General features: G+C 38.6%; 2 protein-coding genes across 10 annotated transcripts; both read left to right on the top strand.

The window, feature by feature from the left end:
* The first annotated feature begins 10,030 nt into the window (after positions 1–10,030).
* Positions 10,031–15,963, top strand: LOC127434807 (amiloride-sensitive amine oxidase [copper-containing]-like). The gene is made up of 5 exons (XM_051687804.1): positions 10,031–10,130; positions 11,368–12,912; positions 13,079–13,367; positions 13,502–13,634; positions 14,256–15,963. The coding sequence occupies exons 2-5, from the start codon at positions 11,376–11,378 to the stop codon at positions 14,523–14,525; spliced, it is 2,229 nt and encodes a 742-aa protein (XP_051543764.1). The 5' UTR covers positions 10,031–10,130; positions 11,368–11,375; the 3' UTR covers positions 14,526–15,963.
* Positions 15,964–54,334: 38,371 nt separating this feature from the next.
* On the top strand, positions 54,335–143,194 carry LOC127434804 (solute carrier family 12 member 7-like). 9 transcript variants are annotated; one of them, XM_051687798.1, is made up of 26 exons: positions 54,335–54,521; positions 95,941–96,032; positions 96,449–96,580; positions 101,403–101,549; positions 107,742–107,796; positions 107,927–108,057; positions 108,553–108,794; positions 109,561–109,772; positions 111,397–111,561; positions 112,623–112,721; positions 112,939–112,996; positions 118,414–118,588; positions 118,955–119,073; positions 119,273–119,371; positions 122,754–122,873; positions 123,034–123,138; positions 125,781–125,949; positions 129,434–129,629; positions 129,928–130,094; positions 130,237–130,368; positions 130,473–130,580; positions 132,946–133,062; positions 133,689–133,864; positions 135,412–135,426; positions 136,018–136,151; positions 138,038–143,194. In XM_051687798.1, exons 1-26 carry the CDS (start codon positions 54,350–54,352, stop codon positions 138,127–138,129), a joined length of 3,429 nt encoding a protein of 1,142 aa, XP_051543758.1. In that variant the 5' UTR covers positions 54,335–54,349; the 3' UTR covers positions 138,130–143,194. The 9 variants fall into 9 exon arrangements, 8 of the variants coding, with proteins under 8 accessions (XP_051543758.1, XP_051543750.1, XP_051543751.1 ...); XM_051687790.1 differs by lacking the exon at positions 54,335–54,521 and adding an exon at positions 70,715–70,946; XM_051687795.1 differs by lacking the exon at positions 54,335–54,521 and adding an exon at positions 70,839–70,942.
* The last annotated feature ends 985 nt before the right edge of the window (positions 143,195–144,179 follow it).

Genomic DNA, 144,179 nt, shown 5'->3' with positions numbered 1-144,179 from the left:
CAAGGACACAATGGTGGTAGCTGTGGGGATCGAACTGGCAACCGTCTGCTTACCAGTTGTATGATTTAGCCCACCACCACTTATTGCAGGGATCAAACCAGCAACCTTCCGGTTACCAGTCGTGAGCCGCAACACCACCACCAGGAATTATTCTCAAGGAAGAGTTTAAAAAGTACTAAAGTTCTGGGAAACCCTGCATTAATATAACGTACCTTACGGGAGAATGTGCGATTTCTCCAGATGACCTGCTCCCCCTCTTGGGCACAGTGGCGGGCATAGGCAGGGCCGTAGCTAGTGGGGTGAAAGATGGTAACAATTTTAGGGGCCCAAAAGTCCAGGGGGGCCCACAAAAAAATTATAAAATGTATTTTGGTTGAAAGGCGATAAAAAATCCGTTTCGGATTCAGTCATGTTTTTCATTGTTAAAATAGCCAAATCTATCAGACGTTTTCCCCGTTGTTCTCATAGAAATGATGGTAACGGGGAAACACTAAACAACAATCGAATGCGCCCGATATCCATCAGAGTTCAGCAAGGTGTGTTATGATTGGTGGATTAAAAAATCAATATGATTGGCTAAAGATGACTTCCTAAAAAAACACAATTTGTCAATAGAAACCTGGCAGGAAAGTCTCAAAAATGCCACACACAAATCCAAAGCGATCCACACACATGTGACGATTTGCAAATGCAGATTCAACGATCCATAAATAAATGTAACAACATTCACAAAAGATTTTATGCAAATTAATTCAAGAACTTGATAGATATGTATTTGTAAAAACATTTTGAATTTATTTAAGTGAGAAGTATTTGTATGGGCAATTGGGGAAATATTTGTGCCCACACTTGTATATTTATGAATTGTATTTTGATTTTATGAATCGGATTTTGTGAATGTGAATTGTGTTCTGCATTTATGAATTGTTTTTTGTAAATATATTATTTTTGAGATCATTCTGGCTCCATACAAGACTGTGTACTTAACATCTTTAATAAGGGAATGAGCTACAATCCCATGAGGTATTGTGAATGACGTAAATGAAGTACTTCAACTTTTACAAACAAGATATCCATTACCTGGCTCTGCTGATCCTGAACACGCCATGAGTTTCCAAAGCTAGCGGTGTACCAAGAAACACTTCCACTGCTGGTAGTTAAGTCATCTTTATATGAGAAAATACTGCATGAGTTGTGTGAAAATATCGCACAGGACATGTTCTTACCAAATATTCCTGTGGACTTTCACATTGCAGTGAAAATAAGGGATGCCAAACCAACAGATGCAATAGAACAGTCAATTGATTGAACTGAGGACAGTGGACAATTGTTTATCCGTTGATTATGGTGAGTGAGGTACTGAAAGCACCTTTATTCAGCTTTATGTCTGTAAGGCCTGTTTTTACATATTGTGTGCTTAGACTGCGAAGTGTCAGGTTTTGTTAGGTTTGTTCACATGATCTTTCCAAACGAATGTTCTTACCGTCTGGGTTGATATATACTCCAAAGAGCCCCCTAATGGCAGCTGGGTGTTCGGCGGTAATGGTCATGTAGATGGTGTTGTCCATGTCGAATTTTACTCCAAAACCGTTCTCCACAAACATGAAATCACCCAGCCAGTGAATGCTCACTCCTGATGGCAAATCAAGATTTTCATTACGAATTACAGGTGCATCTCAATAAATTAGAATGTCGTGGAAAAGTTCATTTATTTCAGTAATTCAACTCAAATTGTGAAACTCGTGTATTAAATAAATTCAATGCACACAGACTGAAGTAGTTTAAGTCTTTGGTTCTTTTAATTGTGATGATTTTGGCTCACATTTAACAAAAACCCACCAATTCACTATCTCAAAAAATTAGAATACATCATAAGACCAATAAAAAAAAACATTTTTAGTGAATTGTTGGCCTTCTGGAAAGTATGTTCATTTACTGTATATGTACTCAATACTTGGTAGGGGCTCCTTTTGCTTTAATTACTGCCTCAATTCGGCGTGGCATGGAGGTGATCAGTTTGTGGCACTGCTGAGGTGGTATGGAAGCCCAGGTTTCTTTGACAGTGGCCTTCAGCTCATCTGCATTTTTTGGTCTCTTGTTTCTCATTTTCCTCTTGACAATACCCCATAGATTCTCTATGGGGTTCAGGTCTGGTGAGTTTGCTGGTCAGTCAAGCACACCAACACCATGGTCATTTAACCAACTTTTGGTGCTTTTGGCAGTGTGGGCAGGTGCCAAATCCTGCTGGAAAATGAAATCAGCATCTTTAAAAAGCTGGTCAGCAGAAGGAAGCATGAAGTGCTCCAAAATATCTTGGTAAACGGGTGCAGTGACTTTGGTTTTCAAAAAACACAATGGACCAACACCAGCAGATGACATTGCACCCCAAATCATCACAGACTGTGGAAACTTAACACTGGACTTCAAGCAACTTGGGCTATGAGCTTCTCCACCCTTCCTCCAGACTCTAGGACCTTGGTTTCCAAATGAAATACAAAACTTGCTCTCATCTGAAAAGAGGACTTTGGACCACTGGGCAACAGTCCAGTTCTTCTTCTCCTTAGCCCAGGTAAGACGCCTCTGACGTTGTCTGTGGTTCAGGAGTGGTTTAACAAGAGGAATACGACAACTGTAGCCAAATTCCTTGACATGTCTGTGTGTGGTGGCTCTTGATGCCTTGACCCCAGCCTCAGTCCATTCCTTGAGAAGTTCACCCAAATTTTTGAATCGATTTTGCTTGACAATCCTCATAAGGGTGCGGTTCTCTCGTTGGTTGTGCATCTTTTTCTTCCACACTTTTTCCTTCCACTCAACTTTCTGTTAACATGCTTGGATACAGCACTCTGTGAACAGCCAGCTTCTTTGGCAATGAATGTTTGTGGCTTACCCTCCTTGTGATTTTTTGAAATAGTGAATTGGTGGGTTTTTGTTAAATGTGAGCCAAAATCATCACAATTAAAAGAACCAAAGACTTAAACTACTTCAGTCTGTGTGCATTGAATTTATTTAATACACGAGTTTCACAATTTGAGTTGAATTACTGAAATAAATGAACTTTTCCATGACATTCTAATTTATTGAGATGCACCTGTATATTATCACACGGCAATTTGAGTGAAATTTGAACTGAAAAATTGACATAAATTTGAGAATGTCTTAGTATTTTTTGGTATGTTCCCCTTAATGACAGCATGCACTCGAGCTGGCAAGAAGGAGGTTTAAATTGGATTTTGATTGCCGGATTTCCAGAGATTTCTCAGATATTTGAACCAAAACAGCACTGTTTCATACCTTTCTGGAAGAGCGGTTCACCTTGCTGCAGCACTAAACCGTTAACTGCCATCTTGGCTTTGAGAATGGAGACCAAACCAAGTCCCAACATCATCCACAGAGCCTAAAACACACAAAACAACATTTCCTCTCAAGTTACTGCCAGGAGATTCATGACACAGAATAAAAACAATTGTATCGATATAAAGAACAACACAATTATAATGATCATCAAAGTAGGTTTCTAAAATTGTACATTAAAGATTTCTTAGGAACAATAGAACTTTGTGTGTTGATGATGCTCAATGTGAGCTGCCAAGTTTTGGGTTTGTCAATCGCTGACCAGCAGAAACTGGTCTGGCTGTAGATGCAGCTGTTCGCATATTCTTACGATTTATTTTGTTCACTTAGAAACAATCTAAAAAGCAGATCTGCTTTCGATTAATCAGAAAAACTTGAAGCCAGATGAAGAAAGCTGAGTGTGATATTCTTGTTGGACAGCTGAACGTACCCAGTTTCCAGGAGAATATAGGACTGGGAGTTGATTCTAAAAAGAATGAATTCTTCGATTCTGAGGAATCTAGAGTCGACTCCGAAGCTTGGAGTCACGTTAGTAAATGTACATCAAGAGTGTTTATGTACCTTGCTGCAGTATCCAGTAGAACCACACACTGAACTCATATACACAGTCCACGTGTTCTGGGTAGTTGTTAGGAAATTGTTGGGGCTATTTCTAGAGTTTTCTGGATGGTTGTTAGGGCATTTCTAGGGTAGTTTTAGAGTGTTTTGGATGGCTACTATGGTGTTTATATTTGGTTGAGCAAGTGTTTCTGGGTGGTTGCTAGGGCATTTCTATGGTAGTTTCTAGAGCGATTTGGGTGGTTGCTAGTGTGTTTCTAGATTGTTGCTAGATAGTTTCTGGATGGTGGCTAGGGCATTCCAAGGGTGTTCTCTAGAGTGGTTGGGATGGTTGCTAGGATGTTTCTGGGTGGTTGCTATGGTGTTTCTAGGTGGTAGCTAGTTGCTATGGTGTTTCTGGGTGGTTGCTATGTGATTTCTTACTGACCCAAGTCAAAAGAGCTCCACCCGGGGGGCCTAGGTAGCTCAGCAAATATTGACGCTGACTACCACGCCTGGAGTCACAAGTTCGAATCCAGGGCATGCTGAGTGACTCCAGCCAGGTCTCCTAAGCAACCAAATTGGGCTGGTTGTTAGGGAGGGTAGAGTCACACGGGGTAACCTCTTCATGGTCGCGATTAGGGGTTCTCGCTCTCAGTGGGGCGTGTGGTAAGTTGTGCATGGATCGCGGAGAGTAGCATGAGCCTCCCATGCTGTGAGTCTCCGCGGTGTCATGCACAGCGAGCCACGTGATAAGATGCGCGGATTGACTGTCTCAGAAGCGGAGGCAACTGAGACTTGTCTTCTGCCACCCGGATTGAGGTGAGTAACCGTGCCACCACAAGGACCTACTAAGTACTGGGAATTGGGCATTCAAAATAAAAAATTAAAATTAAAAAAAAGAGCTCCACCCTCATGTCCCAATGATATTCTGGTCTCTAGATATGGCTCAATTCCCTCCTTCAATGTAAGTGTATTTGATTTTTCAGCAGTTGCATCACCTACAGACAAAAATCTTAAGTCTGATCTCTTAGTAAAGTAACAGCACACCTCTCTTCAGCAAGAGGTATCATTCATGTCTGGTGCACAACGCTGCAAGACGAGTTACACACTAGTTTAATACTGTTAGAAGTTAGAAGTTTATTTAAATCACACACGCACATATGTAATCACCTGGAAGGAGTGTGTATGTGCAGGAGATGCAGGTCTGATCAGATGCATTTCTCCAGCTCAAACCCCACAGATTACTACAGCACTGATCCAGCACCATGAGAGACATGTTATGAACCCCAGGTAACTCCTCACATGTCCAGGTTGAGAAACACAAACCCCTGGCAACCACGCCTGCACACACACGCACAGAGAGACAGACAACTTGGACTAGAAGAAAGTGTTTGAGAGACTGTGCTGTGATGGCATTAAAATTAATGCATCCGTAAATACGTAAGTCCTCATTACAGGGGCGGCAAAAGGTATTTGGACACTTAAGTCAGACTTAAAAATGACTGAATTTCATTGCATTAGATAAAAGTTCAAACACTTTTGAGACACACAGGTAACAGAACAACATTTCAAACACATTTTAATATACAGTATGCTTCTAATGTATAGTGAGTAAAGGGACTGCTGTTCTAACCATGTGAACAGTGAGGTCCGCCCCAACCTTCATAACACTCCCTCACTGTCCTGTTCACTGCCTCAATGTCCGGAGGTCTAAAGGCCAAAACACATATGCATATAACATGATACTACATCATGCATTAGTAAAAAGTGCAAGGTTAATTTCTATCAATTATTCATTACACATTGAAATATAAATGATCAAGGTTTAAGAGTAATTGTGCATTGTAAAATGTTTTATCAGCCTAAAAAAATTGCCTTAATTGGTAACATCTAAAGAAACTGGGTGAATCTTACGAAAATGTTTTTTTTTTTTTTTTTTTTTGGAAAATTGAGGATTAATAATAAGAAAATAATGTCTCAATGCAAAAATAAATAAATCTTTAAAACACTTTTAAGACATGTTCTTGAAATGTATGAGATTCACCCAGCTGATTTTATTCAAATTAAAAATATTATCTATTATCTACCATGACTGCATTAGCCTGAATAGATTAGGTTACACAAACGAAAGCAATTTTCTTTGCTCAGAATCAGATCAAGTAGAAATAACTCTTTAAGGTAACAACAACTGCACATCAACTTTTTTTGTGTTTTGGAAAACCTGATGTTAATAGATACGTTCGACATATTATTGTGTAAATATATTCGAATAAATGGGTTACTGATGTCTTTGCTCACTTGAATAAATAACAGGATGCTTTGGATCCCTGTCTTTTCTAATACAGTGCAACACTGTCATCTCCCCCGTGCTCATGGCACATTCTGCACAAAAGTTATCACTTACAAATGAGACAATTGATTTTACAATTCATGAAGAAATTAAAACTCTGCATCGCAACAATAGGGCGTTGTGGGTGGTTGCCAGGGCATTGCTAGGGTGTTCTGGGGGTTGCTTCTGTGGGTGCTGTATTACTGATCATAATATATGAGTTCACCCTCAAGTCTCTATGATATGCTAGTCCCTAGATATGACTCAGTCCCTCCTTCAATGTTAGTCTATGGGATTTAAAAAAAAATGAGCAATAGTAATAGTGATGCTATATATAAAAAATATATATATATATTAAATAAAAAGATTATTGTAAAATGTTGAAACATTGTAATAATACAGAATAAATAGATGTGTACAAACTTTTGACTGGTACTATTATTGCTAAAGGACCCTCAACATGCACAATGAACATTGAAGACACTTCTTAAATTACAAAGTTAAAATAATTTCAAATAACATACAGTTGGCTTTTAAACAATAATGGCATTGAAGTACAGTTATAAAATATAAAATACAGTTATAAAATATAGCAATTATATGACCATAATTGAAGTGAGTTACATTACCCAAGTCTTTAAAGTCTCTCAGGAAGTTCTTGAAGACAGTTATTCATCTAAGACTGGGTGGTTTTGTCTTAATATCTTCATAAATTAATTCCTCTGAGTTTGTTTTATTCCTGTATTGCCAGTTCTCTTGGTCTTTACTGTTTTTGCATTAATCCAAGTCCATAAAGGGGTGGATGTTTCTCCTTGTTAACTCTTTTCCACAGGTATTAAGCAGTTCTTTGGTTGGGTTCTGGGTTGGTTGGTTTTAAATGGTGAGGGGCGATCAGACCCATGGCAGCAGTTGGAAAGCGTGTCATTGGTGGAAAATCCGGTGGGTCACAGCTGTAGAAGCGTCCATTAGCTTGCCATTTGGTGACGTCAATGTTCAGTGATGCTCTGTCCCAACCTAAGAGGGGTGTATAGGTGTAGAACCCCTCTGATAGAGGGCTGTTTGTGCAAGTCTATTCCTATAAAGAGTCACTTTGGTTGAGGGATTACAGGGACGTTTATTTAATAAAGTAAGTGAATAGGTGAGGGGCAGGGGGCATGTACTCCCAATCAACATCACTGGCCCACAGCATCAAATAAGAGATCTGGGAGGGCTGTGTTGAGACACAAACACAGCTGTCAGCATCTAACACTTCCTAAAGTCAGATTTCCTCTTTATTCTTCAGCATGTGTCTCTTGAAGATGATCTTTGGTTTGGCTATAGACAGATGTGCTTTCAATGACAATATTTAGGAAGCATTTTAATCCATTGACAATCAAGATCCATTCAATGATGTCCTCAAACGAACAACCCCTACCCTTAAATTACACAACACAGTTCTGATTGTAAGGGGTAGATCCTCTTATGTTAGGCCATCATCAGCACTACTGTGAATGAATAGGGATTTGTAATTCTCTCACTGTAACCTTGATTTTTGCTTTTTTTAAAGAAAAGGGTCCAAGTCATTTTTTTATTTTATTTTTTATTTTTTGGTAATCAGCATTATGCTATAAATGCTGTTGATTGAGATTAACTTGTGTTTTACACAGAACATACCTTTAATGTGTTGTTGGGTTTGAAAAATACAAAAATGTTGTGCTTCTTGACAACATTCCCAAAAACACATTAAGGCGCAGTCACACGGTGAAATACCATGGGCGAAATACGGTCATCTAAATGGGAATCCGTTAGATCCTGAATTTCACGTGATAAACGTCCAGTGGCGAAGAATTTCCTTACATTGGTTCCCCTCAAGTTCAAGTTTGGTGAACTTTGACAGGTGAAATCGCCGTGTTGACCAATAGGAAGTTGCTTGGTTTAGTGGTACCTCTGTGTGGACAGTGCTTCGTAAACAGCTACACTGAATATTCACAATGGACAAAGATATATATTTTTGCGGTAAGTTTTTAACTGAACTCTTTTTAACTAAAGTATCACTGAATATAAAGTGCAGCATTAAAAAAGGCTGTTTGACAATTATATTTTTGCTGGTTTCATGCGCGCTCAACGTCCAACCATGCCATCTCCGCCCATGGAATTTCGCCATGAGAAGGCATGTGTGACCGCACCTTAAGACTATTTGTGAAATGTATGACACTGCAGTGTATGATGGGTTAAATGCCTGACATTCCCATTATCCTACAAGTGATTAATATGTTCAAAACTCATAACATGGTAATTATAGTTTCGTTCAATATGCCATAACTACTAGATATTGTTGTTATGGTGAAATCATAATTAATTAATCTGGGATCTACATAGAAAAAATAATAAGAAGCTTTCAGAATCTTTGTCATTTTATTTATTTTTTTTTTTTCATATCAGAGGTGGTGGCAAGTTACTGTATTACAAAAGTTTTACTGAAGAAACAATAACAGGAATAACTATAGTATTCCAGCATGGTAAAATTAACGATAGGTCTTTAAATAAGGTGAAGGAACATCTTGATGTAAATTAATGAATCTATTTGATTCTACAATGATGTGGATGAAAACAGATAGTTAGACTGTGCAATTCATTGTTGATTTCCCTTACAAAAAATTGAGAGTTCTGGCAAACTGGTAGCAAAACAAACTTGCCACAAGTTTGCCACAAATTTGCCACTCATTATTTTCACATGCAAATGAGCTTGTCATTTGCAGCAGATCTTTGCCAGAAGTTTGCAGCTCTTCACCAGTAGTGGTGAACCTGCAGCAAACCTTCGGCAACAATGGACAAACTTTATGGCAGCTTTCCCATGAACTCTCGATTTTTGTAAGGGTTGTTCTCCCTGGTTCCCTGCCCCAAATTGGGCTCTTTGTAAATTGAGTGTTTATTTACAATGTTTGCCTGTCCATATACATAGCTTTACACATAAACATCTGTAATGCATCATAAAAGTACACAGCCAAATCCACAATGTGTGTTATGATTTCCACAGCCAGAAATCCTGATTAACTTTATCTCAAATAGGTTTCATCATAGTTCTGTTGCAGCATAAAACAATAATCAATCCAAAACACAGACTCAAAAATGTTACCAAGCTGAAGTGAGGAGATAGTAATGAGAAACAGGTGTTGTTGTGGGGCTATTCCATGACAGAAGGTAATGATAAACTGTATTTCAGGGGTCTATTGGGCGTATGTTTCCCCTTGTTGATGAAGTGCATGAGATCTGTATGATATAACATATGCAAGCTGAATTACTTACTTATGTATCTAAAATTGGGGGTTGTATTTTGAAGGGATAAATCACCCAAAAAAAAATAAAAAATATCTAAATGACGACTGAGGCTAATATTCTGTTAACATCTAGTTTGTGTTCCACGGAAGAACAAAAGTCATATCTGACATGAGGGGTAAGTGAGTAAAGGATGGCAGATTTTTGTTTTCTCTTGAACACTTTCCAATGTAACAATTGCATTTCAATGTGGCATAGATTCTGTTCAAAAAGCAATCCAGATACAACTGTTACACCTTTCAGCATGCAGCTATTAAATTTCAATTCTCAATTTTAAAATGATCCAGATCCCCATTGTGTTACTCGTCTTCTCTGAGATGCTGTGATTTTCCATAAATGTACACTGATGATGCAAGCAGAGCCATCAATAATCTCAAGCTCTCATTCCTCTTGAAGTTTTACGACTTTTTGCTAGCCAATCGCCTTCCGAACATGAGCTGTGGGTGGTTGATAAAAGCAGAAAAACAGAGCAGAGGAGTTTACTACAAGAGAACCACTTAATCCACTGGATGATCCATCAAAACACATTTCAGCTGCACAAGTCTTGCTTTCAGGGGAACTGTCAAGCCTTAAATCTTGGAAACAGTCGCTGAAGGTAAGCTCGTTCATTAATTTTTAAATCTGTATTATTAAACATAATTTCTCATGCCTTTTCATTCCAAGCACAAGGTGAGTCAAAGGACCTTTGTGTAAAGGAGCGTTACATAATAGTGTGATTAAATAAACGCTGCTGCAAAACATGTTTGAATAGATAATTTGCAAGAGAACAAACTAATAACAACATTTTGTGCTGTAAAGAGATCTTGAAAAAACATTGCAGACCTTTGGGGTGCAAGAACAAAACAACAGCTTAAGAATTGCCACCTTGGTTTGAAGGACGCAGGGTTAAAGGGTGAATATTGCAAACAGCCCTCAATGGGGTAGCCATCTTAGGCTTTGAAGTGCAGAGGAAAATGTAAAGGGAAGTTAAGAGGATAAGGGAGGTGTTGTTCAAACCACCTGCATATCTTTATTACCACAATTTGGCACCAGTTATCTGTAAAAAGCACGTACCTATTCACAAGGGGAGGGGCTCTAGAAACTGTAACCTCTGCCTGAAGTGATAACCCTGCTGAAAAGACTAGCTTAGACCAATGTCAACAACTAGTCCAGGCTAGGGTTTCCAATTGTCCTGTATTAGCTGAGATGTTCCATATTCTGGATGAAATTAAAATGTCTATCATCTGGTATTTTATTGGTGAAACACCAGAGGGGGACTCCGGTCCTGTATTGAAGCAATAAAAATGCTGGTGTGTCCTGTATTCGCTAAACAAAAACCCTAGTCCAGGCTGGTGTATGCTGGTTAGTGCTGGTTTGAGGAAAAAATGCTGGTCTTTATGGTCTTGCTGGCGGTGCACACTGTACATTTTTTTACAGTTATTTTATGATAGTTGCTTGTCAAATTGTATGATTTGATCCCAATGAGATCTTGTCAGACTGTTTGATACACATCGTAGCCAAGACTTTGGACCCAGTTATCCTGATTGAGAGCGACACAACATTTGACACTGCCATAACTTTGTCTGAGGCAAAGATTTATCTATAATAAATCAGACGTCAGTGAACATGTTACGCTAAGCAATCAAAGACTGTTGATTTCCAAAGTCATACAGTGTGAACCTGGCTTAAGGTATTTAAGAAGCCCTGTGGGTAAACCAGCATCCAAAACACAATATGTGATGGTGACAATGCTTGGAAACAGGGATGTTTTCCAAGTTTGTTTGTTTTTCAGGCTTACTTCATTTATGTAAAGTAATGTGAGATGTTCTAAGTGTGGTTTGTTCATTTTTCAGGGGCCAACATGCAGTTCTCCTTGATGCTGCTCTTGGCTTCTCTGGCTATGGCGACTGCTGCATTGAGATCACGAGAGTGGGCTCATCATGGAGCTTTGATGTTTGCCGATCTCACTCCTAGAGAGATGAATGCCGTAAGGGACTACCTCTACTCATGCAGCGAGCTGGGTCTCACTTCGGCACGAGCCAAGACCCTCAAGAAGAACAGCATACTCCTTATGGAGCTACATGTTCCTCGCAAAAACAAGGCTCTTCATGTGCTGGACAGAGGGCAGGCAAAACCTCCACGACAAGCACGTGTGGTGGTGCAGTTCGGTAACCAGGTGAAGCCCAACGTGACCGAGTACATCGTTGGCCCCTTGCCTTTCCCGAGTTCCTACCACATCAAGTCATTCAAGGGTGACCGGCTCATCCGATTTGAGTCAAGACCGATTTCTTCTGTGGAGTACGAGCATCTCAATGGGGTTTTGGAGAAGGTAGCTGCCAAAACAAATAAGATTCTGCATGAAAGCACCGGCTTCACCTACGGCAACTGCACCGACCGCTGTTTAACCTTCTCAGACATTGCTCCAAGAGGGTTGGCATCTGGTGAGAGGCGGACATGGGTTATGTTGCAGAAGTTTGTGGAAGGCTACTTTATCCACCCCATCGGCTTTGAGGTCCTCATTAACCACAAAGATTTGGATCATGAGAAGTGGACAGTGGACAAGGTATGGTACAATGAGCAGTATTTTGACAGTGTGGAAGAACTAGTGGAGAAGTATGAGAAGGGTACGATCTCTAAACTCAAGCTGCCTGAGCATGATGAGCAGGATCTTTTCTCCACCTACATTCCTCGAGGACACATGAACACACGGACCAACATCCATGGAGCAAAGCTTGTGGAACCCCAAGGCCCCAGGTACCAGGTGGATGGGAACTTTGTAGAATATGCAGGATGGTCCTTTGCCTACCGTGTTCGATCCTCAGCTGGGCTTCAGATCTTTGACCTGCGCTTCAATGGGGAAAGAATTGCCTATGAGATTGGTCTGCAGGAAGCCATTGCCTTCTACTCTGGAGATACGCCAGCCGCCATGCAGACTAAGTACATTGATGCAGGGTGGTCAATGGGCACCTTGGATTATGAGTTGGCTCCAGGGATTGACTGTCCAGAAATTGCCCATTTCGTGGACCTTTACCATTACTATGACACCGACAAACCTGTGCGCTACAAAAATGCCCTCTGCATCTTTGAGATGACCACAGGGCTTCCTCTGAGGAGACACTTTAATAGTAACTTCCAAGGAGGCTTCAATTTCTTTGGAGGCCTCGAAAACCATGTTTTGGTGATTAGAACCACATCTACAGTGTATAACTATGACTACATCTGGGACTTTATCTTCTACCAGAATGGTGTGATGGAGTCTAGAGTGAGTGCCACTGGGTATATCCATGCAACATTCTTCACAGAAAATGGCCTGAACTATGGAACCAGGGTTTACAACTATGTACTTGGTAACCTGCACACACACCTGATTCATTACAAAGTGGACCTTGACATAGCAGGTGAGCTTAGTTCCAGCTTTATCTCTGTGTAGAATCTAAACTGAAATAACATTCTATTCTCTGTGTGCAAATGGCAACATGAAAATGTTATAACAAACATGCAGCTACCAAAGGTGGCAAATATCAGACAATTGCATAACATTTTTATTCGGTCTCTTTTGAACAGGACGGGATAACAGCTTTGAATCAATTGAGCTCAAATATGTCAACTTTACCAACCCCTGGAGTCCAGAGCACACTATTCTGCAGTCAAAACTGCATAAGACACAGCATGAAACCGAACGCAGTGCTGCCTTCCGCTTTGGCAAGAATCTCCCCAAATATCTGCACTTCTACAATCCCAAACAAAATAACAAGTGGGGGCATAAGAAGGGCTATCGAATCCAGTATAACTCACATGCCAATAGTGTTTTGCCTCGTGGCTGGAGGGAGGAAAATGGTATTTCATGGTCAAGGTAATCCTTAGCATTTGAAGGGATAGTTCACCATTTGCACATTAATTTTTAAGATCCAGACTGACGCATTTGTCTCTTTTGCATTTTGTATTGCCTAGTTCTGAATGACTCTTCATTTTGTTTTCTGAATCCAGATACCCACTGGCTGTGACCAGACACAAGGACAGTGAGGTCACCAGCAGTAGCATCTACACACAGAATGACCCCTGGGAACCTCTTGTGACCTTTGAGAATTTCATTCGCAACAATGAAAACATTGTTAACCAGGTAAAAAGACCTGCAAGACAGTTGGCTAAGAACATCAGACTTTGTGGAATTACTTAAAGGGATAGTTCATCCAAAACTGAAGCTTTGTAATAATTTACTCACCTTCAATTTGTTGCAGAGCCATATAACTTTCTCTCTTCTTTTGTAAACAAGGAAGGTGAATGGGTATGGATAGGGTTGAGCTCTAAAAATGAGATAAAAGCACCATAAATGCACCATAAAAGTAGTCCATACATCTTGTACACTACATACATTTTTACATATGTTCTGAAGCCATACAATAGCTTTGAGTTTGAAATATATTGAAATTTCTGCCTAACATTTCTTTTTGTGTTCCACAGAAGAAATACAGTCATACAGGTTTAAAACAAGATGAACACAAGTAAAAGATATTAAAATTTTTGTTGAACTAATCCTTTAACTAGTTGTACTAAAGACATTCTAATTCCTTTTGTAGTCCACAACATCTGCTGGTGCAAATGTACTATTTGTCCATGATATACAGTAATAATCACCAACACTTTTAAACAGTTCTTTGGCAGCGGCTAAATCCCTCAACAAACAAATACATATTTGAAAACTCTAAAAACACACAATTGACATATATATACTCCTTTGCAGGATTTGGTTGCTTGGGTAACGGTCGGATTCTTACACATTCCTCATTCTGAAGACATCCCCAACACAGCAACTCCAGGAAATGCAGTGGGATTCTTCCTGCGTCCCTTCAACTTCTTTGATGAGGACCCATCGCTTGCGTCCCACAGCACTGTCATTGTGCGACCTGATGAAAAGGGCCAGCCAAAAGTTCAGAGGTGGACTCCGGAGGTCGTAGGTCACTGTGTCTCAGACAAACCATTCTTCTACAACGGCACATACGGCAGCGTCTAGACAGAGATTGAAGCTCATTTCACGTCGTATTAAAGTGTTTTTGTGCTGTATATAAAATGTTAGAAAAAGCTCAGAATGTAGGTCATTAAATGCTCTTTAGAACCATAAATAATGGAGTGCACTTTTTACATTACCCAGGGAGTTAAACAAACAAAACCTCAAATTATTGAAATGTAGAATATATTAAAAACTGAATCAACAAACCGCTGAATTCTTCACAACCTAAATATGATAATATCACGATGAGAATTTTGTTTTCTATCTTTCTCAGTGTTGATGTTTTAGGATGAACCTCATGAAAACATGTCCAAGTCATATTTTACATCAAAATGAAAAAAATAAGAAATTATATTTTGCATAGACAAAATAAAAGCCTTTGAGCATTAAGATGTTTTGCATTGTGACATTATTTAGGCACCTTTCCCCTAACTCCCTCAAATTCTCTTTCCCATAATGTGTCCATATGTTTGATTTTTTTTTTATTGTATTTATTATTATTGTTATAATTATTATTTATTTTTTTGTTAATTTTCATTATCACAGTAATAAAAATAATCCTGCCTGGACACAATGATTTTCTATTATTAAAATCAGCAAGAATTAAATGTAGTACAACAGATACAACTAAGATGTATGCTAACAAATGTACTTAACAAATTTACATTTACAGTTAAAATAATATATCATCAATTTTGTTGCATTACGACAACAACACACAAAAAAACAAAAAAAAACAACAACAACAACAACAACAAAAAATGCTTAATTTGCTTAATTGGCAAAAAAATTAAAAATAAATAAATAATAAAAAATAAAAAATTAAAATGTCCCAAAAAAATAGCCTTCATATTCTTTATGAAAAAAATATAATGTATTATTTTCTTTTGATTTGGGGGATGAAACATGACCTGGGCATTTTTCATGAGATTCACCTATTGCGTGTTTTTGAAAATAAAAATGTGTAATAGTTAAATGCATACACATCATGTACCCTTGAGTGCTGTTTGTTTATATTTGCTGTCATGTTAACCACATTGTGTGAGGTATGATGGAGTGATTGGGTAAGTAAGAGGATGTACTGTATCCATGGATGGCTTTCATCCTCCGAGAACATCCAGGATGCAGGATGCCGTATCTGCAAACAGTTCTATATGTGCTGAGCATGAGCGGGAAATAGGGGCGACTTACGCAAACAGCTCGATTCTGGAATCTCTCTGCAAATAGTCCATAATTCACCTGCAGTGTCTCCTTGGAAACCTGCAAGAGAAAGATAGAGAGAGAGACAGATTCATGTGATACTAATGAATGAACTCATGAGAAACATAATAACATTTACCCCCCACAAATCGTACAATAATCCGCCTGAATATAATTTATTTAACTACGAATATTTGTTCTGCTTCCCTCTTTCAAGAGGGATATAAATAAATAAAAAATATAAACCAAATGTATTTTCAAGCTTTTTCGGCACTATTCTATGGCGTGACATGCTATTTTTTATTATTATTATTATTATTATTTTTTATTATTATTATTCAATTAATGTCTAATTATTATACTTGCAGTTGTTAGGAACTCATATTAATGAAGAGACTACACAGAATTTTTTGTAGCCTATTTGTCACACATAGGACCATTTAAAATAGACTAGCGGAAGCAAAAAGGTGTTATAAAAGATGAACCAGTTACCGGATCTAAGATATATACTGTACTTTCCCTTATACATACAGTATGTGTTAAAAAAATACATATAAAATGGACATAAATGACATAAATATACAATATAGTTGCCAGAGTTGCAGGCGCACAGTGGAGGTGTGACTGTTGGTGACCAGTAAGTAATTATTTTCCATCTGACTGTTTGCTCATGTTTTTACAGTGTATGTTGAAGTGGTTTGTTGTAGTGATACAACAGGACTTTTTTTTTTTTTTACTCAAAAGAGACTAGAGTGGTAAAGCTGCCTTATACAGGGCTATCATTCCTAAAACTCACCACGGCAACAACGAATCATGCGAACATTACAACTGAATTCTGACCAAACAAAGAGTTTGAAAGGGCAAAGTGACTTAATTGAATTCTTTCAAAACACACACACACACACACGTTGGTGCAGCTATAATTATGAGGACTCTCCATAGGCATAATGATTTTTATACTGTATGAACTATAGATTCTATCCCCTAACCCTAACCCTACCCCTAACCCTAACTGGTAATTACCAGTTCATAACCTAAAAAAACCCCTTGTAAACCACTTAAACCTAATAGTTCTCTTAGGATATATAAGTATTGTAACGCTGTTGGCTGCTGACAATTATGGCAATGACGAAGACGATGATGAGATGAAGAACCCAAGTGCAGTTTATTTACAGAACCCTGACTACCAAAACAAAACATGAACATGGACTTGACTAGACTAGACTAGACTTGACTATGGCTTGACTTGACTTGACTATGACTTGACTTGACTTGACTACGAAACAACATTCACATCCAATACTCGACCACCAGACAATGCAAACATGAGGGCTTAAATACAAGACATGGGAGAACATAAACCAATGAACAAACAGAACTGATAACAAGATAATTAAACAATAAACCAATGAAAACATGACACATGAACATGCAGGGAAAACAGAAATCACATGACAAGGGAAACAGGAACACATGACATGAAACAGGAACTAGAATTTCAAAATAAAAGACATGAAACAACAGAATACACATGACATATCCCCCCCACTAAGGGGTGGCTCCTGACACCCCAACACATAAACAAAACACGTAACACATGACATAAATTCAAAGTTCTGTAGGGAGCGGGGGTGGGTGTCTTGAGGCGTGGGGCGTGGCGTGGCGAGAAAGGGCGAGGGGCATGTGACCAGGGCAAAGTCCGTAGGGGGTGAAGCCATGAGAGGCTCGAGGGGCGGAGCCATGGAAGGTGGAGCCATGAGAGGCTCAAGGGGCGGAGCCATGGAACGTGGTGCCCGGAGAGTAGCCGAAGACTCGAAGGGCCAGGGTGGAGCTGATGGCAGGGAGGACCATGGCGGTGCTGGAGGCTCGGAGGAGCAAGGCGGAGCTGAGGGATTGGAAGACTGAGGTGGAGCCGGTTGAAATTATGTACTGTTGCACTTCAATTATTTAGTAGGCTATGTCAGGTTGAAACAAGCCCACATTATGGTTATATATTTAGATAGAAATGACAATGTCTATAACTATTTTGCTGTATACAATATACACTGATAACATATATAGGCCTAGCAACACCTGTCGGTATACTTTCCAGTGTTTACTTGCAGATCTTGACCTTTCCAATATGGCAGACTTGCAGACGTATCACTCGTCCACATGGAAGTTCATCTGGTGTCTATGTATTAATATTTATGTTTGAAACAGCTTATTGGGGTATCTGTGCAGGAATATCTATGCTACTAACCAACTGTAAAAAAGGCGCCCTAGTGACTTTTCACCACTTCAACAACTTTAATTACCTTTAAATTAACGGTTCTTTTCTGATGGTGTAATTATAGTAAGTGTTATTATTATTATTTTTATTGAAATCATTTTGTTTTCACATTAGTTACATTATTTTATGTGAGATAATGGTCATGAATCCCTCAATTGGACATTTTAGTTGTCCTTAACTTCACATTATGTTCATTTTAAGCACCTGTTAGATGATTATTGTAAAATATGAGTAAAGTTTTTAATGCTGCATCATCAATGGAATTAAGTTCATTTTGCCAGTTTTTCCGTGTGACAGTTATAAATTGCTTGAAGGGATAGTTCATCCCACAATGAAAATTCAGTCATTGTTTACTCACATCTGTGTTGTTATAACCCCATTCTTTTTCTTAACACAGAGAAATTGTGAAAAAAAAATTGTGCTCAGTGATGTCATACAATGGCAGTTTATGGTGACCATCTCTTCAAAAGAACACAAAAGTATAATTCAGAAGTCTAATAAATTATTCCATGAGACTCTTGATTGTTATGAAAGCAAAACCAAAATCGAATGTATAATTTTTGAAACCATTGATCCACTGTTGCTCACCTCTGCACGTTCATGAGACTGCACAAGAGCAGTATACGTTGCGAGATGGGGCATTCAATCGAAAACTTGTTTTGTTTATCTAAAAACAGGTCCTGCACAGCGATATTAAACCAGAGAACAGAACTTACTATAAATGTTTGATGAGATTAGTTTGTAGTCAGAGAATATATGCATTTCTATGCCCAGCCTTATTTATTTGAAATGGTGTACTCAATCAAACTGTGAGAGATAGACTGTAATATTCCTTGTGTAGCCATGATATGATACAATAGTGTGTAATTAACTTTGCTTTTTATTTCTTGGGCTCAGTCAGAACACACCAACAACACAACCAGTGCACAGAACGGAGGTACCACTTCCTCGTCTATAAGTCTGACTCAGAGGTAAGGTTACAAAGCATGACTGACAGGTGCCCTCTACTCTGCTCCACCTACTGTACATAACACTTATTCACTACATCCCCTTCCCCCTGATAATACTAGTCCAAAATTACATTAGACTTATCCATTCAAGTATTTTTATATCACAAAATTATACCTCCCAAAACTAACATATAGTCATAACACAATTAACGTACCAATATATGTACCAATTCATATATCACTTCCAAGGATTACAAATTATTATTATTTTTTTTTATATATATATATCAGGAGATATACAGTTGTGGCAGATATCTGGCTTCCCTACGAAGGAGAAAGTGGGAGCCAGGTGAACAGTTCATGGAAGAATTTAATTACACAAATTTTCACTTGGACTGCTTTTCAGCACACACTCACCGGCACACACACACAGCTCCGTGTCGCTCACACTGATGGCCTTCCCGGCCTAACGCAGAATGCACACGTTCATCGGCTGCATGCATCTTTCTCTCTCTCTCTCGAACTAGCATCTCTGGCTCCTCTTTATCCCTCTCCCAGCTGATTGGGGTAATTCAGCACCAGGTGTCCATACTTACGACCCAGCCATGCCCTACTCGTCACATATCCCCATCGCCCGATTCAGGCCAGGGAGCCATCCGGCCTGACTTACCCCACCCACCCCCATTTCTGGAGGGGAGATGTTGCCCTTCTGGCCGTCCTGCTGCCGGATGGTCTTCCCCGCCTCCTGGGAACATGAACAGGATGAGGGGAGGGAGAGGGGAGAGACAGAGCGGGAGATATTGAGAGAGAGAGGAGAGGAGAGAGAGAGAGAGAGAAAAAAAACTCCCAAAAAACATGCCGGTCCCCAAACACGCCGCCAGTTGGTCCTCAGCCAGCTGCACAGCAGTCCTCAGCAATGGCGGGCGATGGCATTGGACCCCTCAGCCATCCCTTTTGGCCGCCGGCTGACGCACTCCAGTGCCACTGAATCTAGTAATCCCTCTGTGTCGTGATCCTCCGTCATCTTTGTCTTGCCTTTGTGGCAGACAATCCTGCCTCCTCAATCTCCCTGTTTGATTGAGAACTCTGTTTCAAACAAATGAGGCTGGGCATAGAAATGCATCTATTCTCCGACTACAAACTCATCAGACATATTTAGTCATTTCGGTTCACTGGTTTGTGTGCAGTTGTGTTGTGTCCTGTTGTTAGTATCGCTGTGGTGGACCTGTTTTTTGATAAATAAAATGAGTTGGCACTTGAACGCCCCATGTCGCGAGGGGGCTGCGTGAACTTTTGGTCTCCTGCAGTCTCATGAACGCACAGAGGAGAGCAACGGTCGGTCAACAGTTTCACTAAATAATACATTAGATTTCAGTTTGTCTCTCACCAAACCTTATTGTTTGCTTTCAGAACAAGGTCTGAAATGACATGATTCATATGGAATAATTTATTAGACTTCTGAATCATACTTCTGAGTGCTTTTGAAACTTAAAGAGATGGTCACCATAAACTGCCATCATATGACATCACTGAGCACAATATTTTTTCACAATTTCTCCCTTTGTGTAAAGAAAAAGAGAGAAATTCATATGGGGTTGTAACAACACAATGGTGAGTAAACAATAGCTGAATTTTCTTTGAGCCAAAGTTCCATGTCACGGCCGCCACCGAGCCAGAGTTCCATGTCACGGCCGCCGCCGAGCCAGAGTTCCACGTCACGGCCGCCGCCGAGCCAGAGTTTCACGTCACAGCCGCCGCCGAGCCAGAGTTCCACGTCACGGCCGCCGCCGAGCCAGAGTTTCACGTCACAGCCGCCGCTGAGCCAGAGTTTAATGTCATGGCCGCCAAGCCAAAGTTCCATGTCACGGCTGCCACCGAGCCAGAGTTTCACGTCACGGCCGCCGCCGAGCCAAAGTTCCACATCACGGCCGCCACCGAGCCAGAGTTTCATGTCACGGCCGCCGCCGAGCCAGAGTTCCACGTCATGGCTGCCAAGCCATAGTTCCACATCATGGCTGCCACCGAGCCAGAGTTCCACGTCATGGCCGCCGCCGAGCCAGAGTTTCACATCATGGCTGCCAAGCCAGAGTTCCTCGTCATGGTCGCTGAGCTAGCACCATCTTTTGCTCCATGCCATGTTCCGTTTGTGTGTTATTCCTGGTTGTGCCTCTCGGCTTCTGACAGCCACGATTGCTGTCTTACGTGTCTGGGCGCTGCCCATGTGGAGACATCGTTCATGGATGGGTCTTGTCCTCACTGCGAGAACATGACCATGGCAATGTTGTGGTCGCGGCTTGCCTTTGTGAGAAAGCAAGCCACCCCAGCGGCTCCCCACCTCGGTCCTTAGATTGGTTCCTTGGTGATTGGCTCACAGCCGCGCCCAGCCCCAGTTCCTTTCTTCCTGGAGGTGCATGAGGAGCTGACAAGATCATGGAGGGCACCTTTCACGACCCGATCCCGATCTCTCAGCTCCCCCGCACTCACTATCCTCGATGGTGGGGCGGCCAGGTCTATTTGGGGATCCACCAGGTGGATAAGGAGCTCACAGGGCTTGTAGGTTCAGGTCGTCTCTGATGGCTAAGGCCTATGGCACTGCTAGACAAGCCGCCTCCACCCTGCATGCCGTGGCTCTCCTGCAGGTACACCAAGCCAAGGCACTGAAAGAACTGTACAAGGGTAATTCTGACCCAGGATTGATGCAGGAACTGCACTCGGCAACCGACCTCGCTCTCCGGGTGACGAAGGTCACCGCGCGGTCTCTCGGATGGGCGATGTCCACTCTGGTGGTCCAGGAATGCCACCTTTGGCTCAAGCTAGTCGATATGAGAGAGGCTGACAAGGCACGGTTCCTTGACGCCCCCATCTCCCAGGTTGGCCTGTTCGGCAACACCGTCGAGGACTTTGCCCTGCAGTTCTCGGCGGTAAAGCAGCAGATGGAGGCTATTCAATATATCTGCCACGGCGTGGCTCAAGACTCGGCACCCCGTCTGCTCGTTGCCAAGGGTGTCCTCCTGCAGCAACAGCACCTTCTCTGCTGCAGCCCACCCCCACGGCCTGGCCCCAGCGTGGAGCCTACTTGCACAGACCCTGTACAAGGTCAGCAAGGACGAGAAGCAGGTCGTCCTGGTAGCACCCTACTGGCCCACCCAGACGTGGTTCTCAGACCTCACGCTCCTCGTGACAGCCCTCCCCCCCGACGAATTCCCCTGAGGAAGGACCTTCTTTCTCGGGGGCACCATCTGGCACCCACGACCAGACCTCTGGAATCTCCATGTCTGGCCCCTGGATGGGATGTGGAAGACCTAAGTGGCCTACCACCCGCGGTGGTAGACACGATCACTCAGGATAGGGCTCCCACTACGAGGCGCCTGTATGCCTTGAAGTGGTGCCTGTTCGCTAAGTGGTGTTCTTCCCAACACGAAGACCCCCAGAGATGCATAGTCAGATCGATGCTTTCCTTCCTGCAGGAGAGGTTGGAGGGGTGGCTGTCCCCCTCCACCTTGAAGGTGCATGTAGCTGCCATTTCGTCACGTCACGATGCAGTGGATGGTAAGTATTTGGGGAAGCACGACTTGAAAATCAGGTTCCTGAGAGGTGCTAGGAGGTTGAACCCCCCGAGACCATGCCTCATTCCCTCATGGAATCTCTCTGTAGTCCTTCGGGGACTACGGGGAGCTCCATTCGAGCCGTTGAAGTCAGCTGAGCTAAAGGCACTCTCTCTGAAGACTGCCCTCATGACTGCGCTCACTTCCATCAAGAGGGTAGGGTACCTGCAGGTGTTCTCTGTCAGCGAAATGTGCCTGGAGTTCGGCCCGGGCTACTCTCATGTGATCCTGAGACTCCGACCAGGCTATGTGCCCAAGGTTCCCATGACCCCATTTAGGGATCAGGTGGTGAACCTGCAAGTGCTGCTTTGGCACACAGCAGAAAGGAAGCACTGTCTTCAAACAGAGGATCGCCCATTGGGTCATTGATGCCATCATGATGGCATATCACGCTCAGCACGTGCTGCCCCCCGCGGGTCTACAAGCCCATTCTACCAGGTGTGTGGCGGCCTCCTGGGCCCTGACCAATGGCGCCTCTCTAGCAGACATCTGCAGAGCAGCGGGCTGGGAAACACCCAACACAATTGCAAGATTCTACAATCTCCAGGTTGAGCCGGTTTCGTCCCGTGTTTTGTCAGGTCCGAACAGGTAAGTTCCGGGAGAGCTGGCCGGGTGTACCGCTTGCGCATAGTGCCTTCCCCTCCCTTGAGGTGAAGACGTGTGCTGTTGAATCCCAGTAGTGTTCACAAAGTGGTGATCCCTGGATGAATTCCCACTTCCATGGTTTTGTCATTTCCCGATATTGTCATTCATCATCTGTCAATAAGTGTCGCAATCAGGATATTTGTAAGATATCGTTGATATCTGATTACATCATCCTTTTGCCCAGCCCTAGTTGAAATACATTATATTTGGGTTAAGTCAGGGCCCCATACTGGGCTGGAGCCCAGTCTAGCCCAATGGTAAGTCCGGCCTTGGTTTAAATCCAACAAGGAATTTACTTATATAAAACATGTCAGCTTCACCCCTGATAGCACATGTACATCAACCAGATGTCTATTTGATGTGTGTGTGTTTATATCTGGAAGAAGTATTTATTTACGTTGTTTGCTCATCTGTAATAAGTCTAGAAGACGTATGTCAACAAATATTTCTTGGATGTCAATAAGACATTCAGCAGATGTCTTTGAGACATTTATGATTTAGAATGTTTGTAAATCTGATATTTTTAAGATGTTTTGAAGATGTTACTTAGATTGTGATGCTTTCCAGACGAAAAGATCCAAAACAGACCTATCAAGATGTATGTGTGCTGGGGCATTAAAGGTGCACTCAGTATTTTTTTCACCATTAAAAAGTTTTACTCCTAAAGAAATGAATTGTAATTTTAAATCATAAGTATAAAATCATGAGCACTCATATGAGATGATCTAGTCATATCAGTAACCTTATAAAAGATGTTTTATTCTACATGGGGAAGGGGCGCCCTCATGAATATCACTCGCTTAATCTCAGTAACCGTCCTGTTATTGGACACTTTCACTCTTGGATTAAATTAATCATGGCTGATTGTGAATAGTGAATTTCTACAATGGCATCTGTAACTGAAAACTATTGATGCTGCATCCACACCACTAGATGTCACTGTAAAATCAAGATGACACAAATAAAAGGTACTGAGTGCACCTTTAGTATTTCCTCCCAACACTGAATTTGTCAGACATTAAGACTCTTTAACGTTCGAAAACCAGGTTTAACAGAAACCAATTCGTTTTGTGCATTAATTTGACTTGACAGTTTTAACAAATTCAGCATTTTGTATTTTAACCCGACTTTGACGAAATTATCATGTAATAAGTTGCTTTTTAACAGAGTCAGTGTTTTTACCCATCAAAGAAAAAAGTAAAGTTTTAGGAATTGGCAAAGAGCCTGTTGGTACATTTTAAAGTAACTGTTTTTTGCCATAATGACATGAGAGAAAATCAGAGATTTCCAATGGCAGTACAAATAATATATATATATATATATATATATATATATATAGTTTAAAAAATGCATAAATTAGTTCTAATTTCTGAAAGTGTGAAACAAATGTCTGAATGCACTTCTCTTTTAAGGAAAATTTGGTAAAAACAAAACTTGGCCCATCCATTTTTATTGAGGCCCATCCAAAAGTAATTTCCTGGCTACGCCCTTGATTTCATATAAAACAATTCTGTGATACTTTGTGCCACTAACTTCTCCACTTTCTCCATCATTTCTTTCCTCTTTATAGATTCTAAGTGATCCGTGTGTGTTGTAGATATGAGCTCCTTCAGAAGGACATTCTGCAGATGTCTTTCCCTGATCTTTTTAAGATGTTTAGCAGACGATCATTAGAATGTGATCATTTCCAGATAAAAATCTCTTAAATATATTTAATACTTGCAAGTAAAATGTCCTCTTCAAGAGATATATAAGAATATTACCTGTTTTTCTCACACACTGTAAGGAGTGATGGATTGTATTTGTAAGCGGTGCCATCTAGGGGCCCTAGTAGAAAAAAATGCAAATCTCAGAAACTTGTGGAATATTCATTTATTTAAAGTTAATCAGGTGTAGTTTCACTGTTTCAAAATGACAACAGTATTAACACATCACTCATATAAATAGAGAAATCTGTGTTGTATTTGCTTTTTTCTTTTAGGTGTACAGATGATCTCCTGCTTAAAACTTACATAGCAATGTTATTCTGTATTGTCCCTGTCAAATAAACCAAAAAATAAAGATGATGATGTCAGAAGATGAGCAGGCTTTCATGCTGTCATTCAATAATATTTTTCTGTAAAGCACTTTGAATTACCATTGTGTATGAACTGTGCTATATACAGTCATGGGAAAAAGAAAGTACACCCTCCTTGAATTCTTTGGTTTTACGTATCAGGACATAATAAAAATCATCTGGTCCTTAGCAGGTCTTAAAATTAGGAAAATACAACCTCAGACGAACAACAACACATGACATATTACATGATTTATTTAACAAAAATAAAGCCATAATGGAGAATCCATGTGTGAAAAACTAAGTACACGTTATGATTCAATAGCTTGTAGAATGACCTTTAGCAGCAATAACTTCAAGTAATCGTTTTCTGTATGACTTTATCGGTCTCTCACATCGTTTTGGAGGAATTTTGGCCCACTCTTCTTTACAACATTGCTTCAGTTCATTGAGGTTTGTGGGCATTTGTTTATGTACAGCTCTCTTAAGGTCCTGCCACAGCATTTCAATCGGGTTGAGGTCTGGACTTTGACTGGGCCATTGCAACACCTTGATTCTTTTCTTTTTCAGCCATTCTGTTGTAGATTTGCTGGTGTGCTTGGGATCATTGTCCTGTTGCATGACCGATTTCGGCCAAGCTTTAGCTGTTGGACAGATGGCCTCATATTTGACTCTAGAATACTTTGGTATACAGAGGAGTTCATGGTCGACTCAATGACTGCAAGGTGCCTTGGTCCTTTGGCTGCAAAACAAGCCCAAATCATCACCCCTCAACCACCATGCTTGACAGTTGGTATGAGGTGTTTGTGCTGATATGCTGTGTTTGGTTTTCACCAAACATGGTGCTGTGCATTATGGCGAAACATCTCCACTTTGGTCTCGTCTGTCCAAAGGATGTTGTTTCAGAAGTCTTGTGGTTTGTTCAGATGCAACTTTGCAAACCTAAGCCATGCTGCCATGTTATTTTTAGAGAGAAGAGGCTTTCTCTTGGCAAACCTTCCAAACAAACCATACTTGTTCAGTCTTTTTCTAATTGTACTGTCATGAACTTTAATATTTAACATGCTAACTGAGGCCTGTAGAGTCTGAGATTTAACCCTTGGGTTTTTTGCTATTTCTCTGAGCATTGCACGGTCTGATCTTGGGGTGAATTTGCTGGGATGTCCACTCCTGAGAAGATTGGCAACTGTCTTGAATGTTTTCCACTTGTGAATAATCTTTCTCACTGTAGAATGATGGACTTTAAATTGTTTGGAAATGATCCCATAACCCTTCCCAGATTGATGGACAGCAACAATTGCTTCTCTAAGATCATTGCTGTCTTTCCTCCTTGGCATTGTGTTAACACGCACCTGAATGCTCCAAACCAGAAAACTGGTTAGACTTCGGCTTTTATAGAGGTGGTCACACTTGCTGATGATCAATTAATCAAGGGCATTTGATCAGCAGCACCTGGCTACTACTTAGCCTCTTAATTCCGATGGAAGCAGTAAGGGTGTACTTAGTTTTTCACACATGGATTCTCCATTTTGGCTTTATTTTTGTTAAATAAATCATGACACTGTGTAATATGTCATGTGTTGTTGTTCATCTGAGGTTGCATTTACCTATTTTTAAGACCTGCTAAGGACCAGATGATTTTTATTATGTCCTGATACGTAAAACCATAGAATTCAAGGAGGGTGTATTTACAGAAATAATTCTGGTACAACTGTAAATATTTAAATATGCCAAGATTGTATAGATTTGCACAAGTATTTTGGAAGTTACCAACCTCATTTGAACATGAAAATACATTAATTATGTGACTTGATGTAATGTTAGACAGGCAGGAGCAGACGATATGAAGAACTCAAGTGCAGTTTATTATAAATCCAGACAAATGTGAAAGGATCAAATAAAACCATGAAAGAAAACAAGAACATAAAGTATGATCATGACAACATTACACATTCACAACACTTGACAAAGGACAATGGCCAAACGAGGGCTTAAATACACAGACATGGGCTGACACAATAATAGACAATCAACCAATGACAAGACAGAATTAATAAACAGGAAATCAAGATTAATGCATGAAAATAAATCAAAAGACAAGACTAGTAAACACATTATGGAACAATGTCACATGACCAACATGGAAATCACATGACAAGACAGGAACTCAAGAAAACTGAACTATTACAAGGCATGAACTAAACTTCAAAATATACATGACAAAATAAAGACAAGAAGAAACCTAACACAAATGCAACATTTGATTAAAACAATACAATCAAAAACAGCTCTAAGAATTAAACACAACTCTTTGCTTATTTTTTTCCAAACATCAGACCTATTTTTAATGTAACAGAATTTCAATGACAATGTTAAGATATATTAAAATAAATCCAAACAAGCATATAAACTAAAATAGATACAAGTAAAATAATCTTTTGTTAATATATAAACTTATTTTTCCCCTTACAGTAGAATAGTGTCAACTGTATCTCATTGTTTCTGCTTTAAAAGAACAGAAAAAAGTCAATGTGGTGCAGCTGGCGATTCTGATGTTACAGTATATGTGGGAATTTGTTAAATAAATGTGACTTTTATGAGTGTGTTACTGTAACACTGTCTTTCTACTGATTTATATATTGACATGATGTCTGATGTTAATGATCAACGACTGTAATCTGATGTTGTTTTTCTTTTTAAACTGAATGTGATAGAAACTGCAGCTCTGGGGAGACCCTTCCAGCTGGGGATGCTGTATGACTGTAGAAAGGATGCACTAATACCAGGTACAAAACATTAAACTTTTACAATGTGGCAAGAAGAAGAGACAGAGATATATATGGATATAATTGTAATACATTTGTCATTAGTCAAGTAAGTTACAATGACAATAACTTTACTGAACATTGACGGTGGTCTTTGTTCTGGGAGTTTAAGATGTTGAAAAGTTTTTAATCGTCGGTCTGTGGGGACATTAAAAGGCACTTGCATTTGCACGCGTCTGACACCTTGCAGGATCACAGTGGCGGCAGTCCGGTTGATAATGTCAGCAAGCCTCACGACGTAGGTTAAGATATTTCGAACATTTATGCAGCACTAATAAAAATCTCAACCGACATTGAGGGCTTCGCAGAAATACGTCAATTCGACCACATCTGTGGAGGGACTTATACTTCCATCATTATGTGAACAAATATTTGAATTTTTTCTCTTGGACTAATTTTTTTTTCTTTATGTTTGCCATATTCTGATAACTGCTGACCACATTCTAAAAAATCATCAATTAAACATTAAGTGTGTAATTTAAAATATTACAAACTGTTTTTAAACAGGTTTCCCGAACACTCCACTGTCTACCGTTGGACAGCTAAACAGACAGTCCTGCACTAAAGTCATGCTCTTGATTGGGTTGGTCAAAAGCCCATCTCAAGAAATAAATCCAACTACCATCGGGTCTCACAAAGCAAGTTTATGTGCGTTTTCACAGCTGGCTTGTTTGGAGCGTTTGTTTCGGAACTTGGCCAATTTTCTCCCTTGGTTCGGTTCGTTTAGGCATATACAGGTGCATCTCAATAAATTAGAATGTCGTGGAAAAGTTCATTTATTTCAGTAATTCAACTCAAATTGTGAAACTCGTGTATTAAATAAATTCAATGCACACAGACTGAAGTAGTTTAAGTCTTTGGTTCTTTTAATTGTGATGATTTTGGCTCACATTTAACAAAAACCCACCAATTCACTATCTCAAAAAATTAGAATACATCATAACACCAATAAAAAAACATTTTTAGTGAATTCTTGACCTTCTGGAAAGTATGTTCATTTACTGTATATGTACTCAATACTTGGTAGGGGCTCCTTTTGCTTTAATTACTGCCTCAATTCGGCGTGGCATGGAGGTGATCAGTTTGTGGCACTGCTGAGGTGGTATGGAAGCCCAGGTTTCTTTGACAGTGGCCTTCAGCTCATCTGCATTTTTTGGTCTCTTGTTTCTCATTTTCCTCTTGACAATACCCCATAGATTCTCTATGGGGTTCAGGTCTGGTGAGTTTGCTGGCCAGTCAAGCACACCACCACCATGGTCATTTAACCAACTTTTGGTGCTTTTGGCAGTGTGGGCAGGTGCCAAATCCTGCTGGAAAATGAAATCAGCATCTTTAAAAAGCTGGTCAGCAGAAGGAAGCATGAAGTGCTCCAAAATTTCTTGGTAAACGGGTGCAGTGAATTTGGTTTTCAAAAAACACAATGGACCAACACCAGCAGATGACATTGCATCCCAAATCATCACAGACTGTGGAAACTTAACACTGGACTTCAAGCAACTTGGGCTATGAGCTTCTCCACCCTTCCTCCAGACTCTAGGACCTTGGTTTCCAAATGAAATACAAAACTTGCTCTCATCTGAAAAGAGGACTTTGGACCACTGGGCAACAGTCCAGTTCTTCTTCTCCTTAGCCCAGGTAAGACGCCTCTGACGTTGTCTGTGGTACAGGAGTGGCTTAACAAGAGGAATACGACAGCTGTAGCCAAATTCCTTGACATGTCTGTGTGTGGTGGCTCTTGATGCCTTGACCCCAGCCTCAGTCCATTCCTTGTGAAGTTCACCCAAATTCTTGAATTGATTTTGCTTGACAATCCTCATAAGGCTGTGGTTCTCTCGGTTGGTTGTGCATCTTTTTCTTCCACACTTTTTCCTTCCACTCAACTTTCTGTTAACATGCTTGGATACAGCACTCTGTGAACAGCCAGCTTCTTTGGCAATGAATGTTTGTGGCTTACCCTCCTTGTGAAGGGTGTCAATGATTGTCTTCTGGACAACTGTCAGATCAGCAGTCTTCCCCATGATTGTGTAGCCTAGTGAACCAAACTGAGAGACCATTTTGAAGGCTCAGGAAACCTTTGCAGGTGTTTTGAGTTGATTAGCTGATTGGCATGTCACCATATTCTAATTTGTTGAGATAGTGAATTGGTGGGTTTTTGTTAAATGTGAGCCAAAATCATCACAATTAAAAGAACCAAAGACTTAAACTACTTCAGTCTGTGTGCATTGAATTTATTTAATACACGAGTTTCACAATTTGAGTTGAATTACTGAAATAAATGAACTTTTCCACGACATTCTAATTTATTGAGATGCACCTGTATATAGCACAGATGGGGAACAGAGTACAACTGGTCAAAGATGTTTTACAATAGATGTGCCTTAAACACAGTCTGTATGGCACAAAAACACAAATTAGTTTTTCACATGTTTTTTTGTTTTATTTATTTTTTTTTTTACAGTAATAGACAGTGATATTGTCTGTTCTAACACAAAACAGCAAGAACTTTTTCAGACAAACAACTCCTAATGAGCATTGTTTCTATAACACTGTAAGGCTGACACCAGAATGTCTACAACAAAAAGGTGCCATTTCCGGTAAAAGTCAAAGAACTCTGCGAGAATCAACGTCATAGAACTCTCTCACAAAAGCTGAAATCTACACCTGAATATCACCACGTGTGATAAAGTGCAAATCGCCTTTTGCTGAAATCTACACCTGAATATCACCACAGTGTGATAAATTGCAAATCACCTTGCTGCCCCTCCTTCTCTCCTTCAACAGCTCTAGACCAACACAAAGACATAAGATTTATATGTAAAAAAATATAACAAATAACAGGAAAACAAAGAATGCAACTGTATGTGTTTGATATCATTTAAGAGGTCTCTGTGCGACTGGTATAGTGGTCTCTTTCCCATGTTGATAAAACTAATGGTAACAAAGTTATAAGGTCTTTGCCAAATACTGCATAATTCTGGAGGTCTATCCCCCTCCTTGACCTACAATTGAAATTATCTCCTGTATGTTAACAAGGTTAAACCCCAGGAAGTCAAGAACCCATTCACCCCCAAATCCTCATTGTTCAAAGGATAATACCATATGGTACACAATGTTTATTCTGTCTAGATATTTAAGGAAAGTTGGCAGGAAGCTCGGTGAATCTGTAAGCAGATCTCCCATGCTGTACTGCTGCATGTAGTTTTGTCAGGTATGTTTCTTTGACTTGTCTTTTATTTTTAGTAATGCTTGTTTATTCTGATTATGTGAAATTGGCTTTGATTTGGATTTCTGCAACAATGTTTTATATCCTACCTGACAAATAAATTGTTATTATTTGATTTATTCTGAATTCCTCCTAAATCATTTATATCATTACTGGAGCTTTAATATAGGAGGAAGCCATTTAAAGTCTCTCAGTTTGAATTTCACTCAGGACAACCAGGTAGGACAACCACCTAGGACAATCGGATAGGATTTGAATTTCATTAGACCAGGGTAGACCATACTGGAGCTTTAATATAGGAGAAACCACTCAGGACAACCAGGTAGGACAACCACCTAGGACAACCGGGTAGGAGAAAGCCATTTAAAGACTCTCAGTCACTGCTCACCGCCCGTCTTAGCAAGTTGTATGTACGTGACTAAGCGGCAATGTCATCTGGTTAGGAGACAAGCCAAATCAGATGATATTAGTTAACCCTACAACCGCTGACTAAGAACGGAACTGGCTATCCATTTTCGGGAGGTATACGTAATTTAATAACAGCCGGCGTAAGTCTCCAAAGATCGAAAGGACAATGAATAGAAGAGGATTAAGAGTAATCAATAACCTAAAAATTTTAAATTAAAAGAATGATCAGAAATTAATTAGAGCTTAAATATAAATTAGAGGTCAACTTAAAATTGGAGTCAGATTAATATAAAATTGGAGTCAGATAAAATGAATAACAGAATCAATTTGTAAAGTGTAAATTAACAATAATTGCTTTACTTCAGCGCTCAGAAAAGACAGAACAACGTAGAGACCTTCAAAGGGCAATTTATTGAAGTTCCACTCCGGAATGGATAGAAAATGATCCCTTTTTACAGCCTCCAAAAGTATCCTTGAGGGCCTATGGATGGGGAGTCAGTTATCAGCTCACAGAGAACAAGTACGTAGGAGAAGGCAAGTGCTAGAGCGAATCATTGATGTTATTAAAATCATTGGCAAAAGAGGTCTGAGTTACAGAGGCACTAATTCTGCGGCAGCGTACACCCTTGTGAAATATGAAATTTGTATGAATGAGCATATTGTTGACTGTATAGAGAAAAGACAAGCCAAAAAAAGCCAAGAAAAGCCAAGCTGTGTTAGCAAGTGGATCACTTTTTCCCCCTTTTGAATAACACTGCTGTGTTCCTATGAGAATCATATCAGAGGATGATCATCTGTGAGAAGGAAAGCAATGACCTGAAACACAGATGCCTCACCCCCATTGGAGAAACATGGTGGTGGTCCAAAGACAGCATGTTGAGGAAGGTATTTGGACATTTTGGTAAGCCAGACACTGTATGTTGATCTCCTCTTCACCCTTTCAGCCATTAAAGACCAGACAAATTTCAACACAAATGCAGGGGTCAAGGAACAAGGCTTTATCGAAGGGCTCCTGAAATATGAGACTATACTCACAGCCCAGATCTTCCAGAGGATATTTGATGTAACATGTGATGTAATGTGTGCAGAGGAGGAGGGAGTTCAACAAATGCAGGGAGTTCAACAAAAATACTTTTATTAAATAAATATAAAACTCCCACGAAGGGGGAAACAACAAAACCTACCCTGTAGGTGAGAAAAAAAAAAGAGAAAAAAAACAGGAATCCAGGCTGGGCTGAGGGAAAACAGGGATCAGGACCGATGGGACCAGGCCCAAACAAAAATTCAGGAAACGAACTGGAACACTGAAGAACAAGATATGAGAGAACAGGATCACAGGAAACACGGCTGAGTGAAACACAAGACGAAAAATACAAGATCACAAAAAGGAACTGTCACTGGACAGCAAACACTAGACGACTAAAATAGGGAGAGAAAATCAACAGGTTAACTGAGGGCAGGTGATTCAACAGAAACAATAATGAGCAAACAAGGAAGTGGGGTGTGACATCAGACAGAGAAGCAAGCGGCACTACAGAAACAATAATAAAGCCACATGTTCTCACAAGCAGACATAACATCCGATTGGCATGAGCGCACATCGCCAAGACAATGAGGCAATAAACACCCATGCCAATCGACAAACAAGACGAGAACAGACACTTGTGTGAGAGTTCGGCCCTGGGAGTATATATATATATATATATATATATATATAAAAAATTAAAAACTCTAGGAGATTTGAAGAAGAAATATGCTGATAAGACTGGGGATAGTGAGTCTTTAGTCAAAAAGCTGGAGGAAAATCTGCAAGAATTAGAGAAATGAAAAAAGCTGGTGAATGGAGCTTATCATTGTGTTGAAGCTCTGGAGATGAACGCATTCTCTGATTCTCTATTCATTCTTCTGCACATTGATTTTCTAATTGAGAAGTTGAAGGAAACCAATGAACCTGAAAAGGCAAAAGCACTGGAGAACATCAAGAAGAGAGCAGGCCTGCGTTAAGATCCAGGAATTTTGGTTGAAAGTTCAGATTTTTTTTGTGTGATGTTTTAGGCACGTAAATTTCACTCTGCCCCAGACTCTGTATTTTGGGCGATGGGGCGGTCATACATTTTGGGGATAAACACATAAAAAACCAGCATTATGGTGGACAGGCAAATTATTTTAAGGGGATGGAAGTCGGATAGGGCACCATCATTTCTAGGGTGGTGTGCGGAGATGGGGAGGGTTGATGCTTTTGAAGGGATGTCAAGCAGAAGGCTGGGGGTTAAGAATTTATTCGACAGCAAGTGGGGTAATTACTTGGTGTTTTTACTTCGTACTATTTGTGACCACAGGGGTGTTCGTTGGGGGTTAGGGTGGGTTTGGTGATTGGGGATGGGGAGGGGTATAAGGGGGGGTTAAATGTTAAATGTTGATTCAGTGTATATATGTTGTGTTTTTTTTTTTTTTATGCAGACAATCTGTAGAACCTTGAACTGAAAATATGTGCAGACATACAGTATTTCACAATCGTAACTTAGAAAATAAAGTTGAATATACAGTAATCTTCTGCTTGTGGATTTCTGGTTTCCTTGTTACATTGTGTCTCAAAATAAATAAAAAAACTTGAATTATTGAAGAAGAAAGAAATGTCCACGAGCGCATCGGGTATTCAAACAATTCCACAGGTGCTCCAGATCAGGGATAGGAAGTTGAAAAACAAATAGTGGAAACAAAAATCCACATCTAGGCACTCTTGTGGGGTTTTTAGTTAAAAAGCCTTTATTGTGAGGGCTACGTATTATATAAGCACCAATGCGTATCGGCCCAAACACGTTGGTGCTTTTATAATATCTTTAAAAGTTTTGATGCCACTAACCTGGCAAACTTTTGCAAATCCAGTTAATATTTCTGTCACGGCCCTGTCACCTTGTCAGGTTGGGTTTCTGTCTGACGGGACCGTGTCATTATTGTCCCCGTCTGTCTCGTGTTTCATTTACGTTTTTTGTGTGAACGCACGGGTCCGGTTGTTGGTTTCCGCCGTGCACGAGTTACTGCCGTGCGCTCTCCGGTGATGTCACGGTCCTGTCATCTTGTCAGGTTGGGTTTTGTCTGACGAGGTCCGTGGCATCATCGTCTCCTGTCTGTCTCGTGTTTCGCGTACGTTCTTTGTTGCTCACCGCCATGCACGAGTTACTGCCGTGCGCTCTCCGGTGATGTCACAGCCCTGTCACCTTGTCAGGTTGGATTTTTGTCTGACGAGGACCATGGTATCATCGTTAACTGTTTGTTTTGTTCCAAGCGTGTTGAAGTTTTCTTCCTCATGTGTTTCAGGTGCCACTGGCACGTGGAATCAACGTTTCCATGGGAACCCTGATTGTTTCCATGGGAACGCTGATCATGCCAACTTTCAGCTGGCGAGCGGCACCTGTTCCTTGTTTGTTCATGCCTATTTTAATCACATTGTGTGTCATGTCCTTTGCTTGATTGTTAAATGTTGAAAGTTTAATATTGCTCAGGGTTGACTGAGTGTTTGAGTATTCTTGTTCGATGTTGAGTATTAACCGCACTCTCTCTGCCTAGTTGGTCCTGTCTCATGTATCTGTTGGTTGCCCGTGTGTCGGGAGTGTGGATGCTTTCCAGTGTGCTGCGTGTCAGCTGGTCTTACATGGAGGATTTCACAACCCAGTGACTGCTCATATTTGTTGTTAATAAATCCTTTGAATTGTCCCTCTACTTTTGGGACTGTTTGTTCTCACTATTGTTCATTAAAAATTCATCCTTAAAAGTGTTCATTGTAACTTGTAAACACATCTAAGTGTTCAGGTGCACTGATTTACAAAACTTATACAATATACAAAATCACAAATCAATGTCTTCACCACACCACAAAAGTGTTTTATCTATTTATACACCTTTCATTCAATTACCTTTCATAATGGTATTACAGTCAAACCTTTCATTTACATCTGTTTTTGTTTATTTTAATACATTTGACTCTCATTTCATGCAATGGACCTTAACAGTTAATCATTGAATCATTTGGTATATGTACTTCTAGGTTATAAACTAGTTTGATTATTTTATGTGTTTGCAAAATATTAACATTTAAATTACATGTCTGAAACATAACAAAACATGGTGAATTTGTGTAACAATATTGCCAATTTATATAATTTCTAACCACAGTTACAGTATGTACCATATGCATTCAGTGTTCGTCTAAGCATTTGCAATTTGTCAACATAGAGCAGGATACTGCAAGGGAGAGGAACCAATTAATGACTTTGTATAGTAATATCATCTAATGTTTATTTTTTTAAATACCCCATACAGTAAAGCATGTTTCAAGTGTCCTGTAACGGGTGAGCAGAACAAGAGCAAACAGTCCTAGAGAGTCCGATTGAGAACAAATACTGCATATTGTGGTGCGGAGCAGCCACACAATACAGTTACAGAGCAGGGGATTTGTCAAGACATGAGGAAACACAAACAGCCTCTGTAGTATGTCACAACTAAGCACCATAACATTGAAACGATGGCAGACAAAATAGAAGAGAGTTCACAGCAAGGACGTAGTTATTGCACAAGACACAAAAGGTCAATATTTCTTTTCTTCCAAATTCTTATGAATAGGCTGTCTTAATTTACAGTATATTGACATTGCTTCACATATACAGTATAATAGTTCACAATTTTGTTTGTACATATAGTCCTGGAGTATATTAAGGTAAACATATTTGGCAGGCTGTCCAAAGCGAGGGGCTCAAGTGCGGGACTGGGCTGGAACTCTGAGTCAACCTCCCCAACATACCCTGGATTATCGGGCTAGAAACACGATTCAAAATAATTGGTATAGGCGTTTATGTAATATAAAGATGGAGATGGGGAGATGCCAGAAGAATCATCACCTGAGCAAGGGAAGCAGCCACTTGTATGTCCTTGTGATATGATTGGCAGGTCTAGATGAACAAGGTCCTCCCCAACTTGCGTTTGGAACTTCACGATGCAGAAGGTACAATAACTGGAGAAAAAACTCAGAATTAAATTGCTGCTAACACAGCCCATTAGTGCCATGCGTGCGCAATTTCACCAACCCACTTGTGCCTAGACTTACCACATGATTGCACAAAAATATAAAAAATTATTGCCGGTGCCCATTGTCTTTGCACTATGACGTATCTCATATTATTTTTATTCTTTGAACATTTTGCCATGAAATATATCTCCAAGCAACATTAGCATTATAAATTACACCACATTGTACAACATTAACACATAACCATTGTGTTTTATACCGCTTTACATTGCAGGTTAACAATATGAACAGATTAAAACATGAACCATAAACAATTCATCGAGAAAAGCATCGTAAATCAAGAGGGAAATGATGCTTGATACCGTCTGCAAATAAGGACAGACAATTTGGATAATTTCATCAAATTTAAGGAAATGATCTTTGGGGAGAGAGACACAAACAAACCCCTTAAAACCATTCTGATGATGGGAGAAGCAGGTACAGGAAACACAACACTGATCAATACTATGATCAACTGTTTCTTAGGTGATCAGAGAAGAGACAAAGTGTGGTTTGAGATCACAGATGATCAGAGTGACTGAACAAAACCTCTCAGTCAGACCTCTGATGTCACCGTCTATGGTGTGTATTTACAAGGGAGTTCAGTTGATTTAATCATCATTGACACACCAGGATACGGAGACACTTGTGGTTTTAGGTTTGATGAAAAGATCGCCATGATTTTATGAGTTTATGTATATCTAAAGATGAAGTCTATGAAATAGATGCAGTGTGTTTAGTGATTAAACCAATTCTAAATCATCTCTCTGAAAGACAACAATACATATTTGACTCTATTCAGTCCTTATTTGGCAATGTTATTGCTGAAATATTGTCATTCTCTTCACACACTCACCCTAAAAATGCCCAGACGGCCGTCAAAGAGGCTAAAATTAAGTGTGCTGTAACTGAGAAGAATCAGTCAGTGTATTTCCTGTTTGACAACGGTTAATCAGAGCCCTTTGATAAAAAATATCAAACAATCCAGGAACAATCATGGAATCTCAGTTTTAGAGGAATGAGATAGAGAAGATGAAGCTGGTGAATGAAGCTTATAATTGTGTTCAATCTCTGGATATGATCTCACTCAAGACTGATTTTCTGTTCATTCTTCTGCATGTTAATTTTCTCATTGAGAAGCTGCAGGAAATCAATGAACATCAAGGGGTCGAGGCACAAATGGCTACCTCAAGTGGTTACATGTGGAATTACAGGGAACAGGCTTGTGTGAAGCCTGTTTTAGGAATACACAATAAATACTGTTGTGAATATTCCATATACACAAAGAACACACGGTTGTGCTCAAGAAGAATATCTTGTTTGCTCACAGTTGTGTATTGAAGATTAGTTTTAAGGTCACGTCTTATGTAGTTTGAACACTTTGGTAGTTTAACAGAGTATTTAGGCCTTGTGTGATCTGAATATGTGGGCAAATTAAAGAGATGGTTGCTAACCTGCTTTGAGTGGTTACTAGGGCATTGCTAGGAGGCTGTTAGACAGACAGATAGACAGAGAGATTACAGAATATCCCATTTAAATACTGGGGTCTCTTGACCACACAAGGGTTGTTTACAGTGCAATTGTTTGGGTGAAGAATGTTTCTCCTATATGTGTGACAGCCTCTGACATCTTTTGTGTGTGTGTGTGTGTGTGTGTGGTCTTTTTATGTGTTTTTTTTTAAACATATATTTTCCTGTTGATGTTATTGATGATGTTATTGCTCATTTCGTGCCAGAATCCAGCAAGTCACATTTCCACCCCCAGAGTAGTATGTGAACCATCCCGTCCCACTTTGTCCATCTCTTTAAATAACTCACAGCAGCTGAAACAAAGCCTGAGAGACAGTTAATGCTGGTGACTGAACCGCCACAAGACAATCTGAAAACATGCCAATAAACAGAAATATACAGTATATAAGGGTACAACAAGCTCCAGTCTTACAGTAATTCTGTATAAACACATACGTTAAACCCTTGACTAAAAAAAAGAAAAAAAAAGGCTATTGAATATTTCCATCACTGTTACCTAGGAAAAACATTCAGTGAAAGGAATTTTCCAGGTTCAACACAAGTTAAGCTCAATCGACAGCTATTGTGGCATAATGTTAATTACCGCAAAAATTCATTTCGACTCATCCTTCCTTTTCTTTAAAAACACAAAAATGGAGGTTACAGTGAAGTGAATGTGGCCAATTTTTAGAGGCAAAAATGTGAAACTTTCATTAATTCTTCTGTTAAAACTCATGTATTGTTTGAGCAGTAAAGTTGTTTAAATCATCATTTTTACAGTCATTTAAGACCCCATCTCGACCAGCACTCTTTGTGGAACTCCCCTAACCAAGGTCATTCACATCACTGCCCCCCTCATTCTCACCATCTCAGGGAACCACGTTGAAGAGATCTGTTTTTCCATCATTCATTCCCCCTCTAGTGGTTCTGGGAAACCCGTGGCTGAGTCCTTTTTGTTTGTCACAATGTCTTGGTTCCACTCTCTCCCCTGTTTTGTCATGCTCTGTGTTGCAGGAGGAGCGATAGATCTCACCGGGGCATCCGAGGTCTACCACGACCTGAGGGCAGTGTTCAGTAAGTCCTGAGCTACGTCTTTGCCTGCACCACCCATACGACTGTGCAGTTGATCTCCTACCCAGCACTTCTTCACCTCGGGGACGTATTTATTCACTCTCCATGGAGAAGTTTATTCTCAGCAGCCGGTATTATCCGTCCATCTTCCTCTCTGTCAGAGGTGGGGTTCTTCTTCATGGGGAAGAAAGACGTGTCTTTGCATCACTGCATAGACTATTGGGGGTTGAATGACATCATTGTTAAAAATCGTTACCCCTTGCTACTGGTGTCTTCAGCCTTTGAACTCTTGTAGGGGGTGTCAGTCTTCACAAAGTTGGACCTCTGCAATGCTTACCACCTTATCTGGATCAGGAAGGGGGATGAATGGAAGACCGCTTTTAACACCCCAACAGGGCATTTTTAATGTTTGGTCATGCCCTTTGGCCTTTCTAATGCCCCGGCGGTCTTCCAGGCACACGTCAATGACGTGCTTAGAGACATGGTCAATCGGTTTGTTTTTGTCTCTCTCTATGACATTCTGATCTTCTCCCAGAAGAGTCAGGACCATGTCCATCACGTCAGGAGAGTGCTTCAGGGACTGCTAGAGAATCGTCAGTTTGTCAAGGTGGAGAAGTGTGAGTTTCACACACGGTCCATTACTTTCCTAGAGTTTGTTCTCTCATCTTACGGCATCTGGATGGACCCTGCCAAGGTAAAAGCAGTTGTGGATTGGCCAACCCCAGATTCTCAAAGCGGTCCAATGGTTTCTGGGGTTTGCACATTTTTACCAACGGTTCATCCGGAACTTTAGCCAGATCGCCACACCTTTGACAAATCTAACCTCCTCCTGAACTATTCTAACTTCCCATTTTGACCTTTCAAGAAACATTCCAAAAACAACTTACTATCAACTAACATGTAAAGACATTTAATTAGACAAAAGGTTGTTTTTTGTTTTTTGAGGGTCTATTGCATTCAAGTGATATAAATGACAAACATGTGACATTGTGGTTCTCTTAATAATGAGTATGTAACTCAAAGCCATTTGAGTAGCATCATCCATTAAAAGCTACTATTTCTACTATTGTGTGCGAAGGGCTTTTGTGAGTTTGGAAAATCATCATATGTGTTACTGATCTGTATTTAGAATGGAATAAGATATAAATTAAAAACAGAAAGTGTTAATGAAGCCACAGGCACATGTGAATATGAGTTTATGTGACACAGGAGTCTATTTTCAAAACACTTATAACCAGTGGCGGCTGGCCAATAGGGGATGCTGAGGCATTGCCTCCTTCAAGTTATCTAGAGAAGAAGGCTACTTAAACATGTTAAACATAAATAAATTATATATTGCAAAATAACTATGAAATAAAATTTAGTCGTACTATGTGCCTGGTAGTCATGTGTTAGCATTTATTTTTTTTAAATGTTATCAAAAAATGTATTTGCTTCATTTCTGTGTGAATACATAGGCTATACTTCCGGTGTGCAGGGCGCCGGCCAAATGAGTGTGTATGTAAGTCCTTAAACTTTTGGCAAGCAGATGACATGAGGCTGCTCTCTGACTGGTTGCTTCAGATTTTCTCTGTGCTCCAGACACTCCAATATTTGTTGGTAGCATATCAGTATTGTTTTATATATTTTTTTGACCTCGTGATTGGACGATTCACTTTCCCACTCAGCAGCTCATTAGTTGACTGATTGTTAGATTGTTAGTTGAGATTGTTAGTTGACTAATTGTTAGATTGTTAGTTGAGATTGTTAGTTGACTAATTGTTAGATTGTTTGTTGAGATTGTAAATTGACTGATTGTTAGTTGAGATTATTAGATTATTAGTTGAGATTGTTAGTTGACATTATTAGATTATTAGTTGAGATTGTTAGTTGACTAATTGTTAGATTGTTAGTTGAGATTGTTAGTTGACTGATTGTTAGTTGAGATTGTTAGATTATTAGTTGAGATAGTTAAATTGTTAGTTGAGATGGTTAGATTTTTAGTTGAGATTGTTAGTTGACTAATTGTTAGATTGTTAGTTGAGACTGTTAGTTGACTAATTGTTAGATTGTTAGTTGAGATTGTTAGTTGACTGATAGTTAGTTGAGATTGTTAGATTGTTAGTTGACTGATTGTTAGTTGAGATTGTTAGATTGTTAGTTGAGATTGTTAGATTGTTAGTTGAGATGGTTAGATTGTTAGGTGAGATTGTTAGTTGACTAATTGTTAGATTGTTAGTTGAGATTGTTAGTTGACTGATAGTTAGCTGAGATTGTTAGATTGTTAGTTGACTGATTGTTAGTTGAGATTGTTAGTTGACTAATTGTTAGATTGTTAGTTGAGATTGTTAGTTGACTAATTGTTAGATTGTTAGTTGAGATTGTTAGATTGTTAGCTGACTAATTGTTAGATTGTTAGTTGAGATTGTTAGTTGACTAATTGTTAGATTATTATTTGAGATTGTTTGATTGTTAGTTGACTAATTGTTAGATTGTTAGTTGAGATTGTTAGTTGACTGATTGTTAGTTGAGATTGTTAGATTATTAGTTGAGATAGTTAAATTGTTAGTTGAGATGGTTAGATTTTTAGTTGAGATTGTTAGTTGACTAATTGTTAGATTGTTAGTTGAGACTGTTAGTTGACTGATAGTTAGTTGAGATTGTTAGATTGTTAGTTGACTGATTGTTAGTTGAGATTGTTAGATTGTTAGTTGACTGATTGTTAGTTGAGATTGTTAGATTGTTAGGTGAGATTGTTAGTTGACTAATTGTTAGATTGTTAGTTGAGATTGTTAGTTGACTGATAGTTAGTTGAGATTGTTAGATTGTTAGTTGACTGATTGTTAGTTGAGATTGTTAGATTGTTAGGTGAGGTTGTTAGTTGACTAATTGTTAGATTGTTAGTTGAGATTGTTAGTTGACTGATAGTTAGTTGAGATTGTTAGATTGTTAGTTGACTGATTGTTAGTTGAGATTGTTAGATTGTTAGTTGACTGATTATTAGTTGAGATTGTTAGATTGTTAGGTGAGATTGTTAGTTGACTAATTGTTAGATTGTTAGTTGAGATTGTTAGTTGACTAACTGTTAGATTGTTAGTTGTGATTGTTAGATTGTTAGTTGTGATTGTTAGTTGAGATTGTTATTTGAGGTTGTTAGATTGTTAGTTGAGATTGTTAGTTGACTAATTGTTAGTTGAGATTGTTAGATTGTTAGTTGACTGATTGATAGTTGAGATTTTTAGATTGTTAGTTGACTGATTGTTAGTTGAGATTGTTAGATTGTTAGTTGACTGATTGTTAGTTGACTAATTGTTAGATTGTTAGTTGAGATTGTTAGATTTTTAATTGAGATTGTTAGATTGTTAGGTGAGATTGTTAGTTGACTAATTGTTAGATTGTTAGTTGAGATTGTTAGTTGACTAACTGTTAGATTGTTAGTTGTGATTGTTAGATTGTTAGATTGTTAGTTGACTGATTGTTAGTTGACTAATTGTTAGATTGTTAGTTGAGATTGTTAGATTGTTAGTTGACTAATTGTTAGATTGTTAGTTGAGATTGTTAGATTGTTAGTTGACTAACTGTTAGATTGTTAGTTGTGATTGTTAGATTGTTAGATTGTTAGTTGACTGATTGTTAGTTGAGATTGTTAGTTGACTAATTGTTAGATTGTTAGTTGAGATTGTTAGTTGATTGATAGTTAGTTGAGATTGTTAGATTGTTAGTTGACTGATTGTTAGTTGAGATTGTTAGATTTTTAATTGAGATTGTTAGATTGTTAGTTGAGATTGTTAGATTGTTAGTTGACTGATTGTTAGTTGAGATTGTTAGATTGTTAGGTGAGATTGTTAGTTGACTAATTGTTAGATTGTTAGTTGACTAATTGTTAGATTGTTTGTTGAGATTGTAAATTGACTGATTGTTAGTTGAGATTATTAGATTGTTAGTTGAGATTGTTAGATTGTTAGTTGACTGATTGATAGTTGAGATTATTAGATTGTTAGTTGAGATAGTTAAATTGTTAGTTGAGATGGTTAGATTTTTAGTTGAGATTGTTAGTTGACTAATTGTTAGATTGTTAGTTGAGACTGTTAGTTGACTGATAGTTAGTTGAGATTGTTAGATTGTTAGTTGACTGATTGTTAGTTGAGATTGTTAGATTGTTAGTTGACTGATTGTTAGTTGAGATTGTTAGATTGTTAGGTGAGATTGTTAGTTGACTTATTGTTAGATTGTTAGTTGAGATTGTTAGTTGACTAACTGTTAGATTGTTAGTTGTGATTGTTAGATTGTTAGTTGAGATTGTTAGATTGTTAGTTGACTGATTGTTAGTTGAGATTGTTAGATTGTTAGGTGAGATTGTTAGTTGACTAATTGTTAGATTGTTAGTTGACTAATTGTTAGATTGTTTGTTGAGATTGTAAATTGACTGATTGTTAGTTGAGATTATTAGATTGTTAGTTGAGATTGTTAGATTGTTAGTTGACTGATTGATAGTTGAGATTATTAGATTGTTAGTTGAGATTGTTAGATTGTTAGTTGACTGATTGATAGTTGAGATTATTAGATTGTTAGTTGAGATGGTTAGATTTTTAGTTGAGATTGTTAGTTGACTAATTGTTAGATTGTTAGTTGAGACTGTTAGTTGACTGATAGTTAGTTGAGATTGTTAGATTGTTAGTTGACTGATTGTTAGTTGAGATTGTTAGATTGTTAGTTGACTGATTGTTAGTTGAGATTGTTAGATTGTTAGGTGAGATTGTTAGTTGACTAATTGTTAGATTGTTAGTTGAGATTGTTAGTTGACTGATAGTTAGTTGAGATTGTTAGATTGTTAGTTGACTGATTGTTAGTTGAGATTGTTAGATTGTTAGGTGAGGTTGTTAGTTGACTAATTGTTAGATTGTTAGTTGAGATTGTTAGTTGACTGATAGTTAGTTGAGATTGTTAGATTGTTAGTTGACTGATTGTTAGTTGAGATTGTTAGATTGTTAGTTGACTGATTGTTAGTTGAGATTGTTAGATTGTTAGGTGAGATTGTTAGTTGACTTATTGTTAGATTGTTAGTTGAGATTGTTAGTTGACTAACTGTTAGATTGTTAGTTGTGATTGTTAGATTGTTAGTTGAGATTGTTAGATTGTTAGTTGACTGATTGTTAGTTGAGATTGTTAGATTGTTAGGTGAGATTGTTAGTTGACTAATTGTTAGATTGTTAGTTGACTAATTGTTAGATTGTTTGTTGAGATTGTAAATTGACTGATTGTTAGTTGAGATTATTAGATTGTTAGTTGAGATTGTTAGATTGTTAGTTGACTGATTGATAGTTGAGATTATTAGATTGTTAGTTGAGATTGTTAGATTGTTAGTTGACTGATTGATAGTTGAGATTATTAGATTGTTAGTTGAGATGGTTAGATTTTTAGTTGAGATTGTTAGTTGACTAATTGTTAGATTGTTAGTTGAGACTGTTAGTTGACTGATAGTTAGTTGAGATTGTTAGATTGTTAGTTGACTGATTGTTAGTTGAGATTGTTAGATTGTTAGTTGACTGATTGTTAGTTGAGATTGTTAGATTGTTAGGTGAGATTGTTAGTTGACTAATTGTTAGATTGTTAGTTGAGATTGTTAGTTGACTGATAGTTAGTTGAGATTGTTAGATTGTTAGTTGACTGATTGTTAGTTGAGATTGTTAGATTGTTAGGTGAGGTTGTTAGTTGACTAATTGTTAGATTGTTAGTTGAGATTGTTAGTTGACTGATAGTTAGTTGAGATTGTTAGATTGTTAGTTGACTGATTGTTAGTTGAGATTGTTAGATTGTTAGTTGACTGATTGTTAGTTGAGATTGTTAGATTGTTAGGTGAGATTGTTAGTTGACTAATTGTTAGATTGTTAGTTGAGATTGTTAGTTGACTAACTGTTAGATTGTTAGTTGTGATTGTTAGATTGTTAGTTGTGATTGTTAGTTGAGATTGTTATTTGAGGTTGTTAGATTGTTAGTTGAGATTGTTAGTTGACTAATTGTTAGTTGAGATTGTTAGATTGTTAGTTGACTGATTGATAGTTGAGATTTTTAGATTGTTAGTTGACTGATTGTTAGTTGAGATTGTTAGATTGTTAGTTGACTGATTGTTAGTTGACTAATTGTTAGATTGTTAGTTGAGATTGTTAGATTTTTAATTGAGATTGTTAGATTGTTAGGTGAGATTGTTAGTTGACTAATTGTTAGATTGTTAGTTGAGATTGTTAGTTGACTAACTGTTAGATTGTTAGTTGTGATTGTTAGATTGTTAGATTGTTAGTTGACTAATTGTTAGATTGTTAGTTGAGATTGTTAGATTGTTAGTTGACTAATTGTTAGATTGTTAGTTGAGATTGTTAGATTGTTAGTTGACTAACTGTTAGATTGTTAGTTGTGATTGTTAGATTGTTAGATTGTTAGTTGACTGATTGTTAGTTGAGATTGTTAGTTGACTAATTGTTAGATTGTTAGTTGAGATTGTTAGTTGACTGATAGTTAGTTGAGATTGTTAGATTGTTAGTTGACTGATTGTTAGTTGAGATTGTTAGATTTTTAATTGAGATTGTTAGATTGTTAGTTGAGATTGTTAGATTGTTAGTTGACTGATTGTTAGTTGAGATTGTTAGATTGTTAGGTGAGATTGTTAGTTGACTAATTGTTAGATTGTTAGTTGACTAATTGTTAGATTGTTTGTTGAGATTGTAAATTGACTGATTGTTAGTTGAGATTATTAGATTGTTAGTTGAGATTGTTAGATTGTTAGTTGACTGATTGATAGTTGAGATTATTAGATTGTTAGTTGAGATAGTTAAATTGTTAGTTGAGATGGTTAGATTTTTAGTTGAGATTGTTAGTTGACTAATTGTTAGATTGTTAGTTGAGACTGTTAGTTGACTGATAGTTAGTTGAGATTGTTAGATTGTTAGTTGACTGATTGTTAGTTGAGATTGTTAGATTGTTAGTTGACTGATTGTTAGTTGAGATTGTTAGATTGTTAGGTGAGATTGTTAGTTGACTTATTGTTAGATTGTTAGTTGAGATTGTTAGTTGACTAACTGTTAGATTGTTAGTTGTGATTGTTAGATTGTTAGTTGAGATTGTTAGATTGTTAGTTGACTGATTGTTAGTTGAGATTGTTAGATTGTTAGGTGAGATTGTTAGTTGACTAATTGTTAGATTGTTAGTTGACTAATTGTTAGATTGTTTGTTGAGATTGTAAATTGACTGATTGTTAGTTGAGATTATTAGATTGTTAGTTGAGATTGTTAGATTGTTAGTTGACTGATTGATAGTTGAGATTATTAGATTGTTAGTTGAGATTGTTAGATTGTTAGTTGACTGATTGATAGTTGAGATTATTAGATTGTTAGTTGAGATGGTTAGATTTTTAGTTGAGATTGTTAGTTGACTAATTGTTAGATTGTTAGTTGAGACTGTTAGTTGACTGATAGTTAGTTGAGATTGTTAGATTGTTAGTTGACTGATTGTTAGTTGAGATTGTTAGATTGTTAGTTGACTGATTGTTAGTTGAGATTGTTAGATTGTTAGGTGAGATTGTTAGTTGACTAATTGTTAGATTGTTAGTTGAGATTGTTAGTTGACTGATAGTTAGTTGAGATTGTTAGATTGTTAGTTGACTGATTGTTAGTTGAGATTGTTAGATTGTTAGGTGAGGTTGTTAGTTGACTAATTGTTAGATTGTTAGTTGAGATTGTTAGTTGACTGATAGTTAGTTGAGATTGTTAGATTGTTAGTTGACTGATTGTTAGTTGAGATTGTTAGATTGTTAGTTGACTGATTGTTAGTTGAGATTGTTAGATTGTTAGGTGAGATTGTTAGTTGACTAATTGTTAGATTGTTAGTTGAGATTGTTAGTTGACTAACTGTTAGATTGTTAGTTGTGATTGTTAGATTGTTAGTTGTGATTGTTAGTTGAGATTGTTATTTGAGGTTGTTAGATTGTTAGTTGAGATTGTTAGTTGACTAATTGTTAGTTGAGATTGTTAGATTGTTAGTTGACTGATTGATAGTTGAGATTTTTAGATTGTTAGTTGACTGATTGTTAGTTGAGATTGTTAGATTGTTAGTTGACTGATTGTTAGTTGACTAATTGTTAGATTGTTAGTTGAGATTGTTAGATTTTTAATTGAGATTGTTAGATTGTTAGGTGAGATTGTTAGTTGACTAATTGTTAGATTGTTAGTTGAGATTGTTAGTTGACTAACTGTTAGATTGTTAGTTGTGATTGTTAGATTGTTAGATTGTTAGTTGACTGATTGTTAGTTGACTAATTGTTAGATTGTTAGTTGAGATTGTTAGATTGTTAGTTGACTAATTGTTAGATTGTTAGTTGAGATTGTTAGATTGTTAGTTGACTAACTGTTAGATTGTTAGTTGTGATTGTTAGATTGTTAGATTGTTAGTTGACTGATTGTTAGTTGAGATTGTTAGTTGACTAATTGTTAGATTGTTAGTTGAGATTGTTAGTTGACTGATAGTTAGTTGAGATTGTTAGATTGTTAGTTGACTGATTGTTAGTTGAGATTGTTAGATTTTTAATTGAGATTGTTAGATTGTTAGTTGAGATTGTTAGATTGTTAGTTGACTGATTGTTAGTTGAGATTGTTAGATTGTTAGGTGAGATTGTTAGTTGACTAATTGTTAGATTGTTAGTTGACTAATTGTTAGATTGTTTGTTGAGATTGTAAATTGACTGATTGTTAGTTGAGATTATTAGATTGTTAGTTGAGATTGTTAGATTGTTAGTTGACTGATTGATAGTTGAGATTATTAGATTGTTAGTTGAGATAGTTAAATTGTTAGTTGAGATGGTTAGATTTTTAGTTGAGATTGTTAGTTGACTAATTGTTAGATTGTTAGTTGAGACTGTTAGTTGACTGACAGTTAGTTGAGATTGTTAGATTGTTAGTTGACTGATTGTTAGTTGAGATTGTTAGATTGTTAGTTGACTGATTGTTAGTTGAGATTGTTAGATTGTTAGGTGAGATTGTTAGTTGACTTATTGTTAGATTGTTAGTTGAGATTGTTAGTTGACTAACTGTTAGATTGTTAGTTGTGATTGTTAGATTGTTAGTTGTGATTGTTAGTTGAGATTGTTATTTGAGGTTGTTAGATTGTTAGTTGAGATTGTTAGTTGACTAATTGTTAGTTGAGATTGTTAGATTGTTAGTTGACTGATTGATAGTTGAGATTTTTAGATTGTTAGTTGACTGATTGTTAGTTGAGATTGTTAGATTGTTAGGTGAGATTGTTAGTTGACTAATTGTTAGATTGTTAGTTGAGATTGTTAGTTGACTAACTGTTAGATTGTTAGTTGTGATTGTTAGATTGTTAGATTGTTAGTTGACTGATTGTTAGTTGACTAATTGTTAGATTGTTAGTTGAGATTGTTAGATTGTTAGTTGACTAATTGTTAGATTGTTAGTTGACTAATTGTTAGATTGTTAGTTGACTAATTGTTAGATTGTTAGTTGACTAATTGTTAGATTGTTAGTTGACTAACTGTTAGATTGTTAGTTGTGATTGTTAGATTGTTAGATTGTTAGTTGACTGATTGTTAGTTGAGATTGTTAGATTGTTAGTTGACTAATTGTTAGTTGAGATTGTTAGATTGTTAGTTGAGATTGTTAGTTGACTAATTGTTAGTTGAGATTGTTAGTTGACTGATTGTTAGTTGAGATCGTTAACGCCATTGAAGTTGAACTGTTTCAGGTTGGTACAGCATTTCTTACAAATGAAAGAAAATTCTGTTTTATCTTTACAAAAAACCCTTTCACAAGGTGTTCACTTGAAGAAGAAGAAAAAAAAAAGGATAAAGGAGCTTGGACTGGATCGGCCCGATTTACAAATTCAGCAGTAGTCAAATGATTGAGGACAAGCTTACACCCACTTTCTCCAGCTCGTGTTATGGCAAACGGAGTTGGCTAGCTGGATGCGGTGTAAGTAATGCCTTTTATTATTTCCCCTGTATGTTATTTCAAAGTCCTGGCACCAAAGCATTGTAGACAACGATGGGGGTACGAGACTTAAAACATCTTTCTGAAAAATGCAAATGTCATGAAAGTAGCCGCAGCCATATAGACAATGCTATGAGGCTAAAAATAATTGGGAAGCTTAGCATTGCTGAACAGCTAGATGAAGGCTACAGGATTGGCATCAGAAGGCACAGTGAAGAGGTGACAAAAAATGGACACATCCTGTCTAGAATAATAGACTGTGTGAAATTTTGTGGCGCCTTTGAGCTGGCGTTGCTTGGCCATCATGAGAGTGAGAGCACGGATAAGCCCGGGATATTCCGTGGGTTGGTGGATTTTGTTGCTTCCCTTGATGGTGTGTTGAAAGAACACCTTGAGAATGCCACTGTGTTTAAGGGAACTTCACTATTGGACTGTACGTTGTCTGTTGTGAGGGAACACATAATCAAAGAAGCATAGAGCAGCGATTTTCTCTCAATCCAGACAGATGAGATGACGGATAATGCCACACAGTGCCAACTTGTGCTTGTGCTGTGCTGTGCTATACTGATGCCAAAAATAATGCACAGGAAAGATTTTTTTGAGTTTGTCCCTCTGCAGTCAGCTACAGCTGATTCCATTGCTACAGCACTAAAAGAGTGTCTTGCTGCCATCCTTTCTGAGGATCAAAAGAGTAAGCTCATCTTCCAGGCATATGATGGAGCCAGCGTGATGAGGGGTGCCACTGCAGGTACTCAGAGGAAGATACAAGATGTGTACCCAAATGCCCACTACATCCACTGCTATGCACATCAGCTCAGTCTGATAATGCAACAGGCCACTTCTCACATAGCCAAAGTGAGAATTTTTTTTTTCTTACCTTGGTGGATTTGCCAGCTTTTTCCAGATCACCCAAGTGCACATGTGTTCTTGATAAAGTAGTGGCCCATAGACTACCAACATCTAGCAACGTCAGATGGAACTTTCACAGCCGTGCCATCAATACCATGTTTGAGCACAGAGAGGACCTCATCTGCTGTTTTGTATGCATGCCAGACTCGGGTAACTTTGACCCCATTACTGTCAGAGAGGCAGGAGCCTTCGCCATGCTGCTGGAGGATCAGGATTTTAAGTTCTTTCTGCAACTTTCCCACCACATCATGCTGCATGTGGACCTCCTCTATGCCAAAATCCAGAAGAAGGACATACAGGTGCATCTCAATAAATTAGAATGTCGTGGAAAAGTTCATTTATTTCAGTAATTCAACTCAAATTGTGAAACTCGTGTAATAAATAAATTCAATGCACACAGACTGAAGTAGTTTAAGTCTTTGGTTCTTTTAATTGTGATGATTTTGGCTCACATTTAACAAAAACCCACCAATTCACTATCTCAACAAATTAGAATATGGTGACATGCCAATCTGCTAATCAACTCAATACACCTGCAAAGGTTTCCTGAGCCTTCAAAATGGTCTCTCAGTTTGGTTCACTAGGCTACACAATCATGGGGAAGACTGCTGATCTGACAGTTGTCCAGAAGACAATCATTGACACGCTTCACAAGGAGGGTAAGCCACAAACATTCATTGCCAAAGAAGCTGGCTGTTCACAGAGTGCTGTATCCAAGCATGTTAACAGAAAGTTGAGTGGAAGGAAAAAATGTGGAAGAAAAAGATGCACAACCAACCAAGAGAACCGCAGCCTTATGATTGTCAAGCAAAATCGATTCAAGAATTTGGGTGAACTTCACAAGGAATGGACTGAGGCTGGGGTCAAGGCATCAAGAGCCACCACACACAGACATGTCAAGGAATTTGGCTACAGTTGTCGTATTCCTCTTGTTAAGCCACTCCTGAACCACAGACAACGTCAGAGGCGTCTTACCTGGGCTAAGGAGAAGAAGAACTGGACTGTTGCCCAGTGGTCCAAAGTCCTCTTTTCAGATGAGAGCAAGTTTTGTATTTCATTTGGAAACCAAGGTCCTAGAGTCTGGAGGAAGGGTGGAGAAGCTCATAGCCCAAGTTGCTTGAAGTCCAGTGTTAAGTTTCCACAGTCTGTGATGATTTGGGGTGCAATGTCATCTGCTGGTGTAGGTCCATTGTGTTTTTTGAAAACCAAAGTCACTGCACCCGTTTACCAAGAAATTTTGGAGCACTTCATGCTTCCTTCTGCTGACCAGCTTTTTAAAGATGCTGATTTCATTTTCCAGCAGGATTTGGCACCTGCCCACACTGCCAAAAGCACCAAAAGTTGGTTAAATGACCATGGTGTTGGTGTGCTTGACTGGCCAGCAAACTCACCAGACCTGAACCCCATAGAGAATCTATGGAATATTGTCAAGAGGAAAATGAGAAACAAGAGACCAAAAAATGCAGATGAGCTGAAGGCCACTGTCAAAGAAACCTGGGCTTCCATACCACCTCAGCAGTGCCACAAACTGATCACCTCCATGCCACGCCAAATTGAGGCAGTAATTAAAGCAAAAGGAGCCCCTACCAAGTATTGAGTACATATACAGTAAATGAACATACTTTCCAGAAGGCCAACAATTCACTAAAAATGTTTTTTTTATTGATCTTATGATGTATTCTAATTTTTTGAGATAGTGAATTGGTGGGTTTTTGTTAAATGTGAGCCAAAATCATCACAATTAAAAGAACCAAAGACTTAAACTACTTCAGTCTGTGTGCATTGAATTTATTTAATACACGAGTTTCACAATTTGAGTTGAATTACTGAAATAAATGAACTTTTCCACGACATTCTAATTTATTGAGATGCACCTGTAGATTCGGTCCATATCAAGGGGAGCATCCAGCAGTTCCAGTAGGACATACAAAAGATCAGGAACTCTATTCCTTCTTTTCCTTTTGTTGTTGTTGATGATGTTGTTGTTGTTATGCTAAATTGTCTTTCTCCTTTGCAGAAATTCTCTCCATTCCATGGTTGACCAAAGCAGTGTAGGTATGTCTTTAACTTCAGGATCTATTCTTTGCTACAAGATTCAAGCAATAATATTTTAAAATCACCAAAGACAAACACGTGAGAAGAAATGTACAAATGCCCGTAGAAGGTAAAATAGGACAATGCAGTTTAACTGGAGACATTTTCATCAGAAATAACAACTTCATTTGTTTTCCCCCACAATTTATTGGCTTTTTGATGTAGCATTGTTAGCTTCATCTGTTCTTCAGTAAAGTATTTTTATTATTCTGGTTGCACTGCTCTTTATAGGTGTGAAGATGGGGAATACAAATATTTTCTAAAATGTGTATAAGCTTGTCCCAAAAAACATCCCAAAATGCTGTAACACATTTTGTTCTGAGGATGGCAGCAAAGGCTCTGTAAATGCCCTCAGACTTGGCTAATTATTGAAATGTATTCCTACTCTCTTTCTGACTTCATAAACTGTAAAAGTGGCAGTAAAAATAACTTTAGTTGTTCCGTATTTAGAAAGAATACTTGTTGGTTGGTAATTTTTAAATGTTGCAGGTGAAATTGACATTTTGTCGTCACTACATAATTTTTATGTTTTTATCCTTCTCTCTGTAGGTCTGCGATACCATACCGGGACACACCAGGGAACGGTTCTCCTTCACAAACCACCTTGTTAGTGCCAACCTGCTTCAAGGGGACATGTTTGAACAGTACAAGACGGCATTTCCTGAAGATGCACTGAGCAACACCTTGAAGGCCTATCCAGTGCTCAGTGGAAGTAAGTTGAATCACATCTACAGCAAGGAAGAGTTCAGAGCCTGTTGTGGTGCTGTGGACCTACTTCAGCTGTTTATGGATAACTATCTTGAACTAAAGATCCTTATCACCACACCCATGACCACAGCAGAAGCTGAGAGATGCTTCTCAACCTTGAAAAGAATTAAGACTTTTCTGAGAAACAACATGACCCAGGAGAGGCTGAAGGCATTGCCCATGCTGTCAATGGAAAAGAGACTGTAACCAGAAAGTCACTGAAAAATTTGCAGGACAGAAGGAAAGGAGGGCAAAATGTATGTTCAAGTAGTGCTACTGGCCAGTGTTTAGGCAACATTATGGTGTGTTTTGTTTTCTGATTTGTATTGTTTGTTAAAGGCCATTAAAATGTATAAAATTAATATATTAATAGACATTAAACTGATTTAGCAAAAATTAAGGTTTTGGCATTAAAAAAAAAGTCTTAAATTTGATGCACTGCACTGTCATTAAGAGTTCTCCTTTGAGTTTTCAAAATATACATTCCAACTGATAATTTGATTGATTTACATGTAATTCAGTTCTTTAAATGTAATTATTTTCTAAGGTTTCATATATTGTTGGTGCTTTTAAATAAGTTAAATATTGCTTTGAGTGGGTTTGGTGGTGCTGGAAAGAATTTTCAATTTTTTTGTTTTTTAGTTAATTTTCAGTTTATAACTGTACAGGAAATACTAAGTGCCTTCTCATACGTCTATTAAATTAAATAACATTTTTCATTAGGTCAATTAAACAATAGCAGCTAAATGCTCACATATCTGTGACTACCTTTAAGAGAGAGCTTGTGTAATTCACAAATAATAATCACAGTCAACAATGATTATTGGCATGACATTACAGAAAATAAATCATGTGAAGTACCCTAAATTAAAAATGAAAGGGAGAATAAAAGAAAGGGACAAATATTAAAATTAAAATAAACAGAAAAAAAATATAAATAAGTAAATAAACAAATAAAAAATACAAATAAATAAGTAAATGAACAAACTATTTATGTAAAAAATAAACTAGTCAACAAATGTTCTCAAAAACAAAGCTGAAATACCGTGTTACTTTCAATGCAACTATTTAAAAGCTCTTCGCTCTTATTCAATTATTCATGAGGACCTTCAGCTCTCAGCTTATCAGCGCGTCACAATCTGCATGGACACGCCTCACACACTCGCCTCTGTGTGCGCATAAACTGTCAGATTACCGGGCATGAATCACGGGCATAAGATGTCGGATCCCTGAAGTTTACAGACACCAGACACACGGTCCGATCCACGGACGACCAACATGAGCGAGAGATTTATGGTCGTGCCAGTGGCGCACGGCGATGAGAGCGCATGTGGAGACGGAGACGGAGTGGACGATGTGTGTGACCCCGCCGGTGATTGTGAAGGAGAACACGCGGAGCGGCTGAGATCGGTGCCTATCCTCCGGTACAACCGAGAACCCAACAGATATGGTGAGACGTGTTTGCCTCAAGACGGTCAGGGTTAGGCACTATAGTAAACACTGCAAACAACGCGACGCGTCAAACTAGGACGCTTCCAAAGCACACGCTTACAGCGCAGCCCGGTGTGTTGTTTATAACCTCGCGCGCAGTGTAAACACGGTGAACTGTTAGTGAAGTGAAGTTTCATAAATCGATTTGGCATTAATAAATGAGGTAGTTTACACTCAAATTGACTTTTTCGAAATATATATTTATATTTGTGTGTGTGTGTGTTCAAAATCAATTTAGCTCATGGAAGAGTTTCATATATGGAGTACTATTTCTCGTTAATTTCCCTCAGGAGGTTTAACTCCCCAGGGCCGCTAGTTATGGAGTTCTATATGTGCCACAATTCTGCACGCGCAAAATTATATTTTGTGCGCACAAATATGTTCTGCGGGTGCAAGATGAAATTTTGAGCGCACATAAAGTTATTTTGCACGCGCAAGATGATATTTTGAGCGCACAAAAAATGTTCTGCTGGCGCAAGATACAATTGAGCGCACAAAAAGTTATTTTGCACGCGCAAGATGGTATTTCGAGTGCAAAAAATATTCTGCACGCACAAGATGATATTTTGAGCACATAAAAAGTTATTTTGCACGTGCTTGAACTCAGTTTTGTAAAGCAATGTCTTTGGCAAAGATAAATTCATTTTGAGCAAACGAAAATCAATTTTGCGCTTGAATAAAGTTTATTTGAATGTGAATTTGCTCAGAATTCTTACATTTTGCTTTCTCCTCCTACCCACTCTGCATGCAAAATACCTTTTGCATGCTCAAAATATCATCTTGCGCACGCAGAACATTTTTTTGTGGCAGAATTGTGGCACAAGTATTAATCCATAGTTAGTTTCCACTCTTTAGTTTCGCTGCTGCTCAATAACACACACATACGTGTTAATGTAAACATGTTCTGTCATTAATAACGTGACAACTGAGAGTGTTGAAGATTAAATATTGCTTGAGGAAACCTTTTTGATTTGAGACATTCATTCCAAATACACCTTTCTTCTTCATTTAGCCTAAAGTTTCTAATGTGGTGATATAACATTTAGTATAAACTGTAAGTGTGTATTACTATTGCTCAAACACGTTACATCTCAGTGATTTTTAAAATAAAAGATTGTAATTTGGCTTTACACTAGACAGTATTTCATCCTTATCACCGTGGTTACCACACTTGCTTCTCCATTAAAACTGGTAACTTGGTGTTAGCCACCACTTTCATGAATAAACATATTTAACAAAATGACAATGATTCTGAAGCTTCTTACACTGTTTGAATGGCATATAATTCATATTAATTCACTATGTTTTTGCAGTTGTAATAATATCTGCTACTATATTTTAGTGGAAACTAGGGTTATGGCAAATGTTTCTGAGGTTCTGTGATATTAACTGGAATAATATATTTAACAATGCACATGGTTATTAACCCGAGTTGGTTATTACCCCTAGCTAAATATGTCCATGCATCTGAAAATGCAAAAGCAATGATTTACGTGAGCGATTCTGTTTGCATGGATTTTAAAGGTGTTTATTAGTTCATGAAATCATATTTACAATGACTGAATTTTAGTAGTTTATGTGTAAACATTTATCTGAGTTTATTTAGTGAAGTCCAAGTCAGTGTATTTGGAAGGAAGGAGTATTGTATAGCCATAGTTTTAGGGACTCTATCTCTCTGTATCGGTCATATTTTATCTTTGATAGGAATGAAAGCTTCCAATTGATCCTTAGTCTAAAGTAGTCAATGAATTGAATTTAAAAGTAAAACTTAAAATTAAAGGTAAGTTAATTCACTGGAAAATTGTTTCAAAAGTTTTTCTAAGTATTAATCATAAAAAGACTGTGGCAGAGAAGAGCACTTTTTTGTATTATGCTCACCAAAGCTTATATCACAATTTGAATGCCATTAACAATTGATCTGAGAGCATGGATCAGTCTGCAGCAACATTAGTGTCATTTTTTGGTGTGTGAAGCACCTTGCCGTTGGAGAAGTGCTAATGGGAGTCACCTTCCAGATGGCTGGGCTGGGAGTGTTGGATTGGGTTACACTCATTACGGGAGTCAAGAATATCACTATTCATATGTGGCGATGCTGTCATAGCCCTAACTCCCAGACTTAGAACAATGCTGAGCGCTTACTCTCACACTTTGAGCAATGTAGAGGCCTTACTCCCAGCTTCAGGGCAACACAAAAGTCCTACTCCAAAACCTTGAGCAATATTGAAGCCCTATAAAGGCCGGTTTATAATTCTGCAACAAATCTACGCAGATACGGCATAGCCTACACTGGAGCCTGATGCCCACCTCTACAAAAATTTAACTACTGGTACTATATGTTTTGCATCCACACGGACCACAACAGCTGGATCCGTTTCCCAGGATGATAGAAAAAGTATTTGAGGTAGCATTGCATTTCCTCCAAGATTGATTCAAGATCTATGCATCATATTAAATTGTATTTTGGTTTGTTTTTAATATTGTGTTTATGCTTCATTAAGTTATAAGTGACCATCTATTTACAACTTTATATGTAACTCTGTGGTTTCATGGCTCTTACTCAATACAGTTGAAGTCAGAAGTTTACATACACCTTAGCCAAATACATTTAAATTCAGTTTTTCACAATTCCTGACATTTATCATAGAAAACATTCCCCGTCTTAGGTCAGTTAGGATCACTACTTTATTTTAAGAATATGAAATGTCAGAATAATAGTGGAGAGAATTATTTATTTCAGCTTTTATTTCTTTCATCACATTCCCAGAGGATCAGAAGTTTATAGACACTTTGTTAGTATTTGGTAGCATTGCCTTTAAATTGTTTAACTTGGGTCAAACCTTTTGGGTATCCTTCCACAAGCTTCTCACAATAAGTTGCTGGAATTTTGGCCCACTCCTCCAGACAGAACTGGTGTAACTGAGTCAGGTTTGTAGGCCTCCTTGCCGCACATGCTTTTTCAGTTCTGCCCACAAACTTTCTATCAGACTGAGGTCAGGGCTTTGTGATGGCCACTCCAATACCTTGACTTTGTTGTCCTTGAGCCATTTTGCCACAACTTTGGAGGTATGCTTGTGGTCATTGTCCATCTGGAAGACCCATTTGCGACCGAGCTTTAACTTCCTGTCTGATGTCTTGAGATGTTGCTTCAATATATCCACATAATTTTCCTTCCTCATGATGCCATCTATTTTGTGAAGTGCACCAGTCCCTCCTGCAGCAAAGCACCCCCACAACATCATGCTGCCACCCCCATGCTTCACGGTTGGGATGATGTTCTTCGGCTTGCAAGCCTCACCCTTTTTCCTCCAAACATAACGATGGTCATTATGGCCAAACAGTTCAATTTTTGTTTCATAAAACCAGAGGACATTTCTCCAGAAAGTAAGATCTTTGTCCCCATGTGCACTTGCAAACTGTAGTCTGGCTTTTTTATGGTGGTTTTGGAGCAGTGGCTTCTTCCTTGCTGAGCAGCCTTTCAGGTTATGTCGATATAGGACTCGTTTTACTGTGGATATAGATACTTGTCTACCTGTTTCCTCCAGCATCTTCACAAGGTCCTTTGCTGTTGTTCTGGGATTTATTTGCACTTTTCGCAGCAAACTACGTTCATCTCTAGGAGACAAAATGCGTCTCCTTTCTGAGCGGTATGATGGCTGCATGGTCCCATGGTGTTTATACTTGCGTACTATTGTTTGTACACATGAACGTGGTACCTTCAGGCGTTTGGAAATTTCTCCCAAGGATGAACCAGACTTGTGGAGGTCCACAATTTTTGTTTTCCTGAGATCTTGGCTGATTTCTTTTGATTTTCCCATGATGTCAAGCAAAAAGGCACGGAGTTTGAGGCCTTAAAATACATCCACAGGTACACCTCCAGTTCAGTACACCTCCAATCAGAAGCTAATTGCCTAAAGGCTTGAAATCATTTTCTTTCATTTTTCAAGCTGCTTAAAGGCACAGTTAACTTAGTGTGTGAAAGTGTATGCATATTTTGTAAAGCTATATGTTGAAAGTATATAAACCTAAAATATTCCTTTAAGTTGTAAATAAAAGTACACTGAAGTGGTTTCATAGGTTATATGATACCGGACACTTTTAGTAAATATCACGTGAAGTATTAGCAGAGGGACTGTGCTGAGTTAACAGAACTCTACTGAGAAGTGTGTTATTTTCATTTTCTCACACCACGTGTCTGTTTATTGTGAGGTAATATAAGATGAGTGCTTTACTGTAATCTGCCCTGTGGGGGTCATATCTTGACCCCATTACTAAGGGGTTGCTAGAAGTTCATGGTGAATCTTGAGGTCTTGGATGGATGAGATTGTGCAAACAAATGTGGTCAGTTTCTGCTGTTAAAGCATCATGACCTCTGTGTTTCCACAATGTTGTGGTTTGATCCTAATGGCTGGAGGTCTTGTGTTGGAGGGTGGTCTCCAGTTAGGGTCAGGAAGGATGAAAAAGAGAAGAGAGTGTTTTTACTGAGGAAATTTCTCCATCAGGATACTGTGAACAGCTGACTCAAGCAAGCCGTCCTTAACACGTATATATTTGTGTTGGCTGTTTGTCTCATGTACTTTACAGTAGGGAAGGGATCTGTTTCCAGTTACCAAAACTGTTTTTCTGTCACATTATAAACAAGATGCATCCAGTGTGCAGATAATTTGAAAATATCTCAAATGTCCATTTAAACTTATTGTTATACATCATATCTCATGAAATGTAAGTTTAGAATTTTGTGCTCTTGTGCCATTGGTCATTTTGTTTTCACTGCTTGGTGAGTTACATAGCGAATATTTAGTGAGCTATGTATTTTTTTGTGATAAGAGTATCACATCTTTAGAGCAGAAGGTAAGAAGTGCAGCGTCAAAGTAATGGGAAACCATTTATTTTTAATGTGAGTTGGCAATTTAAGGTGACAGAGACCTTTGAATATGCTGCAACTTTATGCAAATGCACAGCAACGTAATGTCGCAAGGACAAATGGGGGTACAGACAGTGATGCTTATATGGTCCAGATTTATTAGGTACTACAGTCGATTAAGAACACATCCCAGCTACCTATAGCTCTCATTGATCTCTAGTGATTTAATGCTGTGATTGTAAATGCACTTTTAGAAGGGAACTGCCTATCTAGGCAGTTGGCAGTATGGCAGCTCACTAGGTTTGCTCTGTTCACCTCTCTGAGTGTTGAGTGTTTTTCCATGACTTGTTTGGAAACATGCGTTAAGCCCACCACTACAATCACTGCATGAGTCATCTCGCCCGATTTGTATTCATTTCCCTGTGAGAAACTATCTCGAATTAGGTTCCTCGTCCTGTTCGCTACCCACTGTAGGGAGTTTCCATTCTCATGAGCCTCGTGCTCTTGGCTTGTGACTATTGTATTATTATGTCTGCATGCGCCGTCTCTCAAACATTTCTAAAGCGTTGAAAGGAACAGGTCGTCTCTTATAACGATAAATAAGCTTATGCTATCAAGATCAGCTAGGTGTTATAACTTTATTTCATTTGTGGAAATGCCCTCATGTTGTTGTATGACGTTTTCTCATCCGTGGAACATACAGTACAAGGAGATGTTAGAATATTAACACTGCTTTTTTTCCATACAGTGAAAATAAATGGGGACGGATGCTGCTGAGCTCCAAAAATGCACCATAAATGGGCCATAAAAGTAGTCCATAGGACTCATGCGCTATATTCCAAATCTTCTGAAGGCATATGAAAGCTTTGTGTAAGAAATGCACTGAAATTTGTGTTGGAAATCTTGCTCTCCACAGTTGCTCTAAAATCTTGTATTCATATGGTGCCTAAAGACACTTGGCACCAGGTTTGATGTCAAAGACACTGAGTTAGTTGTTGTGTTTCTAAACTGATTGTGTCAAGTTTGAATTTGCTGAAATCCATATGCACTGAATAGCTTCAGAAGACTTGGAATATACTGAAGAAGTCATATAGACTACTTTTGTGGGGCTTTTTTGTCATTTTTGGAGCTTGATGGCTTCAGTACTTCAAAAAAGCAGAATAAACAATCTGCAAAACTCCTGCTGTGCTCCACAAAAGAAAGAAAGTCATACAGTTAGGAATGACAGTGGGTGAGTAAATTTAAGATAGAATTCACATTTTTAGGTAAATTAATATTCCTTTAAATGTTCCCATTTCTTAAACTTCTGTCAGGGTTGTTAGACAATGACCCTTTGGTGATACTAAGAACAGATTTGTGAGTCATATCTGTTGGCTGCAATTGTGTCAGTCTTATTAAATCTAAAGTGATATAAACCATCGCAATCATATCGATAAAGTAAGCCGCTGTGGCTTGTGGCCTTCAGCTTTCCCCCACCTCACCTTGTTTCATTTCAGGACAGTTCTCACACTCACCAGGATCAAATGACACTCTTGAGATAATCTAGAATTCTCTAGATATGTGGCCTCTGCTGCAGAAGACAAAAAAAGTGTCACCTGATCCTGTCGTGTATGACGGACAGCTGAAGGTGAATCGTGCATTAGCTCTGACATTTGAGAAGAACAGTCTCTGCCAAAACGACTGATCTTCCGTCAACACCTGAGTGAAAAAACCTCCGTTAATGTCCACCTGTTGACCGTGATGTGTTGGAAGTCATTTATAATCATTATTTTATATGTGCCGTATGGATTGCTGTAAATTCCTCGCGTGCCACAGATCTCAGCGTTACAGTTCTGTGACTTTTCGTGACATCTCGCTGGCATCTGTTTGAGCTCCTTGACACATTTCCACACCTGTATGGTCAGGTCCATTTTAGAAACGGCAACATGCATCACATAGGGGGTGGAAATCTGTTGTAAGAGACATGCAATCTATGTCTGTGAACTCATTTTGTTGGTTACTTAAACCTGAGTCAGATTAAAGATCGACTAGTCAGGCTGATTAATTGGCCAATTTTATGGCTTGGCTGTCAGTTCTCTTTGTATCAGTCCCAAAATATACTGACAGCCTTGACAATGGATAACATTTTCTGAGTTCAATGTCTTTAGTGCATCCTGTGTAAATATTGTGTAAAATACATGTTTGTTTGGTTTCAGCAATGTTGTGTACGTCTTTGTCGCCAGCATTATATCGTCCAGCAGCCACCCTGCTCTCTAGATATCAGAATTGGCCACTATAATGGTTCAGCACTTTTTTTGGGGACCTAAAGTAGGAAGAATGAGACAGGTTTCATGGACCAAAAACAATCATGGAAATCTTGCTGCAGGTCTAAAGAATCTTCGTGGAAAGTTGGGTTATGTACTACTGTAGATGTCATGTTGCCAGGAAATGAGTGTCTGTGTCCACTTTGAGGTCTCACTCCACACTGTTGTTTTGTTGGCATGTTGGGTATAAAATAAGCACTCAAGGAAGCACAGAATTTATACAGATATGCTTTGAAAGATGTTTTGAAAGAGAACAACATGGTTTACTGTAGATCATCACAAGGTGGCAGCACTTTCCTAACTGAATGATGCTTCTGTTATGTAACAACCTTAAATACCCAACAAAATGTCTTGCAAGTGTATCTAAAGTGTTGTATTGGACAGTAATTGTAGCAAATGTCCTTTTGGAGCTTTTTAAGGAATAATACCATGCTAAGGGGCACAATTCATTCATTTCATTCACCATTCATTCATTCATTCACAATAGTGTTCACACAAAACTGTGATCTTGTATTTGGGACTAAAATAGTGTTGGCAGTCTAGCACCTACAGTACACCACCAGAAAAAATATTATGTCTATTACCATTGATAAACTAAATGGTGTTGCATTTAGTTTCTCAGTTCAGATTTCATTGTGTTTGATGATTATGTAGTTTTGGTTTAAAGGACCTGTCTTACTGGTTTAGATTGAACCAATTAAACAAGAATGCATCCTGAATGTGTGAAAACCCTGTGTCTGCCTAGGACTGAAAGTCACCGTGACAGTAGTGGTCAACTGATATGTTTTTATTTTTAATTTTTATTTTTTATCCACTTTTCTCCCAATTTGGAATGCCCAATTCACACTACTTAGTAGGTCCTCGTGGTGGCGCAGTTACTCACCTCAATCCAGGTGGCGGAGGACAAGTCTTAGTTGCCTCCGCTTCTGAGACCGTCAGTCCGCGCATCTTATCACGTGACACGTTGTGCATGACACCACGGAGACTCACAGCATGTGAGCATGTGTTAAACACCGTGGATCGCCTGCTTGGATTATCACAGACTGACCCTCATGATCTGTGAATTATTAGAGGAACATTTGATCCTTATCCTAAAGTTTTGATTCTGGACGGGAAGAAAACGCTAGATTTTTGTGAGGTTTGTGAATTACATCAGTTTAAACGAGATATCTGCATATTTGCAGACGGTATATGATATTAGTTTTATTGATATTTGCCTTTTTATCATTAGACAAGACAGTTAAAAGTTACAGGGAACTGTAACAGGCGAGCACGTTAACATTATGAGCTCAAAGCGGCTCTGAAATGCGGACTGTTTAAATTTGCACACCGGTCTATTATTGTAGTAATATGATGGCACGTAACAACAAAACAAACCGTGACTGTCTCAGTTGCTCCTTCACATGCAAGCAGTCAGTTCTCTGCACCCTCGTTGCCTTAAACTAATCGACCAAATGGAAAAATATATTGTCCGATGCCGATAATAAAACAATTCTGAATATCAGTCGATGTATCGGGCTCTGTGATATATCGGTCGGCCACTAGTGTACAGTGCTGACATTTGTTTTACTACAGTATTTAACCATGAGTTGCCATCACCCTCTAAACCAATTGGGACTGCAAGGCACCACCTAAAATGCCAACATAACAAATCACAAAATAAAAAACGAGATCACATTTTTGCATGTTTGCGCATAATTTTTACCACACTTCGATTGATGTTTCGTTGACGAATAATGTTGTCCGAGATGATAAAAATAAATAACTTTCAAAAATCTACTTTAAAACACGTTTGTCAAGTTAGGTTAAAATTATATACTTGTTTCATAGCTTTTTGAAAAGCAATTATAGAATTTTCTACAAAAACTGATTTAATGTCTTCAAAAATGTAAAGTGGTGTAACCAAGTAAAAGGTATTAAAATACATATATACAATATATACACACACACACACACACACACACACACCGATCAGAAGAGATTCAGAAGAATCAGAATGAGCTTTATTGCCAAGTATGCTTACACATACAAGGAATTTGTCTTGGTGACAGGAGCTTTCAGAACACAAACAATACAAAAACAGCAACAAAACTTTTAAAAAAGAATTACAATTGAATAAAAAAATAGATAAATATTGAAAAGAAAAAAGTATATATAGAATACACAATAGACAATATATATATACACACACACACATGCATGCATACATACATACACACACATATATATACACACACACACATACATATACATACATATATACATACATATATATATATATATATATACATACATACATACATACATACACACACACACATATACACAAATGAATATATATATATATATATATATATATATATATACATATATACATATATACATGCACACACACACATAAACATACGTAGTGCAAATCTAAATACAAATCGGTTATGTACAGTGCAAGGGAATGTAATGGCAGAAGAGGTAGGATGTGCTGGATAATATAAAAAGACTAAGCTGTGTATTGCACATTAATTATTGCTTAATGGGGCAATTTAACTGTTCATGAGATGGATAGCCTGGGGGAAAAAACTGTTCCTGTGCCTGACGGTTCTGGTGCTCAGAGCTCTGAAGCGTCGGCCAGAAGGCAACAGTTCAAAAAGATAGTGGGCAGGGTGATTTTTTTTTTTTTTTTTTCAGCCTTTTTCCTCACTCTGGAAGTGTATAGTTCTTGAAGGGAGGGCAGGGGGCAACCAATAATCCTCTCAGCAGTCCGAACTGCCCTTTGTAGTCTTCTGATGTCTGATTTCATAGCTGAACCAAACCAGACAGTTATTGAAGTGGAGAGGACAGACTCAATGACCGCTGAGTAGAACTGCATCAGCAGCACCTGTGGCAGGTTGAACTTCCTCAACTGGCGAAGGAAGTACTATCTCTGCTGAGCCTGAGTCAATGTGGGTCTCCCACTTCAGGTCCTGTGAGATAGTAGTGCCCAGGAACCTGAATGACTCCACTGCTGCCACAGTGCTGTTTAGAATGGTGGTTGGGGGGAGGGGAGGGGAGGGGCAGTGTTGGGGGGTTCCTCCTAAAGTCTCTCAAATGACTTCATGACCACAGACGTCAGGGCGACAGGTCTATAGTCATTAAGTCCTGTGATTTTTGGTTTCTTTGGGATGGGGATGATAGTGGAACGTTTGAAGCAGCATGGGACTTCACACTGCTCCGGTGATCTGTTGAAGATCTGTGTGAAGTTGGGGGCCAGCTGGTTAGCACAGGATCGAAGACATGCAGGTGAAACGCCATCTGGGCCCTGCGCTTTCCTTATCCTTTGTTTTCGAAAGCCGTGGCTCACATCATCTTCACAGATCCTAAGTGCAGGTTGAGTAGCAGGATGGGGGAGGAGGGGTGTTGCTGGAGGTGTTGGTGTTTGTGTGAAGTGAAGGTCAGAGTAGGTGTGGGGTGTGAGATTGGGCCTTTCAAATCTACAGTAGAACACATTCAGGTCGTCAGCCAGTTGTTGGTCCACCACAGGGTTGGGGGTAGGAGTCCTGTAATTCATAAGTTGTTTCATGCCACTCCACACTGATGCAGGGTCGTTAGCTGAAAACTTGTTTTTCAGCTTCTCAAAGTATCTATTTTAGCCACTCTGATTCCCTTATTCAGTGTGTTCCTGGCCTGATTGTATAAGACTTTATCCCCAACTCTGTAAGCATCCTCTTTGGCCTGACGAAACTGCCTGAGTTCCGCTGTAAACCATGGTTTGTCGTTGTTAAATGTGAAATAAGTCCTAGAAGGAATGCACATATCCTCACAGAAACTGATATATGATGTAACAGTATCTGTGAACTCGTCCAGGTCTGTGGCTGCAGCCTCAAAAACACTCCAGTCAGTGCAGTCAAAGCAGGCTTGTAGTTCCAGCTCTGCTTCGTTGGTCCATCTCTTTACAGTCCTTACTACAGGCTTAGCAGATTTTAATTTCTGTCAGTAGGTTGGAAGAAGATTAACCAGACAGTGATCAGATAGTCCCAAAGCTGCTCTAGGGTCAGAGCGATATGCATCCTTTATTGTTGTGTAGCAATGATCCAGTATATTTCTGTCTCTGGTTGGGCATGTAATGTGCTGTTTGTATTTGGGCAGTTCACGTGTGAGGTTTGCTTTGTTAAAATCCCCAAGAATAATAATAACTGAGTCCGGGTATTGTTGTTCTGTGTCTGTGATTTGATCAGTTAGCTGTTGCAGCGCCGCATTCAAACGTGTTTGGCGCGATATACACACTCACCATAATAAACGAGGAAAACACCCGCGGCGAGTAGAAAGGCTTACAGTTAATAAAGAGTGCTTCCAAATTAGGACAGCACATCTTCTTTAATGTTGTTACATCTGTACACCAACTTTCACTGATGTAAAAGCATGTTCCACTGCCTCTCGTTTTCCCCGTTAACACCGCGATGCGATCCGCTCTGAACAGCTGAAAGCCCAGCAGATGTAACGCGCTGTCCGGAATGGCTTCATTCAGCCAGGTTTCTGTGAAGCACAAGGCAGCAGAGGTTGAAAAGTCCTTGTTTGTGCAGGTGAGGAGATGTAGTTCGTCCGTTTTGTTAGGTAGAGAGCGGAGATTCGCTAGATGAATGCTTGGGCAGCATTGTTCGAAAGCCCCGCCGACGGAGCTTGACCAGTGCGCCTGCTTGTCTCCCTCGCCTGTGTCTCATAGCGCATTGAAACAACACAGCCTGCCTCTGACTAAAATGTCAAACAAAACGTCCGAATATTCAAAATCTGGGAAAAGATTGACTGGTATATGCTGTCGAATGTTCAGCAGTTCATCTCTGGTAAAACTGACTGGAAAAAGATTACCAAACACAGGACAAACAAACAAAAACTACAAAACAATAGAAGCGCTCCACACTGAGGTGGCCATCCGCGGCGCCATCATGATGTAATACCCTGATCAGCCACAACATTAAAACCATCTGCCTCTGTACAATTGAGGTGAGAGAGGCCAGCACGGCCAGCGCTGAATCAACTGATCAGCAGGAGAGCGGGATAAGGGGCACCCGGAAACGCCGGAGAGAAAGACACGCACACGGCCACGTTGCATATGTGTCTGTGTTTGTTTAAGTTAAGTTTCTGATTAAACTTTATGTTGACTGTTCAGCCGGTTCCCGCCTCCTCCTTGCCCGTCCTTATACTGTTACACCTCCATAATTGGAAATTCCCTAAGTCTTATTGAGATAACGGAACAAAACTCTTTTACCCATCTGCTGTGTTACGTATATATACATCCTATTTTTTTTTTTAGAACGAGTACGTTACTTCCTTTTGGCATGCTTGCGTAAAGTAGGTTTACCACCCTGAAGTCTATCTTTCTGCATTTTTATCTGTCTGTTACCAGTCTGTTATCAACTGCTGTAATCTAACTAATGTTGAGCAATAGTTTCACAAAGCAAACATCATCAATATGTTCCAGAATACCTGTGTTTTTGGTTCATGTTATTTTTATCACTCTGACCTGGTCGGTTTGACCAGCGAGTTCTCCAGCGGGATGATGGGGTGGAGGGGGATGTTCTTGAGTCTCTCTGCTTTTAGCACTGCAGTGTAATTTAATCTGAAGTGCTCAACTCCCAGAAAACACTGCACATAAGTGCTTCCTTTGTGTGTATTGCCTCACAAAGGCAGTTTCAGATAAACCCAGTGCCTCCTGGCCTTCTTCGGTTGAATGAATGTTCCACATCTTATGTTTTCCATGAAGAATGTGTAATGAATCATATTCCTGAAATCAACACTGACATCTTTTTTTAATCTTTTATGGCTCAAAACACCATTAAACTTCTGCATGTAATTCATCCTGCGTGTTTGTGCTACAGATATGATTGTTACCTCAAATCATGCAGCTTGTTGATGAGAGGTGTGCTGTTACTTTACGAAGAGATCAGTCTCGTCTGGAGGATGATAAAACTGGTGAAAAACATCCCATAGACTTATAAAGATGGTAGAACTCATGCCATGTCTTGAGACTTTTGATTTTGGCCAGAAATCAATGCCCACAACACCCTAGCAACACATAGAAGAACCCTAGCAACCATGCAGAACATGCTATCAACCACTTCGGTTAGGTGTTGTGTGTTTATTTATTTTGTGGTATCAGCATTGATGCTTGCCTTTTCACAAGCCATATTGACAAAACCTCAATGCATTAAGTCACTTTCTGATAAGCTTATCAATTACACTATTGATTGTATGTTGTTGTGGAGGTGAGGGCGTGGTCTGGGGTGATAGAAAGCTGTAAGGACATCCACCTGAGATGAATTGTGACTAATTACCATCTCTATGTTCACAGTGAGAGTCGGGGGAGATAAAAAGATGGCCAGTTCACAGAGAGAGGAGAGAGAGAGACAGACAGACCAGAGTTTTCGTGCTGTCCTCTGAGAGAGAGAGAGAGAGAGAGAGAGCCACGTTGTGTGAAGCTGAAAAGCCGTCTTGTGTTTTAAGTGAAGCTGTACAGTGATTGCTGGTTATTTGTGAATAAAACGAACTCACATGAACTGTAGAAACTGGTTCCTACTTCCTCCTTTATCTGCCCAACCTGAACATTTATTACAGTTGGGTTAACCTTTTGCTGTACAGTAAATGCTAATCCAGATGAAATATTTGTTGGTCGGATGCTGCTCTTACATACTGTAGATTAGGAGATGTAATGGATTTCTCAGTAATATTTCAGGGAAGTTTTAAATTCATCTCACATGATTCACCAACGATTCCTCAGGAGAGAAAAAATGACAAAAGTCATTTCTTGACTTATAGTGAGAAAGATCATTGGTTTTGGAAGAATTTGATGAGAAATGTTTGAGTTTTTATCGAGATCTTTGACTTTTGATTGCAATATCTCAGCGCGGTTTGAGACATTGTTGAGATCTCTTCTGAAACTCTAGAGGAGACACGTGTGAGATGTCTTGGGCTATTTCCTTAGGAGAAACATCTGAGAAGCAGGAGACTTTAGCAAAGTCTTCATTTGCTCTCTTTAATCACAATTGCTGTCTTGGAGAAACATTTGCTGTCCTGTGTTTTTCTTTCCTGCAAGAAGTTTTAATATGCTTAATGCTAACCCTTCAGCATTTTAAGCACACATATTTTCTCTCCAGTACAATGGGCATGCCTGGTCTGCATGAATCACAGTAAGAATGCGACAGGTTTTCCTTGCTTCCAAGAATCATCTTTCCCAAAAACGGCACCTCTGTTTCATAACACAACTGAAGTATGTCACTGAACATCGGTGTCAGAAAAAAGGAAAACTCTTGTTTCTCTAATAGTTTGAGTTGTTTTTGCAAACCTTTATCCTTGCCAGTGGACAAAATAAATAAATAAATACATACTGTATCTTAAACCAGCCTCAGCTGGTCTTAGCTGGTTTAAGATGGTCTCCTTGCCTGGCCAAACTTTTCTAGCTGGTCTCCCAGCCTAGTTGGCTAAGAAGTGCCCACTAAATAACAGCCAACAAATCCAGCTAAAATCAGCAAGCCAGCTTGTGTATTTTTAAGCTTTTTATTAGCAGGGCTGTTGTTACCATGGAATACAGTCTAATTACTAGATTTGGTAGATTTAACACAATTTTCATCCATAACTCCATCAGACGTTTACACAAGTGAATCTAGAACTAAAATCCGCTGAACAACATGTCAAGGGTCACAGAGACAAAGCAGCTCATGACTCGTGCAGCACATCAACAATTGCAGCCATGCACTACCAAGAAAGGTCCGATGTCATGTCTGGCATTGTTTGTCCAGAATGAACACTCCTTGAAATAAATTACCCTGCCCGTAACCACAGAGCTATGCTGTTTGGCTACTTTGATTATAGACTGCAGTATTCTTGGCCTTGTATTTGCATTTTGAACATGGGCGAGTGCAATACAGGTGCACTTTTCCATCAGGTGTCAAAAACCTGATTACATCAACCCTTAATATGTTGCTTCAATACTTCAAGAATAAGTCAGCCATTGGGGTGACTTCAAGATGAGTGTAAACACTGTGAATTTGTGGCAATTTCAACATTGCTTTGCTTGTTCATATGTGAAATGACTTCGGAAGACTGACGAAGTGTTTGGGAAATCTGTCATTAATTTTGCAATTTCTTTTGGTGTTGTTAGTGGGTGCAGAGATAGTACACTGCACCTTTAAATCAGCATGAAACCGTGTTTTTTAATCTGTAATGTGACGCATTTTCCAGTGAACTAGGATATTCAATGAGAAAAAAATGTAGGGCGGGACTTGATTTGATCTTTCGGGAATTGATTAGACTGTGAAAAGTGATAGGATGTTGGAGAGGAGGGGTTGAAAAATAAGAGTGCTTGGGGATGTCAGCTAACAACAAAAGCGGCAGAGCAAGTTATTTCATTTTTAATGAAAGATTGTTGACACAAACATTTCTTGATGAGTCTTGCACAATAAACCAGGAATACGTACTAAATGAATAGAGTCCATTATTATTTCATGTTGACTTCATTTGTTGACTTTTTCTTGCTTTAAAGGGATAGTTCACACAAAATTGCTCATTGCCGTTCCAAACCTGTGTGACTTTCATCTTCTGTTGAACACAAAAGGAGTTTATGCTAGGCAACGTGTTTATCTCAGTCACCATTCAATTTCATTGTATGGGGGAAATAGAAGCAATGAAAGTGAATGATGACTGAGACCGTTAGTCCCTTGCATGCAAAACTCATTTCCTTTATGAGACAAAAAGTAACTGTGTTCTTCTCTAACTATTTAACAGAATCTGTTCCAGATCTACAGTACTTGGAACTGACTGGAAGGACGTCACCGCAAGAGTCTCTTAATCAATAGATTATTTCGCGTCTTGTTGTGTCTGTGGAGGTTCATAATGCCAGAGGCAAAGAGGAGGAGACGGTAAGTCCTGTGTGCATCGAGAACGGCCCACGGGGCGGAGTTTGCTGCTTCCTTTTTTGGAGGAAGGCTGGTCACATGGCCGACTCTGTGTCGAAGAGATAGGAGCACAACTGAGAACTTCGAACCACAACTCAAACAAGCCACTGCAGAGGGAGGGCCAGACAGACGGAGGTCTGTTTGAGATAAGAGGAGAAATAGACGGTGTCACTGAGAGGTGCATGGTGAGAAAATGCCCACCAACTTCACTGTGGTCCCCGTGGATGATGGCAGAAAGTCAGCTCAGGAAGATACTGATGATAACAACGTCCTGAGGGAAGAAGATGAAGAAACTGTAGGTGAGCTGTGCCCTCTGTGAATTTTCTGGAATCTGGTGTGTGTATCCAAACACGCCGCTGTCGGATGTGTAACGTGCTGCCTCTGGTTAACCAAACGGGTCACTGTCCATAGTTTGTTTATCTTTCTCTATCTCTCTTTCTCTCTTGGCACACAGCAAACACGCCTTCTCTTTTTTCCTCTTTTCACATCTGTGTGATGAGCACTCTCAGAAGACAAGTGGTTTTGTTTTTTTTTTCTTGTGTCTTTTGTCCTTTTACTTGCTTTGTGTTGGACATTTATTCATTTAACAGTCCTATTAGTGTCTCAGCATTGGATTTCATCACTGGGAATACTGAATCTAGTCAATATCCGCCTGGTTATTCCATAAATGACAGCATGACGCTAATGGTATGGCTATGCTACATCCATTGGTGCAATTTAGCCCAGCATCAGTTTTCTTTCCTGTACCAAATAGGACTGATATTTCATAGATTTGTGATGACTTTGCTGGCAATGTAAAATGATGCAACAGTATGAATATCACAGTGATTTTAATGTACTTTTTATTTGGCCAGTAAGTTTCCTAAAGACTGTGTGTTTAGACTAATTTCAAAATCTTTCCTTGTCTCTCGACTTGCGAGAATGAATTTTAAGATTTTAATAAAAAAAAAAAAAAAATGTAGTTAACAAATAATCAAGGCATATTTTTTCCCACACAGTCTTTCAGTAAATGCACACAAACATTTTATATTTAATTGTTTTATGATAAAATGATGATATAATGAAAGATTTGACTAAAGAAATAATCAGGGTTAGAGTGGAAACCACAGACAAAACATCACTATTTAAACAAATTATTTTATCACTCGAAAAGTTTCTCTGAAGTCTGGCATTTTACTTGATTAAAGTGTTTTAGTAAAAAAAAATAGCCTATATATATAGATGCACACTACACAACTATTACCCTAACAGTTTATTTTATCGATTTTCGTTACTTCATCATTTAAAGCAATTAAATATTACATTTTATTTTGTTTGCATTTAGTGAAAAACTGTGCGGAAAATCTGCTTTACTAGATTTTTAACTAGATTTTGTCTGTTTTACTTGCGCTTTTTCTCAATATTTAGTTTAAATTAAATTCAAGACACGGCATTTTATTTATTTTTATTATTATTATTATTATTATTATTATTATTATTTAAGTTTTATCGCCCAGCTCTAGCCAACCTTTCCAATATTTCAGAAAATGTAGAAACTGTTTACTGTGTAATGACAACAGGTCATTGAGTGCATCTCTAATGTTCATCTGCTAACGAACCTCTCCAAGCGAGCTCTCCAAAGACTGATTGTCGCTTCTGTTGTTTCATGATGCCCTAGCCTATCACTTTCCTCCTGCTAATTGCTACCATGGCTTGCAATTACGGCCCAAATTTTACAGACTCTGTAGAGAAGCAGGAGACATATTAAAGGTTATGTAAGCTGTCTGGGTTCTGTGTTGTGCAACGAATGTTTTTCTTCCACGCCGCTCCTATGAGATGAAAACTCCGATTTCAGTCAATGCTATTGATTGATCCTGTATCTTGCTTCCTGTTGGTTCCCGCCGGTTGGAGTTTAGACGCCACCCTTCATGTACATCTAATCTCAGGACTAGAGTTGCTCTTTATATTTATTTATTTATTTTTGGACTGTGCAGATAAAGGTCACAGTCCATTTTGTCCAAATACAGATGAGTTTAGGCCAGTTTGACATGTGATAAACTTCCAGAAAACTCTGCAAACTTCCAATGGAAACACAAAAGATGTCTTAAATGATTAAATAGAAGCTAAAGTAAAGCAATCATCATCAAAGATGCTGGGGTTGTGGGGGTTTTCTGGATGCTAGGAGTCAGTCATCTCCATCATAACCACAAAAGCCTCCGTACAGATAAGGAGGCTCTCTATTCTTGCATCTCTGCCTGCTTACATATACTGTAACTAGGAAAAAAACATCTGAATCCAATTATTTCAGAGTTCCACCCATGAAAAACACAACGTAAAATTGAATAACAGGGTAACTGTAACCATGTAAAGCATGCTCTTTCACATCTACTCTTAAGCTTTTAGCTGCTGCCAGAATAAACACACAGTTATATGGACTTTTGTTTGGATGGCTTATGGAGGCCTATTATTAAATTGCATGTTCGTGAATGCAGATCAAACAAAAAGGTGATTGTGATGCCATAGAAAACAATGCAGGCACTCAAGTAGGCGTTTTATCAAACTGAAATTGGCAGTACAGCAGAAGAACAGGTTTGGGGGTCGATTTTTCCCATGTACCTTTTTTGCTGATTCAACAGCGTGGTACGTAAATTGGTGATATAAAAACATCGGCATTCAATGGCTCCAGTAACACCACATTTAATCAGCACGATAGCCATTGTTAGTAGGTCTTTAAATATCATTTTGGATTATTTTAGCACAGTGATTCATGATTCCATCTCACACAATGCTTTGTGGCACTTGGGATGTTTGTTTGGCGTCTTAAAGTTGCAGTGTATAATCTCTACTCCACTTATGGTACCAAATAGAATTGACCCTTCGCTAAGCTCCGCCTCCCTCGGTTATGGTCGCTCACTCTGACAAGCTCTGCAGAACTCCCCATAGGAATGAATGGTAGATTGCTGTGAATGGAGTATTTTTTTTTTTTTTTTTTTTTTTTTGCAAAATATTCTCATAAATGGAATAGATAATATTCTTAAGTGGGCTGGAATGAAGAGTGACGTTGTAAGGCATATTTATATTACTTTTTTGTAACAGAAATCGTTAAATTACACAGTAATTTGATTGAACACTGTGGAGACTGTGAATCAGAATTAAGGGAAACGATTATCACAGTCACTTGAAAAGAGAAGTGTAATTTGATAGTGATTACACACCTGATAATATTAATGTAAGTGAACAGAGCTGCTTATAACGTCTTATAACACACTCATTTTGATGCTGTGAACTCTTCATTTACTATTGCTTTTGCTATTACATGAATCAAAGCATAAATGAATTTATGTTCAGTTATTGACTTTAATTTACCTTGGAGGAAATGTAGGTGTGCTCGCTGATTTGGGAATGAGGACCGACACCATTTAATCCATTGCGTGTATCCTCTTTGTGTAACTCGTGTCATTATTACTAGTGACCCGGCAACAACATGTTTTAAATTTTTTCGATCAGTTTGATAAAATCACGCTCAAAACTACTCAAACACACACCACTCTCGTTGGCTCTCATTGGAAAATAGCAAACACGTGTCAGAGGTATGGAGGCCCGGCAACAGTTGCTAAGACAGGATTGGTCAGAAATGCTTTTAAGCCAGGGCTTAGCGACAGTTCATTTGCAATGTTTGTTTTAGGGACTACCTGTATGCATTTTGGGGAAACTGTTTGAAAACAGTCATTAGTTTAGATTTGGAAAAACCGCTAAACCAAAATGTAAAACTTGAGCGTGCAACTCTTTGTGCACCTTTTCTGCAAACATCATTAATAATCACTTTGCAACTACCCAGGGCAGCATTTTTCAAAAGCATTGTAAGCTTAAGTAGATCGTAGAAGCCATTGGTGCCATGGTCTCTATGATCAACTTAAGCTTGAGATGCTTTTGGGAAACACAGCCCAGATCACTCTAACAACCACCTACCAATGCTATAGCAACAACCCTGAACACCCTAACAGCACCAGATGGCAATGTGTTAAAACCCACTCGGAGCACCTAAGCAACCACCTAGCAACATTTTACCAAACACCCTCAGAACTGCAAAGCAACATGCTAAAAACCACTTAGAACACCTTAGCAACCCCCATAGCAACATGTTGAAACCCACTCAGAACACCTCAGCAACCACGTAGCAACGCCTTAGCAAACACCTTCACAACTGCTTAGCAACATGCTAAAAAACACTCAGAACAACTTAGCAACCCCATAGCAACTGGGCAGTTGCCAAAACACCATAGAAATGTGTAGCATTTTTGCAATTAAATTTTTGGTTCTGCTAGTGGCACAGAAATTACAAATGCATGTTTTTTTTTTTTTTTTTTTTTTTTTAATTTTGGAGCTTTTATTATAGTATTTTTAAAGTCCAGACATTTTATCTCTCCTTTATTTTTTTTATTTTTTTTCTCCCCAATTTGGAATGCCCAATTCCCAATGCGCTCTAAGTCCTCGTGGTGGCGTAGTGACTTGCCTCAATCCGGGTGGCGGAGGACGAATCTCAGTTGCCTCTGCGTCTGAGACGGTCAATCCATGCATCTTATCACATGGCTTGTTGAGCGCGTTACCATGGAAACGTAGCACGTGTGAAGGCTTCACACTATTCTCCGCGGCATGCACACACATCTCACCACTCGCCCCACCGAGAGCGAGAACCACATTATAGCGACCACGAGGAGGTTACCCCATGTGACTCTACCCTCCCTAGCAACCGGGCCAATTTGGCTGCTTAGGAGACCTGGCTGGAGTCACTCAGCCCGCCTTGGAACAGACATTTTATCTCTAAATAAGCGTAGATAATGTTTAAGGTGAAGAGAGGACCTTGAATGTCCAAAAAAAAAATCCAATAATGACCTATCTATCTCTTCCTCATGAAGGTGAAGGAGTGGAACAAACAGAGTTGAACTCAGTCATCTTAAGGTCAGTTTCCCAAACATTTAGATGATTCTCCCTCATTACACAGTCTGCTCATGTGTCACTTATCAGTTACAAAACAACAATTGCCAGGAAAAGAACAGTCAGTCGAGAGTTCTCTTTGTATTCCTGCTTTCTAAAGAGTTGATGTTTGTTTGTGTCAGACCAACACAGATTAAGACAGAGAATGTTGTTTGAGGAAAGATTGTTAGTGAAGCATGCTGTTAAAATGTGCTCTGAGCACGCTACATGTAGAGAGTGTTGTTCTATTTATAGTTCAGGGTATGCTTGAACATGAGCAATAATATGGCATATCAGTGTGTTATTAAATCAAATAAAGGTCTGAGATTAGACTATATTTCATTATTAGATAAATGAATATTATTTGACTTCACTGGTTTTGCTCTCTTTGTCTGGATTGTGTTAGGCTTTCTGTCCTGCCTCTGCTTCAAACATCTGCTAGATAACAGCAAGAATCTCATAAAGGAATGTCTGAGCCATATTTCATCCTAAAATCAAAAGAAAAAAATAAAGCATATTTGAAAATGAAGCATAATTTAGGACCAGTAAGACTTATTCCGTTGTGTCATTATTTTCATGACAATTAAGAAACACCCCATTCTGCCCAAATTGTGCACTGAAAAGAATAATTTCAAGATTTACGCATTTCAGTGTCATCAAATTGAATTGCGTAATCTTTAACCAAATATATTCAAACTAAATAGCTTATGTTTATTAATTTAATTTTGTGTAACATTACACATCAATTTGGAATTTTGTTATGAAATTGAAATGCGTAAATTGAGTGTATTACTGTATCATTATGTAAATATATATTTTCTTAAAATTAGCATAAATAAACACACACATACAGTACATACATATACTTTAATGATGTATGTATAGCATTATTATTAGTATTATATTTATATACAGTATATATATATATATATATATAATAACGTTATATTTGTGTTTCATGAAAATAATGTAACAATGCAAAGATGTTTGAGTGGATTTAAAAAAAATAAATCATTTAATTAAATGCATAACATCACAATGCAAAGGAAGTTATGTTCTTAAAACCATCTAATAAATGCATAAATTAAATATGTATGTTTGTATGCCATTATTATTAATATTTTTCGATTATTTATATATTTATATTTAATATGACTTTGTTTTAATTATAATTATAGTAATGGTAATTTGTGCTTAATTGTCATAAAATAAATTTCATTAAAAAAACGTTTCATTAATTGTCATAAAAAAATAAAAATAAAAATAAACCCTATAGGTTTCATTAATTTCTTTTGATTTGGGGGTTAAATATGAATTGGGCATTTCTTGGAAGTTTCTGTAAGATTTTAGCTTATTTGGATTTGTTTTGTAATTTTGTGTTTTCCAGCACAGCTTCCCATCACACCATAAATTGATCCATAGGCGTCCTTCGGTCATGTCGTACAGATCTTGCTCTCTTCCCCCAGACCACTGACGACTGTAACACCAACCAGATGTGGAAAATGTAGAAATACTCCCGTGTGCGTTATGTGTGTCAGTGTTCACACACCACACCCCTTTTACACAATCTCACTGCCTGCAGCTGCGTTCACATGTGAGATCAATCCAGAGCCAATGTATTCCACTGCTCTCCAAGTGTACTGTAACATTTGATAATTCGCCACTCTGTTAAGGATTTCATAAGCTCTGATAAGACATTGTGCAATGCTCCTTAGACATATATGTGAATTAACTAAGGGTATAGTTCATCCGAAAATGAAAATTCTGTCATTAACTCATACTCGTGTCATTGCAAACCCTTGTGCATTTATTCCTTATCTTCCCGTAGAACACAAAAGGAGTAGCTAAATATTCTTAGTTCTCTTTTTCATACAGCCAAAGTCAATTAAAAAGACTGAGGCTGTCGAGATGATAAAAAAAACAAAAAAAAAAAAACAACTCCACCATTACAGTAGTCCGTACAACTTTTGCGTTACATTCTTTTTGAAGCCATACAATGGCTTTGTGTGAGGAACGGACTGAAATGTAGGTTGTTATTCACTGAAAACCTTCCCCTCTGCTGCAGCTGTCAAATCTCATTCTCCATTTTGCATATTCAAACTCGCACTTGACTGCGACACATGCAAAACCCAATGCCGTTTAGCGTTAATGATTTTGTCGTGGCGACTCAGGATTTGTTATTGTGGGTGAAATTCCAGAAAGTTGGAGGAGAGGAAGATTTTCATTATATAACAACTTAAATTTCAGTCTGTTGCTCACACAATGCTTTCACATCACTTCAGGAGACTTGAAATATAGCACACAGGTCATAAAAAATACATTTATGCAGATTTTTGGTGCTTTTTTTGTCCTTTTGAGCTTGACAGATGTTGTCACTATAAACTGTTGCTGTTTGGAAAAGAACTGCGTGAAGATTATTTAAAAATTCTCTTGTGTTCTATGAAAAATAAATATCAGCATTTGGGTCTGGAACGACATGAGGGTGAGTGAATGATTTTTAAAATTTTGGGTGAACTATCCTTTATATGAACTGTTAATATGGGCACTCAAGGATTCGAAAAAGTGTGCGTTCTAGTGAGTTCTAAAATTAAACGCAATAAGACCTGGTGTGTTTGGATTGATAAAGCCTACAGGAAATGATTGAAATCTCTTGAACAATTTCTGTTAGGCTTATTGAGCAAATTTGAGGTCTCGCTGGTGTGTTTTCATACAGAACACTGTTCTTCCTGTTTCCTGGCAGGCCGTTCCTCCTGTGCTACCCACCATGTGCTGTGGGCGATAAGACCCTATGTGTGTTCCCTTTTCGCTCTGACACATTGAACGCTGACCTGGCTGTCTGACGTCCATAAGCGTCCGCTTTCCCCTTCCCCGCTCTATAGTTCCTCTGGAAAACTGCTGAATGTCTGAACAGTCAGTTTTACTGCCTAAAAGTCTGGCAATAAATGGAGAAACATTCACCACTTTTCTACTGCAGGTTTAGAGCTTCTTCAGAAGCAGTCGGTCGGAAACAGCCTGTAAGTCATGATAGTTTTAACTAGATAACAGTGGACAATCAGCCTTTTAAAACTCTGTGTATGTGCAAATAATGTTACTCTTTGAATGTCTTGTTGCCTTGTAAGGAATTTTTTTATTGGTGTGGTAACTGCTGGCCTGGTTCTGCTCAATGTTCATTTTGTTAACTCTTCTGTCTGTACCGCCCCAAAAGTCTTCATCTGTTGACCATGTGGGTTACGTGTAGCATTAGGATGGGGAGTTGTGCTGCATGCATAATGGTTTTCTTGGTTTACATTAATACTCTCTAAGAATCCGTTCACAACGAACACGTTTTTGTATCTGTCCGTTTTTCAGTTGTTTTTCTATGTAAACATGCACTAGATGGACATTTTTGACCGTTGCACCATCTTGCTGTTTTTTGTTTTTTTTACTTCAGTATATTACTAATCAATGGATTCTAATCAATCTAGTATTTATAAGAAGTATACTTAGTATTAGACATAGCAGTCTTTCTTTGTATTTGTTTATGGATCTACTGTTTGTACTACTTTTTCTGGGTTTGTCCTTATTTCACAGTGATGAAACTGTCTTGGTCGGCATCAGTGTAGGCTATAGTTTGCTCTGGCGCACAGGTTATTTATACAAAGTGCCATTTAGTCCTACTCCGTCAAGTCTGTAGTCAAAGCTTAAATGGCCAGTCATGCAGAGTTTACTAGCTATTTTGTGGACATTTTTGTGTCTCTGTTATATTAAACATGACTTCTAGACATTTAAATCAGGCGGAGCGAGTTCTTGGGTCTCTAAGGCCACATTCACTCTTTAAAAACATTATTATTGCTATTGTTATGCCTCCTTATCAACATTAGAATGCAGATTAAAAACACACATTATTGATGACATTAGGAAGCTGTAAATGGAGTTTTCAAACAAATAAGAATTAGTTTGGATGTGCCTGAATCACTCTATGGAATCTTTAAGTTGCGTTCTTTTCATTTCACCTTCTCTGTCAGTAGCCGCTCTCCATTCAAACGGTAATCCACGCTTGTTATTCCCGCTGCGCTGATTCACTGCTGCCATTGCATCAAGATGATATTACTCCATCACCTTTACAGCTCTGGCTGACGCACAGAAATCACAGGCCATGAAAGCAGTTGCTGCTGGAGTTGATTAGAAATGACTTTGTATTCTTGTAAAGAAGCAATGTAAATGAAAGACCCTGAATTTGTTCAAGTATAATTAGAGTTCTTGGCAAAGGCATCACAATAGAGCTCAATAGTGCCCAACCACTTTTTCAGCCGCCTTGGTTCTGGAAGTGTCCATAGTGATTTCATATAGTCATTCATAAAAGAGATTTAAGCCATGAATCAAACCAACCTCCAAGGAGAATCACAACTTAAGCAAACTTACCCTTGTGCGTCAATTTAAAATAGTTACCCAGAGGTCCTTGGAGGACAAAAATGTCTGCGTCAAAAAACTGCCATAGTAATATTATATATCAATATTATTTTCCACTTCAATGAGTTCATATTTTTAAGCAATATCAGTCCTGATCATAACTACCAAGTATTCATTCATTTTCAGGATTTTAAACCTTTAAATGCCAGTTTGTTTATATAATGACACTGTTGTTTTTTTACACATAATAGGGGAAAAGCTTGTATTTGCTCCATAGGCTAAACATGAGAAAAATGGCGCCATCTGGTGGAAAAATTAAAAATGTTTAATGTTGAAACCAGGGCTCCGGAATGAAAGCATAATATCATAGAATTCATGATTTTATGCTTTAATGGCACTGGGATCAAATATTGCAGTTTCAACGGGGACATTTTTGTTCTGAAGGTCCTGAGTGTGACTATTTTGTGTAAATAAAATACACACACTCAAAAATGTATGATGTTGGCATTAACACAGCCAAAATGATCGAAAAAGCAAAAATAAAAAGACAAAAATGTCCCGAAGGTCGCACAAGGGTTAAGCTTGAATTTAAGCAAAAAAGTGTTTGTAAATCGAACAAAAAGTACTTAACGTCTTTGAGGGAATGAACTTAAATCCCATTAAGAATAGCATACTTCAAACATCCAATAAGACTTACTTTGATGGAGGGACTCGTGTCAAAAAGGACTTGAGGATGGACTCTTTTGATTTGAGCCAGTAAGCAACAGCCTTGCAACACCCAATTCCTTTCCAAGTTCAGTTAGATCTTTTAAGTGTTAGTCAGCAGTTTGATGTTGTATTTGATAGATGAGTGTGAACAATGATTTACACATGTTGGCTGGTCCAAGAATATAGAAACAGGCCTGCACAGCTTCTCTGTATCTGCTATACAATAACTGTGATAATTATGACGCAAGACTATGGCTATGTTTGTAATGGAATACTTGCGCATTGAATACTGCAGAGTACACTGTGTTCTGCCTATTATACAGATTGTAAGTGAAACAGAATGCATTATGCAACGATGATAAACGTTTAAATTGTTGTCACATGGCCTCCTGACATAGCTTGTTTAATTCAGCAAGTGGCGTCCAGTTATCATCTGGGAAATGAAAACAGTTATTTTGAATGTTGAATTTGGTATGATAATGTCAGTCTGAACAAATAATGATTTAAAAGATGTTAAGAATCACAACTGATATTCTGTTTCAAATTTGGAATATCTCCATAATATATATATAGCACCTCAGATATAATAATAGCATGATAGCATGCTGTTTTGAACATGTTCTCTTTTATTGGACTGTGGTATTTCTAGCCCACTTAGAAATTTGTTTTATTTTGCTGACACCCTTGACAAGTCAATCCAGAATTAGTTTTAGAGTTTTTATAAAAAATGGACCATAACCCTTGTGCGACCTTCGGGACATTTTAGTTTTTTAGTGTTAATACCAACGGCATGCCAAAGGTGTGAATTTTTGGGGGAATTTTGATATTTCAACCTCAGTTCCTATAATACATCTATAATACACTGTGTACACAAAATAGTCACACTCAGGACCTTCAGGACAAAAATGTCCCATTGAAACCGATTAAAACTGCAATATTTGATCCCAGTGCCATTAAATCATAAAATCATGAATTCTATGATATTATGCTTTCATTCTGGAGCCCTGGCTTCAAAATTTAAATGTTTAATATTTTCCACCAGATGGCGCCATTGTTCTCATGTTTAGCCTATGGAGCAAATACAAGCTTTTTCCCTATTTTCTGTTTGCTGTATTATAGAGCTCTGCAGGACAACTGAATAAATGATGCAGCTAAAATTGTGTGTGTGTGTTTGTATGGATGTCACAGTATGTTTGTATGTGTGTATTTAGAAATTTGTGTGCGTAAAACAACAGTTTTTTGACATGGACATTTTTGTCCTTTAAGGTCCTGAGTGTGAGTTTTTTTTTTTTCTTTTTTTTTTTTTTTTTTAAATCTGACACTGCACAAAAAATTATAATGCATCAAAATCAATGTTGTTGCTATTCACTGACATATCCCAAACTGTGATAATAATAAAATAAATTCCCCTTAGCATTTAGTATATGGAAAATAATTAATTTTTTGTGTTTCATAAAAACAACAGTGGCATTATATAAACAAACTGACATTTAAAGGGTTAAAATCCTGAAAATGAATGAAAATTTGGTAGTTATGATCAGGACTGTTTTTGGTTAAAAAAAATAACTCATCGAGAGTGGAAAGTAATAGTATGGCAGTTTTTTGACGTGGACATTTTTGTCCTCTATGGACCTCTGAGTAACTTTTTTAAATTGACGCACAAGGGTTAAGCAACTTACACAGGTTGTTTTACGTCTTCTATCTTTTATAAGTTGTTTTAACTTTAAAAACAAACAAACAGATATTGATTTGAACATGTTCAAATAACAAAAACACAGTAGGAGAGACAGATTTGCAGAACATCCATCTGTCCTCAGTGACTCGCTGACCCCCTCTGGTGGATTCAACATTAAAAATCAGCTCTTCAAAAACTGATTTAAAAGTAGGGCAGAATAATAATAATAATAATAATAATAATAATAATAATCCTTAAAAAAATAGGGTTTCTAGCCCTTCAGGCTTGAACCCCTAATGAATAAGGAATATTTATTATTGATTAAAATAGATTATGCACTATTTCTAGGTCACTAATCAAATGAAAATGAATAAGTGACACTGATTATCTCCTTTGTGCAAAAGGTCAGACACAAGATGCTTTGTGGAACATTCTCAAATCATGCTGTACAACATGATCATCAGGTTTTGTTCATGTCAGCTCCATTGCATGATGTTATTAAAGCAAAAGAGGGACATTCTCAAACTGAAGTACATTTTTCAATTCAACATTTCACTCAAATTGTTATGCTGATAGTATAATTAAAAAAATGTGGGGACATGTTTTATGACATAACATCCTGTTCATCCTAGTTCTTTATCGCCTGTCAGGTCAGAGTCAGTGAGTGTGTGCTGTGGAGTGTTTGTGACAGACAGAAATGATGTCTGCTTGACATAGAAACTTCAGTGCTTGGCTTCAGGCACAAACCCGTGTTTCGCCACAAGACAATCAAAGAATAACAAGCTCTGCTCACACGTGCAGGAAATAAAACATTTGTCAAACGAACCAGGGGCTTTTACTTGAGTTTCTCACTGAATTCATGTTCAGTTTGTTAGGATTGTGTCACATGCAAAGAGGTTAAGCAATCATAACAGATAATTTTACATATAGAAGTCTTAGAGGTACAATAGTGCAAACTTAGACCCCATTTACTCGTGGTATTAAGATGTGTTTTGGTGATCCGACCACATGTGGTCAGAGCTAAATACAGGTCTAAACAGGGTCTAAAACGTTTTGTGATCGGATCACAAAAAACACATACGAATGTGGTCATAAACTCATGTAACTGCATCACATATGATGTGTAAACTGATAGTCTGTCCTGAATGTGTCCTGGCAGCAGTGAAGCACCTCCCCTCATCTGTCAATCAGCCGCAATGCTAAAACACGAGTTTAAAATTTGCCGGTTACAAGCAGTTTAAAAGAAATAACCGTCCGATTGGAAAATGTAAAAAAGCAGTGATTTATGAGAAGCACATACATCTGCAGCTCAGGTTAATACAGGTAATCCACTAAAATAATGGACATTTCTGCTCGAAATGTTGCTTTTGTGGTTAGATTAAATTTCAGTTGCTTCTGGGAGAAATAGCGCACCATTTTTTTTAATGCTTTCTTTGTCTTTTCTGACTTTGTTGCTGTTTATTATCATGCAATAGCACACTGACAGAGTGATTGATGTATGTCGTCATGAAACAGAGTCCCTCCCCTCCATATCCGATCACAAGTGATCACCCGAGACGCATCTTAATACCAGGTGTAAACGGGGTCTTAGAGTCCCAAACGGGTCAACGAAGTTGTAAAGTTGGCAATAACTACACAGTTGCGGTTAGTAAGTGTTTTTATCACACTAAAACCATGTTTACTTGCATATTGTTTATGTCTTGTGTCTGTGCTTTTGAAACAGTGAGTGTTTTTTTGTTTTGGATTTTTCCCCTTTTTTCTCCCAATTTGGAATGCCCAATTCCCAATGTGCTTTTTTTAAGTCCTCGTGGTCGCGTAGTGACTCGCCTCAATCTGGGTGTTGGAGGACGAATCCCAGTTGCCTCCGCGTCTGAGACCGTCAATCCGCGCATCTTATCACGTGGCTTGTTGAGCGTGTTGCCACGGAGAAATAGAGCATGTGGAGGCTTCACGGCATCCACCGCGGCAACCACGCTCAACTCACCACGCGCCCCACCGAGAACGAACCACATTATAGCGATCACGAGGAGGTTACCCCATGTGACTCTACCCTCCCTAGCCACCGGGCCAATTTTGGTTGCTTAGGAGACCTGACTGGAGTCATTCAGCACGCCCTGGGATTCGAACTAGTGAGCTAGCGAACTCCAGGGGTGGTAGCCAGCGTATTTTACCACTGAGCTACCCAGGCCCCCATGAAACAGTGAGTGTTTTAATGTTTACCGATATGGCCCCATTGACTTCCATTGTACGTGTCTCACTGGAACACAGATTTTAGGTTTCTTTTAAAGAGAATAATCAACCAATGTGGTAATCAACATTATGCCACAAATGCTGTTGCTATATTGAACACGGAATATTCCTTTAAGTCTGTTGTAAATGCAATTTAATTAAACAGAGAATAGTTCATAGTTTTTTTTTAATATAAATATGGTGTTGATTTGGTGTGATCATTTTACTTTATTGCTCATTCCTTGTGGGGGAGGGGGTAACATGCTAATGAAATTTCAAAACCAAATAAAATGCGTTCGTTCACACTCACAATGTTAAATTCACACTGAAGGCTTGTGTGTTAAGTGGTCTGGAGTGTCGCTGTTTGCTTAGCCCACCCCGGCACAGCACCTTCCCCTCCATCCCCCGCAATCCCATCAAGCTCTGTTATATAACCAGCGGTTCTTTTACCTGAAGGTTTAACAGCTTACAGCATCACAAAGCACGAGTGGCCTGACGTTCGAGCACTGCTTGCAGGAATGAATGTCACAAAATCACAGTTTGTTCAGTCTTAGGAGAATGTGTCTGACATGTTGTGAAGAATCCATAATTATTCTTAAAAGGAAAGTTCACCCATAAATTAATATTGTGTCATTATTTACTCACCCTTATGTTGTCCATGTAGTGTCAATTTCCTCACTACACGTGTGTGTTTAAAGTTCCTCCTCCTCCATTTGTAGGTCTGTTTTTAGGTCAGTGTTATAAATTAAGATTTTTCTGTCATGCGTGGGCCTTCATTCCACTGGTCCTGCTACGACTTACAAAAAGGACAGGATTTGGTTAATCTGGTTAAGTGATTACTACCCAGTTCACATGCTAATGTAGAGGCACTATATGACCAGCAATCATTAAGGGAACCATAATGTGATTTATAAGATTTATAAAAGGCCATGCTACTGTATATTATGAACATCGTCACAACTAGAGGCACCAGTACCGCTGCTCCCTATACACATGTTATGTAGTCTGCGTAGGGCACCAACTGCCTGGGGGGCACCTGAAACTCCACCGGACATGTTATTCATAAACACGATAACAGGGGGCCTGGGTAGCTCAGTGGTAAAAGACGCTGGCTACCACCCCTGGAGTTCACTAGTTCGAATTCCAGGGCGTGCTGAGTGACTCCAGCCAGGTCTCCTAAGCAACCAAATTGGCCCGGTTGCTAGGGAGGGTAGAGTCACATGGGGTAACCTCCTCATGGTCACTATAACGTGGTTCGTTCGCAGTGGGGCGCGTGGTGAGTTGAGCGTGGTTGCCGCGGTGGATGGCATGAAGCCTCCACACGCGCTATGTCTCCGTGGCAACGCGCTCAACAAGCCACGTGATAAGATGCGCGGGTTGGCGGTCGCAGACGCGGAGGCAGCTGGGATTCGTCCTCCGCCACCTGGATTGAGGCGAATCAATACACGACCACGAGGACTTAAAAGCGCATTGGGAATTGGGCATTCCAATTTGGGTGACAAAGGGGAAAAATCCCCCCAATAATAAGACACGATAACAATCGCGGAACACAGTCGATCACCTCACAGCTCGCACCACGTCAGATTATTGCCTCGCACAACCCCCTCAAGTAGCTTTTTTTTCCTTCTAAATAGTTACTACGTAACTATAGCATGTGAACTTAATTTGGACTTTGCGCTGAGATGACACATGGTATAGAAACGTCTTAGTTGAATGACCTATTTCTCAGGAAAATGGAAAATTGCACTTTGCGCCCCTTAATTAACATACTATACAACCACAGTTTGCAGGCATACATCTACAGAAAGCAAAAATACTCCCACCCACACCCACCTGTGCTTTGTACTGGTACAACAATTGCACTTAACGAGAGTTTTGGAAACTCATGACAATAGAGCTCATAGTCCTGACATATAAACCAAGATTAATTGTTGGCCGCTATGGGTGCTCTGCAGTGATGTACACAGTAGCTTGTGAACAAGTGTCCAATGAAACCCTATCATATTTTGCAAAGTTGCAAATTCATGTCACTAAGTAAATGGCTAATAGTACGGTAACACAAACTTTTACAAAATTATACATTTTCCAATTTAGCCTTGTCACTCATGTCACATTTGCGACTGAAAATTACTGTGTGACTGTGAAAAAATATTTAGGCACACTGGTGCGATTGACCTGATTGAAGTAGGAGAAAAAATCTATTCTCCGATGAATTGATTCGGTGAACGTGGCAGCGCAGTGGTGCTTATGCGCGCCCCAGAGACAGATGTTAGAAACACACGCATATCCTAAGGCCAAGCACATCCTATAAAACTGATCGCAGACTGGATGTATCAATCACAGATCATTCGTCTCCTAATGAAACTACGAAATTAATCCACAAACTCATGCACATGGCATCAGTAGGGTTGATTTCATGATTACATGTCAACAAACACATGAAATATGAACTTGTGCCCGTCATTGCACTAATTTGCACAACAAGGGGAAAAAACCTACCTGAAAATAATGAGACAGCGGATCGGGAGACTTGGGAGATGTTTTTATTTTACTTGGGAGATGTTTTTATTTTACTTGGGAGATGTTTTTGTCTGCTGCTTCCCAATGTCTTTTACTCCTTGCGCTCTTTCATTTGCTGTTGCACAGTCGTTGTCTCCTTCAGTAAATTCAAACACTTTCCTACCTTTATCTCTTTATCCCTCACTTTCCCCTCTGTCTCTCTCTCTGTCTCTCTCTCTCCACTCCTCCCCGTGTCAGGATAAGTGGTTTAGTGCAGGGATCAAACGTTCAGGGACTGATGTCTCTCTGTGGTTTCATTGGCACTGTTGGAACGGTTGAACGTCAGAGGTAGCTTAGTGTCGTCTATTCTTCAGGCACCAGGGGAGATCCCATTGAGCGCGTCTCTCCTGGGACCCTTGGCAGAACCCATCTCGCCCTCACTCTCCATCAGCATGGAGCAGGGGGCAAGCTCCTGTCCGAAGGGTAAGTGGCCGGGGTGCAACAGGGCATCCTGGATTTGCGCTTTTTTATTGTGATGGCCGTGACCAAGGGACGTTGTAGCAAGCGCTGGTTTCTTTAATGTCTTTATTTTTTACAGTACTTCATTAGATGTAAAATTACCTTACTAAACTTTGCAGGTAGCTGGAAGGAGATATTTAGCTGTTTTAATGTAATCAACCAGATTATTACCAGAACATCTTTTCTGAACTGACTTGATTACTTTATTTTGATGGCTTTGACTGACTTGAGTTTGGCTCGTCTTCGTTCTTTCTTCAATCAACATGAATTTGCCTTTCTGGAACTTAACAGGTAGCTTGAATGAGAGATTTTGCCATTTTAAAATTGGAACAAGATAGCCTATTTTTGGCATTTTATTGTTGTTAAGAAAAATATAATCAAAACATCTTTTGTAAGCTGAATTTCAGTAACATTTTTGAAGTGCGTGACCAGTTGCGTTCAGCTAGTTTTCCTTCTTACTGCAATATATATATATATATATATATATATATATATATATATATATATATATATATATATATATATATATATATATTATTTTTAAATATTGTTTTAAAATCACAACAAGATATTTTGTCATTTTAATGGTTTGAACCAAAATATAAACAGAACGTCTTTTTTCTTTTTTCATCTTCTTTCATTGTTACTTCAATTGACATGAAACTGCCTTTCTGGACATTCATTGGTAGCAGGAACGAGGTATTTGGCAGTTTGATGTTGTCAACTAGATTATAACCAGAATGTCTTTTCTAAACTGACTTTAAGGTATATTTTTGAAGGCTGAGACCAGTTCCATTGATCTATTCTTTGTTCTTACTTCCATAGATGATGTAAAAGTGCTTTTCTGAAACTTTGTTGGTTGCTGGAACAAGATATTTGGCGTTTTGATGTTAACTAAATTAGGCTATAAACATAACATCTTTTCTAAACTGACTTTGTGATATTTTGATGGCTGTGACCGACCAGTTGCAGTGGGCTAGTCTTCATTCTTACTTCAATAAACACAGCATGGTCTCATGAACATTATGTGACCATGGCAACATTTTTCAAAACAAAATGATGTGCTTCATTACACGTTTGGATGCAATTTCCCAGTAAAATGTCCAGCGGGGGCGCCAAAAACGAGTTAAATGGTGTCGTAATCAGACAAGGTTTTTAAGGTGAGTATTAGATGGAGGTTTTAATTTAAATAAAAATTTAACCTAAACCTAACCCATAGTAATCTTAAATCAAATGAGAGGTAGACACAAAACAGACATCCTTTCCCAAAGCCAACACCTATACCTAACCGATAGTGTCCAAAAGTAATATGAGAAATTAAAAGCATGTTTTCTGAAGCAACCATATCATTTTGCATTGCTACTGTATCATAACATAGCAGTGTGTGAGTAACAGAGCGACAAAAGAGTGTTTATAAATGAATGAATGAACATTACACTTATATAGCACTTTTCTGACACTACATTCAAAGCGTTTTACACAGTGAACAGGACTCTCCTCGACCACCACCAGTGTGCAGCATCCACCTGGATGATGCGACGGCAGCCGTAGTGCTCCAGTACGCTCACCACACACCAGCTACTGGTGGAGAAGAGAGAGTAGAGTTATAGAGCCAGTTAATGGATGGGGATTATTAGGAAGCCATGATTGATAAGGGCCAATGGGGGGAATTTGGCCAGGACACCGTGGTAACACCCCTACTCTTTGAGAAGTGTCCTGGGATTTCTAATGACCACAGAGACTCAGGACCTCGGTTTAAAGTCTCATCTGAAGGATGGTGCCTTTTTACAGTATAGTTTCCTCATCACTATACTGGGGCATTAGGACCTACACAGTCCACAGGGTCAATACCCCCTGCTGGACTCCCTAATACCTCTTCCAGCAGCAACCTTAGTTTTCCCAGGAGGTCTCCTATCCAGGTACTGACCAGGCTCAACCCTGCTTAGCTTCAGTAGGCAACCGGACATAAAGTCATAATCAGCTGTTGTAGTCGGGATTTGTGTGAAAGTGAATAAAACATGCAGATGTTATAGCACCTCTAGTGTTCATTTCACAAGAAAACTGCAGAATAACGTAGAACATGACACGTAAAAGTCAGTTTGCAAAAAATGTTGTTATAGTAACTAGGGATGGGCACGAGTACTCGGGTACTCGGACGTGGCAGCAATGATCGATCATGAAAACAATGATCGATGGTGATCATGCATGATGTGACATTTCACTTAATTTGAAATTCAGTGACAGTTGCTTGACAACTAAACACAAACGTGTCAAAGAGCTTATTTTTAATTTTGAGATTGATTACATTGTGATTTTGAGGAGTACATTGATTGTCAGAGATGTCTCATAGCAATCAAACTGATATACGACGCTGCAATGCTATCGTTACGATAATCAAAAGAGAGTGAAATTAACTGTGTTTTGAACACCTGTCTCTGCAAAACATTTGCTTAACACGTTTTACTATCATTTAATGTAAGAACTTTGACTCGTTAATGGATATTATTTAATAAAAGTGAATGTTTGTCACTGACTGTAAACCTCCCTGCCCTGGGCGCCGACATGTTTGCGTGATGTAACACACACCTGCATCTCGACAAAATGGGAGTTGAAGATTTCCGCACGAGTTTCCAAGTTAGAAGTCCGACATAATGTGTCATTCCGTTGCACTTTACCCAGTTTTTCCTCCAAGTTGAATGGAATGCTTCATGAATCATCACAGCAACAACACTTAGGGAGACACACACACACACACACACACCAGCCGTGTAGCAGTGGATTCAATGTGCTGAAGCAGCGCATATACAGCAGGCGAGTGTTGCAAACAGCTTGACAGAGCGCAGCTAAATGGAACAGAATGCAGCGTCTTCAAAACTGAGCTTCAAAATCACACGCATATTAAAACGCGATGGTTATGGCATCTCCTGTTAAGCCAACCATGATTTGAAAAAAGACAGTTCAGTGAACCACAAAAAAAACTGGTGTAGTCTTGCTTACTAAGATTACAACGGTAACCTGAAGGAAGAACAGACAGATGTGTGTTGTGCCCATTCTTTCATTGAGTTGGGCAGCAAATCTTCACATACAGTTGTGCTCAAAATTTGCATACCCTTGGAGAATTGGTAATATATGTACCATTTTGAAAGAAAACATGAGTGAGCAGGCAAAACACATTTCTTTTATTTCTTATGGGATTCATATTCAACTGTAGGTTATAACAGAATGGCACAATCATAAAACAAAACATGGCAACAAAGAAAAAAATGAAATGACCCCTGTTCAAAAGTCTGCATACCCTTAGTTCTTAATACTGTGTATTGCCCCCTTTAGCATCAATGACAGTGTGCAGTCTTTTGTAATAGTTGTCTATGAGGCCCCAAATTCTTGCAGGTGGTATAGCTGCCCATTTGTCTTGGCAAAATGCCTCCAGGTCATGCAAAGTCTTTGGTCATCTTGCATGAACCGCACGTTTGAGATCTCCCCAGAGTGGCTCGATGATATTAAGGTCAGGAGACTGTGATGGCCACTCCAGAACCTTCACCTTTTTCTGCTGTAACCACTGGAGGGTCAACTTGGCCTTGTGCTTAGGGTCATTGTCATGCTGGAAAGTCCAAGAGCATCCCATACACAGCTTTCATGCAGAAGAATGCAAATTGTCTGCCAATATTTTCTGATAACATGCTGCATTCATCTTGCCATCAATTTTCACAAGATTCCCCGTGCCTGTAGAGCTCACACACCCCCAAAACATCAGTGAGCCACCACCATGCTTCACAGTGGGGATGGTATTCTTTTCACTACAGGCCTTGTTGACCCCTCTCCAAACATAGCGCTTATGGTTGTGACCATAAAGCTCTATTTTGGACAAATTACAGTGTGCCAGAAGCTGTGAGGCGTGTCAATATCGGGCATATTGTAACCAGGCTTTTATGTGACATTGGCGCAGTAAAGGCTTCATTCTGGCAACTCGACCATGCAGCTCATTTTTGTTCAAGTATCGTCGTATTGTGCTCCTTGAAACAACCACACCGTCTTTTTCCAGAGCAGCCTGTATTTCTCCTGAGGTTACTTGTGGGTTTTTCTTTGTATCCTGAACAATTCTTCTGGCAGTTGTGGCTGAAATCTTTCTTGGTCTACCTGACCTTGGCTTGGTGTCAAGAGAACCCCGAATTTTCCACTTCGTAATAAGTGATTGAACAGTACTGACTGGCATTTTCAAGGCTTTGGATATCTTTTTATATCCTTTTCCATCTTTATAAAGTTCCATTACCTTGTTACGCAGGTCTTTTGACAGTTCTTTTCTGCTCCCCATGGATCAGTATCTAGCCTGCTCAGTGCATCCACGTGAGAGCTAATAAACTCACTGACTATTTATACACAGACACTAATTGCAATTTAAAAAGCCACAGGTGTGGGAAATTAACCTTTAATTGCCATTTAAACCTGTGTGTGTCACCTTGTGTGTCTGTAACAAGGCCAAACATTCAAGGGTATGTAAACTTTTGATCAGGGCCATTTGGGTGATTTCTGTTATCATTATGATTTAAAAAGGAGCCAAACAACTATGTGATAATAAATGGCTTCATATGATCACTATCCTTAAATAAAAGACAGTTTTTTGCATGATCAGTCATATTTTTCAAAATCAAAGCCAAAATTTCACAATTTCTGCCAGGGTATGCAAACTTTTGAGCACAACTGTAATGACAAAATATGACGCATTATATTTTGATTATGCAGTCTTTTATACATTTCATAATAGATTATTTTAAAACAGCCTATAATAATGAATAGACGATACACTGGAACAACAAGACACAATGCAGCAGCTATAGACATTTGTCAGACATGTTATTATATATACAGTTATGTACATGTCATTGCCCCTCGAGTACTCAACGAGTAAATTACCAAAATGCCCATCCCTAATAGTAACGTTCACTCTATGAGTGATTCTAGGTGATATGTTTTAATGGCTGGGTTCAATTTTGTTGAGCTAGTCTTCATTTCAACTTTACCAGACTTAAAACTTCATTTCTTAAACTTTACAGGTACAGTAGCTCAACAAAATAATTTGGTGTTTCAGTTTTGTCAATATGAATATGTATTGACTTGCCTTACATTTGAAAGCCTTTACCACTTCCATTGAGCTGTTTATATTGGGCTTATTCACTTTGCCTGTGTTTGGGTCTTCTAATTGCTTGAAATATGTGTTGGATAAAGGGACTGATGTGACTCTTTCTGCCACGGTCTCTTGCACAGTCAGCCGTGGTAAAACATAGCTACTGTAGGCAGCTTACAGATCAGAGCAAAAGAGAGCTTATCTTTTATAAATAGAGTCCGCTGCCATTTATTACCATAGAGACCATGAATCAGGGTAGCTGTTAATGTCCTACCTGACGCCTCAATTTCAACCTTCATAGAACAGTTTTTCTTTTGAGCATCTTCAGATTTCTTTGAACAGATTTGTAGTCGAACAAGAGGTTAACGGTCATTGTTGCGAACTGTAAAACTCAACACAAGGGCCGCATCTCACCTGCAAGCCTTTAATTTATGGCCCACAACATACCTATTTTTTAACGTATACTTATTATAATTTGCCCAAAACAGTTTAAAATAATAACTGATGATTGTGAAAAAAGAAAATGAGAGTGCAACGATCAGATGGCTGTTACGTCTTTTTTCTTGCTCTCAAAAATAAGCTTGTGAACATAACCCACGCTATGGAACCACATCACATATTTAACATGATAGAACAGTTTGTTGTGGTCCTCTAATGTCAAATGATGATCAAATAATTTGGCTGCAATTGAAATTAATCTGACCCCATTTGCAAAGCAATGTAATGGAAGAAATATTCACATATTTTCCACGTTCCAACATTTCACAATCATGTTCATTTTCACCCTTACTGTTCGCTGATGTAAAGTTCCTAAACCTTGTTCTGATATTACCAGAAAAATTAAATGCAAAGGACTGCAGTTATATATTTGTAGCCCTTTGCATCGTTGTGCGGTTTGAACTTCTGAAGTTAAATCACTCAGCCAAATCATTACCAGATGTGTTAATTTACAAAGTGGCAAAGGTATGAATTAAACTCATTTTTCTGAACCCAGTTGCTTTTTTTTTTTTTTTTAAAGGATGCAAACTAATCTTTCAGCTAAAGTCACCTTTTTTGAAGCTTATATGTATAACCAGTCCTGCTCGAACCACTCAGAGCGGGATTCGAACCGGTGTCTCTGGCATGGGAGGCAGGTGCGCTAACAAGGAAGCTACAGCCTCTAGTGTCAGAGGCCAGAGGAGTGAGGTTTACGCACACTGCACAGCTATCGCATATCAGCTGGCTCCCGTTACATACAGTATGCACAATTCTGTATGTTCTACATTTTCCTTATCAAAATTACCTGAGTCACTTTAAGTTTAAACACTTAAATACAATAAAAGCTTTAAAATACAACAAATAAATCAACTAAAAACATACATCTGGAACACCTGCTATAACTTTCACTTTTTCACCTCTCATAAGCAAAAACCTCACTACATTTAGTTACAGTAGATGTACATGCACTCAAAAAATATTTCAGTCCTTTTTTTAAGATTTACGCATTGTAATTTTACTGCGAATTTCTTTCAAACTGAAATGAGTAATCTTTAACAAAATATGCATATTATAAACCAAGCAAAATGAAGTATTTACTTAAACTTAAAGTACATTTATGTATAAATTATAATAATGTTGATTTTTTTAAGATTACTTAGTTCAGTTTGATGGAAATTTGTCACACAATTGAAATGTGTAAATCTTAAAAATAGATTATTATAATTTTACTATTTTTTGCTTAAATACAAAAATGAAAATTTGCTGATAATTTACTCTCCTTCAGGCCATCCAAGATGTATCTGAGTTTCTTCATCAAAACAGAATTGAAGACTTTTTGGACCTCTCATGAGCGCGTGTCACAGAGATGTACAGAAGTGAACATTTGTAGTTAAAAAGTATATAAGTATTGTTTTGTTTCTAAAATAATCAACCATTTGGGTTCAGAAGAACTTTATTTGTCGACTGGAGTCGTGTGGATTATTTTGATGCGCCCTAAATATGCATTTTGGACCGTCAAAAAATGGAGGACATTCACTTGCATTGTTTAAAGGAGGAGGCCTGAAAAGAAATCCTAAAAGTCTTAAATTCTGCTTTGATGAAGACAGAAACTCAGATGCATCTTGGATGTCCTGAGGGTGAGTAAATTATCAACAGATTTTCATTTTTGGGTGAACTAATCCTTTAAGGCCTGGAGTCAAATGTTTAGCTTGTTTTGCTGCTTTTCTGATCTCATACTTTCTTGCATGTTTCCATCAGTGCATTGCATTGTGTTGCATTTGAACAGTGAATGGAGTTCTATGACGTCATCAGTGATATAAGCATACAGGTGTAATCTAGGTCATTCAGTCCCATGTAAATGAAAGTGGTTCATGTGTCATGAGATTTGCCATGTACTGTATCAAGCATCTCCAGTCTGCTTAAGCAGTCAGAGACTGTCAATCCGCACATCTTATCACGTGGCTTGAGCGCGTTACTGCGGAGACGTAGCGCATCAGCGTAGTTGTCAGATTTGTATTGCTGGCAGGTTTCCAAAAGTATTTTTAATTTTCCATCAAACATTCTCATGGGCTTTATTATTGAACTCAGGAAACACATTTCAAGGATGTTTAATTTTGTATCTTGTTGAACACAAGAAAAATACATTTGTCTAATCTAAGAAACTCTTGGAACATGACTGCGCATCGCTAAATCTGAATTATACTCTACGTTTCAAATGAGAGGGCTGAAGAAATGAATCCAGACTGCAATTTAAAATCTATATGTAGCCTCAAACCCAACTGGATCAATGGACAAGCGGTGTCCTGTCCATCTTAAAGAAAAACTGCATGCTTTAAGCTATACATTTTAGGTTTTATAACTGTTTTAAAGAGAACTAACGCTGTACATGACAGAAACCATATGTCACAGGTGTTTTGAACATCACTAGAGTTTGACCAATCAACCGTAGCTCCCCAGAGAATGCATTGATCGCCATATATGTTCCAATTATAGGAAAATCATTATAACTGGCCGACAGCAACTAATGATAGTTTGAGTGCAGGTTCATTTGAACTGGGATTCATTTTCTTCTCTCTGCACACTCCACATAATAAACCATAAACAACTCTCACATCTGTAGGCAAACAGCATTTTAGTGGCACATTTCCTGTAGCCAGCTTGAAGTCACTAATGTTCTCTGTAAAATCCTCTTCTCTTCCTCTTATTTATTTGTCTTGTATAGGTGGCGGAAACCCAAGGGAAAGCAGTCCGTTTATCAACACAGATGATGATAAAGGAAACCTCTACGATGGGAAAAACATGGCACTTTTTGAGGTACTATCTTTGAACTTCAGCTGTTAAGTCTTTTTTGTTACATTTAAAACAGCATAAATTAATCTCCGTACAATAAATATACCCATGGTGTAAAAATACTGCACAATTGAAATATTATATATTATAAATGTATAATATATTATCGTTGGCTTTTGTAGCTGTTGTCAAGCCATGTTTGACAGCACTGTTTTCCTCTGCTCTGTTTTCCACATTCTTGTTTTGTTTCATTTTTATGACCACAATTGGCCACATTGTTTTAAGATTTTTGACAGGCGAAGCTGTTCTTTTGTTCTTAAATTTGGTCTGTTTGTCCCTTAATTTATTTTTTACTTTATGAGGCTTTGAAAGGAATAGTTGGCATTTGCTGGTTTGGAAAACTTAAGTTTTTATGAATCCGATTACATTTAACCTTTCAGGAAGAGATGGACAGCAACCCCATGGTGTCTTCACTCCTCAACAAGCTGGCAAACTACACAAACCTCACGCAGGGCGTCAGAGAGCACGAGGAGGCTGATGAAGACGAGGGTGCCAAGAAGAAAACTGTTAAGGTAAAGTTCAAGTAGAGTTCACCCACACGTGAAAACTCATTTACTCACCTTTATGTTGCTACAAACCTGTTGGCATAAGTGAGAACTCTGGAATAATCCTGAACTAAATGTATTTGATCTTAAAATGTGAAGTTGAAGCAAAGACACATGTGATGCAAGTCTTTAGATGTTTGAACATGGTACACAACGTCTGCTCTTAAATCAAAAATAATTCAGACACACATTGTTGACATTCTTTCAGTCTTTGTTGGCTGTCTGCTTAATATATGACAGGAAATGAATAAAGGTCAGATAGTTTGGAAAGTTTTATTACAGACGATTGTTTCATTTCACCAGTCAGGGAAGGCAGTAGACCTCAGTAGAATGAAACAAGGCTGTGAGGGGATAGACGCACAGTTTCATATGTTGCACTGTTGTGTACCTGGCTGTTGGTGAAACCTCTATTGAAAATACTTCGGAAAGCGTCTGAGAACTTGGCGTGTGAATACTCACTCCAGCTTTAAGGTGAAAGGTGTTAATTTCTGCTAGCATCATTAAGAGAAAAAGAGTGCAACAGTCTGGTTCTGGACATAGAAATCCCATTACATTTTTCCATAGGGGAAATGATTATTAATGATGACTGCTAAACCTTTAAAGAAAGACCTACCGTGAGCTCAGAGGTTGCTAATCAATGGTATAAGCTGTTGAAGCCATAAGTCCGTGTTATTTTAACTTTTTTTTCTCCCATTTTCACCCCAATTTGGAATGGCCAATTCCCAATGCGCTCTAAGTCCTCGTGGTGGCATAGTGACTCGCCTAAATCCGGGAGGCTGAGGACGAATCTTAGTTGTAGTAGTGTCTGAGACCGTCAATCCGTGCATTATATCACATGCTCGTTGAGCATGTTACCGCAGAGACGTAGCGCGTGTGGAGGCTTCAAGCTATTCTCCGCGGCATCCACGCACAACTCACCACACTCCCCACCGAGAGCGAGAACCACATTATAGCGATCACGAAGAGGTTACCCCATGTGACTCTACCCTCCCTAGCAACCGGGCCAATTTAGTTGCTTAGCAGACCTGGCTGGAGTCACTCAGCACGCCCTGGATTCGAACTCGCGACTCCAGGTGTGATAGTCAGCATCAGTACTCGCTGAGCTACCCAGACAATCATGTGTCAATTTGAAAATCATGTTAATACTGTAATTCCTGGTGAAGAACTACACTACCCATGATCATGAGGGGGAAAATGCACCAATCAGACAATTGCACCAAACATACCACGGCAATAGAGCTCTGCAGCGACCACCCACTCCCATGACTCGCAGTCGAGTTGCTCTCCTTACAGTCGGGATTAAATTATGGTACATGATACTTTATTTTTACATTATACTTGGTATCAAAGAACTTGCAAGAAATTTGTTAGTCATTTAATTAAAATAAATGTGGACAGAGTTAATTAGATACAATTTTACAGGTGTTAATCTTTGATACAAGTGTATGTATACATGCCATAAAATCAGTGGACATGCTGTTATTATAATTTGGACAAAATCTTCTGGTGTTTTACAGTGGATTTTGTTTAATATTTGGATCAAATGAGCAGATTCAATTCATATCAAACTTGATTAGCAAGAGAAATTTAAGTGTACATTGCCAATGCATTATTAGACACTATACATACAGAGATAAAACATATTGAATGCTGAACTTTAATTTGCTGAAGTTTAAAATCTCAAAATTATTATTTTCTCTGGTTCCCGTTCCGTCTCTACATGTATACCTGTCTGTAGCTTGCTAAACGGCCAGGTCCTTCAGTCTCTATCACGCTCACACGCTGGGTCTCTCTTTTGCGGTTCCGCTTTTGAAACTGGTTCATACGGCAGTGGTTGCGCATTTACAGGTGATGCGTAGTGATAAAGCAGCTTGCCCGTACCTCTTGCACGCATGGTTCACACAAAGTCTCCATTCTCCGTACAGTAAATCCGCTCCCTTGTATATTATGCCATGTAATGAAATGTGCACTGCTCCACACAATCAATTTCTGTGTTAGGATGTACAGTCGTGTCGAGCGTGTACCTATTGAAAATGCATATATGCCAATTAGCCACAGAAAGTGGGGAAAAACGTAAGTTTCACCCATTGTACAAAGGTGCCTCTGTATGTTCCTGGCAGGCAGCTGATGCCCTTACCCCACCCCCACCCTACTCCTAAACATATGGAGCCAGTAAGGCTGAGTAGCCTGCCAGGAACAACTCGACACTTTTCTCCCATCTCGCGAAGGCTTAGGAAGGGAATAAAAAATGGATGCTGCATTAATTGCTTTATTTTTTTTTTACGCGTTGAAAATATTAATTGCAGAAATTAACACATTTGATTTCCCAGCCCTATATATTTCCATTGTTTTCAGTTCGATTACATCGTACACCATGCTTCATGGGATTGTCGTTCAGTCCCTTGTTTAAGTCAGTAAGTATATAGTCTTGTACCTTTTGTCTTTTTGGCCAATTTTCAAATACTTTTTTTCTTCAAATCAAATTTTGTAATGTTTTGATTCACCTCGGAGCTGGTTGGTTTGGTTCGTGGCTTAAAACTCTTAATGAACCTTATGAAGCATTTTATGAAATCCCTATAGGAAAAATGAATGGGAAAAAAATTCTTCCGGAACCAACATTACAGAATAAGTGGGCTGCCACTGTAGCACTTAATTACTTTTTTCAAGCAGGCTTTCTTATAGTTGTTTTTACATATTAAACTAGAATCAAAAAAAGCATTTTAACGTCAAAAAAATTATGACATAATGAAAATAGTCATTCGCGTCAAATTAAATAGTGGTTCTATTTGAACTACGTAACTTATGCAATAACTTGTTTACACATGGACAAATACAAGCCTTTGTTTTCTATTTCAAGCCCAGTGGGCATCAACTTTTTAAGCTGCAGTTCTTGTGGTTATTGCTGACAGTAAAATAAAAAAATAAAAAAATATTGCCAAGCAATACCACTAAAACCACAGTCCCCAGCACGTGTCCTCGTGACTCAGTGGCTATCTCTGATTGGTCAGCTGTTAAACAGGCCAAGGGGGGAAAGTGATGTCATTAGTCCTGAGACCTGGGACGTTGGCATACTATATATTCAGATGCTCAAATAGTGTGAAACGTCGAAAGTCGTCTTGTGGAAGAGCGACATTCTGTTGAAGTTGAAGTGATCACTACTGGAAAGAATAATCAAGGGACCTCTTGGGTTTTTACTTGATTTGGGGGTTAATTCATTTCATTAATTCGGGGGTCATGATTTTATTTTTACACAGATAGGTAGATCTATTACTAAAATCAGTTGACTTCAGCACCCTTTGCTGCTTTATATTGCAATAGTGTGAGTCCAAAAATGGGAAAACACACTTTTTGTTTGTTGTGTTGTTTTTCCCAAGTTGGAATTGGATAGGTCCAGAAGTATTAAATACACAGTATATTATTACTATTTTGGTATCTTCATTTTTAAGGCCCTGTATGGTTAAATCCCAGAGATATGGGGCTCTCAATGTGGCTCCAGGCTTAAACTGGTAAATGATCCGCATATTTAATGGTAGAATACCAAATGTGGTTCAAATGGTATAAAGCTAGTTTTTTCTAATCCAATAAAACAATGGTCTGAAGTGCAAATAATGTTACAACTAGAAATCTACCTTTATTTATTTACATAAAACAGTAACTGCAAAATTGTAATTTTTCAAGAGTGCAAAAAGACGGGGGCCTGGGGAGCGCAGTGAGTATTGACGTTGACTATCACCCCTGGAGTCGCGAGTTCGAATCCAGGGCGTGCTGAGTGACTCCAGCCAGGTCTCCTAAGCAACCAAATTGGCCCGGTTGCAAGGGAGGGTAGAGTCACATGGGGTAACCTCCTCGTGGTTGCGATTAGTGGTTCTCGCTCTCAATGGGGCGTGTGGTAAGTTGTGCGTGGATCGCGGAGAGTAGCATGAGCCTCCACATGCTGTGAGTCTCCACGGTGTCATGCACAACGAGTCACGTGATAAGATGCACGGATTGACGGTCTCAGAAGCGGAGGCAACTGATACTTGTCCTCCACCACCCGGATTGAGGTGAGTAACCGCGCCACCACGAGGACCTACTAAGTAGTGGGAATTGGGCATTCCAAATGGGGAGAAAAGGGGATAAAATAAAAAATAAAAAAGAGTGCAAAAAGACTGTTATTAAGAAAAAGCGACACATGTGGCTCTTCAGATGACAAAGATGTCCCCGTAGCACGTGCATGATGAAAATGTCCCTGTCAAGCCATTCTCACCTCAGTTTGGACGAGTCCGTCATTGACTTCATGATCAGTTTACGTTGCTTTTCTTATTTTTTCCAATGGCAAACAAAACAATGAAAAGATAATCAATACATAATAATGCATTGAGCAAATGATGACAGCATTTTTAAATTATTTTATTTTAAAATATAGCCTTTGGTAAAGTGTTGAAATCCTCCCAAATTCAAGGGCAACATTTTGGTGGTGCAAGCGAAAAGTCACTATAGGGATTTATCATCGAGAGTGTATTGTCTTGGCAATATCGCTATTTATTTTTTTGTTTTCAGTAATGTACATCTGGAAAGCTCTGGAATGCATCATTGGGGTCCAAAAACATAACATACTGAAAGCTGATTGCATCGTTTGATTTTGCGGATTAGTTGATTTTAGTTTGTAGGACTATTGCTTATTTGTGGTTCTTTGTAGTACTTTAGGTTTCTCACACATGCATGTCAGATGTTGCGTTGAGCCAAATAATATCAAACATGCATTTGTTTCTAGTTTCTTACAATGTTGTCCTTTTTCCATTTTCTCCAGAGTCCGCAGATGGGGACGTTTATCGGCGTGTACCTACCCTGCCTGCAGAATATCCTGGGGGTGATTCTCTTCCTGCGAATGACATGGATTGTGGGGACCGCGGGAATCTTAGAAGTCTTTATCATCGTGTCCATGTGCTGCTCATGTGTAAGTTCAACATACACTGATAACCGCCTACTGCTCATGTCACACTTTAGGACGTTTTTTCAATATCATTTATATTAAAGTAATTAACCAATATTGAATCTTCAAGCAAAAAATCTTGTTTCATTCTTTGACATTTTTAAGTGGGGTTCACACACGGTGCCGTAACCACATACACAAACATGCAGATCTACTTGTAAGTGTGTGTCTTGAGCTAGCGAGACAAATTTGTCCCAGTAGGTGAGCTAAATCTAGAAAAACCTTCCTTTGGGGACATTCTGGGATGTCCTCATTAAGAAAAACGATTCATAAATAAAAATAAATAAATAATACCGTATTTTCCGGAATATAAGCCGCTTTTTTGTTTCATAATCTGAAAGGTCTTGCGACATACTGTATATACATAATTTGTACATAACTGACGCCGGTCAGTCATAGAGACAGTAGAAGCGTTTTAAAGTGTCCAATTCAGAATATTTTGCCTTTACAAAGTACTTTATGCAACCAGTTTAAATGTTCTGTCCATCATAACATTATTGCTCTAACAAACTCTAGACCGCTGACAAATGCAACCCCTCACATGCCCATAAAATGACATTTCATCTTATAGTCAGGTGCGACTTTATTTCCTGAAAATACGGTAATAATTCAGGGTTTGGGTTAGTTTTATATATAAAACCAATAGAAATCTATGTGTGTGAGCAGATCTCTTCAGTCCTGCGGGTTAAGTTTAGTCTCTCGACTGGAGTCACACATGTGTAATCTCTTGTGCTCAGAAGTCTTATAGACAATGAGATCAGCCGTCTAATTCACCTCAGACTGTACTTACAAGAGTCATTAGATGTTTCTGTGATTGTTAGCATCCGAATTGAAGAGTTCCGCTCTTTTCACTCTCTCAGGAAACATCAAGATCTCAGAGCTGCCACATTATATAATGTTTATTAGAAATAAATGACAGAGAGTGTGGTCAAACCTCACAGTGTGGTCACATATTCACCTTGATTCAAAGTCATTATAATATGACTTTCACAACCCATTTTACTTCCATAATGTGTACTGTGAGTTAAACAAGAACGGGGAAAAATATATGGCTGGATTTGATTTTATTCATTGGGAACTGATTGGATCATTAAGTAATGGTCTCTTTTTTGACAGATGGTTGAAGGGAAGGGGTTGAAAAATTAGAGGGCTTGGTGATGCTTGGTGAAAAGGAAAGTCGTTCTTTTTTTTTGGGGGAGGAGGGGATTTTCTCCCCTTTTCTCCCCAATTTGGAATGCCTAATTCCCAATGCGCTCTAAGTCCTCGTGGTGGCGTAGTGACTCAATCCAGGTGGCGGAGGACGAATCTCAGTTGCCTCCACGTCTGAGACTGTCAATCCATGCATCTTATCACGTGGCTTGTTGAGCGCATTGCCACAGAGACATAGGGCGTGTGAAGGCTCATGCTATTCTCCACGGCATCCACACACAACTCACCACGCGCCCCACAGAGAGCGAGAACCACATTATAGCGACCACGAGGAGGTTACCCCATGTGACTCTACCCACCCTAGCAACCGGGACAATTTGGTTGCTTAGGAAGCCTTGCTGGGGTCACTCAGCATGCCCTGGATTCAAACTCATGACTCCAGGTGTGGTAGTCAGTGTCTTTAATCGCTGAGCTACACAGACCCCCAGGAATATCGTTTTTAGAGGCGAAGCAAGTTATTACATTTTAATAAAAGATTATAAAGACACGTGGAATAATAGCATAGAAGAATCGGACCATAAACATGTATTTAACATCAAAGTAGCAGTCAATTTTGATTTCATGCTGATTTTAAGAAAATAAAAAAATAAGTTTCCGTTTCTTAGAAAAATGTTTATAATTTGCATATTATATTATATTATATATTTTTATATGCTGTATATATTAAGACACAATAAGACCATGAACATTAGTAACTGTCAAATTTCATATTGACTTTTAGAGAAGAATATCCACAGCAGTTTTTCAGTCTACACTTCTTTAAAAAACCTTTTATAATTGATATATTATGCATTTTCCATATATTATATTATACGTATATATTAAGACACAATAAGACCATGAATATTAGTAACAGTCAAATTTCATGTTAATTTTAAGGGCAGAATTTACACAACAGTTTTCCTGTGTACTTCTTAAAAAAAAGTTGTATAATTTGTATTCTATATATTTTTATATATTATATATATTCTGAGGCTTCAGACGTGAATTACAGTGCATTATAATTACAGTGGTAATATGACAATATGACTTAAACTCTCACTGATACAACAAATTGATTTTAATATTAATAAGTGAATATATAATTGAATAGTGAAATTAAAATTACACTCAAAAATATTTTTTAGATTTACGCATCATAACAAATTTCCAGAGTAATCTTAAAAAAAAAAAAATGTAATTAAAATATACATAAAATATTTAAAAGTTTATTCATTTAATTTTGTTAAATTCAATTTGATGTAAATTTGTTATGAAAATTGAAATGCGTAAATCTTAAACGGGCTTAAATATAAAAAAATATATATATATATATATATATATATATATATATATATATATATATATATATATAATATAAAATTGTGTTTGTATTGAAAAGTTGTAATGATATTTTAAGAGAAAAAATTACTCGGAAATGATTTTAAACCATTTTTAAACAGTTGTGTATATTCTCAAACATGAGCTAGATCTCTCTTATATTATCAGATTATACATTTATTAGAATCAACATTCAGAAACAGCATAAAAATCTGCAATGGTTAAAAATAAAGAGGAAATAAAAACATTTAGTGTTTGTATTTGGCTATTAAAAATGACTCAGTCACCTTCATTCAAACAGCTTTATTTCAACCGTTAAGCCTGCTGCAGGTAAAGGAGCTGTAATTGGCTTTAGTCCAGTAGCTTTTCAGAGTACAGAGCGAGAGACGCAGGGATTTACTGTGGACGGTAAGCTCAAGGACACTCAAACACAGCGGCCGTGTTACATAACGCCAGATGTAGATTAAAAGAATCAAATGTTCCTGGAAACAAAAAGTAGAACAGTGTTACAGTCGATCTGTATTCGATGTTGGCATCTGGTTAATGTTAATCAATAATCAAATAACTATTCAGGCATTATTTTAGACTACTGTCGTAGATAATGCAGCCTAAAGCAGGGCTCAGTGCTAAGGATTGTTTCTACTGGCCCAGTCGGGCCAGTGCTCCAGATTTTTACTTGCCCTGCCAAACGTTTCACTGGCCCCAACACAAAAATTAAAAACAGCTGTTTTTACCATTATGGCTTTTGTCCTGTGGTATCTGCACTATGGGAAAAAGGCAGGCCAGCGGAGGCAGTGTGATGCTCTGGGCGATGTTCTACTGGGACACCTTGGGTCCTGACATTCATGTGTATGTTACTTTGACACGTATCACCTACCTAAAGATTGTTACAGACCACGTACACCCCTTCATGACAACGGTATTCCCTGATGGCAGTGGCCTCTTTCAGCAGGATAATGCATCCTGCCACACTGCAAACATTTTTCAGGAATGGTTTGAGGAACATGACAAAGAGTTCAAGGTGTTGACTTGGCCTCCAAATTCCCCAGATCTCAATCTGATCGAGCATCTATGGGATGTGCTGCACCAACAAGTCCAATCTATGGAGGCCCCACCTCGCAACTTACAGGACTTAAAGGATCTGCTGCTAACGTCTTGGTGCCAAAAACATTTGTTACACAGAGTTATTGGCTGAATGTTATAAACATATGAATCCCTGAGAGAGGAGACTTGCAGCTAAATTGGTTGTGACTTGTAATATACAGTAGGTAGATATTAGGCCTAATTTGTGAATTAAGAGTGTGGATATAAACATGAACTTAGACAACCCAAACAAGACCAAAACTGACTGATACACAAAGCACATAATGAAAATGCCTGTATAGTCCAGAAAAGAAACATGCAACAGGCGTGTTATGAGGATGATATGAAGCAGACTGATTTAAATGTCATCTTCGAGCTGAACAGCTATTCTAATAATAATAACCCTCGTGATTTTGCTTTGTGTCATATCAAATGCCATTATCATGTCAAATTAATGTTTACCCTTTGAAACATTACCTAATTAAATTTATACTTACATTTTGGATTTTGGATACTGAGCAGCTCATGATTTCCAGCATGTGGACTGTATAACCGGAGTTTAACGAAGTTCATTATGTTTCATTCATCTCTAAAGATGAAATAATGAGAGAAAATGCGATTTTCTTTACTGTGGGAACAACACTTGCGCTCTGTCCATTTACGAGAGCGCATGCACGTTAAACAGCGCCTAAAGAGAGGACGATGAGAGAGATGGATTTAGTCCAACAGAAATAAACTGCTGATATCTCGTGTTCCAGTGTGGAATACAAATTTTCACCAACACGTTAAAAAAAATTAATAACTTGGAATTCTGCACACTGCGAATACGGAATGTGCGGGGAATGGGGATAATTAAAATGTTGCGCAAGATGTGCAACCCCCTTTCCGAAATTCATGAAGTGGGTTTTTTTTTCCTGCAATGTTCTACACATTGGTAATTGCTGCTGCTAAGACACGGAAAGAGCGAGGACAGTTCTAGGAGAGCACGCTCACGCGATCCAATATATCGTGCGTGTTTGCAAGCTAAATATAATCATGCACACACGTCTCTGAGTGCGTGGTTAGAAGACTTTATTTGCTTTGTGTCATTTTTGTGCTCTCTCGTTTGTTGTCTGCTTGCTCTAATGTTATAAATGCAGCACTGTCCCGATCGGGCAAGTGACAGTTCTAGTAACTTGCCCGAATCTCTCTCACACTGGCCCTGGGCCATCGGGCGGTCCTTATTGTTGAGCTCTGCTAAAGTAAATGCTGTTAATTTTAATGTAATAAAAGTATAGCAATATTAGCAAATAACATACTCGACAATCCATTGCCAACTCATGCTGAAGTTTGGCTCTGTTCTGCTGTGGAACACCCCCTTTTCATGATCCAATTATTACTACATTTATTTATTTATTTATTCTCCCCTTTTCTCCCCAATTTGGAATGCCCAATTCCCAATGCGCTCTAAGTCCTCATGGTGGCGTAGTGATTCGCCTCAATCCAGGTGGTGGAGGACGAATCTCAGTTGCCTTCGCGTCTGAGACCGTCAATCCGCGCATCTTATCACGTGGCTTGTTGAGCGCGTTACCATGGAGACCTAGCACATGTGGAGGCTTCACGCTATTCTCCACAGCATCCACGCACAACTCACCACGCGCCCCACCGAGAGCGAGAACCACATTATAGCGACCACGAGGAGGTTACCCCATGTGACTCTACCCTCCCTAGCAACTGGGCCAATTTGGTTGCTTAGGAGACCTGGCTGGAGTCACTCAGCACACCCTGGATTGGTAGTCAGTGTCTTTACTCGCTGAGCTACCCAGGCACCCCCTACATTTAATTTCTTGTTGACTATTTACATTTCACTTCCTAATATATCACATTATGGAAGTAAAATGAGTTATGAAAGCTGTTTCATGTTGACTTTAAATATGATACTTTGTGGGGCCTGGGTAGCTCAGTGGTAAAATACTCTGGCTACCACCCCTGGAGTTCGCTAGTTCACTAGTTCGAATCCAAAGGGCGTGCTGAGTGACTCCAGCCAGGTCTCCTAAGCAACCAAATTGGCCCGGTTGCTAGGGAGGGTAGAGTCACATGGGGTAACCTCCTCGTGGTCGCTATAATGTGGTTTGTTCTCGGTGGGGCGCATGGTGAATTGAGCGTGGTTGCCGCGGTGGATGGCGTGAAGCCTCCACACGCGCTATGTCTCCGTGGCAACGCGCTCAACAAGCCACGTGATAAGATGCGCGGGTTGAATGTCTCAGACGCGGAGGCAACTGAAATTCGTCCTCCGCCACCCAGATTGAGGCGAATCACTACGCCACCACGAGGACTTAGAACGCATTGGGAATTGGGCATTCCAAATTGGGAGAAAAAGGGGAAAAATCCCCCCCAAAAAAACAAAAAAACAAATACGATACTTTGTAAAATTATGAATTTAAATGTGATGTTGATGGTTTAAGATTTTCTTTATATAAAGAATTTTCTTTCTATATAAATGTAACGTTCAACGTTCATTCATTCTTTTACATTTTCTAATTATAAACGTGTTTTTATTTTCAGACAATGTTGACGGCTATATCTATGAGTGCCATTGCAACAAACGGTGTTGTTCCAGGTAAGACATTTTCATTTTAAGTTTAATGCGCTCAACCTTTATTTAAACAGGAATCCCATTATGCTCTTCAGAAAACCAAGTTAAACCTCATACATGTCATGTTTACAATTTGATGTTGTTCTTTCCTCAGCTGGAGGTTCTTACTACATGATCTCCAGGTCTTTGGGCCCAGAGTTTGGAGGTGCTGTGGGTCTGTGTTTCTATCTGGGTACCACATTCGCTGGGGCAATGTACATCCTCGGTACTATCGAGATTCTCTTGGTGAGTGTTGTGTGTAGAGTTATACGTTACAGTCAGATTGGGTCCAGAAAATCCAAAGAGAAGAGTTTTTATATATAAAAAAAAAAATGTTTAAATTGAGAATTATTCCTTATGTGTAACAGGGCTGTGTGAGATATTAAATATTCAAATTTTTTTCACAATGATTGTACAGATGAAATATAACATTAGATAAAGCGATCATTTAAATGCTCTTTTTGGGGGGGAAAGCCTAAATTATTTTTAACTTGATTTTTCTCTTCTTTTTTTCTTTAATTCATCATCAAAAAAGGCTAAAATATAATGAGAATTTTATTTTATTTTTTTTTATTACCCGGCCCTAGTTTGTACGCTAATATAATACGTGTAATATATGCAATATTTGCATTTTGTATACTTTCAAAACATTCCTGAGAACATCTTTCAGTCTGTTATAGCTCTTACAACTCTTTATACTATTGTACCAAATAATGTCAATGTCTTGATTCTGTACCGCAGACATACATCGTGCCCAGCGCTGCCATCTTTAAAGCAGAAGAGAAGGAGTATGAAGCGGAGGCCATGCTCAATAACATGCGTGTTTACGGGACGTGCTGTCTCACACTAATGGCTCTGGTGGTGTTTGTGGGCGTGAAATACGTGAACAAGCTTGCGCTGGTCTTCCTCGCCTGCGTCGTGCTTTCCATCTTCGCCATCTACGCTGGTGTCATCAAAACCATCTTTGAACCTCCAGTTTTTCCGTAAGTCTGAGAGAATTTGACAAACAAGCATGTGTAAGCTAAATGTTTCAGTGGCATTAATAAAATACAATAACAGTCAAAAGTTTAGACACTCATCCTTCTGTAGCATGACTATATTTTTACATTTTACATTAATTATAGAGTCATCAAAACTATTAAATAGGGGGCCTGGGTAGCCCAGCGAGTATTGACGCTGACTGTCACCCCTGGAGTTTGAATCCAGGGTGTGCTGAGTGACTCCAGCCAGGTCTCCTATGCAACCAAATTGGCCCGGTTGCTAGGGAGGGTAGAGTCACATGGGGTAACCTCCTCATGGTCGCGATTAGTGGTTCTCGCTCACAGTGGGGCGTGTGGTAAGTTGTGCGTGGATCGCGGAGAGTAGCATGAGCCTCCACATGCTGTGAGTCTCCGCGGTGTCATGCACAACGAGTCACGTGATAAGATGCATGGATTGACATCTCAGAAGCAGAGGCAACTAAGACTTGTCCTCCACCACCCGGATTGAGGTGGGTAACCGTGCCACCACGAGGACCTACTAAGTAGTGGGAATTGGGCATTCCAAATTGGGAGAAAAGGGGATAAAAAAATAACTAAATGAAATAACAAAAATGGATGGATGAAAATCATGTAGTGACTGAAACATGTAAAATAAATGTTATATTTTAGATTATTCACATAATAGTATAAAGAAATTCAAACAAAGATTGAAATTATAACTCTCTCGTATTTTAAATTCTTTTAAAACACTCTGTTTTGTCCTCTTTAGGGTCTGTTTGTTGGGCAATCGCACCCTCCAGAACCACGACTTTGACAAGTGCATGAAGACAGATATAATTGACAACGTGACAGTCACCACAAAGCTCTGGTCACTCTTCTGTAAAGGTCCGGAGCTCAATGCCAGCTGCAACGAATACTTCACGCTCAATAATGTCACAGAGATACAGGGCATTCCTGGCCTTACCAGTGGAGTTATTTCAGGTGAGATGATCAAAGCTACTTGAGCCCTCATTTCTTGTTCTGCATAATTTTACTGCTTTCAAAAGTATCATAAATTGTCATGCAGCTCATGCATCCTATTTCAAGTCATCTGAAGGCATACGGTTTTTAGCAAGTTGTTTTTAGTGCTAAACAAAGTTTACATTTGCATTTATGCATTTGGCAGATGCTTTTATCCAAAGCAACTTACAGTGCCCTTATTACAGGGACAATCCCCCAGAGCAACCTGAAGTTAAATGCCTTGCTCAAGGACACAATGGTGGTGGCTGTGGGGATTGAACCAACAACCTTTTGCTTATCAGTTCAGTGCTTTAGTCCACTACACCACCACCACTCCAAGTTCTTGTGTGGACACACATGCCACTATAAAACGAGCTTCTCTCATGAACGTGCAACATTCAAGTTTTTTGCTGAAAAATGAGTTTTGAAAAACGACCAGGGGTGTGTTTCCCGAAAGCATCGTTAGCCAACTATGGTCGCAAGTTCCATCGTTACCAACATAGTTGAACGATCTGGTGTTTCCCGAAAAACGTACAGCTCTTTACCTGTGGTTGGAAACATAGTTCCTTGTTAGTTTGCTGTGGGGACATTATTTGACTTCGCTGAGGCTTCTACGTATATCTTTCATTTTGTCAACACTTTACCACATTTACATGCATTTAAGAAAATTACTTATTGGGTTATAGGGTTTTGCAGAAAGTGGTGTTCTGTCACGTAAATGTGAACACAGCCGTTTAAGGTAATAAAGGTTGTTAAGAGAAAGCGCTTAATCACACACGGTTTCTGTCAGAGAACACGACTTTTATGTGTTTATGTTAATGCACATACCAATACATGTTGCTGAAAAAATTAAACGTGTGCTTTGATTCTGAATGAAACTGCTGCATCACACATTTCTTTGCCTAACAACTATGCTAAATATACATGCACGGCTAATCCAGATACAAGGAAAACATTATTAGAGGTAAAAAGTACTTTTCTCATCTGTTTCCAAGTCTTCACTGAATTATTGTTAGTTATGATGCATTAATACAGATTTGAAGCTGGCGAGTTTTGACTCTGATGCAGATCTGTAAATAAAATTATACTTAACTGTTAATTAACTGCTTGTTATGATTTCTATGCTGATAAACCACACAGGAAAAAAAAATAATTGCTTATTTTCGCTTATTTTGTTCAGGCAAGTGGCTTATTTTGGGCTTGTTTTTCCAGACCAGGTCCCTTTTTTTTCTTGAGAGATCTGGTAACACTGCAACTGGTATATAACCCACCCTTAGCACAGAGTACTGTCAATTAAAAAGAAGAAATGTTATTAACAGTTCTTTAATTTCATTCTAACCGGTTACCAATTGGAAAGAATGCAGCGGAACGCTGGAAACGGAGCAAAAAAATACAGCTTCTGCTCAGGATGAACCAAAATGAAAAAAGCATTTCGCTTTTAGTCCCTGGTTCTAAGAAAAAATATATATATTTGAGAACTTTAATTTTCTGAATTTAATTTGCTTGCCTGCTCAAGTTTCTGTAATATTCTGCTCACTAGATGTGGCTCAGGTCCATCTAGCTGTGTGTCATGATCTGTAGTGTTGATGTTGTTTGATTTTCACAGAGAACATGTGGGGAAGCTACGGCCCCGCTGGGATGCTGGTGGAGAAGCCCGTGCCGTCAGTGGCGGCTGCCGACAGCTCACAGGACATGTACATGCCATATGTCGTCAATGACATCACCACATTCTTCACACTACTGGTGGGAATCTACTTCCCCTCCGTCACCGGTGCGAGAACATACCTAACCTCTCATTGCATCACAATTTTACATTCATTACATTAACAATTCAATTATTTATTTATTTTTCTTTTTACGAAGAATCCTGCAGTTGCGCAACTGTGCATTGAGATTTTTGGCAGTTGCGTTTTGCTCTCTTATCAGCATCCCACAGCATATGTAATGCATTTTAAAACGCTGTATCAGGACAGGAGTTCAATTTGGAAAAGCTTGTCTTGAGATCACAGCGCTCTTCTATTTTGAACAGTCATTATTGCAGCACTGAGCTCAGACACACGCAGTTACCGCGGTGAGGAAGAGTTTGATCCACCAATGCTGCTTCATAACCAAGTTCAACCAAATACAGCTACTATCTAGCAACGTTATTACCATACACTGTTATAATGAAGGGATGGGCATTTTGAGTTATTTTGTAATCAAGCACTCCAACACAGTAATCGATTACTTGAAATGTAGAATTTAAGTTCAACTTTCATGTATAAACAACTACATCTAGATTCTATTGTACATGTAATTGTACATTCATAATGCAAAAGCATTTGCAGCTTAGCTGCTTACTAAGAAAACAATGCAAAAAAGTGCATTAATTACATAAACAATGTTAGAAATAAAGCAAGTCTTATATTCTCACTTTCACCTCTGATCCTCTGCTGTTCTGTTGAAACTAAACTAGTTTGATCTGGTCATGAGCTTGAGTCTTATCTTTCTCTTTCAGATAGGGATTAAATATTGAGCTCTGCAGGGCCTCATGTGAACACTCTGTAAACACAGTGATAGTGTTTCATAGTGCACTGCATTATCAGGACACAACCTTTGTGTAAAAACATGGATCGAACTCCTGGAAGAGCCCCTCATATAGTCTGCATATATTTACTGGCAAATATTTGCCTTTGGCGTACACCAGGAGTCCAAGTCTTGCATTATTGTCATAATTCTCATAAAAGTGGTTCCTTTGAGTTTTTCTGATCTCAGTGAAATTTGTAGAGATTAAATGATTATTCACTCTGAGATGAGGTTTATTAAAAACAATTTTCCTCCCCTGTTATGCAGGTATCATGGCTGGATCCAACAGATCTGGAGATCTGAGAGACGCTCAGCGGTCCATTCCCATCGGAACCATTCTCGCCATAGCAACCACCACCATCATCTGTATCCTTCCTGAAGATACGTTAAATCCATCATCCCATTTAATGCACTTCAAATGTAATAAGTTTAATGCAATGAAACGTTTTCTTAAAAAGGAAACAAGGCCAATGCAAAATTACGTAACGTTAATCGCTATGTCTTGTTGAGAGAAAGTGTTATGAGAGATTGTGTTTGTCTTTCATCCTCAGAGTACGAATATTTTCTTTAACGTGTAACTCAGATCTTTCCTGCGTCGTGTTGTTTGGCGCCTGCATCGAGGGTGTGGTGCTCCGAGACAAGTGAGCGCTGTTTAATGTGTTTATTTCTAATTGTCCACTCATAATCTAGGGAATCTATTTTAAAAAACACCCAGTTTATATGGAAAGACTGTTTACAGGCATTTCAATGCAACAGGTTCTGTACAGCAGTCAAAGGACTCACTGTATGAAATATATCTCAAGAGTCGTCTTGTGTTAAAGTTGTGATAATATCTGATAAATGTGTGGCAAACCTGAACATGTTGGGTAGGGCCTAAAGAATACACATATGTCTGTTTTAAAACCCAGTGCACTTCCAATGCTAAGGCTGTTCCAAAAGGCTTTGAAATATCTTTGTGGATTTTGCAGATACAGATAACTAAGGTGGTGGAAAAAGCCGAAAACCCATTAATCAGCCGATTAGTTTATGAAATAAATTTATAAAATGTAAAAAAAATACTGTGATGGGCACCGAGAGGTAGTTTATTGTTCAACAAAAAACAAAACACACCGAGGACTCTTATTTTGAAATGACGGAGACAATGTGACAATGCTCTATATTTAAGTATTTACCAAATTAAGCTTTTTATTGCCTATGTATTCACCAGATGAATGGTTTTGTGTATATATATATATATATTAGTATATGTGATGTATAAACGATGTATGTGTTGATAGGGCACGTTTGCATATAGTCACATTTTTCTTTGCATGCCCTCGCTTCAATTTAGAACACTTGATTATTTCATAAAACTAGCAAAATATGCATTGAAGTTAGGATAAAAATATGGATGAATATTGTCAATGATGAAAGATTAGATGCAGCAAATCCCCACGAGATGTCAATGAATGAATTATTTCCCCTATAGAGGCCGCTGTTATTCTTTATAATCAAGCCGTTCTAACCGTAGAATCCTCTAGCAGCGGCCACAGAGGAACACAGAGAAATAAAAACAAAAATTATCGGAAGCTATCAGCACAGATTATAGCAGATAACTGATAACTGTTACAAAAAGCAACTATCAGCGCCGATTAATTGGTAAAACCGATATATCGGTCTACCTCTATTGTGAAGTGTTATAAAGTAGTGGTAGATCGAAATAACGGTTTTACAGATGAATCGGTGCCGATAGTTGCTTTTTGGAACTACCAGTTATCTGCAAAAATCTGTGCCAATAGTTTACGAAAGTTTTTCAGCATTTTGTCATTTCATAATAGTCCCAGTGTGTTTCGGGGCACCAAATCTTAATTTTTCCGGTTATTTTGGGGATTTTGGTTGAACAAGACTCTTTGTCTGTGCCTGTCATCGTAAGGAAAGTATACAAATTTTTATTTACGTTCTATGAATCAATTAAAAAAACTAGCGGCCGATTGATCGGTTATCGGCCTTTCCCACCACCTTAGTTATCAGTATCGCAAAATCCACTATCGGTCAACCTCTATTATAAAGTGCTCACTTATGAGGTTTCATTTCAGTTAGGATAGTTCCTTAAAAAGTAGATGCCTATGTAGACAGTAGACAGCAAGACGACTCGCTTGGTTTTGGAATGAAGCCAGCCAGTATGTTTGTTTGCGGCAGAGTCAGTGCCAGGATGAAATACGTCGGGGGGATTTACAGAAATAACGGCCACATTTTTAGATGTTGGTGGCAGCCGTAGTGCCAACATGGGATGATGGCACTGGTAATGGCGACATGCATCAGCGGTTGTGTAGTGTGCTGGTTTTAGTCTTGTTTTGTTTTTGTTTTATCGTCACTACTGATTTTCTTCAACTACTTTGAGGGTAAGCAGAAGCAACAATGACTCACCTTAATTCGACAAGCTTCTTTCTCCTTTTTATGGTTGTATGCCACATTTTGAGTGTACTTTGTGAGTACCGGGAGCCTCTCCAGTATAGCCGTGAGTTCCTCCTGCTACTGCGCAACTCCGGTGTGGGTATCGTGGACTCCTCGGCAGCATTCTCCATGGAGATCATCCAGCAGGATCCTTCTGAGGGGAACCGGAGCTGGGCATCCAAGTCAACGGGTATGAGATAAAGGGGGAGATGTGGCGGCATGCACCAGAGGCTTAAGAGACAGGGCCACCAGCGGATACCCCTTCCCACAGTCATCCTGGCTAATGTTCAATCACTCCGTAACAAAGTTGACGAGCTTCGGGCAAATGTCAAGTTCCTGACGGAGTATGACAGTGCTTGTCTTCTTGTCTCAAAGAACATGTCTCAAAGAACAAGATCCTTATTCAGATCTGGAAAATGATGGTTTCGGGGTACCTTTTCGCCTGGACAGAGACTCCACAGTGACCGGTAAATCACTCGGTGGAGGCTTGTGTCAACGAAAATTGGTGTAAAATGGTGGTCGTTAGGGAGACATTATGCACACCTGACAGTGAACTCTTGTCTGTATCCCTACGACCCTTTTTATTTACCAAGGGAGTTTCCAGAGTTATTTGTTACGCTTGTGTATATTCACCCGAAGGTTAATGTTGATATTGCTACTCGGGCTATTGTTAAAACAGTGCAACGGCTTCAAGGGATCGTGCTGGACACACCGAACCTTGTTATGGGTGATTTTAATCACTGTAAACCAGGAAAGTGTAACTTTTACCAGTATGTGACATGTTGGACATGACGTACTAAATGTCTGGACCTTTGTTGTGGATCTGTCAAAGGAGCTTATAAATCCCACTTGGTATGTCTGACCACATTGTTGTGTATTTGGTTCCATACTAATTTAATTTTTTTTTATTTATTTTTTTTATTTATTTATTACACATTATACATTTGCACATATACAGTGAAATTCTTTTTTTTCACATATCCCAGCTAAGCTGGGGTCAGAGTGCAGGGTCAGCCATGATACGGCGCCCCTGGAGCAGATTGGGTCAAGGGCCTTGCTCAAGGGCCCAACAGAGGCATCTTGGCAGTACTGGGGCTTGAACCCCTTACCTTCTGATCAGTAACCCAGAGCCTTAACCGCTGAGCCACCACTGCCCCACTGTGCACTATAAACCGGTCCTGAAGAGAAACGAGCCGGAACGACGATTAGTTCTGGTCTGGTCGGAGGAGTCTACTGAATGTCTCAAAGACTGTTATAGTTGCACAGACTGGGACATATTTAAAAATGTCAGCGGTGATTTGGATGAACTTACAGAAACTATGTAAGCATATATCACTTTTTATGAGGATTTGGTCACCCCCTGGAAATCAATTTCCATTTATCCAAATAATAAACCATGGGTCTCCAAATCCATAGAACACACAATTATACAGAGAAATATTGGTTTTAACAAAGTGGATGTGACTCAGTTTGAGTAATTACAGAAACAAGTAAAAAAAAAAAAAAACTTAGTGTAAAATCAAAGATGGGGATGCAGTCTTAAAAATGTCAAATTTCCCTTGATGGCAAGCTTAACCTTGATCTTTCTAATGAACTAACCATTTTTAATAATAGTTTTAATGTTCATGATTTCAGTGAGGAACTGTCAGTTTTCAAAAATGCTGTTCCTGAACAGAATATTGTACATGTTGATAAGGGCAAGGTCCTGAAACTTTTCCGGGGTGTAAAAGAAAGAAAAGTCCTGGTCCTGATGGTATTGGAGGTCGTATACAGTTTTTTTTTTTTTTTTTTACCCCAATTTGGAATGCCCAATTCCCAATGTGCTTTTAAGTCCTCGTGGTGGCGTAGTGACTCGCCTCAATCCGGGTGGTGGAGGGCGAATCTCAGATGCCTCTGCGTCTGAGACCGTCAATCCGTGCATCTTATCACGTGGCTTGTTGAGAGCGTTACCGTGGAGACGTAGCACGTGTGGAAGCTTCGCTATTCTCCGCGGCATCCACGCACAACTCACTACGCACCCCACAGAGAGCGAGAACCACATTATAGCGACCACGAGGAGGTTACCCCAACGTGACTCTACCCTCCCTAGCCACCGGGCCAATTTGCTTGCTTAGGAGACCTGGCTGGAGTCACTCAGTATGCCCTGGATTCAAACTCACGACTCCAGGGGTGATAGTCAGCGTCAATGCTCGCTGAGCTACCCAGGCCCCCCGGAGGTCGTATTCTTAAAAATTGTGCCAAATAGTTGGCAGATATATTCTTTAAATTGTCACTCCACCTACATAGGTTTCCTTGTCTTTGGAAAGATTCCATCATCGTACCTGTGCCAAAAAACAATGTTCCAAAGTCACTCAATGACTACAGGCCTGTAGCGCTTACCTCCCTTGTTATGAAATCATTTGAGAAGATTGTGAAGGATGCTCTTCTAAATACAGTGCAGGCAAATTTGGACTCGTTCCAATTTGCCTACAGGTCAGGCAGGGGTGTTGACGATGCAACGGGCACCCTATTAAACATGATTCAATCACACCTTGAGGGTGCAAAGACTTTTGTACGATTCGTTTTTATTGATTTCTCCTCAGCTTTTAATTGTATTCAACCTCATAACAGTATCCACAACACTGATCCTGGCCTGATATGTTGGCTGATGGATTTTTTAACTGGAAGGTCGCAACATATGAAGGTAAATGTTATTTTCTCCTCCATCGGATCGCCCCAGGGGTGCGTCCTCTAGCCTCTTTTATTTGTGCTATACACTAACGAGTGCCAAAGCCAATATGTGAGGAATCATATCATTAAGTTTGCCGATGATTCGGGGATCGTGTCTCTCCTCAGCAGTGATGACCCTGATCATGGCCCTGCAGTGGAAGAATTCAAAGATTCGTCGTCCTTTTTGGACATTAATGTATCTAAATCTAAAGAGATGACCATATATTTTAGGAGGAACCCAATGGTTATATCCCCTGTAGTGTTTAAAGATAAGGCTGTTGAGTTTGTGTAAAGCAGTACAAATATCTTGGCTCTGTCATTGATGACAAGTTGACCTTCGAGTATCAGGTGGATGCTGTGTGTAGAAAAGCACATCATCGTATGTACTTTTATCATAAGCTTCGAAGTTTTAATGTTGATAATACTTTTATGAAAATGTTTTATTCTTGTTTGATTGAATCTGTCCTCATGTTTCTTTTGTCAGCTGGTACGGGTCACTTAACCTTAAAAATAGAAACAGATTGCAGGGTATCGTTAAAGTGTGCAGCAAAATTGCAGGCATGACCTTGAATGACAAAACTCATCTGTACAAGGTCAGGGTTTAAAAGAAGGCCCTGTCAATTTTAGCTGATTCTAGTCACCCCCTGTTCAAGGAGTTTAGGTAGCTTCCATCTGGCTGCAGATATAATCTGCCAACATGTAGGAAAAATAGACTTAAGAACGAATTTGTTCCAGCTGCCATTGGTTTTTTTAAATAATTCAATGTGTATTTATTGTCCATTTATTAATGTTGCCTGATGGTTGTGTGTTTACTGCTGACTGTACAACAAATTGCCCCTCGGGGACAATAAAGATATCCTTGACCTTGACACTGGTTTGCGCTCATGAATGAACAGTAAATAATCTTGTTCGTTAGGTTCGGTGACTCTGTGAAGGGGAATTTGGTGATTGGCACACTGTCCTGGCCCTCCCCCTGGGTGATCGTGATTGGCTCTTTCTTCTCCTGCTGTGGGGCGGGGCTTCAGAGTCTCACCGGCGCCCCCCGACTGCTGCAGGCTATCGCCCGAGACGGCATAGTGCCCTTCCTCGAGGTACTTTCTACACTACTAACTTATCAGAACACTTTAAGAGATACTGACACAGGTTGTGTTCGTGTTGCAAGACTAGAGAATCGTATAAGGGGATGAGACAGGTCACATATATCCTACATAAATGAAAGGAAGAAATCGTAACTTTGAATGTGGCGACTGTAGTCCTGCCATACAGTTAAAAGAGCCAGTCGCCTGTTTGTTTACAATAGAATGCATATGTGCATAACCTAGACCAGCCTGAAGAATAGTGTGATTTGAGCTATGAAAGCACCATGTGATAACTTGGAAACCAGAGCATTCCAAAACACATGCTAACATGCACGTTTGATTGCAGCGGTCTGACTGTGTCTTTGGTTTGTCCATCAGGTGTTTGGTCATGGTAAAGCCAACGGTGAGCCTACCTGGGCTCTTCTGCTGACCGCTCTGATCTGTGAGAGTGGAATTCTCATTGCTTCGCTTGATGCTGTCGCTCCAATCCTTTCCATGTAAGTATATTTGCCGGTCTTTCTTTCTTCCCTGTGTTCACATATGTGCTCTTGACCGTAGAACTGTGATTTTCACCACACTTTGTGATCTTTAAAATATCTCTCTTTGTCTTTGTTAATTTGTTCTCATTTGTTTTGCATTTTTTATGTTTGAGAGTTGTTTCGCATGTGTTTTAAATGTGGATTTCTCTCTCATCAGGTTCTTTCTGATGTGTTATTTGTTTGTGAATCTGGCATGCGCTCTACAGACACTGCTGAGAACGCCAAACTGGAGGCCACGCTTCAAATTCTACCACTGGTGAGATTAGGACTGGGTAAAAATATTGATTTTACGATGCATCGCAATCTTCATTTGAACAATCTCAATGTCGATTTTTAAATCCCAAGATCGATCTTTTACTCTATGCGCAACCCTCTACACAGTGAGAGAAAATCACTGGCATTAGCAACCAAATTTCGCTCTGTGCTACTAAAAATGTCTTGGATTAGTCACTGGCTGGTCAGTGTTCAGATTTTTCTCAGCAGTGATTGAGTAGTTTAGTAGTGGAGTATTCAGCAGCGAAATCCTTACACTGCGTATTGAGAGTAAAACTTTGGTTTGACTCGTTCCTTGTGTCCAAAGACGAAATCCACGTGACCCATTTGTCATTAAATAATGTATCTTTTAATATCCTTTCTGTTCAAAAATAAACATTCAATTCTAATCACGTATAGCATAGATGAGGTAAAGAAGCTATTAGAGTCTCTCTCCTTTAAATGCGTTCATTTACAGACGCTCTTTACAGAACTGCCGGTTTTCTTAAAGAGACAGTACCGGTTTTTGGAACGTGTTCAACAAATTATAGTACAAAATATGCAATTAAACAATAAACATGTAACAAAATATAAAATATGCAGTAAAATATCATCTTTATTGATGGGCTACATGGATTTGTTTATTTAAAAAAAAAAAAAGCTAAAATGTGACCAACATGATGAAAATCTATATAATTAGTAAAATTATTATTTTCGTAATTTACCTAGTTAGAAGGTCCCCTTGTATAATTAACAGCATTAGCTAGGAGAGAATTTGCTTGATATTTAAACGATATTGTATCTAATCCAAATCGAATCGGGAAATATGCGTCAATACCCAACATGAAATCAAAAGTGACCCCATTTACTTTTTTTTAACACATGTTCTTAGTCTTATTGTGTGCGATTCATCACATAATTATTTAACTATTAACTATTTAGCCATTTTTCTTTTGCAAGCTTGGACCCACTTTTCACAGTTCAGTCTTGTCCTACAGTTTTTTTTTATTTTTTTTATCCTGTATATCTTGTTTCAATCAGAAATACATCACATTTTAGAAGTAAAGCGTGTTTTGCGAATGCCATTTCATGCTGACTTAGTCATGCAGATTTAACAGAAATAATGAGTCCATTTATAGAGCAAATTTTATACAAGTAGGAACTCAAAGTGCTTTGCAAAAGTAAAATTATTGTATACAGAAACATGAGAAAAGCTTACTAAAATAGAAAGCTTTTATGATAAAAAACAAGAACTCATTTAAATGAAAAGCTCTTTTGAAGAGGTGTTTTCGACTGTCTAATAACACAAATGGCTTGTGATCTCATACAAGTATCTTAACCACTCACCTGTTACGGCCCATTTCATCTGATTTGGTTGTCATGGTAACTCTTCAAAGCATCTGCAATTAATGGACTCGTTATGGAGTCACGGATCTCTCTGAGGACACAAATGCACATGCGGCACGTAGGCTGATTTTTTTGTTTGTTTTTTGAGGCAGATGAGGACAAGGGGTGACACGGCACCTATTGCGTGCAGGAAACCTCTCTCGTGTCTTTTCGTGTCCTGCTGTGTTAATCTCTTTAATTCCCCTCTCTCACTTAGGACGTGCCTCTTAAAGTCAGCACGAAATCAAAATGAACCCTATTTATTTTCGGAATGGTCTTACATCAAAAATTAATTTGCACTGCCTCTGAAACAACTTTTCAACTGACGTTGTCATGCCCTGTTTATTTTCTCAACATTTCATTTTCACAAAGCAATCAATTCCTGAAGGATAAAATTTATAAAAATTAACAGATTTAACTTTTTTCTTTTTCTGTTGAAGGTCATTAAAACTGAAGTGGAAACTTTTTACCAGGCCTTCATCTTTTATTTTTGGTACTTTTCAAAGCCATTTTAATTTTAGATTTTACTGTTTTAGTCTTGTCCCAGACTCAGACTTTCAATATTAAACTATGAAAATCCATTATAGGGGGCCTGGGTAGCTCAGCAAGTAAAGACGCTGACTATCACCCCTGGGGTCACGAGTTTGAATCCAGGGCATGCTGAGTGACTCCAGCCAGGCTTCCTAAGCAACCAATTGGCCCGGTTGCTAGGGAGGGTAGAGTCACATGGGGTAACCTCCTCGTGGTCGCTGTAATGTGGTTCTCGCTCTCGGTGGGGCGTGTGGTGAGTTGTGTGTGGACGTCGCGGAGAATAGTGTGAAGCCTCCACATGCACTATGTCGCCGTGGTAACGCGCTCAACAAGCCACTTGATAAGATGCGCGGATTGACGGTCTCAGACACAGAGGCAACTGAGATTCGTCCTCCGCCACCAAGATTAAGGCGAGTCACTACACCACCACGAGGACTTAGAGCGCATTGGGAATTGGGCATTGCAAATTGGGGAGAAAAGGGGAGAAAATCACCCTCCAAAAAAGAAAAAGAAAATCCATTATAAAAATAAAAATTATGAAATGTTGAAAACCATGAAAATCTAAACAAAAAGTGAAATAAACAAACCACTTTAATATTTATTGTGTGAACATAATTGCTACCAATTTTTACAGAAATTACGACTGCATCATTTCCACCACACCAAACAATTTTGCCCCTAATACAGTTGTTTTTTTAAAAGTTTGTGTACTTGTTAACCAAGTATACAAAAGTGTCAGTGAAGAGCATGCTTGAGATGAAATATGTGACAAAACAAAGAAAACTCAAGGGGAATATCACTTGTGAACAGAATATTTTTATTGGCCATCATTTCCAATCAAGCTGTAACTTCGCCAAATTACGTGAAAAATGTTAAATGTGTGGATTTAGGATGCATATAATGTTATGTATGAAATTAGCTTTGGCAAGACAAAGAAATTTTTTAGAAATGTAATTTCCATCAGCGTCATTTACAACACAGAATTCTGTTACACACAATACAGAATTTGAGATGTGCTGGAAATGTGCTGGACTTTCAGAAAGCAAAAATGACAAATATCTGTGATGCATGTACATTATGCCGTTGAACACTGATAGTAGACAAATGGTGAGCGTGAAAAATGTTATAAGACTACTTTCTAATAGTCTTCAATTACGTCAAATTATGAAAGTATAATGGTATTCATGCCATTTCATGTTGACTAAACATGCAATATGTCATACCAATGAAGTCATTGGGAGTGTTTGGGAAACCTGTTAGGAAACAATCGTTATTTTTGAAATTTCATTTGTTGACACTAGTTGCGCTGAAATAACATACTTTAGCTTTAAGCAAATCTCCATTTAATCTTATTGCTGCTTAAGATAAACAGTCAAGATATTAAAGTGATCTTTTTCTGTTTCCCCACCTTATTTTATTAAATGTTTTTCGTTTAACTGAATTGTAACTGCTGTTCTCATCCACCACAGGGCTCTTTCTTTTCTCGGCATGAGTTTGTGTCTTGCTCTGATGTTCATCTCATCATGGTATTATGCTCTGGTGGCCATGCTGATCGCTGGATGCATCTACAAGTACATCGAATACCGCGGGTAAGACTTGTAGCTCAGATCAGCGCTGTTGGCTCTTACAGGTGCTGTGATGTAACTTTACAGAGTGAATATCTGTGACGTGAGCGAGCGTGTGTGGGCGTTAACGGCGGTATGCAGAGTCATTGTAAGTTAAAACTCACAGTGAATTTTGTGTGTTCAGGGCGGAAAAGGAATGGGGCGACGGGATCCGCGGTCTGTCCCTCAACGCAGCGCGCTTTGCTCTCATTCGATTGGAGGAGGCTCCACCACACACTAAAAACTGGAGGTGAGGATGATTTTTAGTGTCTGTTTCTGTAATACACAAGCACTTTTCATACACTCTAATAAACACTGTTGATACGTACAAAAACAATCACCTGGTCACATGTAAGGATGGACGTTATGACCAAAATCACATACAATATCATGGTATGAGTATTTTTGTTTAACAGTTACAGTATAGGGGGGCCTGGGTAGCTTAGCGAGTATTGACGCTGACTACCACCCCTAGAGTCATGAGTTCGAATCCAGGGCATGCTGAGTGACTGCATCCAGGTCTCCTAAGCAACCAAATTGGCTTGGTTGCTAAGGAGGGAAGAGTCACATGGGGTAACCTCTTTGTGGTCATGATTAGTGGTTCTCGCTCTCAATGGGGCGTGTGGTAAATTGTATGTGGATCGTGGAGAGTAGCATGAGCCTCCACATGCTGTGAGTCTCCGCGGTGTCATGCACAACGAGTCACGTGATAAGATGCGCAGACTGACGGTCTCAGAAGCGGAGGCAACTGAGACTTGTCCTCCACCACCCGGATTGAGGTGAGTAACCGCGCCACCACGAGGACTTACTAAGTAGTGGGAATTGGGCATTCCAAATTGGGAAGAAAAGGGGATAAAAATAAATAAAATTAAATTAAAAAAAAAACAGTTACAGTATAAATCAAAATATAGTTATTAAGCTGGAAATTTAAAGTCTTGTGAATGTAATATTTTAGTAAATTAATGATATTTAATCTCATTTGATTTATCTCCTCTATAGTTTTTTATTTTATTTATTTTTTTAACTTGATGGATGCAAAATAAATCACATTAGGTAACACGTGTTTGTTTATATAATATAATTATAATTTAATTATAATATAATATAATATAATATGATTTAATTATATTTAATTTATAATTTAATTATAATAAATTATGAAAAAGAAATATTAGAAAATATAATATAGCTCTGATATATATACTATTTTTCTCTACTATTTAACTATTTTTATACAACTATAAAAAAAGTTGTTTGCGAAATTAAAATAATTGGCTTTTATAATACCATTGTACTAAAGCTAAATTAATTTTTAAAAATGTTATGGAAAATATATACCTTTTATTAATCTGACTGTGTGTCTGTTTTATTATAAAACTTTCAGATGTTTAAACCCGAAGAGAAACATTTTCAATTTGATTCGAGCTTATTTGTTTAGCCCATCAATGAGATCATAAATATTGTTTCAAATAAATATTATTTTTGATAATATATATAATAATATTTTGGTTTTGGTTTAAAACTATGGCTGTCAATATAATAATAAAATAATGATTAATATCATGGTTTCAGAGTGACACTATTTTTACCATTCAGTTTTTTTGTTTCTCAAATTGTTTTGCTGTCCCCTTGCAGCCAGTTTCATAAAACTGATTGTTCAGACTCTACATTTTTACGGATGAGCCACAGCGATTGTAAAATAGCCATTTTGTCTAAACCCGTGACTGTTCGGTGTTAAAATGTATATGAAAGGGTATATTTTAAGTGCTGCAACTGGTCGCCATTTCTCTTAAATTTCTCACCATTTTTTATCATCTTTTACCTTCGAGTTCATTTTAAACATTCCTGCGTAGTGACACCAATTATTAGAGGTATTCCAGGTAATATGAGGTCATAAAAACTGCATTTCAGTTATAAAAGGATAAGCAAGGTGTTAGATGAAGTCTACACTAGTCACCAGTATTGTTACACCCTTAATCTCTCTTTCTACACTGTGTCCTCCACTTTTGTCACCAGCGTAATCCAGCGAGATCATCAGTATTAGATTTTTCCCAGAGCTCCTCCGTAATCTGTCATGGATTAAATAACCAATGAGACGCAACAAAACTTCGATCTGCTTTGAGAAGGAATCAGGTCGAACCTGTTAATTCTTCAGCACAGCGGTTTAATCTACGACACGAGAATGATCTATTTAATTCTGTGACATCTGTGCGAGTAGGCAGAGAATCCTCTGTTGAAAGGTCATCCGTGTTTTCCCGCGTCTAAGCCTCTTTACTGGGCATCGTGACATCTAATAGTCTTTGAATCGTGTCTCACCTCGATCACTTCGAGCAGCACTGCACTGCAATAACCCCAATCTGAGCAGAATTCATTTTAGGATTCATTAAATGGTAAAAGATTATTAATGATAATGATAGATATCGGGCTGAACTTTTAACTCGGGTCAACATCATTTACCTGAAAGCATCGCACCTCTTATAGTTCTGTCATCTTTTCAATCTTTTAATCCCAGAAAAAAACACAACAATTTCATTTCAGAAAGGAGAATCTTTTCTGCGGCTATAAATAAAAAAAATTGACCCTATTTACTTTCTTACTACACATCCCTGGTCTTTATATGTTATAAGAGAAAAACACTTGTCTTCAGAATCAATAATCAAAACATTATGACTTTCTCTGCTTCTGCAACGTCTTTTCCATTCTGGTATGGGACGTCTACTTTTCAAATCCACCTTTCATTGTTTTTCTCATCGAGTAGCCTGTTTTGCTCTGGAAAAACGTCACATTATGAATGTATTGTGAATGGGTTGAGAAACTATGCACATATGGAGATATTGTTTTAACGTGCCATGCCACGATCTCTTTGTTCTGTGGTTCTGTCTCTGTTTCCAGACCTCAGCTGCTGGTTCTGCTCAATCTGGACTCTGAGCTGTCTGTCAAACACCCTCGACTTCTGTCATTCACTACACAGCTGAAAGCAGGAAAAGGTCTGACCATCGTGGGTTCAGTTCTGGAGGGCACGTACTTGACTAAAGAGGCAGAGGCCAAGAGAGCAGAACAGGTACAGACCTTAAATAAACTCTGAAGTGTGTGCAGAGCATGAAGCAAACATGGACTGACTTTAATCAAACGATTTATGGGCGATTCATCAATTAAGGGCAGCTTTTGACTACTTGAAATGAGAAATGAAAAGGATCTAATAATGGCTTTAATCTACCTTCAAGTGGAATTTGGTATAATGTGTGATGTGGTAATGACATATGATGGTAATGACTTTTCTCTCATTTTGAAGAAAATAGTTGGATAAGCGTTGGACTTGGACAGCAGTATTTGGGAGTATATTACATTCAGTTATTTTTATTTTTATTTATATTTTCAAAGAAAAATACGCTTTTATGCGTAAGCACCAAAGGTTTTTTAAGTTCTTGTGAAAAAAATATGAAGTAGAATTTTCTTGATTTTAACTCAAATTGCTATAGAGGAGGTGAAGTAAAAAAGTCTGGGAAGGGGCATGCCCAAAATAAAGTGTTTATTGCAAATTTAACATTACACTCATAAAAATGTGTCAAATAAAGTTATAGCCATTTTTACAACTTCGTTACCATGACGATGTAATGTCAACATTACTTAAGACCTTAAAATGACTGTAAAAATATCAATTTAAACAACTTCACAGCTCAAATAATACACACATTTTAACAAGAATTAATGTAAGTGCTTTTGTAAAATTATAAGCTTCATGTTTCTGTTTAAACCCTACAAAAATTGGCCACACTGACTTCCATTTGTAAGTGTCCCACTGAAACAAAGATTTTTGCTTTTTTTTTTTAACAAGAGGAGGGAGGGGTTGAATTTATTTTTGCAGTAATCAACATTATGTCACAAATGCTGTCTACTGAGCTTAACTTGTGTTGAACCCGGAACATTCCTTTAATTATGATTATTTTATTCTATTGTCAGTTATTTTAACCATAAGACATAAAAACAAATCTGCATATCAATTCATATATTTTGAAATTTAATTGTTAGAAATAAGGTTTGTACTTCACTATTCTTTATAAAGCTGTTTTGAAACCGTGTTACTATTGTTATAGTACTCTGGTGCTGAGATATGGGTGGTACTACATGGTTGCTATGGTGCTCTCGATGGTTGCTAGGCAGTTGCCAGGGTGTTCTGGGTTGTCATTAGGGCGTTGTTAGGTGGTTGCAAGGCGATTTTTAGGGTGTTCTGAGTGGTCGCTAAGGCATTGCTAGGTGGTTGCTAGGGTGTTCTGGGTCATCGCTAGGTCGTTGCTTGGGGGTTGCTAGGGTGTTCTGAGTGGTTGCTAAGGCATTGCTAGGTTGTTGCTAGGGTGTTCTGGGTCATCGCTAGGTGGTTGCTAGGGGTTTGCTAGGGTGTTCTGAGTTGTCGCTAAGGCGTTGCTAGGTGGTTGCTAGGGTGTTCTCGGTCATCGCTAGGTTGTTGCTAGGGGGTTGCTAGGGTGTTCTGAGTGGTCGCTAAGGCATTGCTAGGTGGTTGCTAGGGTGTTCTGGGTCATCGCTAGGTCCTTGCTAGGGGGTTGCTAGGGTGTTCTGAGTGGTCGCTAAGGCATTGCTAGGTGGTTGCTAGGGTGTTCTGGGTCATCGCAAGGTGGTTGCTAGGGGGTTGCTAAGGTGTTCTGAGTGGTTGCTAAGGCATTGCTTGGTGGTTGCTAGGGTGTTCTGGGTCATCGCTAGGTGGTTGCTAGGGGTTTGCTAGGGTGTTATGAGTTGTTGCTAAGGCGTTGCTAGATGGTTGCTAGGGTGTTCTGGGTCATCGCTAGGTGGTTGCTAGGGGGTTGCTAGGGTGTTCTGAGTGGTCGCTAAGGCATTGCTAGGTGGTTGCTAGGGTGTTCTGGGTCATCGCTAGGTGGTTGCTAGGGGTTTGCTAGGGTGTTCTGAGTGGTCGCTAAGGCATTGCTAGGTGGTTGCTAGGGTGTTCTGGGTCATCGCTAGGTCGTTGCTAGGGGGTTGCTAGGGTGTTCTGAGTGGTCGCTAAGGCATTGCTAGGTTGTTGCTAGGGTGTTCTGGGTCATCGCTAGGTGGTTGCTAGGGGTTTGCTAGGGTGTTCTGAGTTGTCGCTAAGGCGTTGCTAGGTGGTTGCTAGGGTGTTCTCGGTCATCGCTAGGTCATTGCTAGGGGGTTGCTAGGGTGTTCTGAGTGGTCGCTAAGGCATTGCTAGGTGGTTGCTAGGGTGTTCTGGGTCATCGCTAGGTTCTTGCTAGGGGGTTGCTAGGGTGTTCTGAGTGGTTGCTAAGGCATTGCTAGGTGGTTGCTAGGGTGTTCTGGGTCATCGCAAGGTGGTTGCTAGGGGGTTGCTAGGGTGTTCTGAGTGGTCGCTAAGGCATTGCTAGGTGGTTGCTAGGGTGTTCTGGGTCATCGCAAGGTGGTTGCTAGGGGGTTGCTAAGGTGTTCTGAGTGGTCACTAAGGCATTGCTAGGTGGTTGCTAGGGTGTTCTGGGTCATCGCTAGGTGGTTGCTAGAGGGTTGCTAGGGTGTTCTGAGTTGTCGCTAAGGCGTTGCTAGGTGGTTGCTAGGGTGTTCTGGGTCGTAGCTAGGGGGTTGCTAGGTGGTTACTAGGGTGTTCTGGGTCCTCGCTAGGTGGTTGCTAAGGTGTTCTGGGTCATCGCTAGGGAGTTGCTAAGGTGTTCTGAGTGGTTGCTAAGGCATTGCTAGGTGGTTGCTAGGGTGTTCTGGGTCATCACTAGGTGGTTGCTAGGGGTTTGCTAGGGTGTTATGAGTTGTCGCTAAGGCGTTGCTAGATGGTTGCTAGGGTGTTCTGGGTCATCGCTAGGTCGTTGCTAGGGGGTTGCTAGGGTGTTCTGAGTTGTCGCTAAGGCGTTGCTAGGTGGTTGCTAGGGTGTTCTGGGTCATAGCTAGGGGGTTGCTAGGTGGTTACTAGGGTGTTCTGGGTCCTCGCTAGGTGGTTGCTAAGGTGTTCTGGGTCATCGCTAGGGAGTTGCTAGGGTGTTCTGAGTGGTCGATAAGGCATTGATAGGTGGTTGCTAGGGTGTTCTTGGTGATTAAAAAGTATATTTTCTGAATAAAATTTGAATAATTAATGTGGCTTTAGTACAATGGCACTATAAAATCCAGTTAATTTAATTTTGAAAACAACATGCCTTTATAATATCATGTTAGCTATTTTTCTCACACAGGAAAACCCCTAGTGGGTGCTGGTCATCAAAAAGTTTGAAAACCCCTTGTCCTTGGGGACAAGTTTCCCTAACTGAAGATTCACCCTTATGTAAAATGATGGTCACTTGATGCACAGTACAATGATACAAACACAAAATGAAAAGACAGTTTATGTCCTTAAACTGAGCAGACAGGCTGTAGGGTGTCACGACAGAATCAATGAATTTAAGTCATACTGACATCTAGTGGCAACAAGGAGGAATAATATTTCTTTGCTCAGTCATGCTGTACATTTTTCATCCTATTTTTTATAATCCATGTCGATGGCTATAGATGACAAGCATTTGGAACCACATTAGATATTTAATGAAAATTTTTTACCACTATAGAACATAAAAGCAGCAATGACGGCGGAGAAGACAAAGGGCTTCTGTCACGTTGTGGCATCGTCAAACCTGCGTGACGGCATCTCTCACCTCGTCCAATCAGCTGGTCTCGGAGGAATGAAGCACAACAGTGTTCTGATGGCTTGGCCGGGTAGCTGGAAACAGTCGAACGACCCACAGTCGTGGAAAAGCTTCATAGGTTTGTGTCTCACCCCTTTAAAAATCTTACCATGAAGTTCCTTCCTATAATTTGCCTTTAGTCTATATGACTCATGCACTATATTCCAAGTCGTATGAACGAACCAGAATTTAAGTAGTTATTCACTGATTATCTTACCCTCCCTTAAAAGGCGAGTAAACTTTTCCTTTAAGATCTACACAGTGCTGAGGAAGTGACAGTTCCCCATTTTTGAATTATTATTATTATTTGTAAGATTCATTCCCCAAAAACCCTGCACATATGATACTAAAAGTCGTTCAAACGCTTTCCTCCAAAGAAACCATTCGAGAGACCACTGCGGCCCATCAGGCTCTGCTGGTGGCGAAGAACGTGGACAGTTTCCCTCATCAAGAGCGACTCAAGGAAGGAACGATTGACGTGTGGTGGATCGTTCATGACGGCGGGATGCTGATGCTGCTGCCCTTCTTATTGCGACAGCACAAGGTACATGACATCATCGCAAAGGGTCGATTTCGACACGTTTGTCCACTTATAATGTTAGTCGAGGTTTTTGCAACAAAAACAGTCCGAATTCAGTGGATATTTCCTGTTTTCATGCGCTTCTCTCTCTCTCTCTCTCTCTCAGGTGTGGAGGAAATGCAAGATGCGCATTTTCACCGTGGCTCAGATGGACGACAACAGTATCCAGATGAAGAAAGATCTACAGATGTTCCTTTATCACCTGCGTTTGGATGCTGAGGTGGAGGTCGTGGAGATGGTGAGGAGAAGATGCTCCCGAGTTTATTTTAATATGAGGTTGTAGTTGTTCCTGGTTGTGGTCAGATGTTTTATTGTTTTCTCTGTGTGTTTGTATGACTCCAGCATGACAGTGACATCTCGGCGTTCACGTATGAGAAGACGCTGGTGATGGAGCAGCGCTCACAGATGCTCATACAGATGCAGCTCTCACGGACGGAGAGGGAAAGAGAGGTGATGTTTAATGATGTTCTCAGAAAAGTTCTGTTTACAGGAGCGTTGTGCTGTAATAAACAGCTCTCTCAGGCAACATCCACAGTAATCTGTTTTTCATCTGCAAACTCTGCTTTCAGTTTCTTAACGTCATTATTTTCCAAAGTATACAGTAATGGAGATTGTTTTCGAAAGTCTGTGTTTTCCATTGTGGATGAGAGTCATAAACGTCGCAGAATGACTAAACGTATTAGTGTGTGCGTGACCTAAACCTGAATCCTGTGGAAATGAATTTGCAGTTATATGTACCTGCAGTATCTTCATTAATATTAACTGTCAAGAACACGTCCAGGTCATTTATTTCACTCCAAAATCAAAGAAAAAAGACATTATATTTTGCATAAATAAATTAAAATTGTGGTTAATTAAGATTGTGATTTTTATTTTTTGCACTGTAACACTGCTATCCACATTTAAGCCTCCCAATTTGTCATTAATATTTTTCTAAAAAAGATTTAATACAAATATTTACTTTAAATAAAAAAAATAATAATAAATATGTATATATATATATATTAATTATTATTTAATGTATTATTTAATACACTTATGTTTTTCAGATTGTAAAGTACATTTTTAAAGTTTATTTGTTGTAGTATTTCTTTAATTTAATTGAATTTATGCTGTTATTTTGTTAAAAATGTGTCCAAACAGGGTGATTGTAATTACTGAATTACGTTATAGTATAGAAATGGGAATATATGTGTGGGGGGTGGGGTCCTAAAAATAGGCTTTATTTAACACACAAAAAAAATGTATTTTTCCAATATATTTATTTTTTTAATTTTGGGTGAAATATGACCTGGACATTGCTTGATACTGGAATAAACTTAAATATCACATATACATAAATATATATAAATATATATATATATACACAGATCAGCCACAACATTAAAACCACCTGCCTAATATCATGTAGGTCCCCCTCGTGCTGCCAAAACAGCGCCAACCCATCGAGGCATGGACTCCACAAGACCTCTGAAGGTGCCCTGTGGTATCTGGCACCAAGACGTTAGCAGCAGATCCTTTAAGTCCTGTAAGTTGCGAGGTGGGGCCTCCATGGATTGGACTTGTTGGTCCAGCACATCCCATAGATGCTCGATTGGATTGAGATCTGGGGTATTTAGAGGCCAAGTCAACACCTTGAACTCTTTGTCATGTACCTCAAACCATTCCTGAACAATGTTTGCAGTGTGGCAGGATGCATTATCCTGCTGAAAGAGGTCTCTGCCATCAGGGAATACCGTTGCCATGAAGGGGTGTACGTGGTCTGTAACAATCTTTAGGTAGGTGATACGTGTCAAAGTAACATACACATGAATGTCAGGACCCAAGGTGTCCCAGCAGAACATCGCCCAGAGCATCACACTGCCTCCGCCGGCCTGCCTTCTTCCCATAGTGCATCCTGCTGCCATCTCTTCCCCAGGTAAACGACGCACACGTACCCGGCCGTCCACATGATCTAAAAGAAAATGTGATTCATCAGACAAGGCCACCTTCTTCCATTACTCCATGGTTCAGTTCTGACACTCACATGCCCACTGTAGGCACTTTCGGCAGTGGACAGGGGTCAGCATGGGCACTCTGACCGGGCTACGCAGCCCCATACGCAGCAAGCTGCGATGCATTGTGTGTCTGACACCTTTCTATCATGGACAGCATTAAGTTTTCCGGCAATTTGTGCTAGAGTAGCTCTTCTGTGGGATCGGACCAGACGGGCTAGCCTTCGCTTCCCACGCTCATCAGTGAGACTTGGGCGCCCATGACCCTGTCGCCGGTTCACATGTTTTGGTAGGTACTAACCACTGCATACCGGGAACACCCCACAAGACCTGCCGTTTTGGAGATGCTCTGACCCAGTCATCTAGCCAACACAGTTTGGTCCTTGTTAAAGATCGCTCAGATCCTTACGCTTGCCCATTTGTCCTGCTTCCAACACATGAAATTCAAGAACTGACTGTTCACTTGCTGCCTAATATATCCCACCCCTTGACAGGTGCCATTGTAACGAGATAATACATGTTATTCACTTCACCTGTCAGTGGTTTTAATGTTGTGGCTGATCAGTGTGTGTGTGTGTATATATATATATATTCTGTATTCAGCTGAAATGTTGCAGATTGCTACTTAGATAATCTTAAATCATTCTCCTTTTGATTCTCCTACATGTGTGGATATTTTATTTTTTAAAGAAAGTCAAATTAATGGCTTTCATTGCAAATATAAACAAATCCAGAACTGTACCCTATGGCACACCATTTTATGGTTTTGTGACTTGTGGTCCCTCTTTTATTTCTGCTACTGTTTGGGACAAACATCTCAGATTCAAAGCATCACTGACGAATCACGTAGTTCCATTCGGAGGAAGCACCAGAGCGGAGCGCACAGCTCGGGCGTCAATAATCAGAGCTCCCAACTAGATGACGCTAACCAAGATGAGGTAGTGAAATCAAAGGCCGAACCCTATAACCAACACTTACAAGTACAGAGCCTGAAATGATGAGTTTGCACCAGATGGTGTATTCCAAGTGTGTGTATCATCAGCGTTGGCTCTGTACCTGTAACGGTGTGTTATATCTCCCTTCAGAAACCTCATCCCATTATGCATGTATCAGCGATGTCATGCACGGATAGATCTGCACCCTTATGACCCCTCGTGACCTCTCGTGTTCTTTCACTCCCAAAACCATCTCAGTATTTAGTTTTAACAGTCATGGGATTTTTCGTTCTTATATGTATATTATGAATGTTATATATTGCATGTTATGAATCAGAGTATTTCTGCCATGTCAACTGTTTAGACTAACGTAGTTGCATGAATGTTGTTTGCATTTGAAGACAAACTAAACAATCAATCTGACATGTTCTGCTTCAATATACAGAAGATATCAAAATGTTTTGACTCCTTTCACAAACATTGTACAGTATGTACTATGGATTTGATGTAGTTGACCATCCTGGGATGATTGTGGGAAAAAATGTCATGTTTGCGTAATTTAAAAGGCAAACACATGAATTTTATGATGCTCATATGTAATTTTATTACCGATTGTGATGACACCACAGGCCCAGCTGATCCACGACAGAAATACGGCTTCTCACGCCGCACTAAATGACAAGGCCGATGCAACGCCAGAGCGAGTCCACATGACCTGGACCAAAGAGAAGTTCTTCACCGAACGCAATCGTAACCGAGAGCCCTTTGCAAGCATGGCTGTACGGGATCTTTTCAACATGAAACCGTAAATTTGCACATTTCTCTACACGGCTATTTTATGAAAAAAAAGGGATGCAGAGATTAGAAATAAATCAGTTATTCTACCAGTTTTGTGCTGTAGTTTAACTTGATGGCTGTAGACTTGAGTTTGAAGGAGTGTGCATGGAGTGTGCTGGGTGAGACGTGTGACATCACTTCCTGCACTGTAATATTTCATGTGAAACGGCATGACCAAAGTGTGTCATCATGATTAACGGTCACGCTTCCATCATGTGCCCCGTGTTTTTGTGTTTCTTCATAGATTTTTTGGTCTTTATCCATTATTACAAATAATATTCAGATGTCCTCTTAATAGTTTCTAATAATTTAATAGGTGAATCTCATGAAAACATGTCCAGATCAAAAATTCAGCATATTTTAAGACTATTAGGACTTTGCATTGTGACATAAATGTAACAACAACTGAGCACATTTTAAACCCTTTTTTGTGCGTGCGTGTGTGCAGGTGTGTGTGCGCGTGTGCGCGCGTGTGCAGGTGTGTGCGCGCGTGTGAGCGCGTGTGTGTGTGATATTCATTATTCTCTATGCCCTTAATAAAAAACTAATACAAGTAAAAGCTAAATAATAAATTACTGTAATACAATATTTGATTTAAATATTATTATTTTATTATTTTGTATTATTTTATTTAAATATTTTTAAATGTATTAAAATGTATTTTATTTTTAGTATTTTATATAAAAAAAAATTATTTATTTTTAATTTTTAATTCAAATCATTATTTTAAAGCAGTAAAAAACTACCATGATCATTTATTTGTGTGTATAATATATATATATATATATATATATATATATATATATATATATATTTGTATTTTTTTTACATTACTTATATATATTTTACATTACTTTTATTTATATATAAAATTATGGGTGCATTACAGTATTTATATTGAAGGCTAATTATTTTTATTATTTTTTTATATTTTATTTAAACCTTTTTACATTTATTTTTTTCTTTTTCTATTTAAATAGTTCATTTAAAGCAGTAAAAGATTACCATGATGAAATCTTTATTTATTTATTCACACTACAGGTGTATTATGTTAATGAAAATTTGTGGGGCAAATGTGTTCAATTGTCAGGAAAATAATATCACAATGCAAAAAAAATAAAAAAAATAAATAAAAAAAATAACAGGTTTCATTTTTTATATATATATATATAAATTCTAATTTCTGTGTTTTGATTTTTGGGCTGAAATATGACCTACACATTTTCTTAACAGGTTTCGTGAGATTCACTCTAATGTTTAATGTAATTTAATCTAGAATATTATTGTTTATTTTAGCAAGACACGTTTCTATTTTAAAAAATGAATCTCACAAAAGATGCAAATGGAAATAATAATACAAAAAGCTGTATCAAACCTACACACCTTTTGTAATAAAAAGTGTTCTGAGTTTTGAGACAGCATTCATGATTTTCTCAAAGCGAATGTGGAATATTTAGCTTGAGAAAGCATCTAAGCATCTGTGTCTGTTGTTTTGTCTTGTTTTTCTTCTTCTAGAGAATGGGAGAGTCTGTAAGTCGCATTTCTCGTCCTGTTCTGTGTCTGTGGCCTGTGTTTGTTTACTTGCAGTCCTGCCTCATAAACGAGTCTGTGCTTTTGATATGTGTGCAAGCATGCTTGTGCGTCCTACATGCCTTTGTATCCGTCACAGCTTAAAGGCATCTGTTAGTATGTAGCATGTTGAAGCTGTATCATTCATTGCAGGAAAACTTGTGCTTTTGGAAGCTCTTCACCTTTTGTGCCAATGGAAACATTTCAAATCATCTTTAATTTTCCATGATAACTCAATTATATTTTAATTATTTAATTATTATTATTATTATTAATTTGTGTATTTAGTTGTATTTTATTTATACTTTTTTTTTTTTATTAAAACACTTAAGGTTGTATAGTTCATGCAGTTTATAGGGTGGCACCAGATGGCGCTGGAGAACACAAGTTTTAATTTGACCCTTGTGCGTGCTTGTGATGTAATTTATGCTAAAGCAATGTGCATTTCATGCCATGCATGCATGTGTAATCTTAATGCTGTGCACGCTCAAAAGGCTCTTTGAAACTGCAATTCAGGCCTCAAGATCTCTTTGTTTCGACTTTCTGACACAGAAACCAGTCTAACGTGCGTTGCATGCACACGGCTGTGAAACTGAATGAAGTGGTGGTCAACAAGTCGCAGGGGGCGCACCTCGTCCTCCTCAACATGCCTGGACCTCCGAGGAACAGGGGCGGTGATGAAAACTGTATCCTTACAAAAACTTCACTCAGTTTATGTGACCTTTGCGGATAGTTCCGACTGTAAAATCTGATTGAATTAGCCATGATCTAAAATAGCATTTGATGCAATGTGATATTGATTTGTATCATGGTTAAGGGAGTATTGGTCACTAAACTTAATTTCAGAGCCGTATCTGAACATATGGGGGCCCTAAGTGAAATCCTACTTGGAGGCCCCCGTAATGATTACGTACAAAATGGGTATTTTCTCAAGGAATTTGTGTACTTATATCCCCAGCTGTGATGCACCTAAATATTTCAATATGGCACCTGAATATAATGCAGACAAGACCTTCGTCTGATGCAACTACCATCAGCTAGATAGCAAACTAACTGAAACGAAGATAGCATCGAGTCTGTAAGCTAATCTTGTTCTAGCTACACTATGTCCAATGTCTACACCTTTGTGTTTTATAGCTGCTGAAATATCTGAAAACATCTACCTTTGAAAAACAGGACACAACTGCTAAAGTTAGCTAACTAATTGTTGCAATGTAATGCATGGCAAGGAATAAACACCAGCTAGCCAAGTAGCTGGCTTATGTTCATTTCTTACCAGACTGCATTTCTTATCCTCTTCCTTTTTATTTTTTTCTGCTCCCGACTTGTGGGTGTGCTTTATGAAGACGAAAAAAACGCTTTGAGCATGCATGTCACATCTAGCTATAGCTCTCTCCTTGCAGTTACATACTCCTTTCCTTCTCGGGCCACAAGGGGGCTCCCTATACAACTGTCTGATTGAGCCATGACAGCTGTCTGAGTCTTACAAAAAAATGACCTTGTTTGCGGGGCCCCCTTGTGGCTTGGGGGCCCTAAGCAGCCGCTTATACAGCTTATAGCTAGAAACGGCCCTGCTCCGTTTTTTACACTCATTAACCATGGTAAAAGTCAATGAAACAGGATGGTATTGAAGATTTTTGCTCTATTCTGAATCACACTTACCAAAAATCATAATCACTAAATATTCATACTCACAAATATTCATTATTTGAGAACCAATATTTGAAATGTTACAGCTGAAACAAAAGGTATTGCTATTTGGCTATTATATATTTTATGATGTAAATTATGCTTTATTTTAAGTGCAAATATAATAATAATAATAATAATAATAATAATAATTTGGTCACTTCAAAGTCACATTAGAAGCAAAGTTTGTTTATTCATTGCATTCAAATTACATGAAAACTATATATATATATATATATTATTGAAAAGCTTACATTCATTAATCTTGTCTAAAGGAATATTTCGGATTCAGCACAAGTTAAGCTCAATCGCGAGAATTTGTGGCATAATGTTGATTACTGTAATAATAAATTTCAGCTCATCCTTCATTTATTAAATAAAAAAGCTAAAATCAAGGTTACAGTGAGACACTTACAATGGAAGTCAATGGGGCCAATTTTTGGAGGGTTTAAAATTTATAATTTTATAAAAGCACTTACATTAATTCTTCTGTTATAACTTGTTAAAATCGTACATTTTGCAAGATTACAGGGTATATACAGCGTTACGTCGTCATGGCAACAGAGTTGTAATTATTGGCTATAACTTTACACAGATGCGATTAGTAAATTATTTTATCACACTAAAATCATGTTAACACACATGTTGTTTACGTCTTGTGGCTATACTTTTGAAACAGTGAGTATTTTAACGTTTACAGATTGATTCACTCCCATTGTAAATGCCTCACGAGTCGAAATAATTGTTTTTGGTAATTAACAGCATGCCACAAATGCTGTCGATATAGCATAATTTGTATTGAACCCGGAATATTTCTTTTAAGTAGTCATATCTATAACATGTGTTGTTTGTATGTTGTTGATCCTTGACTGACGCCTCTCAGACATGGAGTTTCTGGAGGTTATGATGGAGGGTCTCAATCGGGTCCTGTTGGTGCGCGGAGGTGGCCAGGAGGTCATAACCATATATTCATAAAATCGAGTGTGGTCCAATGACCTACCGGCAAGAATTTTGCTTTTTTTCACAGCATAGCCGGGCGTCAAGCATTCTGTGCCATTACGCCCAGCTGTGAGTTTGTTGACGTATTTGGCCCTCGTGAAGAGAGCCCACATGAAGCACCAATAAAAAGCGAGACGGAACAAATGAGTGGCGAGAAGACCACCGGCTCGATTTATAACGCAGCATACCGACACTTTAATTTATGGCTCATTAACTTGACTTGTTTTAACGTTTTCTTTTAATTGTTCGTACAATCTATGCTAGGTTTTTATGTCTGTTCATGGTGTAACATTTGCCTATGGTAATGTGTATACAAACATAATCTGTTGTTGCTTTTTTGTTTTGTTGATTTCTGCTTCGTTTGGTTTTTACGAAGGTGTGTAAAATCCGACTTCAGTGTTCATAACCAAAGTCTGTTTTAGTGTGCTGAACGATGTGCAGCTGCTGTGTCGAGTCATGGAACCAAGTTTTTAAAATGTGAACATTTGAACATTGCTTACAAAGCTAATGCTAAATGTGTGTCTACAGCGCAAGTTACACGCAAACCTGTTTGATATTGATTCATCCATAACGCGTCCATCGGCATCCATTGTGGCTCTGCGATGCTTTTTTGTTTCCATAAGTTAGCTTCGATTAAAATTGTCGCTTGAAACCCAAACTAATATCCACCTGTAATGAGTCAGACGGCGGTCATTAAAATGCGCTTTTTCCCGCCATATAACCAATCCATATCAGAGATGTGTAAAGACGTGGTTCTTATTTTGATATCAAGGGAATGTTTGAGTTAATCGCGTTGGCTAATTTTCTAGCCATCGTTGGCGGTGCAATGTGTGGATGTTGGTTGTGGTCAAAATTGTTACGTTACTGAATAGACTCTATTATATGGCATGTGCAATAACTTGTTTTTATCACCAAGGCCTCACTGGCCTAACAAAGCATCAAGTTACCAAGGGTTTTGTTTTATAATAGCTGAATAGAATACTAACAACGTTTTACGATAATAGCCATAACATATGACGGGCACTTGTACCATTATTTATATATATATATATATATATATATATATATATATAATGGTAGTGTGTGTGTGTGTGTGTGTGTGTGTGTGTGTGTGTGTGTATGATGCAAAGTTTTTGATCCAACTTGGCATAAACCACTGAAATCAGCTGGTAATCATTACTAATTACTCTACTTTCTGAAAACATTTCAAAGAAAAGTTTGTTTTTCCGCGCAACATTCAAAATAGTGTCTATATTTCCTCCTTGCTCATTGTTGCACTCAAGTCCCATGTGTTTCTTATTTACAATGACTTATTAGTGACTCTTCAGCTGTCACAGAAATGCAAACAGTATTGTACATAAAAAAATAAAGTAATAACCGAAGTAATGTACCTTTAAAGTAACTAATTGAAAGTCAGTAACTCTGTTCACACGAATTTAAAATGTAATGCATTGCACTCCTTTTTGACTGAAAGTAATTGGATTACAGTAACTAATTACTTATCTGGTTACACCCAAAACTGGCGACATGAACATCCGTTGACGCTGCAACAGAGTTGAGAAGAGTTTGACTTTATGCAACGTTGAGTGACAAGACACATTGGTCTAAAATGCCTTTCCACATAGCTGTATATCCAACATCAGATTTGTTCTGATTGACTGTGATTATGCTGCATTTTCTCTTTCAATGTGGCCAAATTAACGACAGTGTACGTTATTTAACATGTACATTAAGTAGATTTAATGTCCTCTTAATCTGATCATTCAGAAATATAGGAAGACAAGTGCCAAAAATACAGGAAAGGAAACTGGAAAAGTTCATTCATGCTGTCAAATGTAGTGGAAATGTCACTAAATATGTTATTTTAGTAATGGGCATTAGAATGGCTCCAACTGGCTGATATTTTTTCCGTTTTCAACAGCTGTGTGCAATATATTCAAAGGCATAGAAAGACTACTCTTCTAAAGCCTTAGGGCCTGAGAAAACCAGAGTCCACCTCACTGGATTGACTTTGACAGTTTCTTTGAACCCCCCATCAGCGCTGCTGTATTTTGTTACGAGAACAATGTATTTTTTCTGCATTGTGTTGTCATAGAGAAGGCTGTTGTTATCGATATGGTTATTGTAGTTCATTTTATTTGTGTTGTTTCAGGATGTAATGTCTACACTGCACTGTGTTGAAGATGTAGTGAATTTTAGGACATGGGAAAAGAGTGAAATTGTCTCTTTTTTTAATTCTGTGTTCATATTATGTGGTCATTTCTATTTCTCACTGAACATGTAATTCAGGCAATAGTTTTCCAGCCAAGGTGTTTGTAAACTGGGAACTGAGCGAGCTTTTTAATCATAAGGAGATAGAAAGGTTTGGAAACTGATTCTACTTACAAACATGCTGTTCAGCTGTTTCTTTTTTAACATTTTTAATAAGCAAAGATACAATAAAATCTTTGTGTAATCTGTGGTTAAGCTGCTAGTTGTTCAGATCAAAATGTAAATATCAGAATAAAGCATGAGCTGGTGAGCTGAGGAGGATGATGATGATGATGATGATAATGACGATGGAGACTATGCTGGATGGAGCATCTCAAGGCTGGAGTTCCTTATGTAGTTTGCTCAGCCTGATCTCATGAAAACTACGTGACTGTGGCGGCATTTTGCAAAATTGCATTACTTGATTCATTACACGCATCGCAGCAGCTCTGAGGTGAAATGTCCACTGTGTGGCACTAAAAGCGAGTTAACGTTCTCCTAGACAGATGCGGTTTTTAAAGTCAATACTCTATCGAGTTTTAAATCAACAAAACCGACCTCTCTACCCTAAACCTTAAACCTAACCAATAATGTCAGAAAAAGCAAATGTGGGGTGCCTGGGTAGCTCAGCGAGTATTGATGCTGACTAACACCCCTGGAGTCGCGAGTTCAAATCCAAGGTGTGCTGAGTGACTCCAGCCAGGTCTCCTAAGCAACCAAATTTGCGCGGTTGCTAGGGAGGGTAGAGTCACATGGGGTAACCTCCTCATGGTCACGATTAGTGGTTCTCGCTCTCAATGGGGCGCGTGGATCGTGGAGAGTAGCATGAGCCTCCACATGCTGTGAGTCTCCGCGGTGTCATGCACGACGAGCCACGTGATAAGATGCGCAGATTGACGGTCTCAGAAGCGGAGGCAACTGAGACTTGTCCTCACTAGTCATGCGCTATAGTAAATATGTTTAGATGTCATAAGATAGTGTTGTGTGAGGGACAGGCTGAAAAGTAAGTGTTTATGAACTGATAATCTTCCGTTTTACTCGTCAGTGTTGTTGTAGCGCCTCTAGTGTTCATTTCACCAAGAAACTGCAACGATACGAACAATCAGCCATGTAAAAATCATTGAGCAAAAATGCAGGTATAGTAATGTGATTCTGTGAGTCCAGAAATGTTTCATTATAGTCGGGCCCATACAAAATCGTCCCCCACAGAACTGCTTCCCGAGTTTCCGTGAAAAAAGAGGTTCTGTGCATATTATCCATTGCAATGATTACACCATTTCCATAGGACATCTTGTGAGCTTCAGTGTAATGACCCCACTGCAACATTTATGTGTCATCCGATTACAAAGTCAAAAAAGTAGTGTGATGTATTACAATTTAAATTCTTGCAATCAGATTACAGGTACTGATTTTAACATTTGAGTACATTACTAGGGTTGCACATATTTCTAAAATAATGTTTATTTACATTTAAAATGTGGATTATGTTCATATTTACATCTGTTTACGTGTTTGTGACAGCTGAAGGGGCAACACAAATGAACAAGTAGAAAATATAGACTTTATTTGGAATTCATTGAGCGAAAAAAGAAAACGTTTCTTTGAAAATTGTTTTAGAAAGTAACTTAAAGTAATGCAGTTAGTAATGTAATTAGTATTCCCATGAGGTAATCAGTAAATACTCGGATACAATTTTAGAGTAGTGGTTTGTAACTTGTAATGGATTACTATTTTGAGTAATTTACCTAAGTAATTTGCTTCCCCACTGTAATTTTACAAATATGGCTAATTTGATTGTTTTCTGTTATCAATAACAGTGTGGCACTTTCAGCTCTATTTAACATATACTAATGAAATCAGTGCTGCAGAATTCCACAGATTTTCCCTAAAATCGGCACAGAATTTTTTTCTTTTTTTTTTAAAGTGTGCATATTCCGTTTGGGTCTGATCATAGATCACACAGTGTCATCTACCTCAAATTGGCTGGTGTGATGTGTTTTACTCACGTCCAGTGTTGTGCAAACTTTGTGTATTTTCCTTTTTAAAATAAAACTCATTGGCCATTTCAGATTAGCATCTGTTTGATAGACCACAGGTGTGTGTGTGTGTGAGAGAGAGAGAGTATTCGTCTGTTTAATGTATCTGAATGTATTGTCTCTGATGTGAGTGTCAGGAGATCGTCTTCACCCAGAGGCTGCTCTCAGGTCAGTTTTCCTCTGCTCTGCTGTTTGTTAAAGGGGTAAAACTGATCTAGGAACTGCCCTATCAGAAGTACTCTCTACCTGTGGAAGGTTCATCAGAATCTGTTCTGATCCGTGACAGGCGACCATCACAGATTGTGTTAGGCTGTTTCTCATGGGTGTATGTAGTGAAGGATCTCCCTTTAAGATAAATTTGTGCCTCTGAGTTATTTGAATAAAAGTGCTACTCGATGTCAGAACGTTTGTGTCTTGATTGTTTTGTTGGTTAATTATATTTTTCTTGCAGGAAAAAGAAGTTGCTCTGGTAATGATGCTACATCAGTGAGTTTTTTAGTAAACTCTCTAAAGACGGTGTACTGTAAATGTACTTCTAGATCATAGCGTGACATATATATACACTAGGTCAGGGGTTTTGAAACTTCTCAATGCCAAAGACCCTCAAATATGATGAACCCCTTATGAGGGACCCCCTATCTAAAATATAAAGACAACTTCATATTTTCATGTATAAAGACCCAGTTTTGTTGTGTGAGAAAAATAGTAAATGTCATATACAGATAATATGTTAGCCAAAGTAAATAATTGTACTTTTTATAATTGTAATAAATTATTTTTTAAAAAATATCTGTAAAATATTATCTCCATAGATATTTAGTTTGAGTTTACAGTGAATATTTTCTTATCATTTTATTTTCACTATTAATGTTTGTATAAAAACCTGATGAGAAACATTTTCAGTTAAATACATTTTTATTTTATAGCGCTTTCACAACAAATATTCTTCCAAAGCATTAATTGAGAATATGGCCTTACAACACCCAGTGAGAAAGCTAAATGTGACAGCAAAAGGTTCAATTAATCTTTTTAATTTCATCACAAAATTCCATTAAATTGAATTGTGTAATGTTTAACAAAATTAAATAAAAAATAAAAAATAATACAAATAAAAAACTTAAAATGTTTAGGATTTTATTTTATTAAAGATTACTCAAATCAATTGGTTGGAAATTTGTTATGAAAATTAATTCTATAAATCTGTAAAAAAAAAACAAACAAACAAAAAAAAAAAAAAAATATATATATATATATATATATTTTTTTTTACAGATTTACACATTTAATTATATTTATTATTATTATTATTATTATTATTATTATATATATATATATATATATATATATTTTTTTTTTTACAGATTTACTCATTTAATTATATATATATATATATATATATATATATATATTTTTTTTTTTTTTTTTTTTTTTTGTGTGTGTTAAAAACTGTTAAATCTATGGCTGTCAATACATTAAAATAATCATAACTAATCTCATGATTTCAAACCAGTATTTAGAAAGCTGAATGAAGTAGTAATAATGACAAAATTGGTTCAGTTTTCCTTTATTTTTACACTTATTTTTTGAAACATGAAAACCCCTGTTTTGTTAAAACTATAATTGTTTGATTAAAGGAATATTCCATTCAATAAGTTCAATATAAGTGAAGCTCAATCGACAGTATTTGTGGCGCAATGTTGATTACCACAAAAATGTATTTTCACTGGAGCACAAATCTGT

Source organism: Myxocyprinus asiaticus, chromosome 44, assembly GCF_019703515.2.
Source record: "Myxocyprinus asiaticus isolate MX2 ecotype Aquarium Trade chromosome 44, UBuf_Myxa_2, whole genome shotgun sequence".
NCBI classification, from domain to species: Eukaryota; Metazoa; Chordata; class Actinopteri; order Cypriniformes; family Catostomidae; genus Myxocyprinus; species Myxocyprinus asiaticus.
Note: the sequence above shows the minus strand (reverse complement) of the source record. Positions and strands in the feature narration are given on the sequence as shown.

Excerpts from the sequence above, each read along its gene's own strand:
- LOC127434804 (XM_051687798.1), top strand. The coding sequence starts at position 54,350 with ATGAGCGAGAGATTTATGGTCGTGCCAGTGGCGCACGGCGATGAGAGC. Across the intron at positions 111,562-112,622 it reads CTACTTCCCCTCCGTCACCG|GTATCATGGCTGGATCCAAC; the intron begins GTGCGAGAACAT and ends CCTGTTATGCAG. Across the intron at positions 122,874-123,033 it reads AAGTACATCGAATACCGCGG|GGCGGAAAAGGAATGGGGCG; the intron begins GTAAGACTTGTA and ends TTGTGTGTTCAG.
- LOC127434807 (XM_051687804.1), top strand. The coding sequence starts at position 11,376 with ATGCAGTTCTCCTTGATGCTGCTCTTGGCTTCTCTGGCTATGGCGACT. Across the intron at positions 12,913-13,078 it reads AGTGGACCTTGACATAGCAG|GACGGGATAACAGCTTTGAA; the intron begins GTGAGCTTAGTT and ends TCTTTTGAACAG. Across the intron at positions 13,635-14,255 it reads ATGAAAACATTGTTAACCAG|GATTTGGTTGCTTGGGTAAC; the intron begins GTAAAAAGACCT and ends ACTCCTTTGCAG.